The 144,179-nt window shown below is 37.8% G+C and overlaps 2 protein-coding genes and 1 pseudogene across 2 annotated transcripts; 2 read left to right on the plus strand and 1 right to left on the minus strand.

The window, feature by feature from the left end:
- Positions 1-36,034: 36,034 nt before the first annotated feature.
- Lipi (lipase I) lies at positions 36,035-71,478 on the minus strand. Its single transcript, XM_052739713.1, has 10 exons — positions 71,457-71,478; positions 61,096-61,481; positions 58,104-58,212; positions 56,347-56,448; positions 52,603-52,692; positions 51,458-51,625; positions 49,737-49,841; positions 47,976-48,087; positions 42,760-42,936; positions 36,035-36,122 (listed from the first exon to the last, which is right to left on the minus strand). The coding sequence occupies exons 1-10, from the start codon at positions 71,473-71,475 to the stop codon at positions 36,035-36,037; spliced, it is 1,356 nt and encodes a 451-aa protein (XP_052595673.1). The 5' UTR covers positions 71,476-71,478.
- Positions 71,479-79,433: 7,955 nt separating this feature from the next.
- On the plus strand, positions 79,434-88,348 carry Rbm11 (RNA binding motif protein 11). The gene is made up of 5 exons (XM_052741011.1): positions 79,434-79,631; positions 82,978-83,140; positions 84,809-84,881; positions 85,395-85,491; positions 87,087-88,348. Exons 1-5 carry the CDS (start codon positions 79,536-79,538, stop codon positions 87,363-87,365), a joined length of 708 nt encoding a protein of 235 aa, XP_052596971.1. The 5' UTR covers positions 79,434-79,535; the 3' UTR covers positions 87,366-88,348.
- Positions 88,349-98,639: 10,291 nt separating this feature from the next.
- On the plus strand, positions 98,640-107,531 carry LOC128111444 (zinc finger protein 120-like; annotated as a pseudogene).
- Positions 107,532-144,179: the final 36,648 nt, after the last annotated feature.

Consider the following 144,179-nt stretch of genomic DNA (forward strand, 5'->3'; position numbering starts at 1 on the left):
ATGTGCTTCTAAAATATTAAGTGGATGGGAAATATACTATTAGAGCTACATCATCAAAACTGTAGAAAGACTGTGTATCCCATGAGAACCCACTATCTACTTGGTGGCCACATAACCAAATTAAGCCATAATACAAATACAAAACACAAACAATAAAACACTACTAAAATTTGTACTATATCCCTTAGAAGCCCAGATATATAAATGAAGAAAAATGTTCCAATTACTCTCATTTTTCTCTGTGGAACTGTAACAGATGGATTATAAAGATGATTCTATGATAAACATCTAAATGTGGTTGCCACCTTCTGTGATTTCTTGGTTCATATTTTTATTGTTTGCTTTTTCTTTATAACAGGCAAAATTTTTTCTGAAGCAATGCAGAACTTACAGCTGCATTGAATGTTACATAGCTACATATTTTTCTTTATTGTAGGTGTCTCTTTAAAGGGGTAGAGAAAACAAATAGAGGAAAATCTAGTATTGGAAGGGGAAAGGAAAATACAGCTTAAAATAAATAAAAAGGAAAGCATTGTTTGAATAAACCTTCTTAAGAGAAAGGGGAGCTTGTGAACTAGTTAATTAGATTCTGCATTTTCTGCAGCATGCACACACACACACACACACACACACACACACACGGTGGGGGGCAGGATAGATAGATGATAGATAGATAGATAGATAGATGATAGATGAGGATGGTAGATAAATGATTGATAATTATATATAGATAGATACCATTTGCTTATATATATCATTTGCTCATATGTATGTATGTTTGTATGTATGTATGTGAGGAGTGATTTAAATTTCTGATACTAGGATTATAGGTGTGTGCCATCATGCCCGGCTTTTAGCAGACAGTTAATAATAGGATGAAGAATGAAGAGCTGAAAAGAAAATGCCTATGTTAGTCAGTCTAATAATCAGTAAAAGCAGGACAGAACCTCCATGTTGTCCATCAATAGTGAGCATCAAATTATGCACTTTGGCAATATGAAGGGACATTCATGCATATTGTGGCATGGGAGATGAAAGCATGCTTCTAGGAACAGAAAGAGACATTCATTACCCTCTTGAAATTGCATAACCATTACGCTGACAATTAAAACTCAGGAGACGAAATGTGTCTTTCTACATGGGCAATGCTGAATGTTGTCTTCTGCATCGAGATCAATATAAAACAGCATCACAAATAGAGATTGTTTCCATCGCTAAAATAATACAATGGAATGTTGAATGTATGTGATGTTGAATGCAGGCCTTTTATAGAAGTATATAATATACGTGATATTGAACATAGGCCTTTTATAGATGTATCCTGATCTTTAAGTACATTGCCATATGGTTGAAGCAAAATGTTTCTGTGTAAACTCACATAACCCTGCACAGCAAGTTGTAGAAAAAAAGTAGATCATACCTAGAAGATGAAGCTATCTTCATCTCTATAGGGCATATATATCTCAATAAATATATCAAAGTACTTGAAGTTTTTTTTTTTTTTTTTTTTTTTTTTTTTTTTTTTTTTGGTTTTTCGAGACAGGGTTTCTCTGTGTAGCTTTGCGCCTTTCCTGGAACTCACTTGGTAGTCCAGGCTGGCCTCGAACTCACAGAGATCCGCCTGGCTCTGCCTCCCAAGTGCTGGGATTAAAGGCGTGCGCCACCACCGCCCGGCAATAATTTCCCTTTTTTGTATTGTTTTTGTTGTTGTTGTTGTTTTTGTTTTTTTGTTTTTTCGAGACAGGGTTTCTCTGTGTAGCTTTGCGCCTTTCCTGGGACTCACTTGGTAGCCCAGGCTGGCCTCGAACTCACAGAGATCCGCCTGCCTCTGCCTCCCGAGTGCTGGGATTAAAGGCGTGCGCCACCACCGCCCGGCTTACTTGAAGTTTTTAATCAATACTAAAAATATCTAGTGCAGGCTATCTTCTTACTAATAACAAATTTAGAATATGTATATTTGGGGATGTCATTTTCTATAATTATGATTGACAAGATAGAGGTACTTTGTGTTCAAATTTACACACATGCATGTTATTCTAATTGTGACAATTACTTGTGTCCTATTTCATTAAAAGCTATATTTCATGAATCTGGACAGATGGTTCAGCAGTTAAGAGGCTGACATCTCTTGCAGGGGGCCTGAGTTCAGTTCCCAGTACCCATATTCGTGATTCAAAAACACGTGTAACTCCAGCTCCAGAATACTTGATGCCCTCTTTTGTTCCCCTCAGGCACCTACACACCTACATACATACATGTAGAAAAACACATATACACATAATAAAAATGAATAATAATAAAACCTTTGTTAAAAGATAGTTCAGGAATGTTTTTATTTTTAATTACAATATAATTGCATCATTTCCTACAGCTTCTCCTCTCTCCAAGCCATTGCATGTGCTATCACCACTGCCTCTGCTCACTTTCAAATTCATGACCTCCATGGCTTCTTTTCCTTATTTCTACATATATGAATGAATAAATATATAAATGCAACTGCTGAGTCCATTTAGTGTTGTCTATATGTGTATGTTTTTACCTTCCAATCTCCCACAGAACAGCTCCTGAAGTTCTGAGCACTGCATGTCTTTTCTAGCCTCAACTCCTTCCACAATCCTCCCTAAAATGCCACGCTCAGTTCTGTCACAGAAACACTCCACAACCCTATCTACTATCTACTGTTGTGATGCTATATCATAACCAAAAGCAGTTTGGGGAGGAATACGCTTATTTTAGTTCCTGCTATGAAGGGAAGTCAGCCCAAGAATCCAAGGTACAAACTAAGGTAGGAACTGCAGGAGAGGCCACAGAGGAAAGCCACTTACTGGCTTTCTTTGACTCTGTGTGTTCTTCTTATACAATCCAGAGTCACCCACAGGGAGTGGAATTTCCCCACTTCCATATCAATCATAAACCAAGAAAATGCCCCACGGGCTTGCCTACAGGCCAGTCTGATGGAATAGTTGAAGTTCCCTCTTTACAAATGTCTCTATTAGTGTCATGTTGACAAACAACAACAACAACAAACACTATGCAGAATATCCCCCCCTTCTCCACTTTATAATATTAATGTTTCCTTTATGTTGACAAAAACTGTATGTTGAAAGACTGTAAGTTGAAGTAGATGACTGTTTTTCACGTTGTAAGGGCTCACAGTTAAGAGACTCTATATTCACATTTTGAAAATTATTGAAATGACTAGACTGGGAACTTTTGAAGTAGAATTCAATGCATTTTGCATTATGAGATAGCCATGGTGACAAGCAGTCTACCTGGTAACATCATAAAACTATCCAGGTGTGTTGGTAGAAGTTTCTGTCCCACTAGCAGCTCCCAAATACCTGACACAGAAACTCAATATTAATTATAAATGCTTGACCAATAGCTCAGGCTTGTTGCTAGCTAACTCTTACATTTTAATGAACTCATATTTCCTAACTATGTTTTGCCACATGGCTCATGGTAACATGGCTTGTTACATAACTTTTTACATGCCTTGCTTCCTCAGCATCTTGCTGGTGTCTCTCCTCAGACTTTACCTTTCTTCCTCTCAGTATTCTCAGTTTGGCTCTCCTGCCTAAACTTATCCTGTTCAGCTACTGGCCAGTCAGCTTCTTTATAAAACCAATCAGAGTAATGCATATGCACAGTGTATAGAAGGATTATTCCACAGTATTTCTCCCATTTTTTCTGGTTAAAAACGAAGGTTTTTAACCTGAACATAGTAAAACTATAGCTAACAAATCAATTACTAAGTAAGAATTACAATTACAATATCCAGTCCATTTGTATTTGGCAAATTTACAGAAAATACTCTATTATCTATCTTATCTTTATGACTCTAAAGTTTTATACTTAATTTACTTTTACTAAGGAAAACTTTAACTATGACTATTTAGACTTCAAGTCCATCAAAAACCCTAGAAGTGTGAAATGTTACATAACAACAGGGACATCTGGTTACCTGGACAGTCATGCTAGGTTCTTCTGCAATGTTGGGGCATCCATCTTTGGCCTACAGGCCTAGTATATCTGATAGATGCTTCTGAGAAGCAGGGAATTTTGTCTTGGCAAAGATCGACCGTAGCTTTCTCTTGTGTCCTGCTGGTCCAGTTTGGACAGTATACTGTCAGTAATTGAGGCAAGGGCAGTTTCTTTGCCCAAATGGCTAGCTTTTATCATAAGGAAGGCAAACCACTAAGTAGCACACCTCCATGGCTTCTGCATGAGTTCCTGCCTCCAGGTTCCTTTCCTAGTTGAGTTCCTGTCCTGACTTCTTTTAATGATGAACACTGATATGGAAGTATAAACCAAATAAACCCTTTCCATCCCAAGTTACTTTGGTCATAGTGTGTCACCACAGTAATAAAAACCCCAACCAAGATACCTAACTTTGCAAAATTGTGGTTTATCATGAAGGTGGGAGAGGGTATACTTATTTCAGCATTAGACTATGAGATTTTAAGATGCTTGGAGCTTAAGAAGTACGTTAATCTGTGTACTTCAGGTTTGTAAGTTACACTGTCTATAAATATGTTAACGTTGTTGAGGAAACAAATTGATCATTCCTCTGTCATTTGTTTCTGTGATACCTGAAGGAAACTGGATGTCCTTGTGATCTGACTTACAAAGATTTTCTCTGGTGTTGATAATGAAGATTCTCACAGAGTGCTAACACAGTTCTCCAGTATTTTTCTTATTGCCATAACATACTATCTGGTATAGGCAAGTTAAGGGAGAAAGGACTTGTTCTGGCTTGCAGTTCAAGGGTACAGTTAATCATGCCCAGAAAATCATGGTACCAGCAGCTTGAAGCAGCTGGTTACATTGTAACCAGTCAAAAAGCACAAGCTATGATGCCCAAGTGCAGAGATCACTTTTATGTTTGTATTGAGTTCAGGACCCCTGCCCATGGCATGGTGTTGTCAGTAATTAAGATGGATCTTTCTACCTCAGGTAGCCATATCAAGATAATTCCTCACAGACATAGCCAAAGCTTATTTGCTTGATGACTCTAGCTAATTTGATGATCAATATCAAAATTCACATCTTATATGCATAAGCTGTCTGAAATGTTAAGACTTGAGAAATTTCATTTGTTGTGTGGAAGTTGGTTCTCTACGTCTACCAAGTGTGTCCTGTGGATCAAACTCAAAACATTAGAATTGGCAGCAAGTGCCTTTACTGACTTAGCCATCTTGCTAGACCTGTTTTTATTGATGGGAGTAAGGCAACACAGCTTTGCTGTCTGCAGACTCATAATCCTGCCTCAGACTTCCATTACGGGTTGATAGGTATCCGTTCTCATACCTTGATGAACACAGTGGCTATTTAATTCAGCATTTCTCTGACTTAAACTTAGCATATCCTTGGCAACCTCCTTTTCAGATCATGTGTTATAAACATGCATCTACTTACCCACTCAGAGTCCTTTCCCAGTGGGGTTCTCTGTGTAATGTTGGATAGACCATAGCATGTTCTAAAGATGTGTTACAAACAACATTCTTCTGGGTTCAGATTATTTGTCTGACTGTGCTATGAAATTTTTATTGGTTAATGTCATTTTATAATGATGTTTATTTGTTAAATTATAATATAATTATATCATTTCTTTCTTTCCTTTTCCTCCCTCCAAATCCTTTATATACTCCGTTGTTCTCTCTCAAATTTGTCCTCTTTTTCTTTCATTGTTTTGTGTGTGTGTGTGTGTGTGTGTGTGTGTGTGTGTGTGTGTGTGCATTCCTAGACCTATAAATACAACCTGCTTAGGCCATATAATGTTACCTATATGCATATGATGGCAGGGATGACCACTAGCTTTGGATAGCTAATTGGGAGTCTTTTCTCAGCATTACCCAGATCCACATAGATTTTTTGTTTGATGGGTTTTTTTGCCTTGTTTTGTTGTTGTTTTTATTGCTGAGTGTAAATCTAACATGGTCTTTTAATAAAAACTCAGAGCCAGATATTAGGGTAAATACTGAAAGTTCAGAGAGACAAAGGAATAAGCCACAGCCATATCTCACCTCGTGAGCTCCACAAATCCTCTGACTGAATGTCTCTGAGTCCTCTGCCAAAAGGGGTCCAGCTGAAAAGCCTTTAGTTCCTGTCTCCTCATGCCTTATATACTTTTCTCTGCCCAACCATATCACTTCCTTCTTAGTGCTGGGATTGAAGGCATCTGTGCTTCCCAAGCAAAGACATAAGATCTCAAGTGTTGGGATTAAAGGTGTGTGATTCCCAAATACTGGGATTAAAGGTGTGTACCACCACTGCCTGGCTCTGTTTCTGTCCTAGACTGAATCAATTTCATGTAGTCCAGGGTGGCTTTGAACTCACAGATATCCAGACAGATCTCTGCCTCCCAAATGCTAGGATTAAAGGTGTGTGCCACCATTACCTGGCATCTATTTTTAATCTAGTAGCTTGTTCTATTCTGTGATCTTCAGGCAAATTTTATTAGGGTACACAATATATCACCATAGTTGAGTACCCCCCACAAACCTTCCCCCTCCCATGTTAGCATGTCCTTTGGTGTCCTCATTATTCAGGTCTTGATTAGGCAGTCATGGTGATGAGACTTTGTGGCAGTAGCTGCTCTATCATTTCTAGAAAACACACTCTTGAAGCAAATTTCCTATAACCCTGGCTATTATAATTTTTCTGCCCCTTCCTATTCAATGATCTCTAAGACTTAAAAGAAGGAATTATGCTATAGGTCTATGAGGTGGAACTGTGCACCACATAATCTCTTGTTCCCTGCATTTTATCAGTTGTGGTTTTCTGCAATGGTCTTTTTTACAAAGAGAAGTTCCTTTGTTTGGGGGAGAGAAGTACAGTTATCTGTGGATGTGAAGATAAATATTTAGAATGTAGTTAGGAATTACTATTAATATAACTTTTAAAGCTCCTTTGATTACAAGATTCACAGGTTTTCGTTTTGCTAAAAATATTCATTCGTTAAGTTTAAGAGGAGTTTATTGGACATAGAGCCATAATGTTGTATCACTAACTACCCTCCGGGAGCAAAGTTATACCAGCAGTGAATATAAATCCTTGGTGAGGACTTCTCAACTATGAATTCCATATCCTATTAGACTTTAAAAATGCTATAAACTCAAGAAAATTTTATGTAGATTGCATTCCATAGAACATTTTCTAAAATTCAAATGCAATAATTATGAAAGAGTAAAAATGGAAATAAAAGAATACTATATGTGTGGAAGCCTTTAAAAGAAAAAGTTGTAATTATAACAGTATGGAACAACTAGCAAGTGTGATTCTGCCCAATAAAGTTAGAATTACCACACAGGGAATAAAAGATATTGTTAAAACACTATACCAGTAACAACAAAGCCTCCTTTCTCTTATTGATAGAATAAAATGCTTACTAAGGGAAGATGATGAGGATGTCTATAAGAACCCTCCTTCAAAATTTAAGAAAGCATATGTGATTGAAGAAGCTTAAATGTCTTTGGTGGAGAAAGTCAAAAGAAAATAAAAGATAAAACAAGATGACTATTAGATAATAATTAAATGGATATATTAATTAACATTATATTAATAATATATCAAATAATCTATTACCTCTTGAGTCAAATTCATTTAACATCAATCATGCACAATACTGATAAACTATTAATAAAACCTTAATAAATTACTTGGATAACAATTTCATGATTTAAACTTTCATACCAGTTATATTATCACACTCATTATAACAAATTTATAAGATATATGAACTTTACTGCTGTACAGAAAAAGAAACTAAGTTGTATAGATAGTTGGGAACACTATTACCAAGATAAGTATGGTTAGAGTTGATACTCCATGTTTCAGTCTTATAAATCACCATCATCAACATCATCATGATCTAGAGAAGCACTAAAATATTATTTGAAAAGAGTGTCTCTTGGGTAATGTCCTAGTTAACATTAAGTGCCAAATTAAAACAGACTATAATTACCTGAGAATGGAATCTAGATGGATTTTCCAGGTCCTATTGCCCTATAGACATGTCCGTAGGGGATTGTCTTGATTGTTAATAGATGAGCCCTGCCCATTGTAAGAATCACCATTGCCTTGGCAGGTAGACTTGAGTTATATAAGAAAGGTAACTAAGCATTGGCCTGACTTGCTAATAAGCAGCATTCTCCATGGTTCTTCCTATACTTCTTACTTTTTTGGAGGTAATGAAGTGTGGAACACCAAGCAAGCCTGCCCTAAATCCTGAGCTAACTTCTCTCAATGATGAACTATAATCTGTAAACTGAAATAAACCCTTTCATCTCCTAATTTGCTTTTTGTCAGAATATTTTATTATAGCAATGGAGATAAAAACAGAAGTCAATTGTCTGTACTTAAATCTAGCAGCTGTGTGATCTTGGGAACGTTCAATTTTGTCTATCTGTCTTAGCTTGATCAAGTTTTGCCTCTCTTGGACTAGAAAGAATTCTACTAGTTTCTACTTGTAGGAAACAAACACCTGACTCTTGCTCAAAAGTACCCATCATGTACCATTTTCTTCAACTTGACAAGTCCACGGCCAGATGGAAATCAATGTCAATATGGATAAATGCTCACAAGGCAACAGGAGGAAATATAAAACCATATAAACAGCTTCATTTTACTGGAAAGGTATTTGAAAGCTATGTTAAATTGAGAAGGGGAAAGAAGGTCTCGAAGGGCATGGTGAATCAGTGACTGGAAACTGATGAGACTTGTCTGGAATATTATCTTGGAGACTCTGAGACTTAAGAGAAGTTTTGACAGATGATTGAAGACTGTTGTGGGAGAGATTTTCTGAAGTCAGCAGAGACAAGGGAGATGAATGTGGTAAGGGGATATGGTATTAAGTAATAATGTCTTTAAGTGGTTCCATGGGGGTTATGAATGCAAGGTGTGTAAAATGTAAATCACCAAGATGACTATTGCATCATTATTGCCTGGCTGATATACACCTACATGAATTGGCCATTGAGGTCAATTTTCCCAGCCAGTGAATATCATTAAACTTCGGTCAGTGGGATCAGAAATGTCTGTCTACAGCTGAGCAGGTATCTGCTGTTCTTGGATGATGTTGCCTATCTATTTAGGAACAATTGTTCGTTTGTGTAATTTTTGCAGAAAATTACACAAACACAAAATGTTCCATCTCAATCATTTAAGTATATTATTCAATATTCATAATACTTTGCAATCTTCTCTGCCATTCATCTCCATAATTGTTTATGTCTTAAAATACTGAACCATATCCCTTAAACAATGACTTTCAGTCTCTCTCTCTTCCATACCTCCTGTCCTCATGACTAAGCATCTGAGAGAGTAGAATTATACTGTGCTACACGTAATACTGAAGATATTAAACGCTTAAGTTATCATGAGCAGAGTGAGCATGTTAGCATTAATACACATGCCTTTTTTGAATTCTCAGACCACTTTATGATGTAACTGCTTATTCCCACTTCATAGCACTCCACAGCTATTAGTGAAAAAAAAGTCTTTTTTTTTTTTTTGGAAGCGTGAGACATCTAGCCTTGTCTGTTTGCGTCTATCTTCCTAGGTCAGCAGCCACTTGCCCATTCTTCCATTTAACCACGTGTTCTCTTCATCACCTTCCCTTCCTCGTGGCAGTTTCCCATCTGCCTTGAGAGCATTGACCTTGGTTAGTGGTTCCTGCCACCCACTCTATTCCCAAATCTATACCTTGATTTCATTCAGAGCTCCTTCATACTCAAGCATGTAGAAGATCCACGTGTTGCCCAACAGCTACATTCCCCAGAGTTTCATAGCCTGTGTCAGCTCTGCTTCCCTTCTTTTTCACCTGTAAGTAAATCTCACACCACTTTCTCCTCAGTTTATCAGATTTTCATTTATTCAGACCCTTTATGGAGCTCTCTGAGTTGCGATACTACAGTATACATATGTCAGTTGGCCCAATGTCAAATTTATATACAGAAAAATAGAGAAATTTGTCCTTTCCCTTGCCAGGAACAAATTTCCAGAGTAGGAGAGATAAGAGAATACTCTGCAGTGATGTATTTAAGGAATCTGAAGGAATTTAAGAAAAGACATTTTATTTGTTTTTTTTTTTTTTTTTGGTTATTGTATTTTTTTCTTTCATTTTTCTTTATTAAGAAATTTTCTACTCACTCCATATACTATCTGCAGATCTCCCCTCCTCCCTCCTCCCCCCCAGCCCTCTTTCCCAAGCCACCCCACATCCCCACATCCCCCAAATCGAGGTCTCCCATGGGGAGACAGCAAAGCCCAGCACACTGAGCCTAGACAGATCTAAGCCCCTTCCCATTGCACCAAGTCTGTGCAAGGTGTCACACCACAGACACTGGGTTCCAGAAGCCTGCCCATGCACCAGGGACAGATCCTGATCCCCCTGCCTGGGTGCCCCCCAAACAGTTCAAGCCAAACAATGGTCTTCTATATCCAGAGGGCCTAGTCCAGTCCCATGGGGGCTCCACAGCCACCAGTCCACAGTTCATGGGCTTCCACTAGTGTGGCCGGTCATCTCTGCACATCCTCCCGTCATGATCTCGACGTCCCTCGCCTGCAGTATCTCTCCTCTCTCTCATCAGTTGGATTCCTGGAGCTCAGCCTGGTGCCTGCCCGGGATCTCTGTATCTGCCTCCATCAGTCAGTAGACAAAGGCTCTATGGTGACAGTTAGGTTATTTGCTAGGCTGGTCACTAGAATAGACCGGTCCAGGCACCCTCTGGACCATTGCCAGCAGAGCAAGGTGGGGTCAACCTTGTGGATTCCTGAGAGCCTCCCCAGCATCCTGCCTCTTCCAATTCCCATGGTGTCCTCATCTATCATGGTATCTTCCTCCCTGCCCTCCCACTGTCCCTGTTCCAGCTTGACCCTTCCATTTCCCTATGTTCTCATCCCCCACTCCTCGCCCTCTGCCAGCCCCCCACACCCAGTCCACTCATGTAGATCGCATCCACTTCTCCTTCACAGGGTCATCCATGTGTCCCTCCTAGGGTCTTTCCCTGTTAGCTAGCTTCTCTGGAGTTGTGGGTTGCAGTCTGGCCATCCCTTCCCTCACATTTAGTATCCACTTATGAGTGAGTACATACTATGTTTGTCCTTCTGAGTCTGGGTTACCTCACTCAAGATGATATGTTCTAGTTCCAACAATTTGCCTGCAAATTTCATGATATCATTGTTTTTTACTGCTGAGTAGTACTCCATTGTGTATATGTGCCATATTATCTTTATCCATTCTTCAGTTGAGGGGCATCTAGGTTGTTTCCAGGGAATTTAAGAAAAGACATTTTAAACTTCTATTTTTTAGCATGTTTGCCATACAATTTACACAGTGTCATGCCATACACAAAAACACAATTTCATGACCAGGAGTTTGAATTACTGTGAGGTTAATTGTTCATTTTTTTATAAAATTGAAAAAGCTATTTTATTTTAAATTATACTCTCTCTTTTTAAAACAAGCTGTAATTAAGAGGTTATTTTTTTGTAGGGCACACAACTAGGAAATTAATTCTAATTTCAGCATCTACCCTGTGAGTAGGCTAATTAATTGTATGTCACAGTGACATTGACAGGTGGGAGTCTTGAAAAAGGTCCCTAGAATACTGTATATGAAGAAGCACATGAATGAGGAAACTTAAAAAAAAATCATTCATCAAGATTGAGAATAACTCATCAGGATGAATTATTCTGGCCTACACACATTTTCACTTGTACAATCCATTCATTCTATTCCTTGATATTTGATATGATATGCACTTACTTTACAAATTTGCAAAAACAATGTAATATAAAACAGGCTGAAAATGAAACACGTAGACATCAATAACTATAAATATCTGTTTGGAGCTAGGTTTTGAACAATTCCACACCCTAAAAAAAAATCTTAACGTTTTTAGGACTGAACCTCAAGTATATTGTTTTACTACAAATACAAATAATTTATGCACTCTCAACTAACTTAGGTCCTTTAACATATTTTTAAATTGCTTCTTCCATTGTTATTATGTGTACACATCTATAATCTTTATTCTGTGGTATATTCAGAAAATACTGCCTAGCAAAGTCATTTTGAAGTTAGCACTGGAGAATTTTCCTACAAAAGTATTTCAGCTTAAGATCCTGGTTCTGTTTGTTATTTTCATCTTCAGTGCCCATCTCATTTCCTGACTGGGTATCATATATCATGTCCTGTAGCATTATGTATTTCTGGAAATCTTTCACTATGAAGACATTCCATGTAGAAAAATAAGTTTCTGCCAGATTCCCTTCCTTCAGATAGTTCTACCAACCCATCTACTAGGCAATACTTATAGGTTCTATTTTACTAATTTAATGTCATCTTCTTTAAAAGCTATTTTAAATCTATTCATGCTATTGAGGCCATGCCACATTTCCATTAATATTTCACACATTATAATGCATTCAATCCAGTCACACAGGACTGGTAAGACACCATGCATCCTAGAGCTATACTTTAGTTAGCAATGGACCCCCTTCCATGACAATGGGCTGTGAGATGAGAAAAGAGCTCAAATTTTTCTTTCACCTAATGACATCACAGCCATCATAATACTCTAGGAAAGTTCTTACATGACTATGGCTTTTGTGTGTAAAGAAGTGTACCAAGATGTGCAGTGTGAAATGCAGTGCACACAATTATGAATAGTGCAATTACTTGATAATAAGAATGAATGAGTATGTTTTCCTAGCTTATGTATTTAGTATAACAACCTTACTCTTTGTGCATGTGCTCATTATATATATATATATATATATATATATATATATATGTATATATATATATCATATATGTATATGTATGTGTGTGTGTGTGTGTGTGTGTGTGTGTGTGTGTGTGTGTGTGTGTTCTAAAGCTCACTGATAAACAACCTCAGGCTGTTCTCTCATGCAGTAGGAGGTGGTGTCTGTTTGTGTTGGACTACTACAGCCTTTCCAGTGGGACACAATGGAGACAGAAGGTAGAATCCCTTAGTGTTGGTTGTGACTCTGTGTGGGCCTAGACTGATGCTTGTCACAGCTTCATTTTTTAAAACATATAATAAAAAGCTAATAGAATTAGATATAAGAAAATCTTTTCTACATTCTTCAAAGCATTTGTATCTTAGGTTAAATGTTATTACAGGAGTCAAATGTAATGAGTTGGTCTATTATTATGTGCTATGGTTGGGTTCTTAGAATAAATAGTTTCACAATATACTTCACATAAAAATATGTTATTCTGCCTTTGGGGACTTGGAGAAAGAAAAAACAAGCTTTTCATAATTAAGTCACAGTAGGTACTGAGGGCATGCTGTGTTATATTTCACGTGTTTCAGCAACTGCCCACATGACATCCTAACACTCTTCTATTAACTGAACTGGAGAAAACCATTTGTAACAGTCATGAGGAAAATGATTAATTATCCATGTTAAGTGGCATGCCTGCATTTTGGTAGCTGCAATGAAGAATACTACAAGTCTGCATTGTCTTAATTATCAAAATATTAAGTTCTTACAGAAAAACAATCCAAAGCAGCTAACATTCTAAACCCAAATTAGGTTTAAACTCAATACTGATTTTTGTTGGGTTTTTATTTTCTATTTGCAGATATTATATTTTACACATTTTTTTTTGAGACAGGGTTTCTCTGTGTAGTTTTGGTGCCTGCCCTGGATCTTGTTCTGGAGACCAGGCTGGCCTTGAATTCATAGAAATCTGCCTGGCTCTGCCTCACGAGTGCTGGGATTAAAGGCGTGCACCACCACTGCCTGGCCTATTTTACACATTTTTAAACAAAGAACTCACATTATTTAAAATGTACTACAAAGATACAGCACAGTAATCTAAGATCAATATATTATTGAGGGAAAAGCATTAGTTACGAATGTAATGTGACCTAAGAACATAATGTTTATGAAGTGTATAGTCAGGGTTATAAATGTCACAGGTACATGATATTTATAAAGTCTGTTCAGGTATAGTAATGTCCCCGTTCTGTACCCTGTGTGACTTACCCAGGGAAACCTTCCATCCCACAAGGTCTGATCTTGGTGTGAACTCTGCAAACACATGCCATTTCCACTTTAAACAGATTTTTTTCTGCAGCATTTCTATGTTGGAATATGATCAGCTACTTATATGTTTACTCTCTTGTTAAATAGTTAGCTACAATTTTTAGAAGGGGTGCTTTATGGGTTTCCAATGTAGAAGAAATGAGCGATGCTAGGCTAAGGTATGTAGTACACTAGGCCATGGGAGGTTGGGGTGTATACTCCATGATGTTTGCACAATGGCAAAATAGTCCTAAAGCTCTTTCTGGGAGCGTGGCCTATTAATAAGCAAAAGAAGATTAAAATTTCTAAAAGCTGGTATTAAAAACCATATTCTTGATTCACATCCTACTTACTGTTTAAAAGACAATCTCCTCTATTCGATATAGACACCAAAACTGTTCAGAGACTACGCTAAAAATAAGGCTATCCAAAAGTCATCCAGCAGGTAAACTGAGGCTCATTGTCCTCTGGTTCAGACAGACTTAAACCAGTCACTGTTAAATGATGGAGCCATATGCTACAGTATAAGTGGGAAACTTTAATAACTTATTTGAGCAATGCAATTTCATTAGTCAGGTCATCCTTACTTGCTAGCTTCATTAGTCCTTTTTTGACATTAAAATGAAACATTTGATTGAAGCTACAAATAAACAAATTAATCTTAGTATTTACTGGAGGTACTCTGACCTCCCAAGGGATATTTGGAGATTCCATTAGCTGTGTGGTGCCACAAGATGGCTAATCATAAATGACAAAAAGAAGGTCACTATGAAGTTTAAGCCAATGGCAGCATGATTAGGGATTTCTGTTAACCCTGAAATCACAGTCAGCTCAAGAGGTGAAATAGAAAACAAAATCACTTTAGCAGTTAGTGAGAAACCAATTGGAAGATAACTTTATAAACGATTCCTCTTCTTTTGCTATTAAAAATCAATGAAATTTGCAATTAGGGAACATTATGGAAAGGTTAAAGATGAGAACACATGCAGTCTATCTACAGGACACCTAAGCCATTTAGGTTAATGAAATGCCTATGAAAGCCATATTAATTAGCAAGTTCCCAGGACTACAGCCTCTATTTTATAAATGCCATGGTATGACAGAGTATGGACTGGAAGACAAGCAAAAATGAATGCAATTCACATTTAAAAAAATGATAAAACCAGGATAGCAATCATTTCTACTATGAACTTAACTGCCTACTCAGGAAAAAAAATACATGAAAAAAAGAAATTATCAGCAAGAGTTGGTTAATCTCTCCTACTGCCAGCAGCTAAAATGGATCCACCTACAGTGCCCATGATCGCTCTTATTCTTTCAAATGCGTTGGTACACTGGATTAGCTGAGCCTGAGTTTCATGTGTATACTTGGCTAGGAGAATAATTAAGAATGCATTCCTTGATCCTAGATTTTGTAGACAGATTCAGAATTTGTAAAAGTCTCCAAATGTAAAGATATTTTTCTTAAGTCTATAAATATAGTTTTGACCATAAATTAGGATAATAGTTTATATTTATTTATTTTAAATGTAGAGGAAAACAATAATGAGCCCACAAAAAGTAAAAACGACATTTAATAGTACCTGCGAGAGTCAGAAGGCAAAAATGTCAGAGTGGCTGAGATGTGATGGAAAGTTTATTTCTTTGAAGGAAACTTCTTGCACTGGTTTCAGTTTGCCTGGGTGTTGCTTTGCACCCGTTGACACTCTATGAGAAGTCAGTGAGATGAGAAATCTTCGGAGAGGACAGAACCCCTTACAAGCTAAAAGAGCCAGAGCAGAAGGGAGACAAAACTAGAGATCTGAGGAATAGGAGGGAGTCCAACAGGAGTGTATATCGCAGGGGAATGACTCAGAGTAAAGAGCAAAGATGTGAGGTAAATTCCATCTGGGAATATGTGAAGCTTCTAAAATGTACCTCTGTAAGAGATGCTATATGTCCAAGTAAAAATCAGATTTTTTTTGCTTCTGTGAGAGTACTGCCACCATTTGAAATTGCTTTCTATTTCACATTCACTTGATAAATGTTTACACTTTTTTAAAAAAAAAAACTTAATGTTGAACTGCTTTTAATATTTAGAAAACTGTCATGGACTATGAACATACCTCACTTTAAAAATCTTACTTTAGGACAAGCAAGGTGGCTCAGTGGGTGATGGCACTTGCTGCTAAATGCAGTGACCTGAGTTCAACCCCCAAGACCCACATGGTGGAAGAGAAAAACCAACACCCACAAGTTATCCTCTGACCCCTACAATGACACACACATACTTGCATGCACACACATAAATATATGATTCAAAATACTCTTACATATGATTGTAATCAAAGCTATGGATTAATACTGAGTTTAATAATCCAAAGACTATTAGACTGTCTCCAGACTCTTCAACCTTGCAGTATGGCCTCCTTCATTCCCACTTTTCCTTGCTGGTTTAAGACATTGTCATATTTACATTTTTTTTAAAGTTTTTGAAATAAATCCCTAGGAACTCTCAGGGAGGAGTTGGAAGTGGGGAATATCCTTCTCATTCAGCATTCTGCTCAACCACTCCTCTTATTCCAAAGCTGAAGATGTATTCCTGTCAGATGAATTAGGTTAATGGCAAGCAGAGACACACCATCAGAGACCAACACAAGCCAAGGTTTTTGGGAGTGCTTTTAGTTTTGTAGCTTATATTGTATCAGCTAAAAACCCAGAGTCAGGTTTCAGCAGAAGAGGAATGTAATCTCTAAATACTAATGACAACATGTCTGCTCTAGTGTCACAAAGCAAATATCACCAGTTTCTGGAGACACAATGAGCTAAGGAGTTCTAACAGACATATTACTCTATTTGATGTGAATAAAGAATAACTTCTGTGATGTGATAAGATTTGTTAAATACAAACTATGATAAAAATAAAGATATAATTAGTCTAAGTAACACAGAAACTGTGGAAGAAATGCTATGAATGTGTGTGCTTAGTTTAACTGAAAAATAAACATGGTCAAGAGAGTCCAGGCAACTTCCAAAACAATATAGGCTATTGGTGCTGCCTTTGGTTGCCTTGCAGAATTTTAAGGTAAGTCCCTATCTTAGAAGACACTGCACGCTTCAGACATGGGACTGGGAGGATTCCATCTGGACCTGACAGCCGCCTCCTCCCTGAGAACTAGCTCTCATAGTATTGGAAGTTGCTATGCAAGTTGCCAAGGGAGAGAAGCCATTCATAATCCTAACCAGCTGTGATAGCTACAAACCACAACAATGACCAGTGCAGCAAGATATCCTCAAAGGTGCAACAATGGCCATTACATCTTAGCAGTAACAAATAGCTGCCTCGTTGGGCTTTAGACCCACTGAATCTGAGGTAATTAATTCACACCTGGCACTCTAAACATAGCCAACTACCCATGATACATGGGGCCATAAAGCCTAGAGGAGAACCCACTCCTGTCACTTTCCCAAACTAGGATAATCTTTTACTGCATTCTTAATACTTTTCTTTAAAGCCACAGATAAATGTCGTCCTCCTTCTTCATCATAGAAACTTCATTTTGCAGCAGATAGAGATTGCAGAAAGCAACATTTGATCAAAATGCAGTTGACAACTGACTGCTGGGCGCCCAGCCCCTACTGATACATATATAACATCACTTGAACACATAAGACTCAGGGAACATTGCAGACGAGGGGGCATAAGCCTGTATGAGCCAGAATACCAAGATGGCTGCCGCACAGTAGTCTCTACTATATATGACAGGGAAGCTAAACTATAAAACCTCAACAGTTGTTCCTAAACTTGACATGAATAACAACAAGAGTATTGAACATGCTAATACAGATAGGGCAAATCTTACAAAGCCCTATGCCTGTATGAGGAGCTAAGGTCAATCAATAACTGACTCCTGAGAGAGGGAAAACCACTCTTCCTCAGGGATAAGCCCCCTCATTGGCTATCCAGCACCAAGGGGTCAGCCATAAAAAAACTCATCGAGAAACTGGACTCAGCCTGTTGTATTTATATATGTACTTATGTGCATGTGTGTGTGCATGCATATGTGTGTGTGTGTGTGTGTGTGTGTGTGTGTGTATGTGTGTGTGTGTGATAACAATCAAAGAAAAAGGCCATGAACTTGAGAGTGAATGAGGGGCAGACATGGCAGCAGTAGGAGGAAAGAGAGTGAAGAGAAAAATACAGTATACAAATATAAACATTTTTAAAGAAAAGATGTATAGCTGGTAAAATTTTTTCTTGCTCTGTCAGCTGCCTCTTTACTCAATCTTGACGTTGTTTGCTTTACAGAAACTTTTGGTTTCATGAGATGCCATTTATTAACTATTCATTAGTAGTTCTTTTTGTGTTGATATTTATTTATTTTACTTTTTTGTTTTAATTGGGGTTTGCCTGTATGTATTTATGTATACCACAGGCTTGCCCGATACCCATGGGGGTCAGCATCAGATCCCCTGAGACTGGAGCCACAGATAGTTTTGAGTCACCATGTTAGTACTGGGAATTAGAGCCGAGTCTTCTGCAAGAGTAACAAGTGCTTTTTAACTTCTGAGTCAACTTCCTGGCCCCTAATTGTTATTGTTCTTAAAGCCTGTGTTATTAGGATCCTTTTCAGAAAGTCCTTTCCTGTGGCAATAAGTACAAACATATTCACTACTTTCTCCTCTATCAGATTCACAGTATCAAGTGTTATGTTAGATCCTTGACCCAATTTGGATACAATTTTGTGCAGGGTGAGAGATAAATATTGAGTTTCATTCTTCTACATTTAGCAACTTAGTTTGCCCAGCACCATGTGTTAAAGATGATATACAGAATAACCTAGAAATGATCTCTGAGAATTCCCCTGAAGGACTGTCTTGGGTTACTTTCTATTGCTGATATTGCAGTTTAGCTTAAAGCAGCTTGGGGAAGAAAGGGTTGATTTGTATTACATGTCCCAGTAATAGGCTATCAGGAGAGGAAATTAGGGCAGGGCCTCAAGGCAAGGAATTAGAGGCAGGAACTGAGGCAGAGGCCATGGAGAAATGATGCTTACTAACTTGCTCCCCATGGCTTGCTCAGTCTTCTTTCTTATATAGCCTACGAGTACCTGCCCAGGCGTGGCACTACCCACAGTGGGCTGGGCCCTCCCATATCAATCATTAATCAAGAAATTTCCCCACAACTTGCATACAGGGCTGTTTTCTCAACCAAGGTTTCCTCTTCCCAGGTGACACTAGCTTGTGTCAAGGTGCAAAATTCTAATTCAGACATTGTTTTAATTTAATTAATGTAAGAAGGCTTGCCCACTACGGGGAGCACCATTTCCTCGGTTTCTAACCTGGTTTGTATAGGAGTGTAGAAAGTGAGTTAAGCATATGCATTCATTGTTGTCCTTGTCTAACTGTGAATACAATATGCACAGCAGCTTCAAGTTCTTCCTTCCTGCCTTGACTGTCCACCACTCTGACATGTATAACTGGAACTGTGGGCTGAATAGTATAAAGCAACTGAACTATTTATTGCAACATCATTTGCCTATTTCATTATCCAATCTAGTGATTCCTAAACCACAGATTTCTTTGTAATCAAAACATACACTTGCATGTCACTCGTATGCATAGCCACACTCAAGCTTCTGATATTTTATTATAAATTCACAACATTTTGAGTCAGGGTTTTAAAGTTTAACCTTTCTTAGTATTGCATCCCATATTCAGTTTCTTCACACTTGATTTTTTCAGTGGGAAAGCCAATCTTTACTACAGACTTAGCCTATAAGTACTAGCAGAACAGCAGCAATGGCCAGCACACTACCACTTGAATAACACGTACAGCTGTTTTCCTCTCTTTAAAAAGCAAAAGGGGGGCTGGAGAGATGGCTCAGAGGATAAGAGCACCGACTGCTCTTCCAGAGGTCCTGAGTTCAATTCCCAGCAACCACATGGTGACTCACAACCATCTGTAATGAGGTCTGGTGCCCTCTTCTGGCCTGCAGTCATACATGCTGTATACATAATAAATAAATAAATCTTAAAAAAAAAAAAAAAAGCAAAAGGTGAGGTTTACTCAACCAGGTACAAAAAGAAATGCATCCCCAAACACTTTAGTTATATTATTCTACAAAATACCAACTACTTCACTACTTAAGACCAAATCCATAACTACAACACGGGGATACCTAGTCACAGAGAAATGGTTTAATTTTTAAAGCAATGAGTAATACTCAATTATAAGAAACTATGAATGTCTTTCAAAACTATTCAGTTCAGATATATTTCTTTTAGAGTCTGCTGTTTTAAAATTCTTCAGCCATAAACTGAAAATTTTGTGTAATTATTTTCAATCCTGAAATGGTAGCTAGTGATACATGCTTTACATTATTATATATAATATATATGTAACATATAATGTCTTACATATATATTATATGAACAGCAATTATTATGCTCTTAGAGCTCTAATCAATCATCTTTCTAGTTTGAATTCAGAATAGCCTACAGTGACCAGTCTTTAATTATTTCTCTTAGGACAGCTTTAAGCTATCATGCTGACATACTATCCAAGTCTACTACTAATTTATGTTTTCACCTTCTTCTTTCAGATCTTGCAGTGAAGAGGAATTTAATGGGGTTCGTCCCTAGCATAAAATCAACTTCATGAAGTCCAAAGACTACATGCCAAGGTTTATATTTTAGAATAGAAATGATCACTACCATGATTTTTATCATCGGGGCATAAAATGTGGTTTTCACTCTCAATAGTTTAATAAATTCAAATCTATCTTACATGGAAATTGGCTATCTCTGTGATACCAGTCTTGGCAGCAAAGAATATCATGGGCTAAATGTTTACTTCTTAGTCAATGGTTCTGGTGTTTCCCATCAGCAAATAAACTGATAAAGGCAAGATTTACTTTCCTCCTCTAGTTACAAGACTGAGAACTGTCATGAGGTGCCAACAGCTAGATGCCAGCTGATGTCCAATGTGCGTTTCACTGCCAACATAAGCACAGTGAGCCTTCCTGGGGAAATGGTTTATTACAGCATACACCTCAAGGCCCGTCATAAAGGGAAATTAGGGCAGGAACTGAAGCATAGGCCATGGAGGAATGAAGTTTACTGGCTGTGGTGGCCCACAGAGACTTCCTAGTGAGACCTTACTCAGGGTCAGAGAATCCGAGCTTGCTTTACCCAGCAGGGCTGCATAAGGAGATGATTTGGCCACAGGTGTGTTTACCAGGTGTTTGGAAGGGTCTACACTTGGCTGTATGGTGTACTTTGATCTTGCAAGGGGGAGGTCTTTTGCCTCTCTCCTTGGCATATTATATAAAGCCCTTTTTAGCCGGACTGTGGTAGCACTTGCCTTTAATCCCAGCACTCGGGCGGCAGAGCCAGGCAGATCTCTGAGAGTTTGAGGCCAGCCTGGTCTACAGATCAAGATCCAGGACAGGCACCAAAACTACACAGGGAAACCTTGTCTCGAAAAATCCAAAAAAAAAAAAAAAAAAAAAAGAGAAAAAGAAAACCCTTTTGAATAAAGCTCTGGGTGGCTGGGTATTGACTCAGGGCCCTCCGGAAGCTATCCTGTGTCTCTGCCTTTCTTATTGTCTCTTTCTATCTAATATTTCCTCATTCCTTTCTCCTCCACCCAAGAACCCCTCATAAGGTGGGAGAAGGTTGGAGCTGGACCCCGGCGGACTCCCATAACTGGCTTGCTCTTCAAGCTCACGTTCAACTACCTTTCTTATACCTCCCAGGACCACCTGCTCAGAGACCAAACCACCCACAGTAGACTAGTCCCTCCCACATCAATCATCAATTGAAGTACCCCCACAGCTTTTGCCCATAGGCCAAGCTGATGGTGGCATTTTCTCGCTTGAGGTGTATGATCCAAGTTTGTGTCAAGTTGAAAATACACAAATAAGTACATGTGACCAATATGTTTGCAAGCCATGTGCAATAGCCATTGAGTGGCAGAATGAAATTATCAATTCAGTTTCTTTCATCCTTTTTTCCAGCATTGATCTAGATCCTAGGAGCTAAAGACAGATTATTCAACACAGACATTTATAACAAGTGGGGTGCAACAACAAGTATTAACAGCCAAGATAGACGTACTATTATTGTCTTTGATTATTAGTTCACACAAAGTTCAATCCTGGACCCACCATCACAAGGCTTCTTCAGTTATGCCAGATCTACAATACACATCTTGATGATTGCAGTCCATAGGGTTATAATGATACCCATCTCTCAGTCTGGGACCACAAAGGCTTTACCTTTTGCTGGAATACTTACATCAGGTTGGTAATTTCTTCTTCACAAACTGTTATGAAAAATTTTTTATCATAAGATCTTGATTTTCACATGCATTCTTCAAATCACTAGCTGAAAGACACTTGCTGTTCCCCACACCCCTGCATCCCTTGGGCTCACTGAGGATAGGAATCAACCATCAGTTTTTATGCTACTTTGGTTTCTGCTCAATGGTTTGATTTCCCTCCTCTTCTACCTGAGAGAATCAAAGAAAGGGACCACTTTATTCACACAGATTTCTAAAATGTCTTAATTAGATAAAAGCTTTACAACTCTAAATCTTGGAAAAAAATCTTGGGTTTATGATTTGAAACGTAGATTAAACCAAAACAGAAGAATGCAGGTGATGCATCTCAGGCAATTAACAGTAAGTTGCTACTAAGCCACTTACCAGAACATCAACTCAGAAATATGGAAATAACTGAAAGAAGATGCTGCTAACTTACCGGAAGACTGAAGTCATTTCAAAGTTGAAGGTTGGAGAGAAATGGATCACATGACTAGAAACAAGGGGGATAGCCCCTGGATATCACCTAGACTAAATCTGTCAGAAACAACAGAGTCCCTCTTAAATGCCTTCTGCCTAGCCCTGTGTGGCAACCCATAACTCTAATTACAACAATAAAAGGCTGAGGCAAGATGGCTACTATGAACTAGACTGTGCTACAATGTGAGAGCCTCTTGGAAAACAACAAAACAAAGCACTGCTGATCTGTCTGCCTTGGGTTAAGATCAATCTGAGCAACAACAGCTGCCCAGTGAACCCAACTACCAAATTAGACAATGTAATAAATGTGTGAACCATGAGGAGGCTCTGGACCGTCCTCGAGCTCTGCCAATGATTGCTAACTTGCAACAGAAACACCTGGAGGTCCCTGGTGCTGTGAAATGCTGGGTACTAGCTGTGTAAGGGTCTGAGAATTGCAGAAGATGACCCCAGACCCAAAGAGTATGTAAAAGGAAAGAATGTGTATTCCAGCATGCAGGGGTCTACCATTTGAACAAAATGGCGACCCCAAAAGGAGCAAGCATGCCCCTTTTACTTTCATCTAGGGGAATTCTAGGAACAGTTAGGTCATCTCAAACACAATTGGTTAAGCAGGCTATAGCTACATTAGTACACTTTTAATTGACTGTGCTTATAGTTTTCCCATTTGGGGTTATACTTGGGCAAAGCAGGGTATGTTTTATGGAGATTACAGGAACTGTCCTTTTTGGTCACTGTCTTGAGATACTGTGGGGCCTTCTTCAGGACTAGTACATGCTATCTCCTTTGTTGTTCCTTTAGGAACTTGAAAGTCAGGTCCAGTTGTATAATGGAGACCGTTCAGACGTTTTAGCTGTGCAATTTCTAAGTCAGAAAGTGCCAGAATTCACATCTAGACAAGGCAAGGTTCAGACAGTTATAGTTCAAGCTGGTCCTGGACATGAGGTTGACCTCTGTCTTGCTGTCTCTGCCCTGGTAAGGACAAACATTGGTGAGGAAGCAATCAGAAACTTCTGATCTGAGAGGGCCATGCAAGTCTTAGAGATCAAGACAAGGACAAACTGCTGTTTGCTCCCTAAAAACCTGTCTCAGGAGCACTGTGTCCTGCGATACTTGAAAGGCTGAAAATGAGAACTGTAATTCGTACGTTGCCTTGCAGTTTTTGCTTGGTTAGAATCTAAGGTAGATCAGAGACACAGTCACAAGTGAGTATATTCACCTGAATGCCTTGATATGCTGGGTGTATTGAGTGTGACTTTCTGCCTGGCCATTTAAAAAACGCAACCTAAACAAAGAATTGAGAACTTCCATCCCTGGTTTAACTTATGTAGCAATCATTTTGATTAGCAGCAAGGTAAAGACACAACTTTCAGAGGGCAAAGAACTTGCTCAATGACCTTGGATTTCACATCAGTATTTAGTTTTAGGTTAACTGCCCGGAGATTGCAAACACAAAACAAACAACAGCAACAACAAAACCCTGGTCAAATCCTGTGGTTGTGAAGAAATTTCTGTTAAAAGACTGCCCTCTTGTGACAATGTGATATATTTTACTAGTAAAGAGCTGTTTGTCCCCTCTGAATCTGACTCTGAATAGCTTAACAAGTAAAACCTAAGTATAGGGTTTTTTGTTGTTGTTTTGTTTTGTTTGTTGTTATTGTTTTTAAATACCTGGTCCCTTTTTTTATGATGCCTTTTTTGATGAGTAGTTAAGATCATTTTCTGTAGCTGTTTCAGGGAACTTATTGTTTAAACCTCGTTATTTAGCTAACTTGATGTTTATATTTTGTAGAATATATAACCGACCTCCATCTTTAGAGAACTTAAGGACAGCTTCATATTGAAATGTCAGTGGCATTCCTCATAGGAGGCCATGGCTTATATTACTGTAGAAAAATGTCAGTGCAGGAAAGAGTCTTGTGTTCATCAGTCAGTTGCCCTCATCAAATGGCAGGCAGTGCACAGTCTCTAGCTTTGCAAAGTCTTTGGCCCAAGACTGAGGTCACAAATGTAAACAAAGCAAAACTGCATGGGCTATGATACAGGTATGTATCACACCTAAAAAGCATGAAAGGAAGAGTAGGACAGAGTGGGTGAAGGACACCCACACACCCACCTGGGACCAACTGATGTGGGTGGTCTGCTTGCCACCTGACGCCATGCTGTCATCTGGTCCAAGGGCCCTGTCTGTGTCTGTGGCCCTGCCACAGCTGAGGTCTGTATTAATGGCCTTAGCTCCTGTTACCACTGAAGGCCACAAGGATGTCTGGGTTCTGGGCTGCCACCTGTGGCCATGTTGGGTCTGAGGGACATGCTGCTGCCAGAGCCATGCTGAACTGAGTGGCCTGCACTGCTACCCAGGGCCATGGTGTCCTCCAGGCCTCAGTTGCTCCTAGGGCCATGTCTGGGTCCATGGCTCTACTGCAGCCAGAGTCTGTGTTGATGTCTGTTGTCTGCGTTACCACAGGGGCCCATGAAGACCATGTGTTGAACCATGTGTTGAAGTGTGAGGTTCATGCTGAGCTGACCTCACCAGCCCTGGGGTAGGAACTCTGATGACCCCAGCACTGGAGAGCTTGCCCTCACCCCAAATAGGAGAGCTTCTGGCCTCCACACTTGGGAAAGCTGGCTCCACCCCCTCACCATGGATGTGGGAAAGCCAGCTCCACTCCTCACCTGATAGAAGTGGTCCCAGTGGGCAGGACTGACCATTTCAGCTACTATCCAGGCACACATCCAGGGCTTTGAGTTAGCACTTGCCAACATCTACCCATCTATGACCTGCTGGAGCAGTGAAGGGCCTGGTCCTGTGGAACCATAGCTGCAGAATCTCTGGGCGACAGCAGGATATGGAGAGGAGTTTCAGTGAGGGTCCAGTACTGATGGTGAAGTCAGAAGCCTTGAACGTGACCAACAACACATTACAACATGAACACTTGCAAGTAAAGCTGTTTGGACAAAAGTATATACTGCATGATAACCCACAGCTCCCAGTGCCACTAAGATGAATGAAGAGGCGATGGAGAGGTGGGAAAAAGACTGAGGAGTGGTATGGGGGTTTTGTTTGTTTGTTTGTTTTATTTTGTTTGTTTGTTTTATTTGTATTCTTATTATTTCTTTTTAAGTATTCCTTTGGGGAAAGACACACAAGAGTGAAGGACTGATACAGAGGGACTGGGCCACAAGTGGGATTGGGCTGCATGATGTGGAATTCCCAAAGAATCAATACAAAATTATGTTTAAAAATTAGAGCATGAAAGAGACCCAGGGAAAGTGACGAAAAGGTAACATTGAAGCCCCTATTAAAATAGGCCAAGGAGAAAAGGACAAGGAGAGGCTGCTGACAGGTGGACAGATGGTCAAGCTCCAGAGCCCCCGTCTATTCTCAGGCTCTGCTCAAAGGAACTAAAATCTGGCACTAGATGTGTCCTTAGTGACTGAAATATCAGCCCCCAATTCCTAAGAGTGTTGGCTGCTGACTCTGGCAATGAATCTCTCACCTGAGGAATGTCCCCGCCCATAAATCAGCAGCCTATCTACAGGGACATCACATAGTCAGTATGGGAACAAAAAGACATAGTATCCTTGACTCAGTTTGAGATGCTTTTTGTGTACTCATTGAAACTCCCATGGAGAAGCTGGGTATAGGGAGTACACACCGGTGACCCTAGCCATTAACATGCTAAGGCATGGAGGGAGCTTGCAAGTTTAAATACAGCCTAGGTTAAAAAATGATACTCTATATCAAAAAATATTAAAAATAAAAATAATAAATATATAAATGCATCATGAATGGGTGAATGAGAAATCCCCATTGGGTGGGCTGAGGTCATTATGGTGATTCTTTGGCAACTTCTTGCTCTGTGCAGTCCTAAGGCCTTCACTGCTGTATAGGTTGTCAGAAGTATCTCAAGATGAATCTTTATAGCATTGTTCTGGAAAATGTGATGGTAACATGTATGTTCCTAAAATGTAATCTGAAAGTGGGCAGTAGAACATAAACAGAGGCTAACTTTTATGCTAGGACAAGAGGAAGAGGGCTTAAAATAGAAATCTAGATGATTTAAAGGGGCTTCTCTGATGAGAGATGCATTAATCTATAGGTTTAAAGATGATAACTTACCAGTACCTTGAGGGTCAGCCTCCAGCTACCCTGGGTATACAAAAAGTCCATGAGGGTGGCAAGGGCTTAGGAAAAATTCTCATCTATCTGAGGGCTAGAATTTTTCTATCTGAGGGGAAAAATAAGGAAACACACATGCTTTCTGATGGGAACTTTCTCTTCTACTTCACCTTAAAAAAATATCTTTCTCTGAAAATCTGTCTCCTCACAGTGACATCTCTTAACATACAGATACACACACACACACACATACACACACACACACACACACACTCACACATATATCTTTACATACATACATTTCAGAATCTCTTTCTGAAAATCCCTCTTTCTCTCTCCCCAGCCTACTTATTCATTCTCTTTCCTCAGCTCCCTCTGGACACACACACATACACACACACACACACACACACACACACACACACACACACACACACACACACTGCACAGCTCTTCACAGTTCTTTCCCATAGCTCTTTTCATACAGCTCCCCTACATAGCTCTACACAGGCCCCCTCACATTTCTTTACATACAGCTATAATGTATTACATTCCTTCACACACTACTGCATCATTCATTCACTCTTTACTCTCCGGTTGGTCTCTCACCTTACTCTTTCATCCTCCCTCTTTACAGCCAAACTTTGGACAACTGTATATTACATTTTCAGGGTCTGACCCATTCTCATAACACATGGTAAGTCACAGTTTTTCTCAGGCTAGGAATGTCACACAGACTGGCCAATGTGTAACGCTTGGCTAAGCACATGGCCTCAGTTGGTGAGATTTCCCAAACAGAAAGTAAACAATTGGCTGAACCTCGAGCCTGTAACATAAACTGAGGCTGGGACTACATGCAATTACTGTCAATTACTGTAGTCAACTACTGTAGAGGGGACGTGCAGAAAGAGAATTTGCTGCAGAAAGTTATGTCTACCAAAGTTGCTTCAGTTCTGACCTTGATTTAGCAAAAACACCTGAAACTTATGCTTGTGTTTTCTCTGCATGAACAATCAGTCTTTGTCACAGATTGTTGTGGCACAGGTGTGTAGGTTCATGAGGATCCATGGAAAGAAGACTCAGAGGTACCTTAAGAATGAATCTAGCCTTTCATGGCTGCAGGAGGGTCTAGCGTCTAAGGACTGAAGCACTTTCCCTTTGCCCAGGGCATTTTTATTTTTCTCAATATTTACAGTTTAGCCAGTTGGTTTCCATATACTCAGAACAACCTGAAAGGAGCTCCCCAAAATACAATGCCAAGTGCAAATTCCTTGATTTATCAGGTACTACAGTTTTCCAGGTTTCCTAAACCAAGTTTTACATAGGCCTTTGATCCTTAGGAGACTCTCAGACAAGATTCACATAGGGTGGTAAGGGAAACAAAAGGTCTCCTTAAACAACAGATGGATTGGGGCGAGGTGCTACTCTCTGGAGCCAGAACAGGAGTAGCTCAGCAGGGATGCAGCCACATAACTATTTTGAATTTGTTCTGAAATATAAAATTAGCTGCCTTTGTGACTGAAAATGCTGTTGCTTCCCTGTGTCAGTTATGAAAAAATATTCTAGTATTATTAGGATTATACAGCTTAAGCAGAAATCATCTTCTTGACCATCCACAGCAGTACATGTGCCCAAAGATGGAATATTTTCATGAATTAAGCACACAAGTAGTGGGCAAAATACCCAAAGCTGTTATTAGGGAAGAAATGAAGTGGCACAGGAGAAAATTACAAACAAAAACAACAGGTCAGTGACTCCACGGCCTTGCCAGGTGGGGCTTCTGCATCCAGTGAGTCTGGTGGGTCGACCTGTTAAATACTAGTTGTCACCTGCTGTATACTCCCATGGCCTCCTGCAATAACTAACATAGGCTAAAGCTTAATAATATGGCCATGTAACAGAATAATAGCATTTTTTTTTCTCCCTGGGCCTATGACATTGTAGTCAAGTGTTTGGAATACAGTTAATAATACCAGACAGTCATGAGTTTCATCTTGTGGAGCTGATCTTAAGTGCCAATAAAAAAAAGTGGTTGGTTATTCCTACACTATCCATACCACTATTGCACCAATGGACAAACTAAACTTGTCCTTGCTGTAGCTCACAGTGTTCCCAGCTGGACCTGATTACTGAGCACTTTTCTCCCAGGTTTGCATAAACAGAATTTTCTAATACTAAGAAAGCTAGCCTGCAGGGCGAAGTTCCAGGTCAGTGTCTGCCTGACTTCTCCATATTCTACGATTCGGTTCCTTTGGCAATAGGATCTTAACATCAAGATCTGGAATGTAACCCAGAGCAATGGCAATATTCCATAATATCTGGGGATCAATGAGAACCCACTGACCAGCAACTTTAAACCTATACCTGGGACTGAGCATTTTATTTAATAGTCTGTGGTATCTGGGAAAGGTATTGGTCCCTACAAAACCCTGCCTTAGATATGTATATGTAAGTAAGTTAGAAATTTTCTTCAGGACTAGATACCAAACAGAAGTTTCAAAGATGACCACTGATTATTCCTTCACATACTCCCTCTACTCTGCTCTTCCATTCTCAACCCCTCCTATACTATAATTTCTCTTTCTTCCTTCATGTCAACTATATTATATCACAGTTCCCTTAAAATTCACCCCTGTAGCCGCTCACTAGTTCTCTCCCTTTTGGGTGGTATTCCAGTTTAAACACACTTATACAAAGTTTCAAATATAGCATCCAAATATAGTAGGGAATATGTAGTATTTGTCATTGTCTTCTTTTTAAGGTCTGGTTACCTCTCTTAGAAAGATTATTTCATACTCCACACATTTACCTGAGAATTTCATAATTTTGTTTTTCTTTACAGCTGAATAATATTCTATTGTGAGTATGAGATTATGGGGGCCAATTTCATTCAAAATTAATGCTGTTATTCTGTTACATGGCCATATTAGTAAACTTTAGCCTATGTTAATTATTATCTTTAAAGATACAGATTATTGCATCACTCATCAGAGAAGCCCCATAAATCATCTGGATTTCTATTTTAAACCCTACCACATTTTCATTATCTATTCATCAAGTAACAGACATTCTAGTTGTTTGTATTTTCTGGCTATTCTGAGAAAAGGTGCAATCAACCGGAATGAGCATGTATTTCTATAGTAGTATATTGCAAGTATTTCTATAAGTATATAAGCAAGTATTTCTATAATAGTATATTGGGAATATGTCCAAGAGTTGTACAATTGGATCATTTGCTAGACCTATTTATAGACTTTTAAGGAACATTCACACTGATTTACATAATTGCTGTCCAGTTTGCATGCCCACTAAAAGTGGGTAAGTATTTCTCTTTCTCCACATTCATGCTGGCATTAGCTGTCTTTTTTTTTTCTTTTTTCTTTTTTGGTTGTGGCCATTCTGACTGGGGAAAGATATAATCTCAATATAGTTTGAATGTGCACTTATTTGGTGGTTAAGGATGACAACATACTGAGAATTCAACTAAGGAAGCCATCCGGCTAACAACAGACTCCAAAGCAAAATCTTGAAATAAATCTAATGAAAGAGGTGAAAGACCTGTACAATAAAAATGTCAAGAGACTGAATTTAGAAATAGAAGATACTAGTGACAGAAATATCTCCAAGGCACATATATTAGAAGGATCAATATTCTGAAAATAGCCAACTTACCTGTGGTAGCTTGAGTGTAATTGGCCCCCATAATCTCATAGGAAATGGCACTATTAGGAGGTGTGGTATTGTTGGAGGAAGTGTGTCGCTGTGGGGGCAGGCTTTGAGGTTTCCGATGCTCAGGATATCATCTAGTGTCTCAGCTGACTTCCTATTGCCTTCAAGCCAAGACATAGCCAGCACCATGTCTGCCTGTGTCTACCACACTCCCGGCCATGATAATAATGGTCTTAGAGTTGCAGTGGTCATGGTGTCTCTTCACAACAATGGAAACCCTAAGACACCACCAAAGTCAGTCTGCAGATTCAATGAAACCCCCATCAACATTCCAATGCAATTCTCCACTGAAATTTACAGTGCTGTGCAAAACAACAAAAAAGCAGCATGATATTCTCATTCAAATGGACGGTTATCAATGGGATAGAATTGAGGACCCAGACAATAGCCATGCTCCTACAGCCGCCTAATTTCTGACAGAGTCCAAAATAAAACACCAGAAAAAAAGACAGAATCTTAACCAAATGATGCTGGTTCAAGTGGATAACTACCTGTATAAGAAATAAACTATCCATATCTCTCACCCTGCCCAAAACTCACCCTGAAACTGAATTGAGGCGCTCACCACGGAATCTGATGTCCTGAACCTGTTAGAGGAGAAAGTGGGGCATACACTTGAGCTCACTGGAACAAGAAAGAGTTTCTGGATAAAATCCTGATAGCACTGTCAGTAAGAGCAGTAAATGACAAAGAGGATTGACTCATGAATTGGAAAACTTCTATACAGGAATGTACACCGTCTTTGTAATGAAGAGGGAGCCTACAGATTTGGAAAATAAGAAAAAAAAAAACTAGGCACCTGTCATATAGTTAGGTACTATGTAGAATGTACAAATAAAGAATTGTCTTTGATTATGGACATTTCTCTTTAGAGCTTAGAATATAGCCAGGCGGTGGTGGTGCACACCTTTAATCCCAGCACTCGGGAGGCAGAGCCAGGCGGATCTCTGTGAGTTCGAGGCCAGCCCGGTCTCCAAAGCGAGTTCCAGGAAAGGCGCAAAGCTACACAGAGAAACCCTGTCTCGAAAAACCAAAAAAAAAAAAAAAAAGAATATTGTGATTACCTTTTTCTATATTATGAAACAACTTTGAAACCAATCTTCTGGGGTATTCTTGACTTGTTCAATGGGAAGGGATGCTGAGGTGAAGGTAGCACCTATGCACTGTACCATCACAACCCTGATAAAGCTTCCAAATAATCTTTTTGTTTCATGCAAAAACTGAATATATGTTTAAGCCAACAAATATCAAGTGCTAGTTTTGATGAATCTTTATTCTGAGAAATAAAGTTTTAAATGAAATAACACATTTTTCTTTAAAATCTCTATGACAAAACACTTGAAACTAATGACACGTTCATTTGGTAAAGTGTAATGACTTTAGAATCTTTATTGTTTGTGGATGCTGTTTGCTTGTCAGCCAATGTTGAATTTCCCTAAAATATTGTTAAGGAAAGGCATAAAAGTGATTACTATTTTATCTGTTCAGATGTTAATAAATGTTTAATACTCATATAGTTAGAATATAGAATGTATTTCAATTAATTTTTAATTGAACTTATTAAATAATCTATTTGTCTTGGCTAAAATTTTGTAATCCTGAAGTCCTATTTTAGAAGAGTTTAAAACCTAGAGACTCTCAAATGATTGCTAAGAACCCTCTGATCTTCAAGCAGGCCTACCTGTAACATTTTGTTCCAGACAGTCTGAATAATAATGATTGCTGCCCACTCCTTCCCACTTAGAAGATAGAAACTTGAAAATGTTACTGCTTCATTTATCTACTTTGGCACAGGTTGCTGAACAATTGAAATAATCCACTTTTCCATTGAGAACCTGAAATAAAGATCTATGCATTCCCAATCACATTCTGATGATGGAAGACAAGTGTGCAGAGATTCACCAGAGCCGTGCTGTCACACAGACGTGGGACCACATTTCTGGTTAACAGTAGAGACAAAGGCATAGGGGGGCGTGTGCTTGGGACAAATAAGTTAACCAAGGGAACGGCCAAGCAAAGGCCCAAGGAGGAGGTGGGATGTGGGTGAATCTGAGCTAAATACCAATTGCTGTTGATAAGGATCAAGGAAAGAAACCTTGAAGTGTATGCAGAGCAGGGCAAATGGTCTGAGTGAATGGTGCCTTTGAATTTAATCTTCAAACATTTTCTGTAATCTTGTGTTCCATTTAAAGCACTTTTAGCCTGCATGCAAAAACAATCTTCCATGTCCCTATGAGACAAAATTATACTCTGAGCCAAGAGCCTAGCATTCCAGAAATGTAAGCCATGGTACAGAAATCCAAATTCAATTCATCAACACCATCTGTATCACCAGCTGTTCACCTTTCAGACTTTCTTTCATTTTTCAAGTACGCCATATTCACAAGACAATAAAATATTAAGGAAAATGCTCTTCATGATTAGAAGTCCTCGATCTCAAAACTATCCCCCAGTGTTCTTCACTGATGTTGCTTATGCCACCTGAGAAACAAATTGTATTTATTTGTCTTGGGGCTATTTTATGTAATGTTTAGCAATGTCTTCATCTGAAAAATCTAAAAGCATGCCCCCGAGGAACAGTATGTGTTTCTGTGAGTTTGTCAAGATGGTCACATTCAGCAAATTCTGCGTCATTTGGCTTAATATTTACCAGCCACATCACACTTTTGGGGAGCCGAGCTCCTCCTATTGGTCTGTGCTTCTGCAGAGGGTTTGACTTCTCATTCATCCATTTATTCATTCACAGATTTACATCATTCTCACTGATTACTCATTATATAACAACCAAATCACACCAAAAAGTCTTTCTCATATTGTCTATTATTCAATTCTCATGTCTTTGATTCTTAACCACATCACTGAGGATATTAAAAATTCTTGCTTTTAGGGAATTTGTAAAGGAACATGAGCTATTGCAAGTAGAGATTTTAATGCATAGATTGACCTGATAGTGCTATAATTTCATCTCAGGTGTCAGCTAGATGAAGGATTATATGTTGAAGGTATTGGGAGGTTTTAGAATCTTCAGGAAATGGGCTTACTGGAGAGAAGATAGGCCCTTGGGGGTCAGTATTGAAGAAGATATTGGAACCTCAGCCCCCTCCTTTCCTCAAGTTGTTATTGATAATTTTAATATATCAGCAAAAACTTCACAAAATCACATGAATATTATATTCAATAATGCATTCAGTTGGATATATAATTTGGCTAGAAAATTAGTCGCTGTCTGGGGAAATGGCCCAGTCAAGAAAGTGCATGCCTGTTCCTGAGTTCAGTTTCCAAAGCCTGTGTAAAAATGACAGAAATGGAGATGATGAAATGTCTCAGCAGTTAAGAGTAGTTACTAGTCTTGCAGAGGACCTGAGTTCAGGTCCCAGTACCAATGTCTGGGAAGCTCAAAACCACCCATAACTCCATTTCCTGGCAATCTGACACCCTCTTCTTGACTCTTCATACAACTATACTCATATGGACAAATCTGCACTCAAACACATGCATATACATAACTAAACGAAACAAAATAAATAATCTTTCAAACAAAATGCCAGGCATGGTTTTTCATGCTAATAATCTTAGTTCTGGGGAGGCAAAGAAAGGATTACAGGGGGTCCCTGACTAGCCGGCCTAGACTAACTCATAAGATCCAGGCCAATGAGAGTTCCTGTTTCAAAGGACATAGCCAACACTCATGAAACTGACACTTGAGTTGGTTCTCCGGCTTCTACACACACAGGTGCATTTTTGTGTGTATACTGGCATGGACACATGACTCAACATACACAGGAAAACATACACACGCACATGCACAAACACATACAAAATTTTAATTATAAAATGAATTTAATTACATCCAACTTCAGAGATGTGGTTATATTAAAACAAGACACTTTAGGTGGGCTATACTCCAGTCGGGCTGGTAAACTTACATTATACTAAGTAGACATTTTGAAACAGAAAGGGACAGTTAGTATTCCCATACATAGAAGACCCTGTGGATATATATCAAGAAGATGGTCATCTGCAAGCACGTTTAAAACAATAATACAAAAAAGAAAACAACAAACAAACAATGAAGATCATAGGTAGGGACTCTGCTTGGCATTCTGGTTCAGAAGCATGTAACAAACTATAGAGGTACAGACAGATTCACAAGTAAGAAAGCTCTGTGGCAGAGAAGTGCCTTGATTAAACAGGTAAGATGGAGAATGTCAAGGACATTTAGATTGTATTCCAAGTTATAGTGCTAATTAATCTAACTCTTCACATTGCTAACACAAGTTGATGAAAGACATTAACAAGATGATTGACAGGTATCCGGACATCTCTGATCGAATTTGAGTTATGCATTGAATCTACAGCACCTTTATACTGGAGAGTCTCTTCCTCAGTTATGTAATAAGACTAGTTTCGTGAGGTTTTATACAATTAGATGGGTTAATGTGTTCCAACAGCACAATGACCCACATAACTGTTAGCTATAAGCCTATTTATTTTTATCATCATGGGGAACAGACACTGTTCAAAGTTTTCCTGGGTAAATTTCACATACATTTCATAGAGGACTTAGAAACACAATGAATTAAATTAATCTACTCAAAGTTATATCATTAAATTAAGGATTTAGGATTTCATCTTAAGCATCATAGGTCCACTAATTATTAATTTATTGGGTACAATAGCACAACATTCTTGTTTGCAGCACATAAAAATTTGTTCATATTCACAAGGTTCACATTAATCCAACTTATTTCACTAAACAATAAATTTTCAAATTAAAAATATCATTTCTTTTTTTTACAACAATAGAGAGGAACAGTGATATTGATTTTTGCTCCACATTAAAGCACTAAACTTGGGCCGGGTGGTGGTGGCGCACGCCTTTAATCCCAGCACTCGGGAGGCAGAGGCAGACGGATCTCTGTGAGTTCGAGGCCAGCCTGGTCTCCAAAGCAAGTTCCAGGAAAGGCACAAAGCTACACAGAGAAACCCTGTCTTGAAAAACAAAAACAAAAACAAAAAAAAAAAAAAAAAAAAAAAAGCACTAAACTGGTCATTTCCCTTTAGAAAAATATGTTTTTAACATATTCATTTATTAGGAATAAACACTCAATGTTAAAATGTATATAGGAAGCAGATAAGGAGAAACAAACAGCTTTAGAATATATTCAGAATACTTTTTATTAAACGCATATTATTTTGAAGAATCCAAAATAAGAAATGATAGACACACCCGAATTACAGATTGGATAGTTCATTCTAAAACAATGGCGGTTACATTGTTGCATTTGAGAAATTACTTGGTTCACAGTTTTAAACCTGGTAAAAGAAGGCTCTCACACCATCTGTGTCTTACAGGCTTCTGGTAGAAGTTCTGTCTTGATTCTTTCTTTAAGTACAAAATTATATTTACAAAATGGTGGTCTTTGAAAGAGAAGAAAAGAGGGAAACCATTATTTGTAAAGTAGCACATTTTATTTCCTTTTCATGTAAATCTTAGAATAGTCTAAATCTGTAACTACCTAGCTTTCCAAAAGCAGGGACTTGTAACAATCCCATAGAACTGAATCCACTCGTTCTATCTGTGTACAGATGACGTAGAGAGAATGCTTATGCCATGGAAAGTGTTCTTTCCTTCCACGTCTGTCTCTGGTATGTCACAGGATATTAACATTGTATAGGCTAGATCATACTACTGAAATCAGTCCCTTCCTGAATTTAACTTTAAAGTAGCTATAATACATCTTCCATCACAACTACTACCAAGGAGAAAGAGTGAGATATAAGACATATTTTATCTAAATTCTTTTCTTCCTATTTTGCCATTTATTAAAACTGAAATAACACCATGTAACATATTATACATTTTAATAAGAACATGTATACAGTGCTTGAGAAGACTAATAGATTAAACCACTGTGGTTAGTTAAGCATCTTGTCCAGTTGTTTATTTTCCTGTTAATGTTTGGAAAAGCTTGAAAATAATTCCTTTACACGATTAAACATTGTACGTATTGCAGATGAAAAACAAATGATCCCCAAGAACCCACATACATTCAGGCCCAAGCAACTTGTTATAAATTAACAGCATGGAAGCAAGCAAGGTATTTTTCCCAGTCAGTTCTTTTACAGGCAGGCTGCATTTTGCAGTTACAAAGAAAAGATCGATCACTTTATTATTTATCTGAAAAAGTAATCTTATAAAAAAAATCTTAAGAGAATCACAAATCTCAACTTTTATATATGAAAAACAATCAGTTATCTCTACTCTAAATCCTCATGGTGCATACCCATCAGTCAAAAGGTTTTTTTATATCAGGAAGCTGAGGGCAGAAATGGGTGCAAGGAATTAATTTAGCACCTTTGATCACCAATCCATCCTAGCAAGAAAGGTATGTCAGCCAGCAATAGCCAGGCTGCCATTGGTTTTGTTCCCTGACCTCACTGAGTCCCTCATTTAACTATTAAAAGTGTGTCTTTCTAAACTTTAAATTGTTTCCCAAGATTTTCTACCTCAAAGTCATTAACAAAAACATCTTTACCTAACCTTAAGTCAGTATTCAAAGCTTTGTTTTAGCCATGACACACACTGAAACCTGTGAACACATCTCCCAACATTAAGATTAAAAGAACGTGAGCTAGCTTAATTTCTGGGGCTCAGTGGTTTTCCTTAATCATTAATCTAAATCACAGTCTGTATGGCTCCTCAAGAGAAATTCATAAGTCCTAGCTGTGTGACATTTCCTTGTTCTTATTTTCTATCCTCTGCAGCCCCTGCTTTATCGGAGTGGGGGCAATAGTATATGTTACCTTTACCTATATTAATTTTCTCACTAAACTAACCACTATCATAATTCCTTACTATATTTGTTAGAAATCCTAAATCATCAAAATTCTATTTAAACTAACATTATTATTGTATAAAATCATTATTTCAATTAAATAGTACAGCTTAAGAGGAAATCATCTTCATAATAAACCACAGGTAAAAATGCCCAATAGAACTGGATATTTCCACAAAATAATCACACTACATTAAAGGCAGTGGGGATCCCCCAACACTCATTCACACCATGAAAAAATGCCGCACCAGAAAAAAATGACAGTGGCAAGTTTGAAGTTCCACACCCATATAAAAGCCAGGTACTGTAGTACAAGTCTGTAACCCCAGTACTGGGGGTGCACTGTGAGGTGGCCCATTCCTACAAATAACTGTTAGATCTGTGTGACAGAATCCATGAGCTCTAGGTCCAATGAAAGACCTTGTCTCAAAAAAAAAAAATCAGAAGTGACTAAGGAAAACTTCTGATTTTTATCTCTAGCCTTTATAAGACACATTCACACACATGTGCACATAAACATGAACAAACACATACACCCTATTTGAAGATGTATGTACATACCCATATACTACACACACACACACACACACACACACACACACACACACACACACACACACACACGCACACACACACACACACACACACACACACACACACACACACACACACCATGTCTCTAATTATTGTTATCTCTTTCATAGATTAACTATTTAAGCAGAAATGGTACAGTTTTATGGACATTTGAAATGAAAATGTTTGCCAACAGCAGCACAAAAAGTATCATTGAAAAGTAAAAGCAGTGTACTGCGATATTCTCCCATGTAAAGTGTTAAAAAAAATCACTTAAACTAAATATTATAATATAAACTTCAAAGAAACCATCCACAAATCCACATAAAGAAGCAATGAAATTATGTAACTCCTCAATTTATCCAAAACAAAGATGATGAAATAAAATGAGCAGAGAACCAATAGGACAAATAGGAAACAAAAAGGCAATGCTTGAATTAACCTGCACTGTCATCCGGTTTATTTAGTTAAATGTGTAAATGCCTAAGTTCAAGAGCAGAGACGACCTCACCATCACCATCTGAGAAATGCAAAGTAACAAGCTATATTTGCCTGCCTATTAAAAAAACTAGAAGTGAAACACAAGAGACCAACCAAGCAGCCATAACAACAAAACCAAAACCCAACCTGGTTGTGGTGGTTTGAATGAGATGCCCCCATAGGTCTCAGGCCTTTGAATACTTAGTCACTCTTGGTGTCAGTTTGGCAAGGATTAGGAGGTGTGGCCTTGTTGGGGAAGGAGTGTTAGGTTTCTAAAGTCTCCCTCCATCCCACGTATGCGTATGCTCTGTTTCCAGCTGTGGAGAAGAATATTGCTGCTGGGCCAGGAACAGCTTACACATGGTAGCAACTTTGATTTGGTCAAGTTGGTGCTGCCTACATCGACATCACGTAAGTGGTAGCTGACATGCTGAGCTGGATATGTACAATTTCCACCCAAAAAGATTTTTAAGCTTTCATTTGGGTTTGTGTCAAGTCCAAGGGACTTGTGCGCATCCGGGATAGAAGAAGAAACCATTCAGGTGTGACACAAGGCAGAAGAAACAAGGGTGGGAAACTGTTTACAAACGAACTGCTGGGAAGGGGTCACCTGCTGCTCATGCTGAAGTGCAGTTACCTATGTTCGTCCAGAACCAGTTTTGGTCTAATCCACATAACTGGCTTTATTTGACCCTCTTAAAGGTTTAAGTTCAAGCATATTTTGTCAGCTGTTCAGTTTCAGTGGAATCTTGTACTTCTGGTTCATTATAACAATTGTTCTCTCAAATTCAAAAAAAAAAAAAAAAAGAAAGAAAGAATGTGAACACTCAGATGTCCAGTACCATGCCTGCTTACCTTCCGCTGTGCTCCCTGCCATTATGTTGATAGACTCCTCTCCCCTTGGAAGTGCAAGCCCCACTGAAATGCTTTTTTTTTTTTTCTATAAGGGGCTTTTGTCATGGTGTTTATCACAGTAATACAAAGTAACTAAGACAATGGGGAAAGTACACTTGTCCGAAGAGCAATAAATACATAATGCTGTTCAAAACCCAAAACATATAGTTACTTTGAAAAATACTTTGACTGTTTCATATAAAGTTTAAGACACATCATATGACCGAGCAACCCTACTTCTAGGTATCTGTCCAAGACAAATGACATTTTATAGTCACATAAAAGCTCGTATACAAGTCCAGGCTTGCTCACAGAAAACAAAACTGCAAACCCATGTCTTTTAAGTGGTGATTGGATAAGCATATTATGTAATACTTTTATAACAAAATAATATTCATCCCTAACTTTCATGATATGGGCAACAGCTAAGTGCAAAATTCTATGTATACAATGACCTATAATCCCATGTGTACAATATCCAGAAAAATATGAGCCAGCCACAGCAGGTGAGGTCAGAATGCAGCTGAAAAGCAAAGCATAGAATCAATAAACTTTGGTGAATTCTAAATTCTGCCTGTGGTTTTAACTACAATTCTACACTTAATAAAATCCATGCAAATACACACCAACAGAAATATTTCACATTAAATTTTTAAAGTGGCTTCAGTCACGAGTTTTCTGAAAGTCATCCAAGGTCACACCTCTCATGTGTATTTCTCTTAGTCCCTCGAGTCTAAGATTTAATTTACTTGGAGTGGCTGGGCAGAGGCTCTGGCTGGTCTCTATCAAACTACTTCTGGAGATATAATTACTCATCAAGGGTGTGCAGACTAAGGTGGATCAGAAGGCATCATATCCTTTATAATTCACATCTCCAACAGTCTGGCAGTCTGAATTCTTGCTGACTGTATATTATCTGTGTGGACATATGTGAAGAGGAACGCTACTAGATGGTTATGGCAATTATCTAGGGAATTAAACATAAAGCATACTTTCATCCAATCATCAGTTTGCATTTCTATCTCTGTCCAGAAGATGATGTTAAGAGCTTCATTAAATATCCAGAAGTAAATAATCATAAGCCATCCATAGTTTAGGTTTTGAGAAAGAAAATCCCATACCTGTGTGTTTTATGCACTGGATCATATATAAGTGGCTTTGCCCTATTTCTTAATTAATGGAATTAATTAATTAATTCTATTTATTAATTAATGGAAAATGCTCTTATTGTAAAAAATAAATACCAAACCATATATAGATGAAAACTTAAAACTTTGTCCTCCAAGATATGACATCCTGCTCCAACCACACGTTTGTAAGGAATGATGATAGTAAATGTTCTTGCTTGGATTGATTGGTTTTGATATTTGCATACATTTCAACCACAGGGACAATGAAAACTGCCTTTTATCACTATAATAGCATTTTACTGATTATTGAATGTAGGTATATTATCATACTGAAATTTGTAAGATGATTTGCATTTAAATTAGTTTCCAACACTTCTCTGTAGATGTGGAACCCATCTAAATGCATGTTTTCAGATTGGGAAACAGCTCAGTCAGTCAGTAACACAAGTATGGTGATCTTGAATTGGATCCCTAGCACTCATATAAAAAGGCTGGCACAATGTCACTCTCTCATAATTTCAACATTGGAAGGGTGGAGAGGGGCAGATCCCTGGGGGTCATTATTGTGATGCCAGTGACAGACCCTGTCTTCAACAAAATGTGAGTGGCACTTGAAGAATGATACCTAAATTTGACCTCTTGCCTCAACACACACATATGCACATGCACCATGGACTCATACATTCATACACAAGCATTCTATATCATTACACACACACACACACACACACACACACACACACACACACACACACAAAATCATATATTGCTTTTGTTTTTACTTTCTACAAATATTTGTCATCTTACTGCACTTTTATAAAAGATACTTGGGAATTCATTTTTATATGTATAAAAAGTAAATGAAAGTAGAAATAGTACAACAATCTAAAGAGATTACAATCAATCCGCAAACCACTTCTTTTATTATGTACATATGGGTGGGATACATATGAGATATGCATGTATGCACGTGAGTATGTACCTATACATAAGAAATGCATGTGTGTATGTGTGATACATTGTAGCTAGAGTTTTCCTGCCTGGCCCACGGTCAAGGCAAATCTCTCTCACCTGCCAGTCCCACAGCCGCTCAGACCCAACCAAGTAAACACAGAGACTTATATTGCTTACAAACTGTATGGCCGTACCAGGCTTCTTGCTAACTGTTCTTACAGCTTAAATTAATCCATTTCTATAAATCTATACCTTGCCACGTGGCTCGTGGCCTACCGGCATCTTCACATGCTGTTTGTCATCGTGGCGGCTGGCAGTGTCTCTGACTCAGCCTTCCACTTCCCAGCTTTATTCTCCTCCTTGTCCCGCCTATACTTCCTCCTGCCTGACTACTGGCCAATCAGTTTTTGATTTACTAACCAATCCGAGCAACACATTTGCCATACAGAACATCCCACAGCAATGCATTTACCTCTGCATGAACATGCAGAGGCTAGAACATGATGTTGGTATCTTTTCTCGTCATTTTCTACCTTATTTCCTTGTGGTATGATTCTTACTGAACCTGGAGATCCCTGTGTTTACCAGCCTGGCTGTCAGCAAACTCCATGATTCCCCCGTGTCCCTTCATCCAACACTGGAGTCACAGTTGTGGCGGGCAATGGCTGACCTTTTCAGGGGTGTTAGGAATCCCACTTGTGGTCCACCCTAACATAAAGAGCCTGCTTTCTCCCTTTCCTCTTCCACTGTGTCTCACGCTTGAGCCTCGCTGAGCTGCTGAGATGTGCAGCTTCCATGTCCTGTTCCGTGTCTCTTAAATTCTAATAAAACTGTTTTTGAGCTAAAAACAAACCAACCAACAAACAAGCAAAAAAATAAAATATTGATAAGCCTTCAAGGGATATATTGTATCAATTCCCCACCTTAACAATACCTTATGACATTATTATGTGTGTTTGTGTGGGGTTTTGTTGTTGTTGTTGTTGTTGTTGCTCAGATAATGTGATTCTAAACTATCACAAGTATCACTCAAGACAAAAAAATACATTTTATGTCCTTTTAAAAATATTTTGAGATCCTTTTATAATAAAATTAACCAACATTTACACACATAAATTCTTAACCAAAACTTAAAGAGCATGTTTAATGTTAAGACAAAATGTTTAAATCAAAATTTAGATTTCCTACCTTTCTGGGTGTGTAAGTGACTTTAACACAAGACTCTGGACTCTGTATTGGCACGTGGAACAGCAGGAATCGGGGGAATGTAAGTATGTTACATATATGCATGAAATGTTCACAATATCCCTTATGAACTGAGCAAGGATCTTGACTCCTTGAAGATTATCAAATGGTTTGCTCTTCCTAAATAGAAAAACTTGATAGTCTCAGTATATTAATAAATTAAACATATTTTTTTCTAAATCAATGTAATACTAATGAAACACAGGGGACAATTTTATAGGAAAGAGGTCAGACAAGACAGAATAAAATAACAGTGAGGATATATGCACTCCCATATCAAAATGTGGAGAGCATATTTTGTCTAAGGTCTATCCTGTATTTGACTTTGTAGAGCATTCTTCAGTCATCACAATTCCTTCAGTTGACTAGGAGTTCAAATGAAAAATGTTACTCTTCAACACATTTTATAATTTTTTTCCTTAAAGAAAATATCAATAAAATACTGAGATTTAAAATGAAAAGTAAAAGCAATATCTTATAAGCATAATTTTATGACCACTCTCAATGTATCAAGTAACAGTGCTTCAAGCATACACTTGGACCTTATTTAGCCAGCAACTTCCCTTTTAGGATATTATAAGAATGGCCATTTTAAGGTAAGAAAACTGAAGTTCATATCATACAAAGTGCTTTCTAGAATTCACATGGCTACTAGTTAGTTATGTGCTGTATAAAACCATATTTGTAAATTCTGTTCATTACTCCTTCTCACAGTTCTTCACCTCTGTGTGGCAGAAATATGAGTTCATAAAATAATTACCATCATTATAGACTTGTCCAAGTACAAGAGCTCTCTGTTGTCATCTCTCAGTAGCTAAAATTAAGGGCAAAAGCGAGTTGGACCAGAGGAACCACAAGATTTAGGTCAGAAGAAAGAAGTGAATGGGAAGGAGGAAAGGAAGGAAGGAGAAAAAAGAGAAAGAATATGGAAATCTTTATTGAAAAAAAGTGTTTTTCATCAAAATGTGAAGCAAAGGCAAGGGTTTGTCTAGAACAGAGAGCAAAACAGCAGCCCATGGGGGCCCCAATATTTCCTACCAAGCTTGACTTCTCTTTGCCCCACTACCCCTTTTATTCTCCACAGAAGTTAGGCTCACCAAAGGATGTCACTGTTCCCTTCAAAGTTCATCACTGCTCTCACCCTGGCAGGGTTACCCACCTTCCCCCCAAGAATACAAATTTATTGGGTGTATTGCTAATGTGTTTCAAAGAGCATACCCAGATTTCTCAGTGTTCCTTCAACACACACAGATAGGAATATGTCACCTGAAAATTCATGTATCCCCTAGCAGTTCCAACTGTTATTTCCTCAATACCAAGGGCTTATCCTCTCCTTCTTGTCTCTTCTCTTCTCTTCTCTTCTCTTCTCTTCTCTTCTCTTCTCTTCTCTTCTCTTCTCTTCTCTTCTCTTCTCTTCCCTTCCCTTCCCTTCCCTTCCCTTCCCTTCCCTTCCCTTCCCTTCCCTTCCCTCCCCTCCCCTCCCCTTCCCTTCCCTTCCCTTCTCTCTCTCCTCACTTTTCTCTCTCATCTCCCTTTCTCTCTCTCCCTCTCTGTCACTCTCAATATCTCTGTTCTTTCACTTTCCCCTGTGTTCAGACTGTCTCAGTGTAAACAATCATAAAAAACTGTCTGGAGGAATATTAATATCATAATTTTGGTTTTATCATTAATTTAAAGTTTATATGCTGCACTAGTCTGAAACTTTTTTTTTTTGGTTTTTCAAGACAGGGTTTCTCTGTGTAGTTTTGCACCCTTCCTGGAACTGCTTTGTAGACCAGGCTGGCCTCGAACACAAAGATCTGCCTGCCTCTGCCTCCCAAGTGCTGGGATTAAAGGCTTGCGCCACCACCGCCTGGCAAGTCTGAAACTTTTTAAAGACAGATCTAATATACATACATACATATATATTATGAACTTCTTTCTTGCCAGTGTACTCTCTCAAAACATTTATTGAATGATTAAATTGGAAACTGTCTGTAGAACCCTCTACTTCACATATAATGGTTTGGTATGGAAGGGTATTTTAAATATTTTTGAGGGTCCACAACTCAAAATTTGAAGTTATTCTGGATTGATTTACTTTTCTCAATTTAGCACTTCAGATAAATCAGGTAAACCCATCCCACACAGATTTGGAAGCCTTAGAACCTCTAGAATCTCTCTTGGTCTTTGTCTTTATTCCCCAGAATTTGCCTAGTTCCCATCATCTATCACTGAAATATAACAATAGCCATTTCTGAAGACTCCAAATTTCCTTTAATCTCACCATAATTCACCTGATGGACTGCTCTAATATGAACATCTAATACTCACATTCCTTATTTAAAAGACTACCATGAGGGTGGGTGAAATAGCTTAGTGAATGAAGGCTACCAAACCTGACAACCTGGAAACCACATGAATGAAGCAGAGAGTCAGTACCCAAGATATGTCCTCTGACCGCCACACACATGCTGTAGCATTTGCACCCTTCCTTCCACAACACACAAAAATACGCTCAATCAATATAGTAAAAGTAAACAAATAAAACCCTAAATTTATAAAACATTACATTTCAAATCATATTACACTAACTGAGTGCTCTTTAGTGACCTTGAAAAAATGACCACACCACAACAATATATATGAAAATCAGAAGCCAACACATTTCCAGTGAAGTCCCCCTTTACTAATAAAAAACGAAACGAAAGCATACAGTGCACAGATCCTGTACAAGAAGAGCAGGGGAGTAGGATGAGGGGGGAAGGGAGAGGAGGAGGAAAGGGACAAGAAGGAGGATCAGGAGGAGGAAGAAGAGTGATTATAATGTAAAGGTCAAGTTCAGCATCTATACATGCTATAGTCATAAGTGACCCTAATTTTTCTCTGTATAATATTGTGAATTGTGTATGAAAAGCAAATATTCCTGTTTCAATTTTTGAAGGTAAATGCATGGTCTTTTAAGATTCTTTGGTTCTTCTAGTGTTTGAACAAAAGTTCAAATGCCAAATAACTCTAATGGAAAAAAAAATAAACAGCCAAGCTTAGGTGGCTATATTGTAATAAGTATACATGTTCTAATAACTTTATCCCCTACATATTGAATCCATTATGAGTGAAATTCATCACTATTTCAAAGTGTTTAACTGTTTGCAAAATAAAGGAGAACAAATTTCTTTACCTACTGGAAAAAAATGAAGCAACTGCATTAGGAGATTGGTCTATATGGTATTTATGAGTTCAATCACTCTGTTTTATCTGGGCCTGGGAACGCAACTTCTCCCAGCTTGCTTATGGGATTGCATTACTTTCAAATGTGTTTATTCCTCTTCTGACTTCTGACTGCACATTAAGTGGTAATCTATCATGAAACTCACTACTGAGATTCAATTAGGTATTAGCCTCCACCAGTGTTCGGTGATTTCCTTCTGAACAATAACACTATTTCAGTTTTGAGTGCCCAGATGTCCTTTAAACATCTGAATATGTTTAGTCATAAGTAATGTGCTGGGTAAGTGAATTAATTTAAAGCTAACAGCATATTTCTTATAAGAATACTTGATAGACTATATATGTCTGTGTAATATACACAAAACCTTTTTACAATTTAAGAGATCTTTATTAATGAACTATTTACTCAATTGCATTTAGTATTATAGCGTACAATATATAAGCAATGTCTAAGCTTAGGTGAAAAGGTGTTGAAAAGTTCTCTTAATGAAATATGGACCTACACAGAAGTAAGGAATTTAGATCAAAATTCTTATATGATATGTTCTATATCTTCTTTGAGTGACTTAAAGAGGTAAAAAAGAGAAGGAAAAAATTACTTTTACACTACCATTTTCATGTTATCACTAATTTATCTGCAATAATTCTTACTAATTTAAAAAATATATTTATATAATACAACATTAAAATATTTGTGTCAATTTTTACTCGCCTGATGTTGACCCAGTATTTCATTTCTGAGAATGATCCTAGCATCCATTGTGGAAGCTCTTAGTTTTACTTCACTAGGAAGACTTTCAGTATTTTGCCAACATGAACTTTTTTCTTGTGATCTTCTTCATGAATTCTAAGATTTGAAATGTTTTTTTTCTATGTTACATACCACCTTTATTATGTGATATGTCTATGTATTGTATTTTTGTGACATTGCAGATTTTTCATAAATATTAATAGCATTGTAGCATTAAGGATGTTGCTACCATGGTTTGACAACCAAACTTGCTTCCAGTCAGGGAGGTTTTCCTCTCTCACAGTTGACAGCTGACTAAACCTGTATGTCACAATATGTCCACAGCCAAGACTCACCACACATTATATTTAGTCTATTGTCCAGTTCATTTATTATAATTACTTCAGCTGTGACAGCAGTAAATGTTGGCGATAACAACTGTGGCTTCTGCAACTCAAAAGTCACCAATAACAAGTTAGAGTTGAAGTTAATGTATGGCCTATTAATAGTTAAATAAAGTTTATTACTTATTTAATCACCAGACGTAAAAGAGTTCTAAATGATTAAACCAGCACATTGGAAACTGTAATTTCAATGAAAACATGCACCTTTATGTCATTCTTTTGCTTAAAACAATTTTTTTTATTTTAAGAATTTATCTAAGAGATAAACAGATGTTCAGCAAATTTGAGCTGAGAATGAGCTTGAAGATTAAGTAGCTGTGGAAACGTGCATATCCAATCATACACATGTAACTAGTCATTTGGAATTGAGGAAAAAGATACCTCAACCTATATTTTTGAGCTTTATGATTCAGAGTTCTATAAATGTTAAATTTGTCTCACTCTGTCTTTGACTGATGGCATCAAGTTTTTATTTACATCACTGTGAAAATCATATCCCATTAAAAACTGGAGAAAGTGAGCAAGCAAGATGGTTAGGAGGAATACTGGAATTAAGAGTCAAAAACAAGACAAAAAAATGGCTTCTCCCATTCCTCTAACATTTGTGGCCATGAACTGTAAAACGTGTCCTAGCTATTACACATTCAACATCTTCCCAAAGAATGAAACAGCAGAACAAGATATGCAAAATGCCACTAATATTTAAGCCTCTCCATTTAGAAAATTCACTCTGAATTATCTACTTAACCATTCATAGATATGCAAATAAGCAGACATTTAATTCCTGGAAAAAGTAAATGATAACTGGTACTTACACATAGAGCCTAGGGTATTCAAATCTCTGAAGGTTGTTTAATAAACTAAATGAAATTGAGCCGTCCTTTATAGTTCCATCCAAAGCAACTATACTGAGAACAAAATAATAGGCTACAAAATAAAAATACAGAATGTTAATCATTTTATATTTCAAACTTGGTTTGGTTTTGTCACATAGGCAAAAAATACATGAAAGCACACATGATATATGTAGTAGAGTCCCATATTTTATATTCAGGCAAAATTTTCAGATAGAATAATTTTATCAATGGAGAATGCATTCTGCTTCTTGTTGGGTTATTTCCAAAATATCTTTCTTAATTCTTTGAGAATTTCAAAAACTTTATTCTGACCATATTCATCCTCACACCCCAACTCCTCCCATATCCACCATATCCACCCATATTTCCCTAACACCCAACTTTGTGAGTTTTCTAATTTTTTCTCCCCATTGAGTACATTATGTTGCCCAACTGTTCTTGGGAGTGGAAGCTGTCCTGAAGTGTGGTAAACATACTAGGAGTCACATCATTGTAGAAAACTAAAACAAACAAAAAAGACCAGAGTCATGTTTTGAAGAATAACAATCTGCCATTCAATTGTCAATCTTGCGTATGATGATAATTTGGTTGAATCAATACTACGTTCTAACTTGCCTGCAAATACCAAATCAAATCAAATAATAATAATAATAACATGAAACAGCATTTTGTTTTTCAAGAACATATTTAAATATTGTAAGTTTCTTAATTACCCGATTAATATATACAGCTAAATTTGCTTACCAACTTCAATTGTCAATTTCATTGCCTACTGAGGAATGGCAATGAAGTTAAATAATTGTATATAGTGTACATTCATTGGAACTGTCATACCTCAGGTAGGATACATGCAGGGATATGCTAATCCAAAACAAAAAGGGCTCATGGTGAACTGGAGAGATTTAGTTCAATGATTAAGAGTCTGCTCTTGTAGAATACATGAATTTGAATTCCAGCGGACATGTCAGGTGATTCAACAATGCCTGCAATTCTAGCTCCAGGGGGATCAAATACCTTTGGTCTTTGTGAGCACCAGCATTTACAAGTGTGTGAGTGCACAGGGGCGTGTGCGCGCACGTACACACACACGCACACACACACACACACACACACACACACACACACACACATACACACACACACATATACACACACACTTTTTTAAACTAGCTTTAAAAATAACTGGCCAAACTTACTACTGAGTAACTCAGTAGGCCTTATTTTAGCAATAAAGAAATTAACAGCGAAAAGAAGTGGGAGAGTGACATTCAGATATATCGATAGAAAGCTGAAATTATGAAATATAAATGAATATTTGATGCAAGGAGTGGTTGGAGGAGAAAGGTTGAAGAAAGTATCTGGAGAAGAGAAGCATGAAGAGGAGGAGAAGAGCATCAAAAGCATGGAGATGTGAGTGTAGAAATCATGGCTAACCAGGGCTTGAAACTAAATGGAGCTAACCTGGGGTGATTCTAAAATTATTTGGGAATGTTGACTCCATTGTCTTTCTGTTCTTCTCCCCGCTGATTGATATTTCCAGGCTTCTTGTACTTAACTAACTGTTGTACTTAGGAGTAAGTAAATTTATTCCTCAATTTACAGGTTTAGAAACCAAGATATAATCATCTTTAAGATTAATTATAACCATGGTTTTGGTTATTCTGAAATAACATATGCATGTAAATAATGGTTCATTTATTTAAAATGTGAACAACTTACTACAGAATGAACTTTGGGAGCTAGTATCCAAAAATGCAATGGTCCTGAGAGGCCATCTTTCCATTCTTTCCTTCAAACCTTTTTTCCATAGCTGAGCTTGATTACCTAAGATTTGAGAAATAGACACCGGAATTGAATTCCATCAAGTAGCACACAGACTCTTCAAATCACTAAATATCTAAAAATCTCTAAATATCACTAAATATCAAGGTACACCATCAAACATAGATTAAAAGGCACCCTGAAAACATGTAAGGTACTTTACATTAATTTTCAAAGTAATTCTTATAGTCAAGATTCACAAAAATCACTCCACTCTCTGAAAGTCTTATTAGTGCTTGACATAATCTGTATTACTGAGATCCATTTGTATCAGTTTTTATACCATATTATAAATTCAGATGTCAATGCATAACTCTTTTTAGTAAATTCACCAGAATAAGTGAATTACACAAAATTTGAATATGCAGTTTATCTCCATGAATGAAGCCCCAAAACTTTTCTACCTATACAACATTGTATTATGCCACAATATCATAAACATATAAATAATACAAATATATATAAATCCTATGTATTGAGTATATTTTAATATAGGTGCATATAGTAACATATTAAATATATTCAAGTTCCTCTTTATTGCTACCTCAAACCTTTTTAATTTTAATATAGTAGACAGAATACTTCATTTAAATTTTTGAATTTTTAGCTCTAGCTAAATCTTATGCTCTTAAGCAATCTTATAGTTGACATGAATCATAGATGAAAAAACAATTCCACCAGAAAAGCAATCCTATCTAGAGATATAAGATAAATAAATTCCCAGATTACTTCTTGTGGACAGCAGAAATCTATGGAAAGTGGATTTGACAAATCCTGGATGGATTATGCTTTATATAGCGATGCTCCATTTACAGTCAGTACTGCTGAGTCAAGCTTAGTGTAGTGGGTTCATTTTGGTCCTCTTAATCATCTCCCATTTTTAGAGACCCTTTCACTTTGCAAATATTTTTGGAAAACCCTTCTATGGTACTAACCAGATATTGATATATTTATACCATGCTGGTACCTGGCATTTTCTTTGGAAATTACTGAACAGTGTCTGGAACTCTTTCAAGGTCGACTCCTTTTTTCTTTTTACTTGAACACATATTATTTATTCATTTATTCTTTCACATTTTAACCCTTTATATAATATATACATAATGTACTTTTATTATGCCCTCCATGTCCTCGTTGCCTCCTCCAATTAATGCCGTCTTCTTGTGGACTTTTTTTTTTTTAATTTTCCATTGGCAGACTTTTCTTTTCAAAAGCTCCCAATGTAACTGTCCTTGTTAAGTTTTTACTGATATAGAAAGCATGAATCCCATGTAATTGTTGACTTCCTGCTGAGAGCAAATGCGAAGCTAGCTATGATGTATACCTCTTCACTTGTGCCTAAGATTTCCTATTAAAAGCAAAAACAAAAAAACTTCCTCGTGCATAAAGAATGGAGAAGTTTCTGCCTCTATGTATAGGAAGAGGGGTGAGCAAATTACTTAGGAAAAAAATGGCAGGAAATATAGAATCTGAGTCTACCATTATCCCCATTGATAATTTCCCCCAAACCATAACATGTTAATAGATTAATATGAAGCACATTTTAGCCTCCAGCCTAAAATACTACCACAATGGTGTTACTCATCTTCAAAAGAAATTGTAATAACAAGTTCCCTTACCAAGTCTAGGACAGGTGTTTCCATAACGGTTCCTACAGTCCACACATAAACCATTCTCATACTCTTTGTACGACGTACAAGGAAATGAAACAAAATTGCAATTTGTTTCAAAAGCTGCAATAAACAAATGAACTGCTCTCTGATGGTCACATTTTATGTAATTAACTCCTTGAGGGTGAGAAAAACAAGCAAAACAACTGTAAAAACACAGAACCAAGTTCAAGTGAATTAGAGAAAAACTGACCATTTAAGTTATATTAAATTCTATGTTTCTCCTAAATACAAAGCATTGACCACAATACAGTTACATCTCAACCTATTAAAAAATCCCATTAAAACCTTAAATTGGGCATGACTTTTTCATGAAATTAACAAGACATTTTCATAAAGTGATAATAAGCCATAAAGTATAGCTGTTTAAATTTAACAGTCTCTGAAAACACATGGCTACAATGTTTACTATTAGATATCTTTCCCTCTAATTTTGTACCTGTAAAATCTTGATCCAAAGTTAAACATGCCTCTGGAGTCAAGCAGTGTTACCACTCATTCAGCTCACTTACCTTTCCAGTCTTTCGTGTTTTTTCCCTTTAGTTAGAACTTCTCAAGTCACACTACATTTGATCATGTGCTAACCTGCCATGGTGCTGAGTGAACCAGATTCCACACTCAGAGGCCATGCATCACTCCGTATATGAGACAACCAAGTGGTCAGAACTGACAAATTTGTGAATATGTAGTACTAGGTTGACCACGGGTGCTAAATTGTGGGCTCAAACTCAAGCTCTGGGGTACTTTAGCTATGTGTGTTTTTCTAGATGACTTAAAATTCCTCTTCATGCTTAAAATGATGACCTAAAATTGTTGCAAACACACAAAACAGGTCTCATCCATGACCAGATGTTGGATACACTAGTAACATTTGTATATTGAGTGGTATCAATTGAAATTATTTCTTGCCAATAACTCTCCTATGTCATTAGCAAAAATTATGACATCAAAATATTACCCACAGATTAAGAAAGCAAAATGGTGAATTATTTTCTCAGATCATTTTGAATCATGTATAGCTGTAATCAGAACATATTATATGAAAAAATCTATTTTCAATAAAAGAAAACAGAATGAAAATACTTTTAATTTACCTGAAAAAACTGTTGTAGGACAACCTGGCTGTTTTCTTCCTCCATTTGGGTAAAAATCTATATGTCCCAATGGCTCTAGAATGCCTAAACCTAGGGGGAAAGCACCCATAAAATTATAAGGCATAAAAAGTTGTTTGAGCAACCATATATATATAAAAATAGATCTGCTAGCATCCATTAAACTCGCTCCTTAGAAGTTTCCAATCAATGATAAATGCTAAGTTTTATCTTTGTTAGTTTCTTCTGTCTCCAGCTACTCTTCCCTCTGTCTCTCTCCTCCATCCTTCCCTCTCCCTCCTTTGTACCCTTCTCCATCTCCTCTTCTTCCCCTTCTTTTGAGATATAGGTATAAAAAGGTCCCAGACTACCCTGGAACTCACTATGTAACCTAAGCCTGGCCTCAAACACAGGACAATCTTCTTTCTTCAGCCTCTTACATTCTAAGACTACAAGTATGAACCACAATACACAGATGCAAATTTTTTAAATAGCAGTTTTCTGGCACTACATTTTGAAATTAATTCTCATGAAAGTCATGTGTTAATCATTTCACACATTTATTATCCACCTGTTTACTGTGGGCCAATCATGACACTTTGGGGGGACAAAAGGAAAATCTTTGTAGTAGAAGTGATGTGTGGTAAAGAAAACTGTAAGAGAAAGTAAAAGAACTATTTATCAGAGAGCAATAAATGCAATGGAAAGAAGAAAAAACACCCAGCAAGGGTAGACCTTGCATATTTTTTAAAAGTGGAAATTAAAAATGGAAACATATTTAATGTAGTTTGGCTAGAGAATTTCTCATCCAGCAGTTTAGAAGTTTGACAACTGAAATAAATAAGTGAAGGATGGAAAACAGAGAGTCGGTAGGATATCTGGGAGCAGATTGGGGTCCACAAAGCGAGTAGCTAAGACATAATGGGTAATGATCACCACATGAGGAAAAAATATCAGGTCATATGCAGCCTCTCGGGTCACTGTGATGCTTACTCGCACTTTGGCTGATGATGCCTTGGGCTTGTTGATGTTAGATTTACTCAGTGGCAAAACCTACAAAGCTTGCTGCCTTCAAGGGGATAATTTGAGTTAGGGGGGCATGAGGCTATATGGTTATGAATTATGGGCTTCTATAAACCTGTAGATTTCCAGGGCTCTGGAGAAGGTTCAAATTCTGAATTCATTACCAGTATTGCAGTCTATAACCCAGAAGAGCCTGAGACAGGATATAAATCTCAGAAAACTTGGGACTATACTTACATACGAAATCCTGCTGCCAGACAAGATGGAAATACTTTAGCTTTAGGGTACAAGCAATTTTATATTAGTGCATTCTTCAGACAAACATTAGTGTCTGAGTATTGATCAAGATACAGCAACTCAATTTAGGTAGAGCATACAACAGAATCCAGTAATGTGTCATGATATAGCAGAAAGCCATGAAGCTGCTGGGCATGCACGGTGTCAGAAGCAGACAGAAGGGTGTTCAATGTATAAAGATGAAGGCCAACTTAAATTATTTCACTAGAAATCTTTATACTTCAAAGAAACAAGTGTGACTTTACTGTAGCAGTGGAGAATTCCTCTTCCAGCCCCATAACCTACTCACTTGTTTGATTTAAACAAAGAATTCTAGCATTATAAATATGACCCTAGGACAGTGGTTCTCAACCTATGGGTCATGATCCTTTGGGGGTCACATATCAGATATCCTGCATATCAGATATTTGCATTACAATCATAACAGTAGTAAAATTACAGTTATGAAGTAGCAAGGAAAATAATTTTACAGTGTGTGGGGGTGGGAGGGTCCACCACAACATGAACTGTAGTGAAAGGCTCAGAGCATTAGGAAGGTTGAGAACCACTGCCCTATAAGAAAATCAGCTATTGAAGGAATTTCTGACATCTCTGTGTGCCTCAGTCAACATGAACGTTAAAAACCAAGAAGCACCTGTTTGGACAGATCTCCCACATGGCAGTGAATTCGGATAAAAACAGGAGGGCTACACAGCCATGAGGGAGAAACAACAGCTATTTATTATGAACTCACAAATGGTCCTTAAGGCAGGCATGCCACAATCACATGGTAGCAAGTCGGTTTGGAAAGGTTAGATCATTCACTCCTTTGGTTTACAGAATATATGTATAGCAGACACGGCCTCTTAAGTTTTTGAAATTAACTTCTCTTATTATTTTTAGGTTATCATACAAAGTAATGGTGTTTTATGGCTTTCATACATTTTATCTCATAATAATTGTTCTCATTTGTTTCCCTCTCAAACTGACCTCCCTGATGGTCTGCTCCTTCCCAATAGCGCTCTCTCTTCTCCTAGATAGTTAGTTAGCCTTTCTCCTTTCTTCACACATATTTATAACCATCACTATTTTACCCCTTCACCTCTGCTTTAATGTCCCTCTCTCCCCTTCTACAACCCCCTTTGTAGTTTGAGAATGTACACACACACACACACACACACACACACACACACATATATATATATATACATATATATGCATACATATACATATATATTATACATATACATATATACAAAAGCATAACTTTAAGGATTTGTTTTTATTGTTTTTAATGATTCATATGTGAGTTTGTTTGCATGGGGACAAGTGCACCCCACTGCAGGTGTCTGTAGAGGTGAGGAGTATCTGATTACCCCCTGGAGCTGGAATTATGGGGCACTTGTGAAAAACCTGATATCAGTGCTGGGAATCAAAGCCTGATTCTCTGCAAGATCAGTACATGATCTTAACCAGAGAGCCATCTCTGCAGCCCCCACATACATAATTTTAAAACTACATTGGGGGAATAAAAGAAAGAGGATATTTGTCTGTGTTTGGCTTATCTTGCTTAATATAGTGATTTCCCTTTCCACCCATTTGCCTGCAAAATGTCATGATTTCATTTTTCTTTATGGCTATATAAATTTCCATATGTGTTTATCCATTCATGGATAGACTGCTTCTATTTCCTTATTATTATAAGTAGTGCAACCATAAACATGGCTATATAACATACATGCAGAAAATATCATTGAAATGAGTTTGATGAGTTTAACCAAGAGACTCAGTGATGTGTAGAAAGAGTTTAGTCGATGTTCATATCGCCAGCTTTTAATCCAGAAAGACATCAAAGTCAGGCGCTGCCCACCCCTCCTAACTTAATAAACTCACTCATCCAATCAAAAAAAGCCTCAGGACAGTCTCAGTAATTTTTGTAATGAATTGTCCAGCATTTTCTAATCAATGGTACCAACACCCCGTTAGAGAGCATTATAAAGACAAAGTCAATAGAGAAAGTGTCCTCTCCTCATAGAAAAATAGTCCTTATCTGTGGTTTTAATGTTGTGCTAACTCCAGTTGGTATACATCACAAGAGGAAAATGAACAGTAAACTAAATAGCAGCATTGAGCATAGCAAGAAATATTATCAAGTAGGTGACTGCCAATAAAATAAAAACAATTATTTTAAAATGAAATTTCGATGTTTTACAATGACGAGATGACTCTTGAAACCTAAAAAGGAAATAATAAATAAGCACAAGGCAAACAATACCGGAAGTCAATGTAAAAACAAACAAACAACACACACACACAAAACAAAACCTCATTAAACCCTAAACATTTTATCCACAGCTCTTCCTCATCTTACAACCTCTTCCTTGGGATCAGATCTACATTCCACATTTTGCTTTCAAACACAAAACCCATTGAAACTTATTCTTTTACCATCGGAATCAGTATGGATGACATCTACAAACTTTGCGTCTGTGTAATCTAATCTGCTATCTGATGGTTTTCCAGAGAATTGTGGTCCAGCTGGGTCAAGGCCTGAAATGCAAAATAGGAACTGTCAGTCTAATTATGCTTTACTACTTCATTATATTTTACACTTGAGTATTGTCAATTATAAATATAAGTGTCTATAATTTTAGTTTAAACATGTCCAAACATATCTAAAATTATTAAACTTGACAAGTGACAATGCCCTCATTATTTAAATATTTATTGACAAAGGTGGTCCAAACATGGGAGAAATATCTCAACAGAATAGTGTTAAGATATTTTTAGCAATTTTATCGACGGAGCAGATGGAGTAAGCTATGAAACTTTGTATTTAATAGTAACTGAGATTCCCTCCTGATTGAGGAAAAGAGCTAAGGAATACCATCTGGACCTCTCTTGAATTATTCTCCTTACTGACCTCATCCTATATCTGTCTATAGGTCTAAAATACTTTTTAGATACCAATACTATTCAGGTTAATGAATGGAATGAATTTACTATTTTCTTAGCATTCACCTCTCCCAAGAGTTTCCTATACATCCTTAAGGGGAAAATGTTATAAATTCCATGAAATACAGATATTATTCTGTAGAATAAATTCTAAACTGAAGTCCTATGATCATGACTTCCTGGTAGCAAAAGGATTGGAATAAAATTCAGTCCCTTGAGGAAGAGACATCCAGTTTCCCAGACCCATGTAGCAAAAGGAAAAAAAAAACTGACTCCCACAAGTTTTCCCTTAACCCACATTATTTTATAAATTAATGTTATTTTAGCTATTGTTCATTTCACTCTTCTGTTGCCCTTATTTTATTTTAGCCTGCTTGACAGAATACCCCACCTCTCTTTTCCTCTAAATGTTTTGAATGTAAGAAATCTATATTTTCGATCTTTTAGACTTTCGTGGTTCTGTGGCGTCAGAGCAACAGGTAAGTGAACACCTGCGTCAATACGAGTGACGTCACCTCTCCTTCCTTTCTTTTATGAAATTGTATTAAGACAATGCTATCCTTTATAACTAATTGGAATTATAAACATTCTAGTGATATGGATATGGATAATTGCTTAATAAACCTGACATAGAAAAAGGATGGAAATCTGTGTGAGCAGCACGTCGTTGCTGCCTTTAACTACAGTTAAGTTCACCATGTGAATCTGAGTGAACACGAGAATGAGGATGTCTCAGACTTGAATAGCAACTACTTATTGGTCGAGTGCACCAGAGAATTAAAATTAAAATTCAACAGTGCTTGTGAGAATGAACTATGTAGTTAATATTTTTAGCTAATAAATAAATGATTTTTTTAACAGAATGGACCAAACTTTTCCATGTAATCTTTGACATTTAGATAAAGCTACCAAACTCAACACTTGCTTTTCTTGTTCATCATAATCACTAAGGAAGAATTAACAATCTAGGAAAAAGTAATATTTGAATATAGTTTGTAGCTATTCCTTCAGGTTTTAAGTAGAATAAGCTCTAGTGGGTATAATGTGCTAAAATGATAATTTTTTTTTTTCGAGACAGGGTTTCTCTGTGCAGTTTTGGTGCCTGTCCTGGTGTCTTTAGACCAGGCTGGCCTCGAACTCACAGAGATCTGTCTGGCTCTGCCTCCCGAGTGCTGGGATTAAAGGTGTGCACCACCACCACTCAGCATCTAAAATGATAATTTTACAAAAGGAAAAATGAATAGCTTTACCTGTAATTCTTCCAAGTTGACCGTGAAATAGTTTTCCTACAAAACCACTAATATGAGCCCCTAAGCTCACGCCTATGAGATGAAAATTGTCAAGAGATGCTCCATGGTTCTGTAATGGAAAATACAATGGAATAATTTTAATTTGAGTAATCACAAATCATTCCTAATATATTGACATTCTCTGAACTTCGTTATTGATTCTGACTTTGTATATTTCTGGGACATAAGGAAGGGGACCTATAACTTTGAAAAGATAAAGCTTTGCTCAGCTTGCATCACGAAATATCTGATTTTCCTCTATTCATTTCCAGTAACATCATTAAACTTCACCTGTGGATTTAAATTTTAATCATCCATTATGTAGAGTGAGATCTATAAAATAATATTTAGTTATCAAGGCATTTAACAATCAAATAGTAATAATAGGCATGAATGGCTGCTTATTTTGTTTCTGGGTACCTCAACATGTGCTTTGTAAGTTTCATATTTAATATTCTTGTTTGCCTTTTGAGTTATTCATATCCATCCTATTACTTAAAACTCTGCCTGGCACTTATTAAATATTAACTAAGTAACATTCAGTGAATATCCATTTTACTAAGGAAATAGGCTTACAAGTTAAAGTCGTGTACAAAGCTACATATATGTGTTTTAAGTCATGAAGTCTGAATGTTTGTGCTACTGAAAATTAATGTGCTAAAGCTCCTAACCTTTAATGTTATGGTCTGTGTGTAGGGAGTGGGCCATAGAGAAGGTGATGATATTACAAAGTTGGGGCCTTCAAGAATGGAGCTAATGTCCTAATAAAGGACACCTAAAGAAGCTTATTTGGTTCTTCCATAGCGCAAAAGTGCTGTAACAAGATAGCAACTATGAACCAGAACCTGATGCTTAACAGACCCAGAATCCACCAGGCCCTTGCTCTTAGGCCTCTTAGTCTGCACAACTGTGAGATATGAATGTCTTTGTGTACAGAGTAAGTTTACAGTGTTTATCATGGTGGCTCAAACTGACTAAGATACAAGCCTGGATCAGTTTGATTACAAAATATATGCTAGCCTTCTTCTGTTTTCCTTTCCGAGTATATCAATGCCTCTCAGCAGAAGCAGTAAAAGTATAAACGTCACTCTTATTTGGAAAGGCTAAGATGAAGTGTTTTGGACTTAAGGTGGGTTCCAGGAGTGCAGGTTACATAGCACAGAAAAAGAATCTAAGGTCAGTGTGTGAACATCTGTTTGCCTCAGATAGTTAGTTTTGTGAGCTCACTGAGTGTGTGGCTCTTCCAGCAGACTTCCAGGGAGCTGAAAGGAGTTAGTAATGGTCCAGACTACCCAGTGATGTCTGAAGTCTCATAAAATGATGTTGAACTTTCACCATTATTGGAGAGCCAGAGAGGGACTTTCCTAACACAAAGAAATTCTATTCTTCAAATCCCTCCAAGCAGTGTCCCCAAAGCTGAAGGAGTATTTCTCCAAACATAAAGCTATGGCTACTCTTCTCCCAGCTCCTATAAATCCTTTGCAAGCAAAATCCTACGATTTTCCTTAAATTATCTACTTAACTCATGCTTTCCACATTATGAAGTTTTTGTTTATCAGTTAGAGATGATCATAATTCAGGAAAAAGTCAATTATTCAGTTTTACACATGTTCAATTTCCTCTGTGTCAATTATTTCCTCTACTTCTCTTGGGTATAATGTTTTTAAAAACTGTCATTTCAAAAATAATAATGAAAAACCATTTTATTCACAGATAAGTAAATGTCATGTCTTGATTAAGCATATACACATTTGCAAGTGTATAATGTATATTTCTATATAAATTTACAATTCATGCAACAGACAACCGAATTTTATTACTTTGTGTGTATAAACAAGGAAACTTGGCAGAGAGGTGAAGTGATTGCTCAAAGTCACACAGATGAGAGGTGACAGACTCGAGCTTTGATCCCCTCCAGTCTGACTCCTGGTGTGTTTGTGTTAAGCATTTGTGTTCCACTTGTTCAACTTAGCACAGGTTTGGAAGCTCATTGCAACAAAAATTCAGACTTCAAAACCAAGAACACCCAAAGAAATCAAACGCAACCTTTCTTTCTCTGAAAACCTTACTGTCACCACCAGTTCCCAGGACAGATAGGAACTACCCTAAAGATTGGCATAATAAACAAGAATTATGCACCAACTAGATGACCTGAAACCAGCCTTGAATCTGATTGATGCAGCTCAAGGGCAGCAGAGCTGGAGGACACTGAGAACTACATTTAGCCTAATACAAATTAGGCTAAATTGATTGTGAATTGTTCACAAAAGCTTTACAGAAGTATACTTACTTATTAGAAATAAAACTGTTTAGCTCAACATTACCTATATTAGCACAAACCAAAATAATATGGTATCATTTTGCTTATGAACTTAGAATAGTGAAAAATTCCTTCTAGGGCATATACCAGCACTTGAAAGTGTGAGGCAGAAGTACCTTCAGTTCAAGCTTAGCCTTGGTGAGATAGCAAGAACCTGAGAAGAGAAAGAGAAAGAGGAGAGAAAAAAAGGACAGAGAAAGAGGAGAGAAATTGTTCCAATATTGATGAGTGTAGACATACAAAAGTAGGAATGGACCACTTTCCAAATGGTTTTCCTTTTATATTTACCAATTGCCATTTGACTAACAACAAGCACATCAACCTGCTCTTAGAAGAGATGACTAAAACAATGTACTGGAATTACAGTAATGTCCACTCCCCACATAAGATCACTAATGCATCCTGAATTCAGGGTTTGAAAGAGCTTTAAATTTTTAATAGTTTAAAATAAAAGGGTTTTCACATTTAAAAATCATATAAAATTATTTAGAGTCGACAAAGCAAGGCTAAAAAGATCACTATGTCTACGGCAAAGTTCCAACTGCTTATAGAAAAAAAATCTCTTAATTCCATGGTGTCACATAACAAACTGTATACTGTGTAGCATGTATACATTCAATTTTTCAGACTTACCAAAAGACTTTGAATTGACTCACTCAAATACTTAGCAACTAGTCTGGTATTTTTAACAGCTCTATTGTAAATGAATGTTGTAGCACCCTGGTTCCAGTCTACAACAATGAGATTCACATCTTCGTGTTTCAATAACACCTTGGTAAACTTATGAAGCCATGCTGGGATGGAGCCCAGGGGTCTGTATCCATGAATGATGCAGATAGTTTTCTTTGACGGGTTGAAACGGACATTAAGAGAGTTATTAGACTCAAACAGAGGTTCTGCGCAGCTTACACTGTCCCTTGAGTACAACATCAGAATTATCTTTAGTTTGGGGGAAAATAAATCTCTTAAGGAAGTCATTACATTTAATTTTGAGAATTCAAGACATGTTTTCTTATTCTCTGTAAAGAAAAAAAAAGTCAAACTGAGCATTAGGATAAGATTGCAGTTTCATTGGTATAATATTATACAACTGAGCAGGAGAATTCTATTTCATTAGCACTTTAACATGATTTACTGAGCATCTACAGGGCTAAAGCTGTACACGGGTCAAGCAAAAAGACTTCCTGAATTAGAAGCAATAAAAATAACGACAAGTATGAACAAGTATAATAGGTCAAAAATTACAAACATCCTTCTAAAATAAAATAGAATATGTCACACTGAAATTACTGCTGTTACTAATCACATGGGAAGGTCAACAGTAACAGTAGATAAATTGATTGTGAGTTTTTCAAAAAAGCTTTACAGAAGTGTACTTACTTATTAGAAATAAAACTGTTTAGCTCAACATTACCTATATTAATACAAACCAAAATCATATGATATCATTTTGCTTATAAACTTAAAATAGTGAAAAATTCCTTCTAGGGCATATACCAGCACTTGAAAGTGTGAGGCAGAAGTACCTTCAGTTCAAGCTTAGCCTTGGTGAGATAGCAAGAACCTGAGAAGAGAAAGAGAAAGAGGAGAGAAAAAGAGGACAGAGAAAGAGGAAAGAAATTGTTCCAATATTGATGAGCGTAGATACACAAAATACATATATTGAATGCTGAGAGAATGCAATGATAAAATCTATTAATCGACCCATCCTAGAACAAAGGCCAGAAAGTGAACTAACTGAAAATTTACAACAGCAGTGATCTCTGTAATGCAGTGAAATAATGGCTGATTTATATTTAGCTTTTCATAGTTTTCCAGAATTGTGAATTATTGAACAAGCATAAGCATAAAAGATTTTTTTTATGAGAGCATAGGTTTGTACTACTTCTAGAACATTAATTTGGTAATTCTGTTTAGGAAATAAATTTTTCATCACTTGTCAAATACTTTAAAATCATTAGTAAACTTGAATCTCAGTGATTCAAAATTAAAAATTGAGCACAAGAAAACAAAAGAAAAGAACTAACAAAATTATTTTAATATTGCACATAATATACAATGCTTATGGTAATTATAATTTTGAAAGTACAGATGCATTCATGCCACAGTAATTTAGAGGAAAGAAGCCAATTAAGAAGCTATAATATTTGCACAATATTCCCAGATTAACAATGGATATGCAGTTAGAAGAACTTTGATCCTGTATATGTAGCAAGTACCAGAGCAAAAAGAAGAAGTAAGGAGGAGCGTATAGACCCATGGTGGCTATAAACTTGCTATGCTGAACAAACTGTATGAGTCATGCACATCCACCTCATTTATCACCAAGTTTGGACAAGTGTGAAATATAATCAAATAATCCAAACAGCTGCTTGGTTACAAGCCATGATAGACTTTGCCTTTAATGGGAAGATCCCTCTGATGTAAATAAGGAGGAAAGACCTACATCTAAATAGATATCAGAAAAATGAATTATCAATCACCAGGTGTAGCATCAATTACTAATTTTTTTTACAACAGTCTTATTCAGAATATAAGAAAACAATGTCATTTCAAAAGCAAGAGAAAGAAGTTATTGAGACAAATTTTAGAAGTTATAAAAAAAACAGGATCAGGTAAAGAACAGGACAATTAAAACTACAGTTAAAGGAAAACACAACTGCATAATAAATATTCAAATCACAAAATCATATAAAATAGGGAAATCTCCCTCTGCAGAAACACATGAAGGGAGGAGGTGTTAAAATTACGACAAGAATGAAGACAAAGGATGGAGAAAACTTGGGCAAATTAACACATGTCACGGTTCCTTGTGGAGAGTCCTTTGGTGGAGGAAGAGCAGAGGGTTGCTTCATTAACCGAGGACAGAGCTGTACGGCCTGGTTTGCAAGCTCAGCAAACTTACCAACATTTAGAGAAAATTCACTCAATCAGACTCACCAAGATTTTTATAAGCTCTCTTGCTTTTCGATGGTAAATTTAAATACCCTAAAAATATTAAGACAGAAAATTCAGGTTACGAACAGAGTATAATAACTTCTGCTTTTCCTTTTGAAGCAATTAATCAGACAGACAAAAGTGTACAAAGTGAGACTTTAAATGGAAATGCTTGGGGACTAACAACCTTATGCCTTTCCTGAAAGATACTACTCACACATGATTATGTTACATTTATTGATAGTGTGTGTATGTGTGTGTGTGTGTGTGTGTGTGTGTGTGTGTGTGTGTGTGTGTGTGGTGCATGCACATCAATGTATGGTCTTCTCAGTGCATGCATGAGAAGACCACAGCAAGGCAGCAGGTGTCTTCCTTTATCACTCTCAACTTGACTGCCTTGCGACAGGACAGCTCACTAACCCAAAAGCTAGTCATTTAACTTTTAACTAAATTGACAGCCAAGGGAACTCTAAATGTCCACTTGTCTCTGTTACTTAATGTTAGTGTTATAGACACAGGTATGCCGACTTTTTCATGGGTACCGGGGATTCTAACTCAGGTCCTCATGCTTTCAAAGTAAGGGTCATTACCCACTGAACTATCTCCCCAGGCCTGATGTTGTCCTTCTTAAGTAAAAATGTTAGGTTCAATAGAAATTCATTTAAAATACTGAAAGTGATTGTCAAAAACAGATATTGATTTAACTTTGAATGTTGTAAAGCAGAATTTCATAGAAAGTTAACAGCATAAGTCATCCTTGTCCTATGACACATCCAACTTTTACTAATAAGAATGTAGGTGAGAGGGAATATAGAAAATTAGACAAGTCTTCAATTCAAGATATCACAAGATTTCTGTTTTTAACTCCAAAAATAGAAATACCTTAAAATCACTGAGAGGGAGAAAGCAGATAGAGAGACAGACAGACAGACAGACAGAGACAGAGAGAGTGAGAGAAAGAATTTCAGAAGGGAGAGGGAGTTAGCATATAAGGCCCAGTAATGCTGCTCTCAAAATCCCAATGCCAGATACGGCATAGTTCCTTGTTAGTTATTGGCCAAGAGGCCCCAGGGGAGCTCAGTACCCCAGGCTTTTGCCTCTCCTCTTGGTTGTCCACCAGATCTAGTTGATAAGATCCTATTGTTAAAGACATCACAGGCAGTGACTGGAAGATGCAGAGAGGTTCAGCTAGTTCTATGGAAACTTTCTCCCTGCTGGCTCAATTTCATAGAGACAGGTGGTGCTAACCAGCTGCTTCAGAAGACAAGCCATCAACATGGTTTACCCCACTGTGAACCCTCTGAACAACAATACCAATCCACCCGAAAAAACACACTTGGTAGAAGAGTGGCAGGTCTATTGGGGGTGGGGTGGGTAAATGACTGCTCTCTCTGAATGGACTTGAGGCCCATTGTGAAAGAAGAAATTCATGTCTGTAATGTACACCCAGCCAAAAATCCACAGACAAGGAGACCTAGATGAGATAGATGTTACTACTGTTGTTTGGCAAAATTGACAAGCTGCATTATAAACATCGACATTTATACCTATAAGCTAATGCTACTCCCAACCTCAATCAAAAGTACTGCTCATAGTACTTAGAATAAGGGATGGTTGAGTGCTCGGGACTAAATAGGACATTTATATCATCTCCTGATTATTCAGGAAACATTAAGGAAAAGTGGATGGGAAGAAATAAGACCAGGAGACAGGGAGAAGAACTGTGAAATACTGTCTTCTTGGCATGCCATGTCCAACGTAATCATGCTGTCACCACAGATGATTCAGTCTGCCATGAGCCTGTAGTAGACTGAGCCCATCAACAGTCATGTGTGGGTTAGAGGATCCTACCCCTCCCTACTGAATGATGCCTGGATAGAGGCAGACATTTTCTTTGCTTCTATTCCCATCGATGGACTCATCAGGCTTTGTTGGATAGTTACAAACATATGCTTGAAGAAAAAGAGACAAATAAATTGTACTTTATCTAATGAATTGGGATTGTTTCCTAACTTGCATTAACATGAATATTAATATACAGCAATACGTGCACATGAAAAGCATGTATTTAAGAACTATGTATAAATGTGAGAGCATGTGTGGACTACGCATATAAAGAGAAGACAAAATAACATTCTCTTTCAACTTGGCAAAAGAATTGAAGACACTTCACATATAATGGCAAAGTATCCCAAGAAACAATACATCATTAGCCATCCAAAATATGTAAATTAATACAAAAACAATATGCTACTGTGCACACACCAAAATGCTAAATGCTAAAGACTCACAAAGGGGGAATATTATTGAGGATGTGAAGCTTATGAAACATTTTTACACTATGGAAGAAAATGAAAAAAAATGATACAGCAATTCATAAAACAGGTTGATAAATTCTTATAATGAAAATGTGCACCTTATTGGACCATAATAGTTAATATCTAGATGTTAACCATTGACAGCTGAAAATGTATCCTCATAAAAGCATGTACAAGCTCATAATAGCATGCTTTCCATAAAGGCCTACTTTTGAAAGAACTCATATGCCAATAAAGAAACACATGAAGAGTTGAGTTGTTGTAGTCTGTGTAATTTATTACACCCCAAGCAATAAATAAGAGTAAAGTACTACTACATAGACAAGCTTGATCAGTATATATATATATATGTATGTATATATATATATGTATGTATATATATATATATATTGTCAAGAAGATATAAAGGGCTAGAAAAATGAAAATAATCATTTACATAAAATTCTAGAAGAAGGATGTCTAATTCAGAGTATCAGGAAGGAGATCTGTGTCAAGTGGAATCAGAAGCAGGAAGGAAGTGAATTGCAAAGGGCATAGGACATTTGGGGTATAGGAAATATTTTACATGACAATTGATATGATTTTTATGTATCTTATAAAATATGGTACATGTATTTTTCAAAACATGTCAATACGTTCAGTTAAATCTGTACGTTTTGCTGCATTTAAGTTACACTTTCATAAAAAATATTTTTAAAGAATATAGAATAGTAATGGTCCAACAATTTTCCAAGGATGCAAAAAATTAAAGCTTTTATTTATTTGTTTGTTTGTTTAATTTTTATTTGTTTTTAGGCAGAATCTCAGTTATTTCACTAGGATGGTCTTGAACTCCTATTCTCTAGGGTCCCCCAGCCTCAACCTTATAAATTCTGGAATTACAGGTATATACCTCTATGTTAGCTTCAAGTCATCTTACAATTCGAAAATAGCCCTAATATCAAACATAAACACATATGCACACACATAAACTACATACTCAGCCAACAATGTAAATTCAAAATTGTTGAATAATCACCTCACAAAAATGTATACCGTAAAACAAGACCAAAAGAACAGAATTTTAACTATTATTGCTTCACATATGAAAGTAGAAGTATGGCTTATTAAATTAAAATAATAAAATCCTAGTAGTGATTATCCTATTAAAATATTAAGAAAATATAAAAATATCTGCTGACACAGTGTGAATTGTTTTTAACAATCATAAGAGTATTAATCATTTGTTTTGTGTGTGACATTTACTTCTAACATAAATATGAGAATAGAAACTGAAAGAGTAAGTACATTTAGAATAATTGATATAGGAGATAAATGGTTTGTATTAAATAAGTAATAGCAATTCTGAACTGCAATTTTTTTAAATAATGGAAATTTCAATTAATATTTCCATAATTACTTTTATATTTTCCAATTCTTCTTTATTTTATTTTGGAAGTTTTTTCCTACCCTAACTGATTTTTGTTTTAGTTGGTTTGGGAATTTGAGGGGGGCAGGAGGTGTTTGTTGCTTTGGGGTTTTTTGTTCATTTTGACTAGCTAACGAGGAAGGTTCTTTAAATCTATTCTAGGACCATCTCAATATTCAGTTGGCCTAGGCCTAGCTCTCGTGGCAGATACTTTTAGGAGTGAGGGACACACTAAGCATCCAATGTTTAAAGTATGCAGATTCAGTGGCATTTGATACAAAACTTTTCAATAACGGGGCAGCATAAATTATTTTCAGCTAGTTTCAAAGCGGTGCTGGTGACTGTAGTTCACTAGTTTTTTAAAAAAAATACAAGAAAGCAGAACAGAAGAAGGAGGATACAGAGGAAGAATTAGAGGAGGAGACCACAGGAAAGAAAATAATAAAAGACTGGAATAAAGATAAGGGATACATATTCACATAAAATAAATACTGAAGGGCAAAGGTATTTTACATAACAGCAGAGAAGATTTGATTAAACATGGAGATATATCATGGTCCAAATGTATTCAGGATTAATTCTACTAAAACTCCTTACATGTACAGTACAATTCTAAGTTATGAACTTAGCCATAAGAAGGATGGGGAAATTTAGGCAAAAGACAAATGAATGCCAGACTACAGATAATGAAGTCTGATTACAATGATTTTTTGTGTTACCCATTACAAAGTCAAACCCATGAAACAGAACATCTAAGATAAATCAAAAGAAGTATGTAATATAATGTTTGAATACATCTATCATGTATAAAGATCAATCAGGAGGATTCATATATACAACCTCTCTTTACCACTTATTTGTGGTGATAACAATGAAGATCCTCTTCTTATATGGTACTGCACAGTACATCTTTTTAGGTAATGCCCGCCTAATATTTAACAGATAAGACAGTTCATTCTTCGTATCTAACTGTACTGTTGCATCTGTTGGAATTACCCCCCCCCCCCCCCCCCCCCCGCCCTTGTCTGTTATCCTTCAATGCTCCATGGAACCGTCAGTCCATTTTCATCCTCTTTGAGACAAATTTTTCTCATTTATTTTACTTAACTGAATGGTGTTCTCGCCACTCAATGGAAGGAGGAGACAGAAGTGCTCTCTCTCAAGCCAGGCGATGGTGGCGCACTCCTTTAATCCCAGCACTCGGGAAGCAGAGCCAAGTGGATATCTGTGAGTTCAAGGCCAGCCTGGTCTACAGAGTGGGTTCCAGGAAAGGCTCCAAAGCTACACAGAAAAACCCTGTCTCAAAAAACCAAAAAGGTGGGGGGGGGGGGGTTGCTCTCTCATCTACTATTACAATCTTTGGCTTCAAATTCAATCTCACTTGACAACAGCTGAGAAAGGATTATCTGCCTCATGACTTTCAGGGTTGTATAAGCTAAGAATGCAGGAAGCCCAAAACTGTGTAGCAGAAAACCGCTGCACATATGTACGTGCAGATACATACATCTGTATTGTATATATGAAAACAAATTCATAGTGGTTAAATAATTGTACAATTTCACAATGTTTGGTTGGCAGTTAGTTATACATTGCGGTAATACTACAACTGAATGCAGAGTTTATACTGCTTCCAGGGTGGCTGCTGCATTGAACTGTTCTCTACATGGACAGAGAGATGTTCATCATATTATAAATGGAAACACTTTCTAAAATTATATTTTAGACATTTCTACTCATCTTGAAGTGTAGCACCAAATGTTTCCCTGGATCACTATTAATATTCAGCTATCTCCTGGAAACATCGTGGCCTCTGGGTTTTTGCCATAATATTCCTATTAAAATTTATGCAGTGCTTCTTGGGAGTGCAATAATGAGATGGGTGCTTTATTCAAATGAAGAATTGCAGTCCTCAGTGAGTGAGCTAGTAGATATAAAGGAGGGATATAAAAGTAGAGACGATGTGGTGGAAATTATTTAAATATAGTACTTATGCATGCAATACTAAAAAATTTAAATTAAAAAAATAATTTACATTTTAACCAAATTCTTATTTAAACTATACAGCATAGGGCAAGGTCTCTAATTTTAGAGAAAAAAAAAGACTCCAAATCTATATGTCTCAATTTTCTCAGCTATGACATGGAAAAGAAGAAATGAATTAACCTGTCTTCAATATGTCTCCCACAGGACTAAAACACAGGAATTCACAAACTATGTCATGAAAGTCAAATTTGGTTAGTAATCTAAGAATAATATCATATTTTAAAATTATTTATTTATTTATATTTTATGTTTATCTGGTGTTTTGCCTGTATATATGTTTGTGTGACGATGTCAGATCCCCTGGAACAGGAGTCACAACTTGTAAGCTGCCATGTGGATGCTGGGAATTGAACCCAGGTCCTCTGGGACAGCAGCCTGAGCTTTTAACCACTGAGCTGTCTCTCTAGCCTCAACTTTCTTAATTTTATATGAATGTAAAAGATAAAATAGTAATTTTGTGATATTTAAAAATTATAACTAATTCAATAAATTGAATAAAGCTTTGTGAACAGACCCACACTGCTCTGTTTTCATTGAGCCTAAAGTTTCATTCAAAGTCAGATAGCAGAGCTGAAAAGACACATCATTGACTCTATGATCCATGAAACTTCAACTATTTACTATCTAGCCCCTAACAGAAATATTTTCCTATCTTAAATACAGAAACAATATTTTCCTATCCTTATAACAGAAACAACCCAAAACTGCAAATTTAGCCATTAACAACTACAATAAAAATACAAGTGCATATAATTTGAATACACATGTAGATAAATTCCTTTATATGATCTGTTTAGCTATCTTTCTACCTGTCTTGTAGTCTATAAATACTTTTTAAATGTTTTACTCATTTTAATTTCCTGGAATATTTTTCCTTTTGTAGAGAGCAGACCTTATCAATGATGTTCAGTGTTGACACGAGAGACCAACTATAGAAAGGCAAACTGTGTATAAGCAGAATGGAAGATAATTAAAAGGAATAGGCTACTGAAAATCCAGCAAAATCTCCTAATTGATTGGAGATTGTTTTTAAAAGAAAGAAACTTAAGTCTACATATGCTAACTAAAGATCTTTTAAATTATAAAAATCTTTAATTTTTTATTTCCTGTTTGTTGTTAATATCTAAAAGTTTTGATATTCTATTTTAGTAATCATCACAAATGAGCCAAACTTTTGACAGAAACAAAAAAATATTTAACAATTATAACTATTTTCCCTGTTGAAAACTTAGGAAACTGGCTAATTCTAGTCAAAACAATAATCTCTGAACATCTGTGCCAAAGCATGCTAACTATGATATCAAAATTACTATGAACTATGATATTAGAGTATAACTAAGTCTGGTGGCATAGAGTTCAAATTTCTCTAGCTTTCAAGTCAAGATGCTGATACCATGAATCACAAACTTAAAATGTCTTTTTAAAAGAATATCCCAGTGAGTAAAATTTACAATATAAACTATGCACTATTGCCTAGATTCTCAAATGCTTCCAAAAACTGTGATTAGTTCAAATACTCAACTGAAAATAAAAGCAAAATATTAATTTCTACTTGGTGTATTATGGTTTTTAGAGTGTGCATAGTCATGAATTTATAAAAGATATTTAAGACATAAAGAAAATAATCTTTCACAAAATTCCACCAAAGGGCTATTATTCATCTCGACTTACGAATTTGCTACTGTTTTCATTTACAGAAGGTAGAATGGATTGTTCAACCATAACCAACAACTCATTCTCTTCCAGGCTAGAACAAGACATTCATCCATAAAGCAGAAAGTCACATTACTAACATTAGTAAGCTTTATTACCATTATCAACAGTTCTCACTTACAACCATTGGGCCATTTGGAACTTTCATTATGTGAAACAAGAAAAAGAAAAGTCCTTCTGTATTGATAATTTTCCTTTGCAACTGGTGAATTACCTATTCAATAATTTTTTTCAAACGTGAAAGCAAGATTTATAGTAAGTCATAATTTTCAGACCTTGAACTAATTCCTTACTGCTTAATTACTTCTTATCTTGAATGTTTCTACTTATTCCCTGTTTGAATATTTGTTCTCTAGCTTCTAATCTTCAGACAAATGAATACAACATAGAGCTCCAGTTTAGCAAACACATGCACATCTATATAAGTACACACACATAACCCTCTTAAAAGCAATCTGGTTTGGTATAAATACCATAATCAGCAAATTTTTCACACTACAATGGCATAACAGAATACACGTCATATTAACTATTTTACAGGCATTTTAATGATAAGTGATTAACAAACATCTTACCAAAACTTATCCAGCACATCAAACACAGGAAAATGTATATTCTCATTTGGAATCAGAAACTGTAAGAGAAACACTGGGATTCACCAAAAAGAAATTCTGTAATTCATTAAGGTTCTTGGTGGATAGGACGGTCTCTGTCGGGTGAGGTTTCCTGTAAAAATGGCTTTTGCTCCTCCTCCATCCACAAAAGGTGAGGGAGTGGGGCTGTCTCCTACTGGCTTGTGTTAGGAGATCATGTTTAAGCTGGAGACTCTGTTATAACTCACAAATGTTCAGCTACACAAATAGTATTTAAGGGAGTGGGAAACCTAATTGTAGATGTCTTTACTCCTTAACCTCAGGATTTCAGAAGTGGCATGGGAGGATATGTTTATGGAAAGCATACTTAAAATGTATGTTACTAGAATACCAGAAATAGAAAGTCAGGGAAAGTTTTGTTTTATCATCATTTTGATTACAAACTAAATTCTTCACAGAGGTACAAATCAATAACAAAATCCACACCCATGAAGCTGTCCAGCTTTTCATGTGTATGTCATTATGCATCTAAAAGATAGTGGCTATTTTAAATGTTAGATTCTAGCTTGTCTCTTGGAGCTAAAATTTGAAAAGGAAAAATACTTTTGTTTTTAATATGACAAACATTTAAAAATTATTACTGGTTTTCTCTTCACATGCTTGTTTTAGTTTTCCTCTTATTTTCTTTCCCAGAAAGAATGTTGAGAAAGCAGTAGCTGTTCTACATACACAGATCACAACTTCAGAACAAAATTCCTTTTAGAAAACACATGCCTTGGGAAAGCTTCAATGATACAGTGAAAATGGACTGTTTGATTTACATCGATTAACAGACACTAATCTGAAGTCTGGAGATACGCTTTAGAAATCCCCAAACATGGGATACTTATTTTGAAATTGGGGCACGTGACTGCTGATAACCCCTCATTAATTTGAAGTGTTTGACCTTTAGGAGTTTTATTGAGACTGTTTTTAGGAATGAATTCACTGTATTTTGTTTTGTGGCAATAAAAGAATGTTGACACCCCCACCACACTCAGCTGTTAATAGCTGTACATCGCAAAAAGAAAAAAACAGAAAAGTGAATAGCCATGTTATTTGGGAAGGGAGGAACACAGTGTATGCAGTACATGGAAAACATGGTTTTAAAAAGATTATACTTAATAGACTAGAAGAAAACTCTTTCCTAAAGACACAATTTATCTTTTCTTGAGACTCCTTTTTCTCTGTGTAGTGTTGGCTGTCCTGGAACTAGCTCTACAGACCAGGCTGACATCTAACTCATAGAGTTCTACCTACCTCTGCCTTGAGAGTGCTGGGATTAAAGGTGTGTACCACCACAGCCTGAATTTACATTTTTGTTTCTGTTCTTGTAAAGTGAAACTATCTTATGATAATATTTTCATTGCTATCATTCTGACCCCATCATATGAGTTTTAGGTTTCAGATAGTACAGTATTTAGCAGAGTTTCAAAATATGAAATGTCATCCCTTCATTATCATATAATTTTCTTGCTTTCAACATGAGAACATTGGGTTATTAATGCCTAGTAAAACATCAGCAGATGATAATATAATATGAAATATGCCAGTAGGTTTTAGTAATATCTGTGTATTTATTTTATTCCTACTCAGACATACTATATGAGAGGAGGAACCTTAGAGATACATGTACAAAATAAGCAACGTCACAGAGAAGGTCGTGTTGATGGTATTTTACAAACATGTACGATTAATGGATCTCTGTGCAACAGGCATGCTTCTAAGCACTTGAACAGTAGTTATAATGGCTAAGTAATATGTATTGAGTAGATCGCTTTTCAGAATGTACTTTGGGAGAAAATTTTATTTAATTTATATAAATTCTGTTTAAAATATTTAGCAAAGGCTGGGAGGTAGTTCTGTTAGTAGAGTATGGACCTAGAGCATGTGCCAGACTCTAGGTTGGATCCCTAATACCACATAAATGCGTATGACTGCGGTCCACTGTAAACCTTGCAATTAGGAGGAGGAGATAGGTACAAAAGAAGTTTAAGATCAGCCATGGCTACATTTCAAGTTTGAGGCCAGACAGTGACAAGAACTGCTAAAAACATAAAAAGAATTTAAAAAAAAAAGTTAGCATCTGACTCAGCAATTAAACATCCAAAAGACATCGCTACAGAACTGTAAGTTCTTTCCATGCCATAATAAAATCACACATGCACAAAATTATGAGAACAAAGTGTTCATCTCAGCACCATTACAGTAGCCCCCAAGTGGAAACTGTAAATGTCTAACAAGAAAGAATTTCTCTAATTATGTGTACTGTGAAGATTAAATAGTGTATACATATTATAATTCATGGTTGTAGAAAACTTCCAAGTTTTTCCATTCATTAATTCATTTATCTGTACAATCATTTACACAACTTTTACTAAGTGCTGTCTGATATCCATAGACTTAGTTGTTGAAGATGCACTGTGAAGATGCTTCTTTTTTCAAGAGGTACCTTTTCAACAGGTATTCATTATATAGTCACAGGTGTGTCAGGATCTGATTAAGGTGTGGGGATATTGTGTCCCCCCAATATATGTGTGTCCTAATAAACTTATCTGGGGTCAGAGAACAGAAAAGCCACTAGATAGACATAGAGGCCAGGAAATGGTGGCACACACTCCTTTAATCCTAGCCTTCTGGAGGCAGAGATCCATCTGGATCTCTGTGAGTTCAAAGCCACACTGGAAACAACCAGGCATGGTGACACATGCCTTTAATTCCAGCACTTGAGATCTCAGGTCTTGCTTGGGAAAGACACATGCCTTTAATCCCAGGTTATGGCAAGAGGCAGAAAGGTATATTAAGGCCTGGGGACCAGGAACTAGAAGTTTTTCTTAGCTTTTAGCAGAAGTTCAGCAGAGATCCATTTGGATGAGGATTCAGACACTTCTGGTTTGAGGAAACAAGATCAGCTGGGAAGTTGGTGAGGTGGCTTGTTCTGTCTCTCTGATCTTTCAGTGTTCACCCCAATGCCTGGCTCCGGGTTTGTTTTTATTAATAAGACCTTTTAAGATTCAGGTTACACTAAGGTGCTTATGTTTAATCACACAATAGTAGTTCACAATAAGGAGGGTTTGAAAGTATAACAAGAGATCTATGCTACTACACATGTGGGGCAGTCAGCTATTCTGAATTTCACAGTAGAGACAATCCCAGCAGAACACACTTCCTGGGCTGAGGTGCTGAAGGGAAATTAGACCTTTGTGTATCTATCATCTATCAATATATCTATCATCTATCTACCTACCTACCTATCTAACTAGCTGTTTGTTTGTCTAAATCTGTATATGTATATACACACAAATTCATATATATTCATATTTATACTTTGATATGTTTATGTAAGTAGAAGTATAAAACATTCTGGTAAAGACTGTAATTCTTTAAAGAGTATTTCATGTGCTCTCATTAAAACTTCATATGTTACTAATGGGGCTAATAAACACTGCGATCAAACTCCATTTGACATTTCCTAGAGTCGTTCACTCAACATGAGTGAGAAAATACAATGTACTGACATGAAAAAAATTACCTGTTGAGATCTAAGCCTGAGTAAATATATAAGTGCATGAGCTTAATCTCAGAATGGTGAATAAGAACTCTAAAACTATAAAGACTAAAAATGTATATAGAGCCAGAAAAGAATAGGGCCCATTAAGACACTAGGAACATTCACATATGTATACAAAGAATAGCACATATTTCATATGATATAATATCATCACTAGTTATTTGGAAACACAAAGTTTTATAATGTTCACAGTTATATGTAAACACTGAATATGCATAAATGTTAAGGAGAAAAGATCTTGGTTTGGATTAGATTTATTAAGTAAATACATATAAATATGTAAGAGATCTACACAGACTGGAAAGTTTCAAGTGCTGATTCATTTGACTTACTTCTCTTACCCTCTTGCTGTACTGTATTTATTTTGAGAATAAAGGAAAGAAAGAAAGAAAGAAAGAAAGAAAGAAGGAAGGAAGGAAGGAAGGAAGGAAGGAAGGAAGGAAGGAAGGAAGAAAAAGAAAGACAATATTTATAGACTTGAGAAGTAACACCCAAGGGAACTACTAAAGCTACTGGAACCTGCATTATCTAGATAAAGCCTGTCTCTCCAACTATCCAGATTTCTATAGTGACCTTTGTTCTGGGGACTAAAAACAGTTCCTGACACCTAAGAAGCAATTCAAAAACTAAATGCTGGATGAAATAATTCATTTGATCCAATCCATTCCTTAGAAACAATCTGAATTCCAAAGTCGTTATTTGCCCAACTCACACAACTAAATATGTCAGAGTTAGAGAAGAAATGAAGTTTTCCTAAAATGTATCTTTTTATTAAAATACTTTTATGCAATATAGTTTGATGATGTTTTCTCTTCCTCCAACTCCTCCCAGATCTTCTCCAGCTCCCTACCCACCCAACTTCATTCTCTCTCTCTCTCTCTCTCTCTCTCTCTCTCTCTCTCTCTTTCTCTGTCTCCATATGTGTGTGTGTGTGTTTGTGTGTGTATGTGTGTATGTATGCATACACGTATATCAACAAAAACTAAAAAATAAATTAAAAAAACAAGTATGACAAAAATGCCAAAGCAAAATAAAAAGCCCACAAAAAGGGAGTTTGTTTTGTGTTGGACAATTACCCTTGGGCATGGGGCCTGCCCTGGATTGGGGCTGATACACCAGTGACAACTACATTGGAGAAAACTGAATTTCCCTTTGCTAGCATGCTGTGGGATGGTCTGTATGTCAAATGTGTTGCTGATTGGTCATTGAATAAATCACTGATTGGTCAGTGGCCAGGCAGGAAGTATAGGCGGGACAAGGAGGAGAATTGAGAGAACAGGAAGCTGGGTGAGAGAGACACTGCCAGCCGCCATCAGGACAAGGAAGATGTAAAGAACCGGTAAGCCACAAGCCACGTAGCAAGGTATAGATTAATAGAAATGGATTAATTTAAGCTGTAAGAACAGTTAGCAAGAAGCCTGCCACGGCCATACAGTTTGTAAGCAATGTAAGTCTCTGTGTTTACTTGGTCGGGTCTGAATGGCTATGGGACTGGCGGGTGTCAGAAACTTGTCCTGACTGTGGGCCAGGCAGGAAAACATTAGCAACACTAGCAGGTATTAATCACAAATTGCTTCCTGGTTAGGTGGAGGGCCATGTCAACTTCCCCCTGTCAGTGCTGGGATCCCATCTAGCTCAGACCTGTGCAGGTCCTTTGCATGCTGCTACAGTCTCTGTGATTTTCCTGTTTGTCACTCCTGTGGTATGCAGATGCTGCTGTTGGCTTGGAGCCATCCGCCATCTTTGGCTCTTACAAGTCTTTCTCCCTCATCGATCTCTGAGCCTCAACCGGGAGGGGCTTTTGAAGACATCCACTTTAGGACTGACTGCTGTCAAGTCACTTACCTCTCTGCACATGGTCCAGTTGTGGGTCGCTGTGTTAATTCCCATCTACTGGAAGAAAAAGTTTCTCTGGTGAAGACTGAGTGAGGCGCTGATCTATGAGTAGTAACAGTATGTCATTCAGAGTCAGAGAGTTGTGAAATAAAAGTAGGTCTATAAGCTATCCAATCGGGTTCTTGGCCACTTTAGTCATGTCAGGAAGGAGTCCCGTCTCATTGGGTGGACCTTAAATCCAATCAAAAAGTGGTTGGTGATCCCATGACATTTGTGCCACTCTTTTTTCTTTGTTTTGTTTTGGGTTTTTTGTTTTGTTTTGTTTTGTTTTGTTGGTTTTTTGAGACAGGGTTTCTCTGTGTAGCTTTACACATTTCCTGGATCTCGCTCTATAGGCCAGGCTGGTCTCGAACTCACAGAGATCCGCCTGCCTCTGCCTCCCGAGTGCTGGGATTAAAGGCGTGCGCCGCCGCCGCCGCCGCCGCCGCCGCCGCCGCCGCCACCACCACCACCACCCGGCTTGTGCCACTCTTGTACCAGTATATCTCGTGGGCAGTTCACTGTTATAGGTCCCAGGGTTTATAGTTGGGTAATATTGATGATTACCTTTTTCCTTACTCTATAGAGTAAGTTCCAGCACCACGAATGCTATTCGGGAAGGGTGAAGCTTCCAGCGGGGGAACCAGCTCAACTTCTGTGTGTTTGATGAGGTCAATGTTGTCCTCAGCAATAGGATCTAACCATCAAGCTGTGAAGAACAACCGATAGCCTTGGCAAACGCTATTTGGGATGACAGGTAGAGATAGATCCCTGTGGCCAATGACTCAACAAGCTGTAACCCATCCCTGGACCTGGGAGTTTTACTTGGTGGCAGAAGTTGTCCAGTTGGAGTATTATCTCTCCTATTAGTTGGTGACTCTATATAAATTTCTTTCATATATGTATGTATAAATTTTGTAAGGTTCTACAGTAGTAGGTTCCCATAGGTTTTTCAAATGCTTTCAGCATCCCCATACTTCCTCTTCACTCTGCTCTTTCCCCTTCCCCGTTTAGCACTCCTATTCTGGTTTCTCCTTTATCTCTCCTGTTAACACCATATTCTATTTTTCTTTCCTTGGAATATTCTCTCTTCCTTCTGGTTCCATACTAAGTATATGTCTCTATGATTATTCAGATTATAGCATACATATTGATAGCTTGAAAACTAACATCCACACATGAGAGAAAACACACAATAGGAAACGTTTGTTTTCGTGTGTCTCTGTGTGTGTGTGTCTCCTTGGTTTTTTGTGTGTGTGTATGTGTGTGTGTGTGTGTGTGTGTGTGTGTGTGTGTGTGTGTGTGTCTGTGTTACCTCACTCAGGGTGATTGCTTCTAGTTCCATCTCTTTAGCTGGACACTTCCTAATTTCACATCTAGCAGCAGAATAATATTCCATTTTATAAATGTGCCACATTTTTATTATCTATTCATCAGTTGATGGACACCTAGACTGTTTCTAATTTCTATCCATTATGAATAGAGCAACAATGTACATGGATGATGTCGTAGTAGAATGTAGGGTACTTTGGGTATATTCCTAGGAGTATAGCTGGATCTTGAGGCAGATCTTCCTAAGAAACTGCCACACTGATTTCCATAGTGGCTGAGACAGTTTGGACTCCCACAAGTAATGGGTAAGTGTTCCCCTTTACCCACATCTTTGCCAGCATGTTCTGTCATTTGTCTGATTGATCTTGGCCCTTCTGTCTGTGTTAAGATGAAATCTCAAAGTAGTTTTAATTTGCATGTCCCTCATGGCTAAGGATGTTGAACATTTCTGTAAGAGCTTCTCAACTATTTCCTTTTCTTTAGAAAAGAATTTTCTGATCAATCAACCAAGCAGAAGCAGGTCTCATAAATTCCCATCTCTCTACCAACTAAAGACCAAGTCGTGATCTGATTACTGAATGATCTTTCCCGGACGATTTTAGGGTCCTCGGTAGTCATTTTCCAATGATTCACGGTGTTTTCCTGAGTACAGTGACCTTTCAGAGCCCACATAATATTTTCAAAGACCTGTCTTGGGATCACTTAAAGGATAAATAAATACTAAGTTTAACTCTCTCTGCTATCAATATCTATGCAAGTAGTTTTCTTTAGATTGTACTTTAACAATAACAAATTTACCGTGTTAGTGATCTTCCCATTTACTCTTTAGAGACAAATTAACTTTTCACATTACTCTAAGCATACCTATAGTGACGTTAGTCCATCTTAAATCACCTTTCTAGTCATGTTATTGCAAACATGTTCTTGAAAGAACCTAAAATTAATCTTTAATCTCGTTCAGGAAGAGACCAGGGGCACTGTGTGCCAAGTATGCAGGTGAAGCCCTCAGGCCAGTCGCGGGGTCTCCAGCCGGATGGGGGCGGGGCTGGCGGGGTGGTGGGCGGTTCCCGCGGGGGGGGGGCGTGTGGGCGTGGCCGCCCCGCCCCCTCCCGGCGCGCGTCCGGCTCCGGCGGCTCCGCTGCCCTCTCGGGGCCGCGCAGGAAAGCGGAGCGAGGGGGCGGGGCCTCGGCCTGGCTTCCATCCCTCCCCTCCCTCCCCTCTCCCTGGCTGCGGGGACCGCAGGGATGTTCCCGGCTCAGGAGGAGGCTGACAGGACCGTGTTTGTGGGCAATTTAGAGGCCCGAGTACGGGAAGAGATTCTTTACGAGCTGTTCCTTCAGGTACCGTCCGCGGGGAAGGCCGGGCGGCGGCTGTGGAGCCCCGGGACCCCGCCCCACCGGAGCCCGGGTCTCCCTTCCTTCGCTTGGGCAGCACACACAAAGTGCTCGTTCCGGGGATGAGTGGCTTCTCTGTCCCGCCTCCTCTGCAGCCCCCGGGTGGGCAACGACCTCCCAGCCCTGCCCTCCAGCCTGCCAGCCCCCCTGGTGAGGGCTCCCCGAGCCTCTGCGGGCCCTGGATGTGCTGCGGGCACACAATACAACCCCGTCACTGTCCTCATGGGATAGTAAGCACCCTTATGTCCAACCTGGAAAAAAAAAAAAAAATGATACCCGTCCCTGGCCATTACCCTTTCTCCCAAGCCTTTTGATGGGGAGAGCTGTTTATTCTAGAATCATACAAGTGATTACTGAAATGCTAGGCAATCAATTCTCGGTGACTAACTGCTGGGTTCCCTGGTCATGCTCCTTAGGGAGCTTTATGAGAGGGGCGTCTTCAGCCCCTCATCTAGTTGGTTAATGACTCAGAATAATAGAGCAAACTCAAGTGCCCACAGGAGGCTTTAACGGGGGAAATCCGAACTGTTTCCCATGATTTATGTCAATCTGCAAAACAGACAGGTAAATAGTATGCAAAAGCTGTTGACAGTAAGAGCGCTGAGGTCGTGTGGCTGGGTGGGGGTGGGGGATTCAGTCAATATTTGAGTCTCCGTATGTGGTGCCCTATAATGTCAAATGGGAGTAATAGGGTCTGAAATGTAATATAATTGCCAGAAACTAACTTAGCTCAATAAAACAGCTACAGCCAGTGCTGTTGACTGCTACTAATAGGACTATCGTTATTGGTAATAATACTAATAATAAATATTATTATTAATAGAATAATAAAAAGAAATCAAGAGTGACTTGAATTTTCAAAATAAGGGAAAATTCTCAGGGACACAATAACAGAGATGCATTTGGAGAATGAAGTTTGGATACTAGCCATGGAAGGATTTTTTGTTGTTGTTGTTTTAAATAATATTTAAAGTACTTACTTTGTCTCTAAACTCTAGTAAAGCATGCCTTTGCTACCCATGGAGAGTTCCCCTTTTAAACATTAACATTTTTATTATTTAAAATTATATATTTAAGACTTTTATCTTTATCCATTGCCATTTAAAAGTTTTCCCTCTAAAAACATCGTTATTTTAAGACCCAATAGGGTTTGAAAATCACTGTTGGGAAAAGGAGTAAGTTTAGCTCTCCAGAAAGCTTTCCTCTTGAGCCTCCAAGGGAGACGGTGAGGAGTGATGGTTTGTGGGATTGCAAATCCTCTGACACCTGAGCTATCTAGTCAGGAAGAGCTAGGTCCGCAGCAGTTGTGTGCATAGGAAAGGCAATATATAGGAGTTCCTTACTTCTTTTATGACTTCCTTTTCCCCCTTGATTAAAATTTAGATCCTGTTTAATGGGTCGAGCAGTAAACCTATGTTTTCACTTTGCCCATGGAGAGTCTGCTAATGTAAAGGATCATTTGAAAGATGTAAGATTAGAAACAGGAGCAAGGAGCAAAACCCCATTTCAGCTGCCCTGAAAATGTCTCCTTCTGACTGTAAAAGAATGTCATGTAATTATTGGTTTCAGAAAAGCCAGTTGAATTTTACCTTTAAAAATATTATATAGGAACTGGGAGTGTGGGTCAGTGATTAGCATTTGCCTGGCATTCACATGCTTCTAGGCTCAGCTGCCAGCACTCAGGAAATAAGGAGTTTGGGCTTAGGTTTATAAGTAAATCTTGTCTTTGTATGCTACTGCATACTGTAATGTTAGTAGAGGAAAATAAAAACTAGAACACAGAATAATTCCTTTATTACTATATGAATTTTTTATAATCTATTTCAAATTTCTCAATATCCTTTTTTAAATTCAAATACATTTTTGTCCTTTTTACCAGGAAATATTAGGGATTTAGAGTAGGAGAAAGACAATGATTGCAGTTTCAAATGTATTGAGTATGAAGTTCCATGACACAGCATCTCAGGAAGCTGTCTTCATAGAGAGGCAGCCATGGGGAAATCGTTCCCTAACTTCCTCCTGTTCAGAGAAAGGGAGCATGAGCTAATCCCTGGGCAAAGCATTCAGAGAAGAAAGACTGAAATCGAAGGTACAGCACTGTTTTAAGCATGGCATTACCTTCTTATGGATAAAAGGCAACTATGTGTATATTTATCCAACTCTGCAGAGAAAAATAATTATTAAAGTATGCAGCTCTAAGTCCGTTCCGGCCTTGTGAACATATCCTCCAATGATGGAGGTAATTAATTGATGTATTTTTTCCCCTGAGGTGTGATTAACACTGTTCACTAATATTTAGCTTTGTTTCCTTGCTTTGTATTATGCACTACAGTTTTTGTAGCTGCAAATTCTGAAACTTAAAATTTGTGGTATTTTATGTTGTTTTAAGAATTCACCACGGAATAATATTTCTAGTTGCTACTTTTTAAATTGTTCTCTCTTATGAATAGCTTACCTATTCTACCAGTTCTTAAACATAATCAGATAGATTTCCTATGAGCATATTTATGAAGCAGTGTTACTGAATCAAAATGCATAATAGATTTAGTTTCTCCTAGAAACACTGTAGTATATGCAGGTATGTGTACATATGAGCGCACACGTGTGTGTGTGTGTGTGTGTGTGTGTGTGTGTGTGTGTGTGTGTGTGTATACAAGCATTCATGTCTGTGAATAAGGAGGTCAGAGAACACTTAAGTTGGTCCTTGAGTTTCCCCTTTGTTTGAGTCATGTTTTCTGTGTATACCCCAGGCTGGCTTATCCTCTAGCTTCTGAATTTGCATTCTGCTGACTCAAACTCAAGTCCTCACACTAAAGTGGCAGCACTTTTCCCCACTGAGCCAACACCCTAGACCTTTTGCAGTTCCTAAGCAGGAAAAATGAGTCCATCTTGTCATGTCGCCGTACTTTTTGACAGCAACCAATTCAACCAACATGATTTTTCTCATTACAATTTACTTTTCAGTTAAATACGGCTAATATGTGCAAAGAGGTAGTTCTATCTTAATCTGAGATTCAAATATTCTCTAAGTTGATTTGTAAAGCCGAAAATAAAGATAGTCTTTCTTTCTTTGTAATATTTGAACTATACATTGTAAATTCCTTTTCCATAAATGTTTTGATGAGCTAGAAAGTTTGCATAAGTAAGTAGCTGTGCTGTTTATTGGGAAGATGCATTATATGTGGAGCTATTTATGACTGTTCTTTGTAGTCAAACTTGAATTTATTTAATTTATCTTAATGTAAAAACAAAATCTTTGGATTTATGAGAAAATAATTTTAGTTTCTTACAGGCCGGGCCACTAACTAAAGTGACTCTTTGCAAAGATAGAGATGGAAAGCCAAAGTCCTTTGGTTTTGTCTGCTTCAAGCATCCTGAATCTGTGTCTTATGCCATAGCTTTGCTGAATGGGATTCGTTTGTATGGAAGACCAATTAATGTGCAGTATCGATTTGGTAAGTTCTGTCCCTGATCAGTCTTCAACGTGTGCTTTATTACTGCTGTGCTCTAGGGCTTAAGCGTTTTGTTTACTATATAATCTAGGGTAGTGGGTCTCAACCTTCCAAATGCTGCGACCCTTGAATACATCTCCTCATGTTGTGGTGACCCCCCCAAGCATAAAATTATTTCATTACTACTTCATAACTGTAGTTTTGCTACTGTTATGAATTGTAATGTAAATATCTGATATGCAGGATATCTTATATGTGACCTCCCAAGGGGGTCTTGACCCACAGGTTGAGAACCCCTGGTGTAGGACAATAAAAAATATCTCTATCATCACTACTAATTTTTTGCAGTATCTGGTAAGTTCTGTCACCCATCAGTCTTCAAAATGTGCTTTCTTGTTGGTTCTATTCTCAAGGACTTAATCATTTTGTTTTCTGTATAATATAGGACAATAAAAAGTGTCTCGTCATCACTGTTGTTTTTTCTTTTGGAGGTGGGTACATATCTAATGTTTAATGTGTAATTAATTACACATTACCAAATTACCAAACCAACCTTTTCTCTTCTGTATCAAAACTTTTAAAATTCTATTTCAGAACCAAGCAAGAAGTACCTATAAAGGTTGCTAGCAACTTGAAAATCTACATGAATTAAAAACTAATAACTAAATTTTATAATGAGACTGTTTTACCTTTTTGACACTGCTCAAGTACCTGTTATCTTGAAGAAAGTCCTTCCCAGTTAGTCTTTCTTGGGAAACCATTCTATGAACATTTCTAGCGCCTGAATTTAAAACTTAAAAGACATCTGCTATACACATCATGAACTAGTCATCTATGAATAAGAAGTACAGAGAATGTTTGCAGCCTGAGAAAGGACTGATGGAGGGTATCTATGTAACTCTGGGGCCTACCCAGGATGGTGCTGGCTTATTGATGTATTATTATTATTATTATTATTATTATTATTATTATTATTATTGATCTACTAAAGTCAGCAGTAACAAAAACCATGTCTTCTTGCAAAAGGAAAATTGTCTCTGCCTTTCTCTTTGCCCCCCGCCCCCCGCCACCTCTCTACCAATTGGTAGAATAATCTTGGGTGTGTTATGTTCTGATGCATTTTGTGCAAAGTTGAGTTGGCTTTTGTCCATGCTTAGGGAACTCATGTTTTGTACTCTGGAAGCAAGTGTCAGTGATAGTGTGCCACTTTTAATTTATAGTAATGTGCAATAAAACAACATTATATATCTCACATAGTCCCATGCCTGTGTAATAATCTTCATATCTGTCCATGGCTTTTGGACACAGTTCAATTTTTACCCAGTCATTTATAATCCTGTAGAAAATCTGTAAATGTGAATCTAGATATAAGTTTTATGTGCATATGTCTTAACTAGGACAGAATTTTGAATGCTAAAAAGGTAGGGTTTTATATTTGGTTTTGTTTGGTTTTTATATAACAGGGTCTCAGTATATACATCTCAAGCTAACCTGAAACTCTGGATCCTCCTGCCTCAGTCTCTCAAATGCTGAGCCATCATTCAGAACTACCAGATTTGAGGTTTTGGATGACTTTTTGACCTAATGCTAGAATGTTCAAACTCCAAATAATTGTGTCATGAAATAATATTTCTTCTCTATTTTATTTTCTTTAATTCTGTCTCGTTAAAGGTAGTTCTCGCTCTTCTGAACCAGCTAGCCAAAGTTTTGAGAGCTGCGTTAAGATACACTCACACAGCTTCAGGTAATCAAATGCATGTTTTTTAATAAATATGGGCTTTATTCTCTTAATTTGTCAGACATCAAGTATATTAAAACAGCAGTCTAGGCACATAACATTTTAGTTAAATTGTAAAGATAGAAAAACTAAAGTGATAGAAATTCCACATTGCTTTTCTAGCTATAGAAAACTGATCTTTTTTTAGTGAGTGCAAGGCATTTGCTTTGTTATGTTCATATCTGAGTGTTTCCTTTTATCAAATGTAACATAACCTAAGGTGTTCCTTATAGAAAGCCAAATGTGATTCTAAATATTGTAGATTCAATACTTTATAACTAAGTAATTAATGTAATACCATGTCATTACATCATCAGTGAAATAATACATTATTTGTGTATGTTCCAAGCATTTATTCTTAAAGGCTACCAGAGAACTCTTCTCTTCTATTTACATAAGGCAGTCAATTTTTTTTTTCATGAGAAAATGACCTTTGTACCTTGGAAATTTAAGATGCCCTTGTTTCTCTTCTTTCCAAAGGAATGATGAAATGCTGGGCAGATCCTCGTTCCCCATGCACTTTTTCCCAATTGCGAATGCTGCTTTACCTCAAGAGTATTTTTTCTTTCAGAAGACGGTACGTGTGAAATGCGTTTGTTTCAGTGTACAATTTACAAACCCCATCCTTAATATTTTGTGTTGAAATCTGGACCTGGCACCAGTGCGGACTGTGGCCCAGCGCATGCTCAGACATGGTCATGAGAAATCCTGTGCGGAAGACCTCAGTGCTCAGCTGTAACAGGCAGTTGATAGCAATGACAGCAGTAACCAAGTAACCCTTGAATCCCACATCCCCAGAGAGTGACCATTGCCAAAGATGTTCTTAGGAAAGGAGATTTTCTCCCAGTGTGTAATATCCAATGTGTGACCATCAATCACATTTAAGTATTTTTGTCTAAAAAGCCGCTTGAAAGTTCTCAGTTACTAAAAGGAACTGCGGTTTAAAGGTCTCCATAGTTTGGCTGTAGCCTAGAAATCTTAATCGTGGTTTTTGATTTTAGAATATTTTCCTCACAACTCTTTGTTTTATAAGTGAAATAATGTAAGTTCCGGGATATTACTCAGCAAACCATAGGTTTACTAGTGACAGGTATGAGACTAACTTTTGTTGTTTTGTTTCTGTTTGTTTTTATTCAGAAGCTGTTATGAATACCTAACATATATATATAAGCTTTAGGTTTTTTTTTTTAACATCCATTTTCAATTCATAAGCAGTCAGGGAATTTCCTGGAAAATGATGCTTTCACTTCTGGAGAAAACTTTCCTAAATGATGGCTAGATACATATCAGCAAGGAAGTCTCACCTGACTCTACAGTCTCCCAGGATCTTTTATCTTTTGGTCCAGCTGAGCTTGCGTGGGAAGATTGTCTCACGGTAATCCTATCCTCTGGTTAAAATAGTCAGAAATTTCAGCTAATTTGTTAAAACACAAGGAGCATTTCTTGACCTAAAAAAGTGACAATTATGTCTCTTTACAACGTGGGAACTCTCAGCTTCACTTGTGCCTACACCACTTTTAATTTTTATTAAAATTTAAAATCAGTATGTGTACCACATATTGGGAAGTTTCTATGTATATTTTAAGAAAATGGAACATGGTAGTTATAAATATTTCTGTTAGAAATTTTATGTAAGTCTACATCAAATCAAATAACTTCAATGGTGGTTTAGCTTCCAAGTAGGATAAACTGTGAACATTTGAGAAGGCTCCCCCCTGAAAATAAAAGCAAACTATCTCCCTAGGGATGTACCTCGGTGGTAGAGTGCCTGTGTAGCACAATATTCCAGCTCTGAAAAAAAAAAATCTCCTTAACTGGTAAAGGTGTTAAATGACAATAGCCTGAATATGTAGCCTGAATATGTATTGGGATAAATAAATATACTGTTTTATCTATTTATTTTTCCTTTTATATTATATTTACAGACTACCTATGTATTTTTGCATACTATTTCTTCTGGATACTGCTAATCAATGTGGCAGTCAACTATGTGGAACCTTTAGTCTTTCCGCTTCCTGTTACCCAGATGAAGCAATACCCACAACCCCTGTACAATACAGCCACTGTACCCAGGTCCAGCTCGGCCCACGACTGCTGTCTGCAAGGGCCTGGGAGTTGTTACCTTTCTCTCCACATTTTGAGTGTGTGTTCATGCCTGTCTTCTCTTCACAGCACTGGCACACCCACAGTCCAATGTTGCAGCCTCCTTTCTACGACATGACAGCATCCCTTCCCAACAGTGCCTCTGGATCGCGCTCCTTAAACCTCGAGGCTGGACCCAGCTCCTACGAGTGGACTCACCAGCAACCAAGTGACCCTGACCTTTATCAGAGGAACAAGCGAAAGAGGGAAAGGCAGGCCAGTGACACCGACAGTAGCTCAGAAGACAAGAGAGGGAATGAAGGGAGCCAGAAACACCAGAAATGCAAAAGGAAGAAGAAATACCAGTGAAATTTATCTGCACTGTGCTCAACTCTCTCTCTAAAAAAAAAAAATCTGTTGTACCAAATGACCCATTTCTTGGCCATCTTGTCTTTTTTTAAACACATATGAAAATATGACTCTGTGATTTGCTGTTCAGTTTTTGCCCTGAATGATAAAAAGTCTTTAAACAATAATATAATGTACTACTTTTGTATTTGCAAGGTTATTTTTGGCCCATTGTCAAGAAGAATATACTTTACATCATCTTATTTTTAGAGCTGAGGATGAAATTTGACCGAGTTCTAAAGCCACTCTCTGAACCCTTGAGGGTTAACCACGATGCTCTCCCTAGAGTCTCCCTAAGGTTTCCAACCACAAGTGGGCTGGCCTCAGATGTAGATCGCTGGGAGAGCTAATGGGAATACTTAAAAACAACATGGTCTAAGGGATACGTAGTGAGGAGGCTGCAGTTCCCTTTGTAACTGACACTTTGTTTTTATGCCTAAATGTGATTTCTCTAAGCATCCCTAGCAGGGTTGATTTCACATGACCCTGACTGTAATACCAAAGGAAAGACAACTGTGGTATGCTTAAAGGGAAGGCCACATGATAGTCCCTCTTTTCATGATTGTATTTGACCTAATTCTTTACATTTCATTTATGGTTTGTAGTGAGAAAAAAAAAAATCAGTCAATGATGTCAGTATCCACTGTCCACTTCTGCCAGCAAGGGTGGAAATACACAGGAAATGTGTGAATTGCCATGATGAGCATGTGTATAGAATGATGTATCATCATCTATTTAGTGCCTACTTCCAGGTCTATATTTTTAATTCACTTATTTTAGGAGATAAATGGACTACATGTAAAATGAATGGTGGATGTCAATTTTATTCAGCATTAATCAAAATTATGAGAATCATGTATTTATTAAAGCTAATTGAAAGAATTGGGCAAACTCACTTGGATTTATCTACTCAGTTCAATAAGAAGAACCACACATGGATGTTACTTTTGCATGTTGTTTACTTTTTCATAAGTATTATTTATTTAAAAGAATAAAAACATGTTTCACCAGACAAATAACTGAATTTTCACTCTTGGTGTACAAGACAGTGGCAGTTATAACAAATACAAGCCTATTTCCATCTGATCAATATGAAAACCTAAATTCAGCTGCATGGAACTTTAAGTGGTTTTTACATTCTTCAATATTTAAATGTGAAAGCATTATTTGTCTTTTAAACCCATATTTTGGCAATTTGGAATCATGGCCAAGGTAAAATTTATTCTTTCATAAATAGATAGTAACATATTTAAACTCATTGTCTTCAATTTTCCTCTACATGTGTAATTTACTGTGGACATAAATTAGGCCAATGTGATTGGCACAGTAGCAGAGCTATGTATAAGAATGCTTCTTAGCAACTAAGATTAGCATGTGTAAGAAAGTCAGGTTGAAGCAGTACATGATCTAACAAGTTCCAACTGGGAAATGTTCTTTAACTCTTCCATCAGAGACAGAAAATTAACTCAGCATCAATTCTCAGCTAGTCAGCCATTCAGCTAAACAATGCTAGCAAAGTCACTTTCACTGTGGTGTCTTTCTTTGTTAAAGATTATAAAACATGTCTTTAAGTGCCAATATTTAGTACAACTCCAAAATTTTAAGTTGTCGATTTTCCAAATGCTATGTATTTAGATGAAGAACTGTTAGTAGAATTTGTTTCACAGGGATTCCTTTCCCAATTTTTGTCCTCCAATCTCATAATCTACTTCAAATACAAGAACAAATTTATAACCTAAAAATGAAACTAGACACTTTATACATTCTCAATTCAATAATTTAATTAATTTTTAATATACCAAGCAGTAGCATAGCGGAGAAAAGTGTCACTAGAAATTAATGGCAAACACACACTAAATCTGCAGAAGAAATACATCGTACTATGGGTTAGCTGTGTAGGCAAAAGACACCTACAAAATTCCACTGTTAAATGCACTTATAAGCAATAATTTTGAAACATTACAAAATGCTGTTTCAGTTGATTTTTGTTATTGTGTATGGCTTAAAAATACTGAAAATTGCTACACATTGTTCCATACTGGTCAGGTTAAAAATATTAATATGCAAATACATCCTCAGCTGCTTAATGCATGGTTAAAGATTTCTCTCTTGACAATATTTCCGATATTGTACCTAGATTTTCCTTCTTATCTGGTACACATACTCACTAGGTTGTCTCATTAGGAATACAAACTTTATACTTTCCTTTCTAGTCTAAATTCTCCCCAGATATTTCTTCCTGCTCAGTTTTGGCTAGTGTTCTCATACTGATCAGTTTTTCAAAATTTTCCACAATGGTCTTGCTTCGGTGCCTGACTTCAGTCCCTGGTCATGCTCCCATTACACTGAAGTATTTCTGATGCCAAACACACGTCCAAATGAAAATTAGACTCTTATATTTTCATGTGAACACACTGAAAATATAGTAGAGGTGACACAATTCTCTCGGTTTCATGTCTACTTAAATATGGAAAGTTGAAGCAAACTCCTCATGGTGGACTGTGAGGTTCGGTGAGCTGTGGTTTAAATATCTGCTACTCTGGTGGTTTGGTTGTGTGCTTCCCATTCCTGCCGGTCTCCAGGAGGAAAAAAGCCAGAGGGCTGCTGTGCAGCCAAGTCCCAAGGTAAAGAGCTGGCAGAATGCCACTCTCAGTTGATTGCAGCTGCCTAGGGCTTTCCATTGTCCACAGTCGACCTCTGCTTCTACACATGTGAGCAAAGCATCAGTTATTGCTTATTTAAAAAGACAATTGATAATCTGGGCTTTATTTTGGTGAAAATGATTCCTCAAAATCAAACTACTTCAGAAATTATATTTTACTATAGATAGCTCAAAGCACATCTATTTAAGTGATTTTCTTTGTTTTTGACATTTTCACACATACACAATTAAATGTTATCATGTCTCCTTCCTCCAATTCCCCCACCCTTACTTAGGAAGCTTAATAAAATACTATTTGAACAATATTGTTGGGTCTCATCCACTTACTTATTAGGGTTATAATGTTTGGGATTTTACTTCTGTATAAAAAGAAACAACAGTTACCACAGCAATATACAATAGGGTGGCAGTGTTTTAACTGTATTCTAATCTTGGCTTGCAGTCAGAAGAATTACATTGTTTATTGTACTGTTTGCCACACAGAACCCTGGGAAAGATTATAGAAAGTTCTCACCTCCATTTTGTTTAATGTGTATTTGTATTTGCACTTGGATATGCATATGTGTGACGTGTGTGTATGTGTGTGTGATGGTGCATGTGCATGCATATCAAGGCCCTGGATCAACATCATATATTTCCTCAGTTGCTTTACAAATTACTGAAACACAGGGTATCTCATTGATCTTGGAGCTATTTGGCAAGATTAGCTTGCCAGGAAACCTCCAAGATCCCCCAACTTTGCCTCACAGGACTAGGATTCTGAAGACTTGCCGCCATTCCCAGCTTTGTACATGGGTGCTATTGATCACAACTCAGGACCACATGTTCACACAGAAGACATTTTGTGAACTGACGTGTCTCTCCAGCTCCTCACTACTTTTCCCTGTGACCTTGTTCAAGATTCCCTGTTTTCTGCTAACAATTGTCATCATTAAGAGACTCAGTCATCAATGAATAAATGTCCTCCCAATACTAAATTGATACCAAAGCTACATCACTGAAAATGTATGACCCTCACCCCATTCAAGAAACTATGGTATTCAGAAAAGGATGGAAAGCTGGAGATGGGATGCTGGGGTGTGGGGATTCAGGATAGTTACAGCATGGCAGAGGTAAACAGAACAAAACAATAGGAATCCACGGGAGGCTCTAGTCCTCAAAAAAATGAATCCTGAGAGGAGGAGAGGAAATTGTCAAACTCCTCACAAATAATGAGGTATTCTGAATGTTCACCAGCTTCTCTATAACATCTGAACTGTTCCCATGCTGCCGGCTCTGTCCACCCAACCATGGGGAGGTGACTCCAAGTTTCATGTCTATGCAAGTCTCTATCAACCTATCCCCTAAGTATACTTTCTTTCTGCTGTCACTCATCCCATTCTCTGTGGTTTATTTTGTTTTTCTATTATTTACACTTACTAAATCAGTTTTTTTTTTTTGCTGCTGTTGTTGCTTTTTTTGTAGTTTTGATTTTACAGAAACTCACAGCTAAGATTCTACCTTGAATCTTAGAAGACTGTGTTTTAAACTTCTGAGCAGCATTGGGCTGTTGAGAATATGGGCACTCTTAAGTTGGGCTAAATATATTTTTCGTTATGAAATGACAATCAGCCTATGGTGGTAGGGATGAAATATTATAGTTTGGATGTAACATGTCCCCAACTGAATTATTGGATTGAACACTTCGTCTCTAACTGTGGAACTGTTTGGGGATTTTGTAGAACCTTCGGACATGGAGTCACAGAGCATGACAAACACTGGTTAGTCACAGGAATAACTCTTTGAAGAATACAGCGGAGACCTATTTATTGCTCAGCTTCCCTGATCCCCAATTCACCAAAATGTCTACAAATCCTGCCACAATCTTCCAAATCACAAAATTACCTGCTGCAGCCAGAATGAATTCCCCACAACAATATGCTTTAAGCCTCTAAACTGAGCCAAAATAAGTCCCTCCCCACCTGAAGTCATTTCTCTCAGGTACTCTGACACAGCAATTATGCCCAAAGAGAGTAAAAAGGTGAAGTAAGACAGCTGTTATACAAGAAGCATGACTTTCTGAAGATGACCCATGTACCTATTGGTGGGAAGGACGTAGCCGAAATGAACAGTTCCCTACACACAGGCTTTTCCTAGCCTTAAAGATCAAAACCTAAGCTTGGTATCCTATAGGGAAATGACCTCCTCAAGTCTACCCTTAAGAAAAGAAGAAATTCATGACCAGACACTTAACTTTTCAGTCAGCATCTTCTTGGGCAATTACATATGAACTCCCATGTACAGTGTGTCAACAGGCATCTCTGAAGGGTAGAAGGGTATTCTCTCATTCAAAGTTCTCCAATGGAATCTATCCTTTAGGCCATCTACAGTATGATAAGGCATTCATTCATCCTGGGTCCTGTTCTGCAACAGGTAGATGGTGATTCTGGAAGGACTCATCTTACACAGGGAAATGGAATGGGTTCCTATGAAAGCTATCTTTTGGACATGACATAGTCATTTCACTAATGCTTATAGAAACTGATATTATCTGCACAAGATAAGCACAATATGGGCCTGTCATCATTTCATAACAGATGAAGGAAAGGATGATGATGCCACACACCTTCCTGAGTAACTACTGGCAAGTAATGGTTGCTGGGAAAGAAAGTATCATTTTGTTCCATGTCAATGACTAATTTGCTTATAATCTAGTAAGTCACCCCCTAGCAAAAATCATGCAAAGAACCCCAGTTAAACACACACACACACACACACACATACACACGCATGCACGCACACACGTGCACACACACACACATACACACACACACACACACTATGAAAATAGGAGCATAGTTAAGAACATTTGCTGTTCTTGCATAGGACCAGGGTCATTTCCTTATACTAACATGGTGATTCACAACCATTTATAACTCCAGTTCCAGTGGACCTGACACCATCTTCAGGCCTCCATGGGCACCTGCACACATGTGGTGCATATAAATTTACACACACACACACACACACACACACACACACACACATACACACAAACACACACACAAATAAAAATAAAGCTTTTAAAAAGCAACAGTAAAAACACTGTTAGTTTTTTGAAAAAGTTCACTGAGTTTATCACCACTGTTTTTCAGAAAAGTACACTATGGTTCCCTGACGAATTTGTTCATATGTGACCCAATTACTTCCTGAGAACAATGGATCAAAGCAATTGTCTCAGCTCTCTTTTGATGTGGTAAGAGAGGGGGAAGAAGCTTGTGTCTGGCTGGCTATTCTGGGGGCGGAAGCTGGAGGTGGTATGGGGCCAACAGAAGCGTAGACCTGAGATGATTTTTCATGAAAGTAATGACCTATAAATGCTTCCCCTGTGTGTTTATGTACCCGCAAGCTGACCTTTGCAGATAATATTTTTAGGAATCTTTCACTTAGAACAAGTCGTGCCCACTGGCATTTATACTTGTTGCAGATGTACTTTTCCTCCCTTATTGGCCTCTGTCTGCCTGTCTCTGACCTGGAGACTGCAATTTGTGTCCATTGCCATTTCAATCGGTATTGGTGGTTGGTTGCCTTGTGAGACATTCTCAGTAAGCCTTTTTATTATTAATGGAAATAACTTTTTCCAGCTTTTCTTCCGGTGTTTTGTTTCATCTTCACAATAAATATGCAAAATACTTAGAATTAATGTTATCATGAGATATAAGCTAAAGAATCTGCCCTGTGTTATTCTCTAGGTTGTTGGTTAAAATAACCCATCTACCACACAGTAAACTCTTGTTTGTGCTTTTGGTGCTTTTTATTCTCATGCACCGAACATCTGGCTTTATAATAATACTACATTATTTTAATTACTCGTCATAATTTAATGGACAATTTCATAAAATTGCATCTTTACAACTTCATAAAACAAGCCAATCACAATTTACTAAGATTGAAATGTGTGTTTATGCTTACTCTATTGTATTGGTGTGAAGGATTTAAACTCAGTAGCCACTTATCACAGTCTTTAAAAATGCCTTCAAAAGTAATTACTTTGAAGTGTCCATTTTACTCTTAATTTGTTTTCCAAGTTTTAAAACATGAGCCAACAAATCTTCAGAACTATTAGAAGACTAGCTAACTTCCTTTAAAGCTTCTCTCTTGTAACAACATTATTTAAACTTCTGCTAGTAAGGTTAGTTTTAAATACATGTTAAAGATTAAAAGGATAAAACAGAATCAATATTCATGAAAATTCATCAGCATGTATTATTATAGGACAATGAACAAGCAAAGTTGCTCTTTATTTTTTTTTCTTTGCATACTAGTTTTCTTTATTCCTTTGAATAAATTCCATGGGCAGCATTGAAGTAGGTCTTAAGGACCAGAATCTATCATTGCAAACTGGTTTCCTTCTCCTTTCCAGTTCTCAAGACAGAGTCAGGACCGACCTTACACACTGCTCCTCTGTTCTTTCATCTGTGTCTACATAGACTGTTGTAAATGCCCACTGCTGGACACTTAGATATGCTCACCGCCCACCATTTTCCAATGGATGAGACTTCAGCATAGAGGCAAAGATGCTTTCTATGTATCTGAACCCCAGTGTCCATGAAAATTGAATGTTCTCTGTTGTGCTATGTGTTGGATCACCCACTCTGGAGTTGGGACTTGGATGTTCCACCTTACATGTGATGCTTGGATCCCACCTCATCCTTTTCTTTTCCTTTTAATTTTCACTGTTCTCATTTCAATAGTATTGGCACATCATAGTCAAAAATGACCTAAACGCCTCACAGTTCTGGAGAGGTGCATCACCATTCAGTCACGGTATAACTGTGGCATTCAGAAACCAGGAAATGTCTACACTGGTCCATACATGCACCAAAATAATTCTCATTAAAATAGGTATATGATATAATGGCTATAATAATTGGCTTTGTTTAGTCATTTCTTAATATATGCATATATTAAAATATGTAAGAAATCATAAAAACAAAAGTTTTGAAAGAAAATGAAAAGACTGAGGTATTTCAGAGATTTTCAAACTAAGTCACCTCTAAGAGACTGTAACTATGGATATTTTACAGTATGTTCGTTTATTCAAGATGGAACTACATTCCATTGAAAGCACTATTTTCTAATCCTAGGTTACCATAAACTATATGAGAAAGGATATCTTGAAAGCTGGAAGCACCTGCATTGGGCTTTGACATTCTGAGTAGGGAATCAGATGTGTGTGCAGTTCATCCACATTTCTCTCTGATATGTTGAGCCACATTTTTGGCTTGGTGCAGCAGCCAAGCCAATAGTTCTTCCCCAGCCCTTAGATCTACTTGTTTAGATTGTTTAAGGTCAACTGGATAACTAAGGCCTATTTCTTGTCATTCATGATTATTCTTCTTCTCTAGTCATATGCTCTTAGACATAACTAAAGAAACTTAGAGGCAGAACTCAGAAAATGCTATCACATTTATTTTACCTTCAATTACTTAAGTCAAGATTGGTGGGGGAGAATAGGACAGAAGCAAAGAAGATTTTCCATTTCTAGTCAAATTTTAGGAATTTATGGGAAATGTAAAGGATCTAGGGGTACACTGGAATTGAACAAATCATTCTATTAGCTATTATAAGTAAAATATTATTATAGAAATAAATTATCATCAATAAATATGAAATAAGACATACCAAAATAAACTCAGCTCATACATCACAAATATTTGGCAGCTAAAAATCTCCTTGTTGAGACCTTAAAGAATGTAATATATTTCCTGGGGCTTTAGAAAACTGGATAGTCTCCTATTCCTTCTCCCTCTCTGTTGTTGATCCAGCTGGGATCTCCCGCTCCCCCAAGCTCTCTTTCCCTTGACTCTCGCCCTTCATTACCCCCACTCATGTCCAGGCTGTTCATGTAGATCTCTTCCATTTCTTCATCATTGGGCGATTCCCGTGTCTTTCTTTGGGTCCTGTTTTCCAGGTGTCGGGTGGAGCTCTGGGAGTCCAGTTAGTGAGAAAGAGGAGGGTTTAGTGAGAAAGAGGAGGGTTTAGTGAGAAAGAGGAGGGTTTATATGAGCAAAAATTGTTGAGACCAAGGTTGGATAAAGCACAGGGACAAATAGCCAAATGAATGGAAACACATGAACTATAAACCAATGGCTGAGGGGTCCCCACTGGATCAGGCCCTCTGAATGGGTGAGACAGTTGATTGGCTTGATCTTTTTGGGAGGCATCCAGGCAGTGGGACCGGGTCCTGTGCTCATTGCATGAGTTGGCTGTTTGAAATCTGGGGCCTATGCAGGGTCACTTGGCTCGGCCTGGGAGGAGGGGACTGGACCTGCCTGGACTGAGTCTACCAGGTTGATCTCAGTCCGTGGGGGAGGCTTTGTCCTGGAGGAGGTGGGAATAGGGGGTCGGCTGGGGGGAAGGTGAGGGGGGCGGGTGGGGGGGAGAACAAGGGAATCCGTGGCTGATATGTAGAACTGAACTATATTGCAAAATTAAAAAAAAAATAAATAAATAATAAAAAAAGAAAACTGGATGGATGTTGCCTTACATGAATTACTACATAGGTCCAAATAACTAAGGGACTTTCATAGTAAAATGTGTACATGTCTTATGCTGATCATAAGATTTAAATGGTACAATATAGAAAGAAATCTGTGGTCCAGTTCTTCATCTAACGCCTAATATGGATGGGAAAATAGGATATGAAGGATACCTGGTGATGCACTTTTCCATTCCGTGTGGCCAAGGATGAGCATAGAAAAAACAATAGCATATCAATCAGTGACAAGAATAAGAGAAATATTTTACTTAACAGGACTGTGCCCAATCTGAGACTTCAGAATTACTAGTGACTAGTTACCGTTGTGTTTCGATTCCCTTAACTTTTGAACTGGAGTTTCTGTTGCTGCTCTTAGCCCTGTCCCACTACTGTATGATGGTAGACAAATAGCTCACAGCTGCTCAGACATAGAGGCCCCATGGTGAAGAAACCCAAAGGCCTCATCTATGCCTGGACCTGATTTAGATTATGAACCCCTGCACCTTATCCTGAACGTGCTGATGTTGTGGAAGGTAGTAACTGTAGGGCTGTAAAGAAGGCTGTAGCTCTTTGGCATGCCTCTCTTGAAGTTTAGAGTATAATTCTTATCTCTGTCTACCTTCTCTGCTATTACAAAATATGTGAAGCTGGGTGAATTGAAAAGTTTTTCCATTGACTCACAGTTATAGAGGTTTAAGAGCACAGTTTCAGCTATGCGATCCACTCAGGTGCTCTGGTGGGGGCCTTGTGACAGACAGCATCACAATCGCAGGACAATTTGAGATCTTAGTAGATGATATGGGTAGAAGGGATTCAGAGGAATTCTATTGTCTATTCTAAAGGCCATTATCTGAAAAACTGATCTTCCAGTCACAGAATGGTTGGACCACTCCTGAAAGAGACTTGATCTATTCATAAGAAATACAGCCCCATGAACTACCTCTAGGCTCCACTTCTTCAAAGACTCTACCACCTGGGTACCCAGCCTTCTATTTGTGAACCTTCAGGGAACAAATCACATACAAAATGCAACATGCCTCCTTCCTGTGAACTTTCTTCAGCTCTTTCACTGCTTTGACAAATAGAATATGCCCTTCTCTGGTCCCATGCTTTAAAGACTAGTATTTGTGTTTTATGTATTTGGAATCTTGAGTCTGTATTTGATTTCCAGTTACCTTCTTGTTGATTGTACTTTAATGAAGACTCTGGAGCCACGTGAAAATGAACCCCAAACTTCCAAAAGTCCCTTCCAAAACAAGGCATGTGAATAAATCTATTTGAGACTTCATTAATCTGTCCTCCAGAAGGTCAGTACATGACCTCAATCAATACTACAGAGAGCAGAATCATGAGATTTAAGGAAATGTTTCTTTCTGGCCACAGAGTTTTGACATATTTGACTCCTCTAAAAGTAGAAAGTGAAGTCACATTTTAATGGACCACAACCTAGATTCTAGAAGTTGATCTGGGGGGAATGGCATTCTGATTGTTTTATTGTGGAAAAACAGAAGCGCTTTTCTTTCTTCCTTCAAGAAGAAAGTTATTGGCTTCCACACAGAGATCTTCTGGTGATCAGATAAATTTTGCCAGCACTACCCTTCCTGGCTAATGAGCCTTTGGAACTTTGGAGTGAAACCACCAGAAATTCTGTGGCTCTCAGACAATTGCTATACCCTCCTCCCAGGTTTTATGCCATAAGAGTTGCTGTGTCTTGGCTCCATCAGGACTTTTTTTGTCCACCTGCCCCTCTCTTCAGAAATCATGTAGCAATGAGAGATAGGAGGGCATTCATTTCAACTTCTTTTGTATTTCTTCCAAGTCCAACTTTTGGAATTTTCATGCAATTAGATTGTGTGTGTGTGTGTGTGTGTGTGTGTGTGTGTGTGTGTGTGTGTGTGCCCTGCCTCACATTTACAAAGTGAATGAACAACAAAGCTAATCCTTAGAGTTAATCTATTAAAAAAAAACTTGGCTATTGGTTTTGTGTGTTGTGCTGTGAGTGCTGCTTCAGGGGAGCTGAACAGAGATCATGGCTGAGCTGGGAAACCATGGCATGAATGCAGTGACCTATGATGATGTGCATGTTGGCTTCACTTGGGAAGAGTGGTCTTTGCTGGATCCTTCCCAGAAGAATCTCTACAAAGATGTAATGCTGGAGACCTACAGGAACCTCACTATTATAGGATACAGTTGGGAATATCATGATATTGAAGAACATTGTGAAAGTCCTAGAAGATATGAAAGGCATGAAAGAAGCCACACTCTAGAGCAACCTTCTGTATATATTCAATGTGGTAAAGACTTTGCATACAATCGTCAACTTCAGAGGCATAAAAGATCACATACTGGAGAGAAACCCTATGAATGCAATCAGTATGGTAAAGCCTATGCTCATCACAGTAATCTTCAAATTCAAAAGAGAACACATATTGGAGAGAAATCCTATGAATGTAATCAATGTGGCAAAGCCTTTGCTTATCACAATCATCTTCAAGTACATAAAAGAACACATACTGGAGAAAAACCCTATGAATGTGATCAATGTGTTAAATCCTTTGTACATGATGGTGATCTTGAAATGCATAAAAGAACACATACTGGAGAGAAACCTTATGAATATAATCAGTGTGATAAAGCTTTTGCACAACACAGTCATCTTCAAAGCCATGAAAGAGCACATACTGGAGAGAAATCCTATGAATGTAATGAGTGTGGTAAAACCTTTGTTTATCACAATGCTCTTCAGTTACATAAAAGAATGTATACTGCAGAGAAACCCTATGAATGTAATCAGTGTGGTAAAGCATTTCCTTATCTCAGTAGTCTTCAAGTACATAAAAGAATACATGCTGGAGAGAAACCCTATGAATGTAATCAATGTGGTAAAGCCTTTGCATAGTAAACTAATCTTCAAAGGCATAAAAGAACACATACTGGAGAAAAACCCTATGAATGTAATCAATGTGGGAAAACCTATCATTGTAATCAATGTGGTAAAGCCTATGCTCATCACAATAATCTTCTAGTACATAAAAGAACACATACTGGAGAGAAACCCTACGAATGTAATCAATGTGGTAAAGCCTTTGCTGATCACAGTAATCTTAAAGTACATAAAAGAACACATACTGGAGAGAAACCCTATGAATGTAATCAATGTGGTAAAGCCTTTGTATTTCACAGTGATCTTCAAAGGCATAAAAGAACACATACTGGAGAAAAACACTATGAATGTAATGAATGTGGTAAAGTTTTTCCTTATCTCAGTACTCTTCAAGTACATAAAAGAATACATACTGGAGAGAAAACCTATCATTGTAATCAATGTGGTAAAGCCTTTGCTCATCATAGTAATCTTCTAGTACATAATAGAACACATACCACAGAGAAACTCTATGAATGTAATCAATATGGTAAAGCCTTTACTGACCACAGTAATCTTAAAGTACATAAAAGAACACATACTGGAGAGAAACCCTATGAATGTAATCAATGTGATAAAGCCTTTGTATGTCACAATGATCTTCAGAGGCATGAAAGAAGACATACTGGAGAGAAACCCTATGAATGTTATCAGTGTGGTAAAGCCTTTGCACAACCCAGTCATCTTCAAAGGCATGAAAGAACACATAGTGGAGAAAAATCCTACAAATGTAATCAATGCGGTAAAGCCTTTCCTTATCCCAGTAGTCTTCAAGTACATAAAAGAATACATACTGGAGAGAAAACCTATCATTGTAATCAATGTGGTAAAGCCTTTGCTCATCACAGTAATCTTCTAGTACATAAAAAAAACACATACTGGAGAGAAACCCTACGAATGTAATCAATGTGGTAAAGCCTTTGCTGATCACAATAATCTTAAAGTACATAAAAGAACACATACTGAAGAGAAACGCTATGAATGTAATTAATGTGGTAAAGCCTTTGCATGTCACAATGATCTTCAGAGGCATGAAAGAAGACATAATGGAGAGAAACCCTATGAATGTAATGAATGTGGTAAAGCCTTTGTATATCACAATGATCTTCAGAGGCATGAAAGAAGACATATTGGAGAGAAACCCTATGGATGTAATCAATGTGGTAAAGGCTGTGCTCGTCACAATGTTTTTCAATTGCATAAAAAAACACATAGTGGCAAGAAAACCTATGAATGTAATAGATGTGGTAAAGTCTTTGCATGTCGTAGTCATCTTCAAAGGCATAAAAGAACACATCCTTGAGAGAAACCCTATGACTATCAGTGTGTCACAGGAATCGTCATGTGCATAAAAGAATGCATACTAGAGAGAGACCCTATGAATGTAATCAGTGTGGTAAAGCCTTTGCCTGTCAAAGTAATCTTCATGTGCATAAGACAATGCATACTGGAAAGAAACACTATCAGTGTAATCAATGTTATCAAACCTTTGCTCATCACAGTCATCTTCAAATACATAAAAGAATACATACTGGAGAGAAACCCTATGAATATAATCTGTGGTAAAGCTTGTGTACAACACAGTCATCTTCAAATGCATGAAAGAGTGCATACTGGAGAGAAACCCTATGAATGTAATCAATATGGTAAAGCCTTCTTCGCATGTCACAAAAGTCTTCAAATGCATAAAAGAAAACATGCTGGAGAAAAACTCTATGAATGTAAACAATGTGGTAAAGCCTTTGCACAACAGAGTATACTCTTCAAGTACATAAAAGAACACATACTAGAAAGAAATCCTATGAATGTAATCAATGTGGTAAAGTCCTGTCACAACACAGAGTAACCTTATAACTGTAAAATTTCTAGTGTGTAATTGGTCTTTTAAAGCCTTTGAATATAACAGTAGACTTTGAGAACCTGGAAGTCGTATACCAAAAAGAATCCGAATATATATGAATTGGTATGATCTTTAGGCAACATAAGGTTTGAGGTTGGATGTGTCTTTTTCTGTGCTTCTGATCTTTCAGTGTTAACCCCATACCTGGCTCTGGGTTTATTCTTATTAATAAGACCTTTAGAAATTTGTCTACATCTGGTGCCCTGCTTATAGGGTATGAATTCATGTAAAAGCAACTTGCCTGTGACCTTGCAGGCCCCAGCTCAGGCCTGAGTTGCATTTGGCTGGTTGTGGTGGTGCATGTTGGTAGAATTTACTGAATGAAGTGGAAGCAGGAAGATCCCAAGTTTGAGGCCAGCCTAGGAGACTTGCTGAGGAGAAGCTGCTGCTGGGCCAGGTTACAATCAATACTGGCAGGACCATGAAGGTTGTGGCTGCTGCTCCAAGTTGCCAGGTGTTTCTCATCATGTTGGTGGTGATGGTGACACTGCTACTGGAGACAAAGTGTTTACTGCTGCTTGTTCAGAGACAATTGCCAGGACCATTGTGTTATAAGAAAGCATTGGCAAAGTCATTTGGGAGAAATTTGATGAGGCTAGTCATGGGGAGAAATTGCTGTGAAGATATTGTCTTCTATGGAAGAAAATTCATTGTTCCAAGAGACAGACATTTATCAGACTGTGATTGCTCTAAATCACAGAGGATGCCAAAAAATTTTTTGCAGGGAACCATGACCACGCCTAACAGCAACTTTAAAATCTGCAAAAGGAAGACAGAATCCCACAATGGTGATTCTACATGGATTATGATGAAGCTATTAAGCTGATTAACACCATTGAAAGATCTGTTTTGGATTATACACTGCTCAGGACAATTTGAGATGGCTAGCTGAGATGATCCAGGTTCACAAACTACTGGAACAAGTACTTGAGATAAGCCCTGCACTTTCCCTTTATGCAGAGACTGGGCAAAAGGTACAGGACTTGAAAATTAAACGCAAAATTTTCTTTTCAGGAATCCATAAAGATATCTTCATCCCTAGACAGCAGGAACTAATTTTCAGAACAGAACTCCCACATACCCAAGAGGTGGGGTGGGTAGTTTTTTGGTAATTTAAAGAGTTATAGATATTGTCATTGTTTACAATGGTTGGTTACAAGTTACTAATCTGTTAATGATAAAATAAATTAAACATAGGAGATTAGGTAAAGGGTTCTTGTTTTTTAAAAAGGAAAAGAAAAAAGAGGATATAGAAAAGGGTAGATTGTTGATCTGCTCTGAAAAAAAGGAAGATATATAAATGATTAAGATAAAATGCAGATTTTTGAATCTAATCAGAAAAGAAAAAAGAGAATATGGATATGATAAGATAAATGGGTAGGTTGTTGAGTGTATTTTTAAAAAGGAATTTCATGTTTTGAATAGGATAAGTAATGAAATTTTTTGTCCAAATTTATCAATTGTTAATGGAGTGGACCTCATTAATGTATATAATGGAGTTTTTTGTTTGAATTTGTCAAATTTTAATAGACTAGAGATTATGAATGTAATTCTTGACTGTGCATATTGTATATCCTTATTATACTTGTTATATAGTTTGTCATATTAGTTATAACTTTTTTATATTAGACAATAAAGGGGGGATGTGGTGATATTTTATCTGTGTACATTAATAAAATTTATGTGGGGTCAGAGAACAGAACAGCCACTACATTAGACATAGAGGCCAGACATTAGTGGCATACAACTTTATTCCCAGCACTTGGTAATTTACCTTCAGTGTTTTCAGGCTTACTCCTTTGTACACTGAGAAATGTAATGGAATGCTAGAGGATATGGACAGTGGAACAATAGAGAGAAGGTGAGTAACACATATGCAGTGTTGGGAGAACCATTGTATACACTGAGTGGAGACATTCCTGTGTGGCCACTTTTGGGTTACTTTGAGTTTGTATTGCTTTTTATCAACATTATGGCTAATGTAACTCTTATAAAAGAAAACATTTCATTGAGGATGGTTTACAGTTTTAGAGGGTTTAGTACATTTTCATTATGGCAGGAAGCATGGTAGCATGTAGGCAGACATGGTGCTGGAGAAAGAGCTGAGAGTTCTACATTCAGATCAGTAGGCAGTAGGTAGGAAATATGACACTCTTCCTCCAATAAGACCATATGTACTCCAACAGGGCCACACCTCCTAATATTGCCACTCCATGTGGGACAACATGGGCCATTTTATCAAATGACTTCAGTATTCAACTCCTTTAAGTATCTCTTCAACCATGTTCAGTAAGTAAGCTCAATGAACTCATAGGTTTCCCAAGGTGATGTTGGTAAAATTGCATTTGCATTGTCATTGGGACTTATGAGTATGGGATAAACATTGTCTTGTCCCCCTCTACCAAGGAGAAAATTCTTATAGTACACCATAAATATATTTGTTACTGTTCCTATGTCTCATGGAATTAGAAAAAGGAACTGGTACATTAAAAAAAATATTAGAAAAATGTAAACATGGAAATGACTTGAGATATATGAAGATGAAGGATGGATTCAAAATAAAAAGGTGGTGGCGCACGCCTTTAATCCCAGCACTCGGGAGGCAGAGGCAGGAGGATCTCTGTGAGTTCGAGGCCAGCCTGGGCTACAGCGCAAGATCCAGGAAAGGCGCAAAGCTACACAGAGAAACCCTGTCTCGAAAAACCAAAAAAAAAAAAAAAAAAAATAAAAATAAAAAAAATAAAAAGGACTGCAAAGGTTTTAAGTTGCTTGAGGTACATAAAGGTTGAGATTTGGAAGTCATATATTAAAGTTGGCAAAGTCAGATATCAACTATTTCAGAGACTCGCTAAAATGTTCGTCAAATAAAAGGTTATTGAGTTGTGTTTGGCTATTGAAATAGTATACAGTAGTTAAAAGTAACAAACTGATGTAAACCTGATCTTCTGGGTGTTTAATAATCATTCTTGGAGGCTATTCTAATGTGGTCAGAGGGACTAATAGGGAAATATGTCTCCCCTTTCCATACAAGGTTAATGAGGTGCCCAGGAACAAAGGCCATTGATCACATGTATTATTCTTAGAGGCCATGGAGCCACTACTCAATAAATGAGAAGGGCATCGTGCTGACTTTTGGGTGATACAGCTATGAGAGGTTGTGAAAGCTTATCGTGGGCTCATCACTCTGGAGACTAAGTACAGATGTCAAAATTTAATATCTAATAGATGGGTGCTAAAAAAAAAACTTACTTCTCATTTCATTTCAAACATGAAACATTCCATTTTTCACAGACTATATATGCAAATTGATAAAGTCACATTTAAAATCTAGTCTAAAAAGTTAGAGGGGATAATGTATGTCAAAGCTACTCTGAAGACTTGCTTGCTCTGCTTTTGAGGCTTGAAAGTTCCTTGCAGAGATGACCATCTGCGTCTTCTTCCTTCCTATCAATACTCTAGTGATCACAAGCCTAGACTATTTTAACCCTCATCCGGTCTTCTCAGGTCACATAAGATACGGAAAGGCTTCCATGCCTCAAGAGATCATGAAATATGATCCATTTCTTCACATTTCATTAAAGGAATCAAGATTCTCATTTTCTTCCTAAACTCAACCATTTTTTCCTAGAAGTTGTCACGCACTGCAGCCTGGCTTTCTCAAGCCCTTGAACTCTGAAGATCTAGATGGTATTAGATTCATCAGTACTTCCTAAGATTATTAAAGAAGAATATAGCTTGCCCCTGGCACCCATAACTATTCTGTGGTCAAAGCAGAGTTCTTGATCCCATAGTAGACCAGATTATGTGGGGCTTTTACTCAAAAGGACACCTATATAAATAAAAACAAGATGTTCCTTAGTCTGACCTCATATATTTTTCAATCACAGTAAAGGAGAGGTCTGTATATCTTTGTATCAATGAGATAACTACCAACCTCTCTTCTCAAGTTCCCCTCCTCATACTAAAACTTCATCCTCACTGTTTCTCTCAAAGCTATTGAAATTAGTCCTATTACGGCATTTCAGTTACTACCAGAGCACGTGAAGTCATCCCTCATCTCACAGACTCCAGGAAGCATGTAAGCATTCCTCTTTAGGACCATACTTCACCCTTGCATAATTTTTGAACTTCCTTGATTTGTTTTTGGGGATCACAGTTACTTGTAATCCCTTGTATCCTTTGATAGTTTCCTCCCTCATCTCTCTAACTGAAACCAGACTCTCTCCAGAGGACTATGGCTGTTCTGCAGCCCTCTTAGGTGGTGTCTGTTGTGTCTTTCATCTTCTTTGTGCCCCTTGAACAGAAGGAGGGTAGTTGCCTCTTTGTTCAATATCAATTCTTCTAGAACCTTCTTATTCTTTCTGTCATTATAGTATGTCACATGTAATGCCTTCTGTCTGCAACATTTACTGTGTTCTGTCATGTTTTAAACTTTGATAAAATGAAGAATGAAACATGTAGTTCATAATGTTACTTTATAATTTTATTGTTAAGAATTTAAGAAGTTCCTACATTTACAGATAACATTGTGTTAGAAACTTTGTACAAATTGCTGCAAGTTTGGATCATATAATAATGTGCTTTTCAAAGAATGGATGGATTCAGAAAGATGAGCTCCTTTAGCATACTGAGAAAATTATTTTAAAGTTGTTAACTTTCTAAAAGAAGTTCTGATGAGACCTGGGGAATTAAAAAAAAGTTATTTAGTATTACTATAATTTTAAGATATAAAACCAACATTTAGGAGTCAGTTACATAACTCAAATCTTGTTATGTATAATACATACTGAATCACATTTACCACTGAGTCATTTGGGCAACGTTGGTGAATATGTGAAGAGGAATTTTCTGAATCCAGCATAAATATTCTTTTATTCTCTCAGACAATTTAATTACTCTGCTTTGATATTTTTAGGGTTGTTCTTTTGATCATTCTAGTTTTCTTTTTAATCTGAACATAAATTGCAGAATATACTCATTGCAGAATACTGAAGTTGTGAATGTCTTCTCATCAATTTTACCTGAAATATGCTTTAGCCCTCCTTCTATTTGGCTTCATTTCTAACTCTATGGAATTCATAATGTCATCCTTGCACCTGTCCATCTGCCTTTTATTACATATTGGGTTGATCCTAACCTTGGACTTCCTGCTGTCTTCTGCATATAAAAATAACTTGTGTCCTGAAGACAATAACGAATGTGCTCTTTCTTACATTCCTTAACTAATTTCTAGAATCTTTTCTTCTCCGAAATGTCACAGTGATTTCTGCTCCTTTAGGAAACATTGTAACAATATCTCTCAGAGAACTCAACTAAATCTCTGTATCAACCAAATTTCATGCGTGAAGAGTTGTGGTAATATTGTGTTTCCCAAAATATTGTGCACCCTAATAAACTTATCTGGGGTCAGAGAACAGAACAGCCACTAAATATAGAGGCCAGAAAATGGTGGTACACATGCCTTCAATCCTATCACTTGGGAGACAGAGATCCATCTGGATCTCTGCGAGTATAAAGCCACACTGGAAACAGCCAGGCATGGTGACACACGCCTTTAATCCCAGGAAGTGAGCCTTTAATCCCAGGAAATGATAGCAGAAAGCAGAAAGGTATATAAGGTGTGAGGACCAGGAACTAGAGCTGGTTAAGCTTTTAGGCTTTTGAGCAGCACAGTTCAGCTGAGAGGCATCCAGTCTGAGGAAACAGGATCAGCTGAAAAATTGGCGAGGTGAGGTAGTTGTGGCTTGTTCTGCTTCTCTGTTCTTTCAGCATTCACCCCAATGCCCAGCTCCAGGTTTGTTTTTATTAATAAGACCTCCTAACAATCCATGCTGCAAAGAGTGGGATGTAAATATGTACACTGAGTGCTGACCTGTCTTTTCTTGAATCGAAACGTCATGTCAAGAACTCTTGTTGCGTTCACATGCTCCTTCATTATCTAGAAACTCGCCACTCTTTGGGTCCTGTAGACTTAAGATACAGCCTTTCTAATTGACCTGGGCTTTTAACATTCAAAGCAGATAATGAAGATGGCTCTGGAGAACCCCCAAGGCTCCACCATGATTAGAGTTGCCCTGATCCCTGATGCTCGCACTCACTTGGGTTTTGTTCGGAAACAGTAAGCTGCCACCACTGTTTTCTTGACAGCAGCCATTGGTTATTATCCCACTTCTACGATGAGAATTTTAATGTTAGACTCTCTCATCATGCAAAGACCCATGTATTAAAGACTTGGTCCCTGATATGGAGTACTGAGAAGTAGTGTAAACGTTGAGAGATATGCTTAGTGAGGAATTGTCTTCCAGTTGCTGACAGCTAACCATTCAAACCTTTACTCAGGAAAATTCCTTGAGATCCTGATATCTCATCATAGGCCTAAAAACATGTAGCGAAACTTGTGAAACTGTGAACCAAAATGAGGATCTTCTCTGTGTAAATCGACAATGCCAGGCAAATATTACAATTATGAAAAGTAGCATAATACATGAGTGGTCTCTAATTCAATGTAGAGAGAGTTGAGTATAAAATGCAAATGTTTGCATGACAAACTTGTATATGGGAAGTACAGGAATGGGTATCAGTCTTTCCCTTCGATAAAAATTTTAGCATTCAGAAGTAGCAAAGGCCTGAGTGATGGTAGCTCATGTCTTTACTCAGCAGAGCTTCTCCTTTTTTTTCCCCCTCATTCTGGCAATCTCTAGATCATTTTTTCCCATATTCCGTCAACCATCAACTGTCTTAGGAGCCGAGTAAAGTAAATTGCTTATTTTGTTAAAATATGGGAAATCATTAAACATAATTCATTCATGATGTATAAAATGGAAATCAAAATAATGTGGCAGGAGAAAATACCATATAAAAGATTGACTTTGAATTCAAATCCCTCCAATAAATTCCTACCTACCTCTGAAATTTCCTGCCATTTTTGCCCATCTTTCCTAGGAAAAATATCCACTTAAATACATGTTAGGGATTATTGAGTGAAACAGAAGGAGTAAGCATCTCCTAAGACTCACCTGTAGCAATGATTTCCCCTCATGGCAGCCCACTCACTGCAAGAAAATGTATGTGCCCTGTCACTGAAGATTCTGAGGGAGATCTGGAACCTCTGAATTAGTAGATTAGATATTGATTTTACCACTCCTCTTAAAATTGTGTTTACTAATCTGAATACTTCAGTCATGTTGAGAAAATAAGCAGTTTGATTTCAAGATCATAGGCATTTGGTCGACCTATTTTCACTCTGAATTTGTGTAGAAATCGCCATGTATTAGCTGTTCTAAATATTCTACATAAAGATACTCTAACATTATTTTTTCAAAAGTATATGAAATCTTTATCAAATCTCTGTTAAATAAAGATAAATAAAAGTTCACAGACCAATGAAATTTATACTATTTTGTATTCAAAGTGGGGAACAATGATGTACTTTAATAATAAAGCAATTAAAATTATCCTGTACACCTTGTAAATGCTTAGTGAGTATGACTTCCCCTCTGGGCCACAAAAGAATTTGCAAATGCAACATTTATTTTGAGTACTGTTTGCAATCATAAAAGGATGCATAGAAATAGACCAACAGTCTCTCAGTATAAACACTTAAAAGGGAAGATCTGTTTCTGAAGGGTGAGGAAACATACACCAGCACAGTTAATAACATCAGATGTTAATACATGGATGCACTGTAGCTGGGCTCAATTTTCAATAACTCTCTGCCTTTGTTTATTCACTGAACCAGATAATGAATCAAATTCTCCAATTCAGGTTACCAGAACAAGGATGAATTGATGTTTTTCACACTGTAGAAAATTTAATTAGAAAGGAAATGTACCTCATTCCCTATAATTATTCATCCATTATCTAACTACTATATTAAGTTGGAGATGGATAAATTGCTCCAATGTGATTGAAAACTCACCTTAGCAAATCCCAGACAAACATCTTTATACCCTAGAGCACATGATGGAAAAGGAGCATGATCACACCATCCAAACATCCAACAGACCACTCTACTTCACCTTCAGTTTTTTCTCTACAAGGACAAGGTTAATGTTTTGACTGTTCAGCCTATTTTGCTACCATGACTACCATAAAATGTCTTGAATGTCTTAGTCTAAATAGTAGGAAAGTGGGAAAAATAAAGAGAGAGGAAGGAACAGAAGAAAAGAGGGAAGGAAGGAAGGGAGGGAGGGAGGGAAAGAAGGTGGGAGGGAGAGAGGGAGGGAGGGAGGGAGGGAGGGAGGAGGGAGGAGGGAGGAGGGAGTTAACTAAAAGCTAACAGCTGAAGTTTTACTAGGTAAAGCTGTGCAGGAAAATTCCTAAAGGGCCACTAGATGGCAGTGGTTAGCAGAAACGCCAGGAAAATTAAAGACTACAGAACTTCATAGAAATGAATAGGACACTGTGGAAGAGAACAAAGAAAAGCCGAAGAATAGAAAGAAGAGCAAGACAGAAAAGACACTGACCAGCTTGGCTGTATTTAACCTCAGTCATCTGTCCGAGTAATGTTGAAGTCAGCTAAGAAACAAAAGCACTGCTGTGAGTGATGTGAGTGTGTGTGTGTGTGTGTGTGTGTGTGTGTGTGTGTGTGTGTGTGAGAGAGAGAGAGAGAGAAGAAAGCTTTGGTTTCAATGGTTGTACAAGCAGCTTTGTGATAATGCTGATGTATTTTAATACTAATTTAATGGAAGGAAATTTTAAAAATAAAGATGACCATGGAAGCAACTGTGTTAACTTCCTGAGGAGGCACTGAAATAGTCATAGTACACAGACTTAGGATTCTGGGCCACAGAATCTTATATCTTAAGTGGTAGAAAAAGTTTGGCTGTCACAGAAGAGTAGACTAATCACATGCCCATGCTCACATGTGTGTGTGTGTGTGCGCACACACACACACACACACACACACACACACACACACACACACACACGCTTCAGTTATCAAGAGACAACTTAAAATGGGGCTTTGAAGGGATTATAAGTTCACAACAACAAATAAAACAGGTCAACAGGCACCTGTTTCAATACTAGCTTAAACCCCAAGTATGGTAAATAGATGACTGTTCATTTAAGGAAAGTAAGGCTATACTTTTCTCATAGAAAGTTGAACAACAATAATTCTATCATCACTTAGCAATTAACATCTTTGAAATTTAAAAATCTGCTAAAATATGAGTAAACCAAACAGAATTCAAGAACACAGGAAAGCATAGATGCAAACACATACTGACCATGCTGTTCCTCCAAGTGGGGTCAGCAGGAATGTTCAGAGATTGCTGACAGCAGAATCAGTGACAGGGACAGTTGCCAATGGGACCTGGGGGACCTCTGACAGCACTACGCGGGCTAAGTGGTGTTCACTGCTCTATTTTTAATGGACATGTCATATATTGTGTTCTCTATGAAGGACCAACTGGGACAGGGGTATGGCATTAACTAGAAAGTGTCCTTAGGGTCAATAGTCATGAAAATGTGGCATCTGCAGCAATAGTGATGCTATGGCTGGGGGTAGGGGGGTTGAATCTGGTGGAGGCTGCTGCTTATTATAATCATTTCTCCTGGGTTGGATTGAAATTGCCTAATCTCTACACTTTAATTTGCTTTACCAATTACTTAATGTAGGCCACCATCCCAAAAGCCTCTGGCATCTTCTCTGAAGGGGAAGTTGTTGTTGGAGGCTTTTGCTAATTTTAGGGGGTCCACCACCCAGCTCTCAAATAAATCACATTCGGAGGCTTATTCTTAATTGTGATTGCCCAGCCTTAGCTTGGCTTAGTTTCTAGCCAGCTTTTCTTAACTTAGAATCATCCTGACTACCTTTGGCCTCTGAGCTATTCCCATTATCTAACTGCTGTATATCTTACTCTTACTCCATTGCTTACTGTATAGCTGAGTGGCTGGCCCCTGGAGTCCTCTTCCTTCTCTGGCTCCTAGCTCTTCAATCTCCTCCCAGATTTCTCTTCTATATATTCTCTCTGCCTGCCAGCCCTGCCTATCCTTTCTCCTGCCTTGCTATTGACCAGTTCTTTATTAGACCATCAGGTGTTTTACACAGGCACAGTAACACAGCTTCATGGATTAAAACAAATATAAACAACGTAACAAATATAAGCAATATAAACAAAAGTAATACACCTTAAAATATTCTACTACAGGAAGTGATCCTGGGAGGGTCTGAGGTGGCTCCCTGTCACCAGCCACTCCACCAAGTGGGGTGATGAGTTTTCCTTCAAAAGTCTGGATGGTGCAGCTTCATAATGTTCCTCAAAAAGTCTGGATAGTTCAGCTTCATGTCTAACACCAAGTGGACTGATTACTCTTATCATAGATTCTCTCTCTTCAACTCTAAGAGGGAACTTCTCAGTCACTGTCACCTGCAGTGTGAAGAAATCATCAATAATTCCTATGTGAAGTTTTGAAAAGAACTTACTAATGGATTTCTGGGTCCTGTATCCTTCTAGGGCATGTCTATGTTCCTGTTTCTCTGTTGAGTTTTTTTCAGAGGACTTCCTTGTGGCACACACCCTCACATAAAACATCCTCCTACTTGGTTCTTGGAAGGAGATAGGTCATCTAACCTATTTTCTCCCTTTATGTTATATCTAAGTAAGTCTTGTAATGCTCAAACACTATGTATCTTCAGTTTTTGATACTTCTAATTTGTCTTCAGTTTTTTTTCTTCTTGATAAATCTGTTTATCCAAACCATAATTAATCCATCAAGGTATCCTGCAATTTTCTGCAGTCCCAATTACATGAACTCTTTCCATACTAGCTTAAACCCCAAGCATGGTAAATAGATAACTGTTGATTTAAGAAAAGTAAGGATATACTTTTTTCATAGAAAATTGAGCAATAATTCTATCATCACTTAACAATCCATGCTCTTTAATTTTCTTGGACATTAAGTCTTTGTATATTTTTAAGATACAAATAGGCCAATTCTGAGCTTTCAGTAACATCATTATGGATTTCCTTTCTATTATTACACAGGTGTAAAGATTCTTTATCTCAGGATCATCAACACTTCGAGTCAGAAAACTGTAGGACTGTCCTATGCATTCTAGGACCAGTGCCCCAGTCTCTCCCATTACATGCTAGCAGCAGGAGCTCCTGCCTTATTCTCATGGTGAACAAAAAGATGTGTTTAGATACTGCCAAGTGTCCCCTTGGGAAGAGTCAAAATCATCTCTGACTGCAACACTACAAAGTACAATACAACCTTAGTCATCACTTTTCATTTTTATACTTAGTACTACAAGTCTCCTTATGCTAGTCCTCTTCATCGATTTTGTTCTGAGGCTCATCCTTTTAGCCTAATGAATTTTTTAATCTCAGTCGTTACTCATAATGTAATTGGAACCTATATGTAACATAATATTTTAGAAGTAAGGTATGTTATTTCTTATTTTCTTATTAGAAACTTATAGTAACAATAAGGGAAAAAAGAAAATGAAAGCTTCAAATGCTGTAATGAAATACATTACTTCTTGTTATTACTTTAAAGGCATATGGAGATGGGTGTAATGGATCATGGTTATAATGCTAGAACTCATGAAGCTGAGGTAGGAGGATTGCCATGAATTTGAGGCCAGCCTGTACTACATATTAAATTCCTGAGAAGCCCAGGTTTTAAAGCAATATCTTAAACAGAAAAGTTTTCAGGAAGGCACCTGGGAGAACATGAGTGGAAATGCTATCTGTTCTTCTTGCCAATTTAAATACCCAAAACCCTTTTTGGAGCAGATCCAAGATATTTGGCTGGTCATAAGAATGCCACTGTTGCCAGGCAGCAGTGGTGCATGCCTTTAATCCCAGCACTCAGGAGGCAGAGGCAGGTGGATCTCTGTGAGTTTGAGGCCAGCCTGGTCTTCAGAGTGAGATCCAGGACAGGCACCAAAACTACAGAGAAACCCTGTCTTGAAAAAAAAATGCTACTGTTTGTGGCAATTTCTGAGTAGTGTAGGAACACCTCTGATGAGGACCTCTTGCATAGGGAATGAGATAATAAATAGCTTCCAAATGACATGGAAAACTTCCTTCAAATCTCCCAAAGTCCAGAAATCACTTTCTTATTTTAAGCTCACTCCCTGCTTATTCTATTCTATTTATTCTTTCAGTATGTTGCCCCTGATATAACTTTCTAAGTTCAAGTACAAATGAGGAGATAAGAGGTGGCTAATGTGTGGTTATACAAGCATTGGCCGTGTCAACAATAATAAATATGCCCTGCAAAGAACAAAAAGATCTAATTTTGTATACCCAAGTTAAAATAGACTTGCATGTGTTGTTCAGGATGAAAGTAAAGGTGTATAATAACTTTAGATTTCCATGGAGTAAATTTATACATTTTTATTTTTAAGGCAAATTCTAAGATGATAGAAACAATTTATAGCCTCCAAACAAAGTAAAGGGGTCTGAAGAGTTAGATACCAAAAGATTTTAAGTCAATCTAAAAAAGGAAAGGAAGAGGAAAGAAAATCACACAGAACACAAGATACTTAAAAGCATAAAATAAGATCTATCCACAGCCAAGTACATCAATAGTAACATGAAATATATACATTCCAGACTGTTTGAAGGTTTGGTGCATATTTTTAAAGTTCCTTTTATATAGGATAGTTAAAACATATCAACTAAAAAATTAATGGAGAGAGGCCGGCCCCCAGCTCCCATCTTGCTCCGGACGTCCCTTTTGGAACAATCGTGAGTACCCTTCCTTGCCCCAGACCCCATCCCTGGGCACCAGCCACTCCAGGGAAGACCTGCCCAACTCGGCCCCAGGTTCTGGCCACCGGACAGGTTCCCTGCTAGCCCCACCGGGAAGGATCCCCTTCTCCAAGAACCCTGGCAGACCCTGCAGTCTCCACGCCCTGCCCCCACGCCCATCCGCCTGAACCCCAAGCCTCTTCCTGAGACTTAGAGGCTGGCCCCCAGCTCCCATCTTGCTCCGGACGTCCCTTTTGGAACAGTCGTGAGTACCCTTCCTTGCCCCAGACCCCATCCCTGGGCACCAGCCACTCCAGGGAAGACCTGCCCAACTCGGCCCCAGGTTCTGGCCACCGGGCAGGTTCCCTGCTAGCCCCACCGGGAAGGATCCCCTTCTCCAAGACCCCTGGCAGACCCTGCAGTCTCCACGCCCTGCCCCCACACCCATCCGCCTGAGCCCCAAGCCTCTTCCTGAGACTTAGAGGCCGGCCCCCAGCTCCCATCTTGCTCCGGACGTCCCTTTTGGAACAATCGTGAGTACCCTTCCTTGCCCCAGACCCCATCCCTGGGCACCAGCCACTCCAGGGAAGACCTGCCCAACTCGGCCCCAGGTTCTGGCCACCGGGCAGGTTCCCTGCTAGCCCCACCGGGAAGGATCCCCTTCTCCAAGACCCCTGGCAGACCCTGCAGTCTCCACGCCCTGCCACCACGCCCATCCGCCTGAGCCCCAAGCCTCTTCCTGAGACTTAGAGGCCGGCCCCCAGCTCCCATCTTGCTCCAGACTTCCCTTTTGAAACACTGACTTCCCTTTTGGAACACTGGTCTGTCTGAACCAAGTGTGCGGATAAGGCCAAGAACGAACCACAAGGAGATGGGCAGACGTCAAGGCAGAAACATATACAACAAAATGAATAGCAATACAGCATCACCAGGCCCTAGCCCTCCTCCAACACCTAGACCTGAACATCAGAAATTGGAAGAAGCAGAAGAAAACAGCCTTATGAATGACATCATGAAGAAGCTAGAGGCTTGCGTAGAGGAAAAGACAAAAAAATGTGAAGAACGCTGTAAACAACTAGAGGAAAGGGCAAACAAATTAGAAGAAATCAATAAAGTCCTGGAAGAAAACAATAAAATACTGAGAGAAAATCAAGAAAAATCAATGAAACAAATGAAGGAAACAGTCCAAGACCTGAAGAGGGAAATAGAAAAAATGAAGAAGACACAAACAGAGGGAATGCTGGAAATAGAAAATCTGAGAAAACGATTGGGAACTTCAGATGCAAGTATAATCAACAGAATGCAAGAGATGGAAGAGAGGATCTCTAGCGTTGAAGATACAGTAGAAGAAATACATTCATCAGTCAAAGAAAACACTAAAACCAACAAAGTCATGAACCAAAATGTCCAAGAAATTTGGGACACCATGAAAAGACCAAACCTAAGAATAATAGGGGTCGAAGAAGGAGAAGAATACCAACTCAAGGGCACAGAAAATATATTCAACAAGATCATAGAAGAAAACTTTCCCAACTTAAAGAAGGAAATGCCTATGAAGATACAAGAAGCTTATAGAACACCAAACAGACTAGACCCCCAAAAAAAGTCCCCTCGCCACATAATAGTTAAACAACTAAACGTACAGAATAAAGAAAGAATATTAAGAGCAGCAAAGGAAAAAGGCCAAGTGACATATAAAGGCAAACCCATCAGAATAACACCCGATTTCTCAATGGAGACTTTGAAAGCCAGAAGAACCTGGACAGATGTAATGCAGACACTAAGAGACCATGGATGTCAACCTAGACTAATATACCCAGCAAAACTTTCAATCACCATAGATGGAGTAAACAAGACATTCCATGACAAAGCCAGATTTAAACAATACTTATCCACAAACCCAGCCCTACAGAAAGCACTAGAAGGAAAATTCCAACCTAAGGAAGTCAGATACACCCTCGAAAACACAGGCAACAGATAAAGCCACAGCAGTAAACCCCAACGTATAGAAGTACCCACACATCACCACCAAAAAATAACAGGAATGAACAATCACTGGTCATTAATTTCCCTCAATATCAATGGACTTAATTCACCTATAAAAAGACATAGGCTTACAGAATGGATACGAAAGCAGGACCCATCTTTCTGCTGCATACAAGAAACACATCTCAAATTCGAAGATAGACACTACCTAAAAATAAAAGGCTGGGAAAAGACTTTCCAATCAAACGGTCTTAAGAAACAAGCGGGTGTAGCCATCCTGATATCCAGCAAAATAGACTTCAAACTAAAATCAATCAAAAAAGATCAAGAAGGGCATTACATACTCATCACAGGAAAGATCCACCAAGATGAAGTCTCAATTCTGAATATTTATGCCCCAAACACAAGGGCACCCACATATGTAAAAGAAACATTACTAAAGCTTAAATCACATATAAAACCCCACACGTTAATAGTGGGAGACCTCAACACCCCACTTTCACCACTGGACAGATCTCCCAAATTGAAACTTAACAGAGAAATAAAGGACTTAACTGATGTCATGACTCAAATGGACTTAATCGATATCTACAGAACATTCCATCCTAACAAAAAAGAATATACCTTCTTCTCAGCACCCCATGGAACCTTCTCTAAAATTGACCACATACTTGGCCACAAAACAAATCTAAACAGATACAAAACAATTGGAATAACCTCCTGTGTTCTATCAGACCACCATGGTCTAAAGTTGGATTTCAACAACAACAAAAACTACAGAAAACCTGCAATCTCATGGAAACTGAATAATACCCTACTGAATCACCAATGGGTTAAGGAAGAAATAAAGAAAGAAATTAAAGACTTCCTAGAGATCAATGAAAATGAAGACACCACATATCCAAATTTATGGGACACTATGAAAGCAGTACTAAGAGGGAAATTCATAGCACTAAATGCCCACATAAATAAGTTGGAGAAATCTCACACTAGAGACTTAACAGCATACCTGAAAGCTCTAGAACAAGAAGAAGCACAGTCTCCCAGGAAAAATAGACGCCAGGAAATTATCAAAGTGAGAGCTGAAATCAATAAAATAGAAACAAAGAGAACAATACAAAAAATTAATGAAACAAAGAGTTGGTTCTTTGAGAAAATCAACAAGATAGACAAGCCCTTATCCAAACTAACCAAAAGACAGAGAGAGAGCATCCAAATCAACAAAATCAGAAATGAAAAGGGGGACATAACAACAGACATTGAGGAAATCCAGAGAATCATCAGGTCATACTTCAAAAACCTCTATTCGACAAAACTGGAAAACCTAAAAGAAATGGATAACTTTCTGGATAGGTACCACATACCTAAGTTAAATCAAGACCAGATAAACTATTTAAATAGTCCAATAACCCCTAACGAAATAGAAACAGTCATTAAAAGTCTCCCAACCAAAAAAAGCCCAGGACCAGATGGTTTCAGCGCAGAATTCTACCAGATCTTCAAAGAAGAGTTAATACCAATACTCTCTAAATTGTTCCACACAATAGAAACAGAAGGAACATTACCAAACTCCTTCTACGAGGCTACAATTACCCTAATTCCTAAACCAAACAAGGATACAACAAAGAAAGAGAACTACAGACCGATCTCCCTCATGAACATTGATGCAAAAATACTCAATAAAATACTGGCAAACAGACTCCAAGAACACATCAAAGCAATTATCCACCATGATCAAGTAGGATTCATTCCAGGGATGCAAGGGTGGTTCAACATACGAAAGTCCGTCAATGTAATACACCATATAAACAAACTCAAAGAAAAAAACCATATGATCATCTCACTGGATGCAGAAAAGGCATTTGACAAAATCCAACACCCCTTCATGATAAAGGTATTGGAGCGATCAGGAATACAGGGAACATACCTAAACATAATAAAGGCAATTTACAGCAAGCCAACAGCCAACATCAAATTAAATGGAGAGAAACTCAAAGCAATTCCACTAAAATCAGGAACGAGGCAAGGCTGTCCACTCTCCCCATACTTATTCAATATAGTACTTGAAGTTCTAGCCAGAGCAATAAGACAACATAAGGAGATTAAGGGGATACAAATTGGAAAGGAAGAAGTCAAGCTTTCCCTATTTGCAGATGACATGATAGTATACTTGAGCGACCCCAAAGATTCCACCAAGGAACTGATACAGCTTATAAACACCTTCAGCAACATAGCAGGATACAAGATCAACTCAAAAAAATCAGTAGCCCTCCTATATACAATGGACAAAGAAGCGGAGAAGGAAATCAGAGATACATCACCCTTTACTATAGCCACAAACGACATAAAATACCTTGGGGTAACACTAACCAAGCAAGTGAAGGACCTATATGACAAGAACTTTAAGTCCCTGAAAAAAGAAATTGAAGAAGATGTCAGAAAATGGAAAGATCTCCCATGCTCATGGATAGGCAGGACTAACATAGTAAAAATGGCAATCTTACCAAAAGCAATCTACAGATTCAATGCAATCCCCATCAAAATACCAACACAATTCTTCACAGACCTGGAAAAAATAATACTCAACTTCATATGGAAAAACAAAAAACCCAGGATAGCCAAAGGAATCCTGTACAATAACACAACTTCTGGAGGCATCACGATCCCTGACTTCAAGCTCTACTATAGAGCTACAGTAATAAAAACAGCTTGGTACTGGCATAAAAACCGACATGTGGACCAATGGAATCGAATTGAAGACCCTGACATTAATCCGCACACCTATGAACATATAATTTTTGACAAAGAAGCCAAAAGCGCACAATGGAAAAAAGAAAGCATCTTCAACAAATGGTGCTGGCAAAACTGGATATCAACATGTAGAAGGCTGCAAATAGATCCATATCTATCACCGTGCACAAAACTTAAGTCCAAGTGGATCAAGGACCTCAACATAAATCCAGCTACTCTGAACCTGCTAGAAGAGAAAGTAGGAAGTAGTCTTGAACGCATTGGCATAGGAGACTACTTCCTAAATAGAACACCAGTAGCACAGACTCTGAGACAAACAATCAATCAATGGGACCTCTTGAAACTGAGAAGCTTTTGTAGAGCAAAGGATACGGTCAACAAGGCAAAGCGACAGCCTACAGAATGGGAAAAGATCTTCACCAACCCCACATCTGACAGAGGACTGATATCCAGAATATATAGGGAACTCAAGAAATTAGACATCAAAATGCCCAACAGTCCAATTAAGAAATGGGCTATAGAACTAAACAGAGAATTCTCAACAGAGGAAACTCAAATGGCCGAAAGACATTTAAGGAACTGCTCAACATCCCTAATCATCAGGGAAATGCAAATCAAAACAACTCTGAGATACCACCTTACGCCTGTCAGAATGGCTAAGATCAAAAACACTGAAGACACCTTATGCTGGAGAGGATGTGGAGCTAGGGGAACTCTCCTCCACTGCTGGTGGGAATGCAAGCTTGTACAACCACTTTGGAAATCAATATGGCGCTTTCTTAGAAAATTGGGAATCAATCTCCCCCAAGATCCAGCTATACCACTCTTGGGCATATACCCAAGAAATGCTCAACCACACCATAAGAGCACTTGTTCAGTTATGTTCATATCAGCATTGTTTGTAATAGCCAGAACATGGAAACAACCCAGATGCCCTTCAACTGAAGAATGGATAAACAAAATGTGGTACATATACACAATGGAATACTACTCAGCAGAGAAAAACAATGGCATCATGAGGTTTGCAGACAAATGGATGGATCTAGAAAAAATCATCCTGAGTGAGGTAACCCAGACTCAGAAAGACAAACATGGTATGTACTCACTCATAGCAGGATACTAGACATGAAACAAGGATGACTTGTCTGCTACTCACATCACCAGGGAGGCTACCTGGAAAACAGGACCCCAAGAAAGACACAGGGATCACCCAATGACAGAGAAATGGAATGAGATCTACATGAACAGCCTGGACATGAGTGGGGGTAATGAAAGGCGAGGGTTGAGGGAAAGAGAGCTTGGGGGAGCGGGAGATCCCAGCTGGATCAACAACAGAGAGGGAGAACAAGGAATAGGAGACCATGGTAAATAAAGACCACATGAGAATAGGAAGAAGCAAAGTGCTAGAGAGGCCCACAGAAATCCACAAAGATACCCACACAACAGACTGCTGGCAGAGGTCGAGAGACAGCCTGAACTGACCTACTCTGGTGATGGGATGGCCAAACACCCTAATTGTTGTGCTAGAAACCCCATCCAACTACTGAGGGATCTGGATGCAGAGATCCATGACTAGGCCCCGGGTGGATCTCTGGGAGTCCAATTAGCGAGAATGAGGAGGGTTTATATGAGCGAGAGTTGTTGAGACCAAGGTTGGATAAAGCACAGGGACAAATGGCCAAATGAATGGAAACACATGAACTATGAACCAATGGCTGAGGGGTCCCCACTGGATCAGGCCCTCTGAATGGATGAGACAGTTGATTGGCTTGATCTGTTTGGGAGGCACCCAGGCAGTGGGACCAGATCTTGTGCTCATTGCATGAGTTGGCTGTTTGAAACCTGGGGCCTATGCAGGATTGTTTGGCTCGGCCTGGGAGGAGGGGACTAGACCTACCTGGACTGAGTCTACCAGGTTGACCTCAGTCTGTGGGGAAGGCTTTGCCCTGGAGGAGATGGGAATGGGGGGGGGGTGTTGAGGGGAAGGTGAGGGGGACGGGAGGGGGGAGAACAAGGGAATCCGTGGCTGATATGTAGAACTGAATTGTATTGCAAAATAAATTAATAAAAAAAAAAAAAAAGAAATGAAAGTTAGTAGTTAGACATTACAATAGAAGTTGTAGTCATATTAGATATGTTTTAAAAATTGAGCAGATATATTTTAGACAGGTCATCTTCAAACCCTTCAGAGATCTACAGAATATGGCATTTAAAATGTTTTAATAACTTAGAAAATTTTTCTTTTTTGTTATGATTATGAGACATGTCGGCTCCTGGCAGTACCAATCTACTTCAGAGAAAATATGGGCATTGAAGAAACTGCATATGGAGTTAACTTTCATTGTGGCAAAAGTTAGCCACTGGACAACAAAGTATCCTTGAATCAACTGCTGACAAAATGGACAGACAGGACATGAAACAAAGGACTACTGATTCTTGCCAAAACGAGTGTGGTTATGGCTTTATCAAAAGGCATCTTCTGAGGCCAGGACAATATGGCACCATCCCTGAAGTGGCCTTCGCAATTTGGAAAAGGTACAGTGCCCTTTTCTTCGAAGGCAGCTGAATAGGCAGTGGGCCGATGGCTTCTGATGTGCAATGGAACAGCAGCTGAAACAGTTATTCTTGAAGAGTAACTAAGCTCACGCCTCGCAATAGTAAACTGGCATTTGACAGAGGGATGTGGAGAAGAACGGGATGTTAAGATGAAGCCATATATACACAGCCAAGAATGGACAGCTGAATTAAAAAATCAACAACAATTTCCAGAATTTAAAATCCTGAATCATGACATGACACTAGTGGAATTCAGGTGTTTCTGGTACATGGACTGCTCTCACCCAATGTGAGGTTGAACTGTCGACCTTGTGTACATCCTACTTCACAAATGAGTCTGTCAGATATGCTAAGCCTATAGGCTGAAGATGATGCCCCAACACTGTGGAGAAACCTCAGGTGACTGTCCAGGCAGCTGGCTGTTTCTGTCAACTCACAAATTTTTTGGAAGTTGCTTGCATGCACTTTCTGTTTTTATTTTTGTTAGCTAATATTATTTCCTTCTTGGGTCTCTGAGGGAGTTGAAGATTAGTTAGTTATAGTTGAAGGTTAGTTAGTTATAGTTGAAGATTAATTAGGATAGAAAGTGAATTAGATACATTTTGGACTTAACAAAATAGGATAGATAATGAAATTATTTTCTCTGAATTTGTCAAATACAAATGGACTAGACATTGTTTAGACATTTATTACTTGTATATATTGTATATAGTCATTGTACTTTTGTATATAGTTTTTCTTTTGTTAGTTATAACCTTTTTCTTTTTTTTCCTTTTTATTAAAATAGAAAAGGGGAAAAAAAAAAAAAAAAAAAAAAAAAAAAGAAACAACACAAATGGGGGGGGGCGTTGGGGGGAAGGTGAGGGGGACGGGAGGGGGGAGAACAAGGGAATCCGTGACCAATATGTAGAACTGAATTGTATTGCAAAATAAATTAAAATAAATTAAAAAAAAAAAAAAAAAAAAAAAAAAAAAAAAAATTAATGGAATACTGAAACAAGCAGAAAAGGAAAATTAATATTCTGGAACTGTAAACCAAACACACACGCACACACACACACACACAACTTAACTTTCTTAAAATCAAGGAATAAGTACTTTAATGCAAACACTCTCTCATGTGAAAGAGAACTTCAAAATAACAAAAGACTCAGTCCAGTAGTTTAAGAAAACTGCTATTGAAGATACAAAGAGAAACAGGCAAATTCACAATTATACTCCAACATTTTATATCTCTTTCCACTTCATAGAAAGAACAAAGAGTTAAACAATAAAATTTTTTTTGAACTGAACTATATAAATACCCACTTCCTACTATTTATATGTATTTACATGCATTCACGTACCACCATGCACATAAAAAAGGACACAATACTTACAGAATTCATCTGTAATATGTTGTAAAGCTTGTCACTAAAATTATAAACAAATGTAATATATTCATATATATGTATTCATATATATATATTATATATATATGCATAACACAAAACTCAGGCAGCTTCACACCAATTGTTTTTGATAGTTCTTTGCTATAATGACAGTCATACACTTTCCTTTATAATCTCCATGGCTGTTTTTGCATTGCAAAGGAAGAGTTCAAAGATTTTGTAAGAAACCTCATAGAACAACCATAGGATTTCATGATCTTGGGTTCTAAAGGAGCACCATGTTCACTGGGAATGCAATAACGTAGTTCCATTAAAAACAGAACCCTAAACCCACTGGCCTCTTGGAGCTTGCCAGTGAGTTAACAGGTAAAGAAGAATGTGAATGTTCTGGCTGGACAGCTAATTACACATAGAGGAAAAGGATAACAACCATGCAAGAGACTTACCTTCTAAGATGGGGTCTGGATGCAGAAAGCAGTCGAGAGACTCTCTAATATCCTAGGCTAGTGAGATAGCTGTTATTTAATGTTTCCAGTAGATGGAGCCAAGGTAATGTAAGTCCTTGACAGAGACTCTACCAGGCTGCAGCAATAGGAAAGTCTGTTCCTATGACCTGCCACTCTTGGCCTTAGAAGGGTATGTCTGTATTTCCTATTACCAGTGCTGTGTGAGCAAACCCCACCTATGTACCGAGTCTATAAATAATTACTGGTTCTATTTCTGTTGTTGCAAGACTCAAGTTCTAATTATTATAGGTTTTATAGACCTTTAACTGATTTGGGTTATAAATAAATGTTGTGAACATAATTTCATAATAATATGTAACCATGTGTCATACTTTAAAATCAAGTCACATTTGAAAAGTGTGCTCTGTTTTAAGCTTTGCTAAGCACACTCTTTAGCCCTAGAATTAGCCTTTAATCCGGAACAAGAGCACTTGCTTGATCTACTGGGAATTTTCCCTCATGACATGCATGTCTCTGGTGCTGTGAAGAGTCTCAGTTAAAAGATACAAAGCTTTAGATAATTAAAAATACTTGCTAAACAAAATTAATGAGAGGTTCATTTAAAAGCATTAAACTGCTTACAGCACAATAGTTGAGATTGTAGATGCTATATACAAAAGCCCTGGTGCAAACACTTGATCCATGTGCTCAGCAACAATGTTTTCAGGCTTTCCTCAGTGTGAATATAGAAACCAAAGGACAACTTTGGAGAGTAGGCTCTCGCTTTCCATTTCATTTGGTATCAGGCTCTTATTTACCTAGTGCTTTCTGCAAACTCCAGGCCATCTGGCCCTTAAACTTCCTGCTGATTCTCCTGTCTGTGCCTCCCATCTCGCCGGAGGAGTGCTGGAGTTAGATATTGACACTGTATCGGCTATCCACAGGGGATCCAAGAACTGGATTCACATAGTCAGGCTTGCATTGGCGCTTGCTTTCACCTGCTGAGCCTTTGCCCTGCCTTCAACACGTGTTCTTCTATGAAGACTACTACACCTGTGCTACACTGAGGTCACCTGAAAAAAAAAAAGCCTTTGCAATTTGACTTTAGTTACATTGGAAAAGTCACAGTTCCTCTAAAATCAACAATGACACGCAGCATAATCTCACGTTGTAAGCTTATCCTCCTACTCAACAAAGTAATTAAAAAATTGGTAAAAATAAATATGCAAGAAATAATACTATAAAACAAGGATACAAAATATGTGAAAATTATAGATTTCCAAAGAATAAAGTATATTTCAATAAGATAATTATTAAAGTATTAAAAGTATTATTATAGTGGCCTAACATATATCAATGAAAAGGTATGAAATTCAAATACATATAATTAATAATAACTTGGAATATAAAGAAGTACAAATCACTAAATATTGGTGAGAGGGATAATAATTATCTGTTAAAAGAACAATTTGGGAAAGAATAGATGTACATATCTCAATATAATAAAAACTGAATTTCAGATAGATTAAAGAATGATATGAAAATCATTCTGAAAAGTTTGATAGTATCATTGGCATGGTGTGACTGGTTATGGGTACAGTGGCCTACATCTTGGCTTGTAGACAACAGGATGTTGTCTGAAACACTGGGCAATATATTGAGTATATATCAGACCTCAAAGCCAGCTTCCACAGTGACACATTTCCTCCAACAAGGCCACATCTCCCATTAGTGCCACTTCCTTAGGGAGCCATTTTCTTTCAAATCACCAGAGCCATCTACTGCTGGACATGGGACCTACCCAGTATTTCTGGCTAATATACCTAGTGAGACTCCATTGGAGAGAACTGGGTTTCCTTTTGCAAGTGAATGTCATTTGGGGATGGGCTGGGAGATGATGTCCACTTCTGTTTCTCAGTACTGAAACCCCATCAGGCTCAATCCTCTGCAGGCCCTGCGTATCTGCTACAATCTCCATGAGTTCATATTACCATCCTGCTGTGTCTGTTTTCCTTGTGTCACTCATTTCTTCTGGCTCTTACAGTCTTAGAGCCTCCTTGACCACATAGTTCTTTGAGCCCTGAGGGGAGGATTTGATGAAGGTATCCCATTTAGGACTGAATATTCAAAAATCTGTCACTCTCTATACATTGTCTGCTGTGTAATAACGCTTTTGTACACTGGTTTAATAAAATGCTGATTGCTCAGTAGCCAGACAGGAAGTATAGGCAGGATAAGCAGACAAGGAGAATTCTGGGAAGAGGAAGACTGAGTCAGGAGATGCCAGCCCACCGTCCAAGGACCAGCATGTAATGGCACACAGGTAAAGCCATGGAACATATGGCAACATATAGATTAACAGAAATGGGCTGAGTTTAAGTGTAAGAACTAGTCAGTGGTAGGCCTGAGCTAATGGCCAAGTAGTTTTAAATACTATAAGCCTGTGTGTGTTTACTTGGGTCTGAGCAGCTGTGGACCAGACAGGACACAAGGCAACATTCAGCTACAATTGTCTATCTGGGGGGTTCTGTGTTAGTGAAGTTCTTAGCCACCAAAGCATGGCTTCCATCTTGTGGAGAGGGCCTTAAATCTAATTAGAGAGTGGTTGGTTACTTCCACAACTTTTGCACCACTGTTGCACCAACATATCTTGCAGGCAGGTTATCATTCTAGATTGAAGGTTTTTTCCTGGGTTGGTATTTAGCTTTCTCCACTGGTAGCAGGAAAAGTACCTTCCAGTACCATGAAAACTAGTCAGTAAGGGGTGAAGGCTCTAATTAGACACTAGTTTGACTTCTCTGTTTTCAGTGAAATATATAAATATTATCTTCAGGAACAAGGCCTTACCATCAGTTTGTGGAAAGCAAGCAGTAGCCTTGGCAATAGCCAGGAGTCTGGGAGTTTCTAAGGAGTCCCATTGGCCAATGACTCATCTAGATGTAAGTCATTCCTGGCTCTGGATATTTCACTTGGTGTTAATAGATGTCTAGTTGGGGGCATATCCCCCACCCCCTGTTATTTTGTGACTCTATTTATAGTTCTTTCCTATATACATATATTGTAAGAAGCTTCTACTGTAGGTTTACATATGACTCCTGAGGTGGCCTTCAGTGTTAGTTGTTTCTCCGCATATTCCCTCCTTTACCCTTCCATGCCCCTCCCTGTTTAATGTTCCCACCCCAGTCTCCTCCTTGTCTCTCTATTGCTACATATTCTATTTCCCATTGTTTGGGAGATAATTCTATTCCCCCTAGTCCCTTACTCTATACTAAATCTCTGTAGTTATATGGATTGCAACATACCCATTGAAGCCTTAAAGCTCACATCTGATTATCAGAGAAAACATGCAATATTTGTTTTTCTCACTCTGGCATTAGAACTTCACTCTCTCTATGATTACCCTTCCTGGTCCTGTTAGCCATCACACCATCACAATTATCCAGCCAGTAAGGAGAATAACAAAATTAGGTGAAATAAATACTCAGTAAATAAATAAATACATCCTGGGGACAATAAAGCTTGCACGCTTTTGGATAATTTTGCTAAAGATAGTCTGAATTACTGTTTAAACTGCCTGAACTGGTAACATTTGGTGATGTATTTCAAAGTAATAAAAGAAAACGAATAATATTTTCTTCACATACATTCTCAAATTAAAAATATTAGAAATAATAAAATGTAGAAGAATCAGATTTATACCTCTAAACGAAACCATATTAACAAAATACAGTATTAGATAGTTATTTTAAAATGACAATTGTGTAGATACATATCAAAAGCAAGTCACATGAAATTTTTAAAAGCACAAAATATACTCTTGGAAAATCATAATGAAATTTAAAAACAGAGCTCATAGAAAGAACTAGATAATTGGAAACCACAGGATCCCCACCATAGATACAGCTAGGGATGAAATTTGGATTATTTTTTCTTTTCTTTAAAAAATAAATTTTAAGTGTTCAATTAATAAAACTAGGGCCTAAGACAGTCATGTGATTTTCATAATCTATTCATGTTAATAATTATTTCACATTTAAAATTATAACTATTTGATTACTTAAATTCAAAGTAATATGACCTTCAATTTATCATTTCAAAAAAAAAGAATTTCAAGGAATTAAATAATGTTTTCAAAATTTTCTTCCTTTTGTCCAAGCTTATAAAGAAATTTTTCTTTTATAATTCTTAAATTAACTTCTAATTAATAATCATTATAAGAAGAAACAAGTCTATATTTTAATAGGACTTTATTTCAATTAAAGTTAAATAGTCTTATTGATAGTCTTTGAAGAATCTGAAGACTTCTCTGATTCCATTCATTTCATTAATGAATCATTTTGCAAACCAAATTAACAAACTCTTTCCTCTATTGTTCATTCTTTCCTCACAAATTCATCTTGGTTAATGCTAACGGAAAGATACTGACTAAATTCTTATATCGTAACCACCATCACTTCTTTAATATATAAATATTGATGGCAATTTAGAGTGAGAATATTGGCCAAGGAACTACTAGGGCTCACATGTACCTGATGGTCATTTCAGATTCAGCTCCAATCATGGCTGGCTGTGGTTTATTCATCAAAATAAACTTCCCAGTGAACTACCATCAGCTAATCTGGAAGGTGGTGCCTATCTTGATAGTTTATTTTCTAATACTGTGTCATACTTTACAGTATTCTTACTTTACCTTACTTTCTAATTTCCTGAATGTGCTTTTCCTTCTTGGCCACTAGTGTATAAGGACAGGAATGAATTGCTACATTTCTGGTATCCAGAAGAAGACCAGACATTCAGGTGCCAAATATCAGTTGTTAAATGCATTAGAGAACTTATCCTGAAAAACTGCAGTATAAACGTGAATAAATTCTTTGCAAAATATTTGGAAATTTATTTTTTTGCTATTTTGAGTCACAACAAAAACAATCTCAAACCATGTTGCCCTTTGTTTATGATTTGCAAATGTATAATCATCTGAGATGACGAATTGGCACCATGAAGAAACAAACACAAATAATCCTCAGTTAAGGAAACTGGATGTGCTCATTTGCCTTTCCTTTAAAATTGGAAATAGCAAGGAAGTGTTTCTTGACTGAGTCCCCTCCTCTGTGGCCAGGCAGGTTGGGAAAACCCTTGAGAACCCTTGGTCTTTTCTGTTCTTTTGCTTGAAATTTTCTCTTGGCCAACATTTCACTTTTGTGAGACTGCCAAAAGTTGTGTGAGTTTCTGGCTTCTGCACACATCTACTAACACTCTAACTTCATTTCGCTATAAGCTCCCATAGTAGAAAGAATGGAAGGAGGCATAAGGCCTGACAAGAGTCCCCATATAGCCTGATCCTGATGCCTGGTCTGCACAAGGAGAAGCTTATGCATACTGAGGAAAAATAAACAAGTGAGTTCTCATTTTAAAGACATTTGATTTTTTCTATGGAAAACAGCAACTGACCTTTGCTCAGTGGGAAAGTTCTAAAGATATTCAACCAGGCTTCCTACTGAGAAAAATGTGATAATAATGTTCAACAGAAAACAAAGCTGTCCAATCCAATTGCAGACCTGTATTAAGATTTCTCACAAGACCTACTTTTTGCTCATCACAGAAAGCCAAGTTCACTTTTTTCTCTTTTGAGGGCCTGCCACACTGCTCCCAAATAAATGCATGGAGTCTTATTATTACTTATAAATGCCCAGTCTTAGTTTGGCTTGTTCCTGTGAGGCAGGAACCCTGAAGGACCATCCCACTTTGTTTTGGAAAAGTTTAGCAGTCACTTTCCTGTGTGTCTAGTTTATACAATATACTGTCAAGTAGTCCAGCTAAGAGCAGCTTCTTGCCCAAATGGCTAGCTTTGCCACATTGAAAACAAACTCCATAAGGAGTTTATTCGATGCTCCATGATCTCTAAAGTAAATTGGTGCTGCCAGGAACAGATGTGTCTCATTGTCATGAAAAGCCTTACATTAACAAAACATTTCAAATGCCACATTCTGTAGGTCTTTGATGTGTTTGAAAACCATTTGTCTATCTAAAATATACCCTTTTAGCCTTGAAAACATATTTAATGTGATTACAAGTTCGATTATTATAGATTAACTACTAACCTCATTTCCCAATTACACATTCCATTTTTAAATGAACAGCATAAGCACAATACCTCAAACAAGAGTAGAAATATATTTATATACAGTGTAACAAAATTAAATTTAAATTGGTATCAATATACCAAAATTCATGCCAATGCAAAATATGTGAGAGCAATAGTTGTCTTTTTATCCTATATTCCTACATTCTCTTAAATTATAACAAACATCCATAACCCACTAAATAACCAAATACCACCCACACCCACCAACTCTTGGGAACATAGGCATCATTTTCACCATACTGCTTCCTGTTGTCTGTGGATGAACTATCTTTAGGGTCCCAGAGAGAAAATTTCAGATAATGGCCAAGTCCTGGGAATACCAGCTATAATCTTTTTGATATTTATCACTTGTCAAGATTCAGTAGTTCTCTCTTGATCAAACCTGCTCCACATTATTCCTGAGGGAATCCACAACCTATTATCTCCTGTGGGAACAAAACTCAAAAGCATTTTTGATTTCCATTTGACAAATATATTTTTTGACTTCTTTTTAAAGTTAAGGCATTCCTAAAGTGTCTAGATTGGTTCAATTTAGCACTCCAGTTCAAAATCCCATGTTTTTTTTTTTTTAGCAGCTATTGTTTACTTAGCAGCATTCAAAAAATTCAAAATCAACACAATAACAAACAAGATCCAGACTCCCTGTTCATTTCCTATCTTGTGTGGTTTTTTCTTTTATATTATTTTTACTCTTTCTTTGAAGACTTTATTGTTTTTTAAACTATTTATTTTTTTCCACGACTATACCATTTTTCTTTCTTCCTTAAGCCTACATAAATTGTAAAACACACCGGAACCTGTTTAGAAGATTTTTTTTCCATCTGGACCTTCTTCACTGAGTATATCTATCCTTTTTTGACCATTTGAGCAAACTTTACACTGCTAAGCTACATCCTCCATTGCTCTCTTGACTGGTTCCACCTGCTCTTGGATCATGAAAGGCAAGCCTGGTGGGATGTAGGAGGTGAATGACAGAAAACTACATCCAACCTTCCTAGAGCTCTAGAATGCTGAATCTTGCACTGTGGCACGGGTTTTTTACTTCGATTTTGTTCCTACTTAACTTACTGTCTGTTCACCCGCAGGCAGAAACTCTTAAAGGAGCCATATCCTCTTTTTTTTCCCCCAGCTTTCTCAGGCCCTACATAGAACTTCAAGAGCCTCACACTGGTAAACCAAAATGTTGTTGGTTATTTCTTTTTTGAATGGGCCCCCAAAGAGCTTGAAAGAGCAAAACCAAACAACAACAGCTTTTAACAGGGCATTCTGTTGGCAGAGAAAGCAGAATATCACTTGTCTGTCATGCCAACAGTAACCTTGAAATTGCAGTCTGGTGACTCCTTATTAAAATATTCCCTAGATGATTTATCTTTCTTGAGATGTTAAAACTTTGATTCCCTGGCCACAACTTTCCAAGATTTCTTTTTTCCTTCATTCAAAGCAACTTCCCTCAGTTACATGCCTGTCAGTACTTTCGACTCTTGTATCTGGTTTTCATTTCAGAATCTCAAAACTGAGGAAACCCAATCTTTCCTGCTGCTATTCTGTGCCCCTGTTTATAAAATAGGCCAGGGAAGAAATGTGATTTTCATCATCTAATTTTGTACATTTGATGCCACATGAGGTAGAAATGGGAATAAGGGAAGTGGGACTAAGAATCTAGGAGTTAAGCAATTTTCCTGGAGTCATGCAAATAGGGACTCCCACCTTAGTCAGCTTCTGGTCTCACACTCACAAATCATGTCTTCATTTAGTCCCACTTCAAGAAACATCAGCAAAAGGTTGGGCATGAGGCTACCCCCAAAGTGATTGAGAAGTTATAGGTTTATCTTTAACCATATCAGTCTAATAATGGAGTATTCATACTTAACAAATTTCTTCATCATTTTCAACTTACAAAGATAATACACATATTTGCTATACAAATTTTGAAAAGACACATAAATGTAAAGAAAATAAAAATCACCTATAATTTCAATATCCAATGTGCAACTATCTCAAAAACTGCCTTAAATGTTAAATAATTTAACAATTTAAAAAATAACAATTATTATATTTGCATAATTGATATGCTGTTTTGAAAGCTATAAAAATATCCTGTGTACAAAGACCTTAAGAATCCCAGTCTAATAAAAAAGGATACAGTAATACAGCATGATAATGCTCACAGTATTGACCTTGAAATTAGGGTAGATAGTGATCACAAGTCAACTAGGCACACAATAATCACAATAATAATCTATACAGTATTTTCCTTTATATAGTAGTTAGCATATGCCATTGCTGTTTTAAGTACTTTGCTTAGTACATAATTAGGTCATACAGGTTTAGCTCAGGCTGGCTTTGATCTTGCTAGTCATAATACTTCAACCTCTCAAGTGCTGGAGTTACTAATGTAAGCCACAACACTCACCTGTCTAAATTGTATCCCTTTCAAACAAACCTATGAGGAAGTGACTATTAATTCTATTGTGGTATATGAGAATTTAAGCTGAAATGTTAAATGCTGATGAAGAATAGAGTCGTCATTTAAACCCACATCCCCATCTCCATGTGTATATGCTTAAGTACTCTGCCTTAGGCATCCTTGAAGGAAAGTATTTTCATGGGGGAAAGTCCCACATAATACTCTGGAAAAAAGGATGAACATTTCACAGTCTCACATGCGTAAGTGACTTACAAAAAGAGTTGAAATAAAAACATGGGAGAAGGACAGTTTGCATGGTAGAGTTAAGGAGAAAAAGTATGATTCCATTAAACGTACAATTTATTACCAAACAAAAGAATTCTCCCTGGCTAGGTCTTCATTGCTTAAAGAAGAGGAATAACAAACAAACAAAAAAAATCTCAGAAGGAACACATTAGCTACACGAGGTACATTAATCACATACCGATTGATAAACTACTGCTGCTAGTTGGGTTGCACCAGACCAATGTGAAAAGTAGCACCTAACTTGGGTAAAAGATTTTAAAAGTGCACTATATATGAGATGTTCTAAGGGAGAGATTGGCATGACTCACAAAGCAGAGATCTTTGATTGTTCATGAGGTTCCCAGGCTCTGGAAATCAGTTCCAGTGTTAGCAGGCCAGGTTTCAGGGACAAACCATGTCACAGTCTTCAGAGAAATGACTGACAGCGCAGCCTTGCCACAGCATTCTGGGAAAGACAGCTGTGGGAACATACAGCCTGCCATGGCCCATGCTCTGACTGACTATTAAACTGTTGAGTTTGAAGTAGAGTAGTTAGGGCCAGTCACTCACACAGGGACACCTGCTATAGTGTGATGCCAAGTCCCTAGAGGAGAAGTGTAGCTAGAGATTTCCTGCCTGGCCCACAGTCAGGACAAATCTCTCTCACCTGCCAGTCCCACAGCCATCAGACCCAACCAAGTAAACACAGAGACTTATATTGGTTACAAACTGTATGGCCGTGGCAGGCTTCTTGCTAACTGTTCTTACAGCCTAAATTAATCCATTTCCATTCATCTATACCTTGCCACATGGCTCATGGCTTACCGGCATCTTCACATGCGGCTCGTCATCATGGCGGCTGGCAGTGTCTCTCTGACTCAGCCTTCCACTTCCCAGCTTTATTCTTCTCCTTGTCCCGCCTACACTTCCTGCCTAGCCAATGGCCAATCAGTGTTTTATTTATTGACTAATCAGCAACACATTTGCCATGCAGAACATCCCACAGCAGAGAAGAATATACTCCCAAGGTCTTGCATAGCAGTACATATACACTATGTGTAGAAAACAGACTACAAAAGCATTTGGAATCTTTTAAAAGCTACGGACAGGCCAGACTAAAGCATCCTTTGTATATAATTCGGAAACATAAAATAGTACCAGAATTCTTTCAATGATGAACCAACCAGTCTCTTAACAAAGTAAGTTAAATTAGAAATGATCCATATGGTGTTAAAATGAATTAGAAAACAAGTAAATGGGGGCATGGAAATAGGACAAAATGAAATTGTAAAGCCTCCTCCCCCCTCACTGATAATAGGGTGTCGTAAACTCAACAGTACACACAAATTTTTATGTCAAGGTCAACAAGGAGCAAAAACAACATCTGTGCAATATCCTGCCTTCGACTACAACAAAGCCCACAATCACCTTAATGACAGGAAAGCACTTCCTTTCCAGGAAACCAGTCTCATTTCTAACCAGCCTCGGAGATTCTGATCCTGTCCCATGAGCCTCTTTTCAGGAGGGCAGACCGAGCTCACTGCAGTACTCGGACAGTATCTCAGAATTTCTAGAAGAGCGATGAGTCTTGCCAAGTTGAATAATCAAATAATGTTACCTAAAATCTGCCCACCATTTCCTAAGTCCATATGGCCTTCTACCCCACTGTGCCATGATTTTCTGTGTGCTTGACAAGGGACAAGTGTGTTTCACAATCCAAGTGGAGTAAGAACCTGCTGAGTCAGAACACTGACTTTAAGGTAAGATTTTGCTTATGTCAGGTCTTTTTAAATTTTGTATTTCCAATTCCCTCCACAACCTGAATATTTCACCCAGTTTTCTTTCAAGCAATGTTAAAAACTAAGTTTTATTGCCTTACAAAATTTCATACTTCTGCTCTCCTCTCATCATTCACCCCTACAACAGAGACATTTGGACACTTCAATGTGTGTTGTATTACATTTTTCTGGGACTCCTAGAGATTTGTCTCTCAACGCTTGTGGCTAGGGCCTCCATCATTCAAAGCCCCCAAACACTCATCAGTTTTTCTGACTTGTGCTTAATTAACCTCAGGATTCCTACCTGCATGGGGTCATGTCAGCAGAAATACAGGACTGAACAAAACTCTCTGCTTCCAGTCCCAGAGTCAACCTTTCCCAAGGGGATTGCTTCCCAGCGGAGGAAGACAGATGTTGTGTTAAGAGACCTGACTATCTTTAGTCTTTCTCCTCTTCCTGGATTTCTTCTCTGTGGCACATGTCAGAAAGTTCTTCCTCCCATGTAATATCACTGAAAAAGGCCCAGCAACCACTCCAAGCTCATGTCTTTCTCATGTAGAATTCAGGCCGTGGCCAGTTTGAAAGTGTAGCGAGAGATTCCTAAGTCAGGTGCTCATGTTGGTATGTGGGGGTTCTGAAACTCTTGGGAGAAGTAGGACTAAGATCCTCTGATGTGAGCTGCTTCCTGCATTCATTGAGGACTAACTTAATCAACAATGCCATCTTTACAAAGGATCAGACAAGCCAGGTCTAAGGCAGGACTTGTACTGTGTATCTGTTTCCTCTGAATTGTCGCATTGCCTCCTGGAGTAGAGAGAGAAGCTCAAGCATCTTCCGATGGCTGGAGAGCTGCAAAATTTACAGGTCCTTCCTCAACATCCCATAAGCAGCAACAGTTGCTGGAGACAGGAGACTTCCAGACCAGACAAGTTGCCCACAAGTGGTGCCAGGGCTGCCAGAGATGTAAAGTAAACTAGTTCACCAATCCAGACTAGGGTGGAGTCACTTGAATCAGTTGTTCATGACTTAACATGAGGTGAATGGACATTTCACTTGTTCATGTATCTCCAGCCATAAAAACGATTCGCAAATTTTTCCATTGGTGATCCCGTTTTACTAGAAAACTTTTACATGATCCCAGGCATAAAAGAATACAGATGTACAAAGCAAACATTTACTGATAATGAATCATAAATAAATATATTACATATATATAAAATTTTACTATTTATTAGAGAGGGAAATGTTTCATAATAGTGAGATAATATGCTTACTTATTTTGCACATAGAACTAAATCCAGACAACATTGTATATGGAAGGATTGTAGAGCATCGTGAACATTTTTCAGAGTTAATATTTTGACTTTAAAATCATCAGTACTGAGAATGTCACTTCACTTAAACATGTGCAAAATGGCAGAAGTATGTTGGGGGCCAACTCAGAAAATGTTAGAAATTCTATCTTAATCCTAGTCAGATTCAATGACTTTTTAATGGAACTTAGGTCCACAACTCAAATCACAGTTTATAAAGCTAAATATTCCAACACAATCCAGTCCAATGATATCTAAGTTGATACTTATGCCCTAATGAATAATAACAGGAAAATATTAAAAGTCTGTTTTATATTATTAAAGCATTATGTTTCTATACTAACAGAAAACCTAGGGTATGGAGGAAAATAGCATACATATCAAAGTATTAAATCTGATACAAAGTATTTTAGGCTGATGCCGCTTAGCTTCCTGGCATGTATAATGTAGAGTACACATGTTGTATGTTCAGAAACAAGGTTGTGGTGAAGGTATGCTGCACAATACTGGTGGTGAGTGCTTCCAGGAGCAACTGCAATTCATTATGTGTTTGATTTTGGCCACTGAATTTATTAATTACCTTTCTGTTACTATGATAAAAAGTGACTTATGAAAGAAAAGATTAAAGTTGGCTTACAATTTCAGAGAATTAAAATACGTAACGGCAGGGGCATCATGGCAGCAGGCATTTGGAGCAGGAAGTAAACTTTTACATCTCAAAGTCCACTTTTAGTGATATACTTCAAGTCGGACCTCCCTATGACTTCTCTAAACAGCGTCACCAGCCGTGAAACAAATGTACAACTGCCTGAGTGAATACAGGAACATTTGTGATTTAAACCACCACATTTCATACTCAGAAAATTTTTACTGTTAGCACATTTTCACGACTCCACTATTCTGGTCATGGTTTCCATATATTCATTGGTAAATCATCGAAGTTGGAGCAAATTCTACAACCAAATTGTGATACATCTATAAATATTTTTTACCACAGCATTTCTGTGTCAGGAAAAAGGACTGGAATTCTAATATGCACTGGAATCCCCTCTCTGCAGAGTCAGTGTCCACACTCAAGGACATCTATCACAACAAATCCTGGATCCTTTGTTGCTGTCTCCTCTCTCTTCACCATTCAGGGATCTATGATCTGCTTCACAGGTGAGCAGGACTGACTGACAGAGTGTGACTTGCACATAGGAAAGGCATTCTTCAGAGAGCACCTGGAACCTCAGAATCCAGACTGCTACAGTTCTACAACAGATCTCTGCAAAATGCCCTGTGAGCAGGGTTGAGGCATTCCCACCCCTCCTACAAGAAGTCCACAGCCACAGCACTGAATGTCAACAAACCCTGGAAGGTTCCAGGGCTGCCAGGCTGTGGTTCCGGACAACACTGCCCTGCTGATTGATGATTTTCCCAGGCCACACTGCATTCAGCGACTGTGGCTTAGGGGAGTTTTCAGGTCGCAGAATACTTTGTCAGATCTTCCTCACCCAGTTCAGGATCATGCAGCTCCCTGAGTTCAACAGGGAATAGTGGAATTTCCTGGTCCTTCCAGCAGACTGATAATGCCATGGCCACATGGCAACATATAGATGAATAGAAATAGGTTAATTTAAGATGAAAGAGCTAGCTAGGAAGAAGCCTGAGCCATAGGCTATACAGTTTGTAACTAACATAAGCCTCTGAGTGATTATTTTATAAGCAGCTACAAGAGCTTGAATGGGAGAGATTCGTCCAGATCACAGGACTAAGTGGGACAGAGAAATTTCCACCAACAAATTCTTTCACAACTGGGGACAAATAACAGAGTGTTTAATAATGTTGTTAGGACACTGAGGTCTAAGGACTACTGACACTTAATTGTGCTTTGCTCTAAGCCACATTGACCCTCTCTTTCATTTCCACAATAGGTGTCATATGCCATGACAGTAGTCAGAGAAATGACATTTGAATGTTGTGTTAGCCCTTTACCTAATGACAATTTTGTTCCACTTATCACTACATAAGATTTGCACATTGAAATAGCCCTTTAGACAAGTTGCTCTGTAGTACTCACAAAGAAGAAAGAGAGAAAAGGAAAAAGAAAGAGACAGCAGAGAGAGGGAGGGCAGGGAAGGGGCAGTAGAAGATAGAAGTTGGGGAGGAAAAAGGAAAGCCGGATTCAGAGGATTTTGATCTGATCCTCTGTTCTAATCTAACGTTGTTAGTAATTAAGTGTCAAATTAATAAAACAGCAACTATGACTAAGTGTAAGATGGAACTATAAATGTTTGAAAATGATGATAAAACCTGTAGTTGGTTGTTTTTGCTCTATTGGGGGTGCCTGCCAACCAGCTCCAAAATAAACCACACATGGAGGCTTATTCTTAATTATAAATGCCTGGCTTTAGCTTGGCTTATTTCTAGTCAGCTTTTCTTAAATTTAAATTATTCCGGGCCGGGCAGTGGTGGCGCACGCCTTTAATCCCAGCACTCGGGAGGCAGAGCCAGGCGGATCTCTGTGAGTTCAAGGCCAGCCTGGACTACCAACTGAGTTCCAGGAAAAGGCGCAAAGCTACACAGAGAAACCCTGTCTCGAAAAACCAAAAAAAAAAAAAAATTATTCCATCTACCTTTGCCACTGGGATTTTATCTTTCTCTATTTCTGTATACCTTTGTTTACTTCTTACTTCTGTGGCTTGCTGTGTAGCTGGGTGGCTGAGTGGGTGGCCTCTAAAGTCCTCCTCTCCTTTTTTCTTGTTCCTTCTCCTTCTCCTCCCAGATTTCTCCTTCTATCTATCCCCCCCGCCATGCCTATCAGCCTCACCTATGTCTCTCTCCTGCCTCACTATTGGCTGTTCATCTCTTTATTAGACCATCAGGTATTTTAGACAGGCAAAGTATCACAGCTTCACAGAGTTAAACAAACGCAATATAAACAAAAGTAACACACCTTAAAATAATATTCTACAACAAAATCCTATGTAAAATATATTTACCCTTTATGAATTGAAAATAAATTTTTTCATATGATATATTCTGATCATGGTTTCTTCTCTGCCATCTCCTCTCAGATACTGCCCAACTCCCCACCTATCCAAGTCCAAGCCTACCTTTTTTCTATTTTTAGAAAACAAGGAATATATATATATATATATATATATATATATATATATATATATATATATAGAGAGAGAGAGAGAGAGAGAAGAAACAAGTTCAAGAAACATACAAAAAGAGAGACTCATACACAGACATACACACAAACACAAACACCAAATTGGAAACCATAATATACAAGCAAAAGATGAGGAAAACCAAAAGTCCCAAACAAATTAATGGGACAAAGAAGCTACAAAAATATCACTGAGTCATTTTGTGTTGGCCATCTACTACTGGGCATAGGGCCTGCTCTTAAGGGTGGTTAATATACCCAGTGAGACTCCCCTGGAGAAAACAAATTTTTCCTTTGCTAGTGGATGACATTTGGAAATGGCTTCTTGATCAGGGATGGAAGTTTGTTTAAAATACCCACTTAAAAGCCTATGCAGTGGTAGAGTTTATAATAATATGCCTTTAGACTGTATAACAGAAGTGACAGAAATGGTCAGTTACACCAGTTTAATGCCATCAGTGAAACAGCAAATATAACATACTACCAAATTAGTAAATTATAACAATGTGATGTGAGAAATTATTAAGTCAAGCAATTGCTTCATCCCAAATTTTAGGCACCTCTTTCTGCAGGATTCAAACAGTTATTTCTTCACTGTTACTGAATGTTGGTAGCATTCATAGATCAGGATGGGATTCAAGAAATTCAATGTAGTAATTATCTTATCCATTTGTCATTTTTATAATGCTAAATTAAGAAAAATGTTCACAGTTTCCAAGTATATTGAAAACCTTGTATGGTTTTATTTCAAGGTTGACACTGCATTTAAGATATAATAGATCTCAGGTTAAAAAATATATCCTTCCTAAAAAAGATTTAAAAATATCAGTTGATGGTTCTGGCAGGGATGGGGAAGGACTCAGTTTTCTTTAAGAGGCTGGCCATTCAGAGTTTGACCATGATCCAGTGGGTAAATGGGCAACCCAAAATGGACTTTTTTTTTTTTTTTCCTCTTCTTCTTCTGGGAAGAGGTCACAAGGGTGTGGGATGTGGATCTGGGAGGAGCGGGAAATGAGTGTGATGGGGTGCATTGAGTGAAATTCCCAAATAATCAAAAATATATATAAGGTTGGAAATAAACCTATATCTAACCTGTTCCCTAAGAACAGATCTTTATGACCGAGTTTCTAGGGCTGCATACTGATCATCCACAGAACGATCACAAACATTTCTTGTGGGTAGATAGTAACACTCACCGATATTTTATTTCTTTTATCCAAATCACCATCTTGGTAGTGATACAAACTTTGAAATATAAAGATAAATTCAATATAGTTTATCTCCTCCAGAGATACTGAAAACAAGAGAGACACAGGAATTATAAGTTAGTGTGAGAAAGCTGGGCTACATTCAGTGACTACAGAGCTGACATCCCCAGTCCCCTTGGGAAGGCTGTTTAGTTTCTTCAGTGAGACAGAACCACTGCCTGAGTTCTGAAGGCAGAAGAAAGGAGCACCAAAGAAGATCAGTAAGTTTTGAATAGGATTGAAGCTTGAGGTGGGAGGGATGGGGTGAAGAGTATAGGCAGAGGAAAGAACTCTCCACAGAGGGAGACAGGATGAAACAGGTCCAGAGTGGGGACTGGAGGAGAAAGAGAAGACAGAATGAACTAACTAAAGAAGATCTAAACTTTAATACTTCTGAGGTAGAAAACATTGAGAAAGGTTCTTAAAGTCTGTGCCTTAGTTGCCACACCTGTAAAATGGGGATCATTTAGTGTTTCCCTCAAAAAGTATGTTAAAGTTAGTGAGGTGGTGTATAAGTACAGAGTCTGGGATGTAGAAAGTGATTAAAAATGTAAACCTTTGGATTTGTAGATAGATTCCCTTTCCTCTGAACCTACACGTCTATTTTGTCATGACTTTCTACATTCTTCCCAGGAACCTAACTGATACTGCTAGAGAAAGTTAGGGGCCATCAAATATTAAATAGAAATCACACAGAGGAGAAATGAAGCTCATTTACTAACACGGACAAATGGGACATTAGGTAGGAATCTCAATATTTAAATGGAAGGAGGAAGAGTGTTCTGCAAAGGAAACTAAATGGAGTTGTGCAGAAAACTAGAGAATGCACAGGAAGAAGTGACTGACACATTGATGTCTACAGAAAGAGAACTCGTTAAAAGGATGTAAAGACTAGGGGTGTATCTCACTGATAATGCACATGCTTTGCACAGAGCTGGGTTCAGTCCCCAACTCCAACAGAAAGAGGAGGGGAGGAGAGAGAAAGAGAGGGGGCACTAAGCATTTAAAGGGGTACCTTAAAATAAGGATGTATATTCAATATTATTTTTTATTTTTAAAAGTTTAAGTAGAAAAATATATACTTAGGAACAAATTCTCGCATAGATGAAGCTGAATTTGATAATTCCAAGTAATATAAGAAAATTGTAAAACTCTTTATTAATTTGTAATATTAAAATACACACTAGACAAAGAAGAATGTTATTTTTCTGTGTAAGAGAGAGGGGAGAAGGAGAGAAAGAGGGAGTGTGTGAGTGAGGGAGCGAGGGGGTCTTCACTGAGTTGTGTGCACATGTCTGTGGGTGTCAGAAGTCAGTACTTCGGTGTCTTCCTCTGTTGTTCTCCACCTTTTTTATTTAGTTTTTTTTTTTTTGCTTTTACATCCCAACCAAAGTTTCCCATCCCTCCTCTCCTCCCAGGCCCTCCTCCCATCTCCCCGATACCCACCATCTACTCCTCCTCTTTCTTCTCAGACAATGGCAGGCCTCCTATGGATGTCAGCCAACCATGGTATATCAGATTACAGTAAGACTAGGCACCTCCTCTTCTATTAAGGCTGGACTTAGCCACCCAGTAGGAGGAATGGGTTCCAAAAGCAGACAACAAAGAGACAGCCCTTGATTCCACTGTTAGGAGCCCCACAAGAAGACCAAGCTACACAAGGATAACATCTCTGCAGAGGGCCTAGGTCAGTCCCATGCAGGCTCCCTGGGTGGCAATTCAGTCTCTGTAAGCCTATTTCATCTGTGAATTGAAAGACTCCTCTCTACTCTGGATCTGAAAACCACTCAGTGTCATTTTAAACTTATACCTATCATAGTACTTTAATAATATTACTAAAATTAATTAAAGATTTTAGGCTTTAATTATAAAGGTGGAAAATTATAGGTGTACATACTGAATTTAGGAAGTATCATTTTGTGACTTCCAAAGTAAAAAGGCAAACTTAGATTAAAAAGAAAAATAAGGTACAAAAAAGTTTATACTTAAAAAACATAACTTTTGGTCTTGAAATCTTTATATCAATCAAACCAACCAATAAACTATAATCACTGACTAGGATGTTCATTTTCTTCTTAAATTTAATGTTTCTGAACTAAATATGATGTATTTTCATAACAGGTTGCTCTTTGGAACTGTCACTGGCGTGAATCCAGTTTGGTTTCTTAGCTGGCTAACGGAGCACATGCTGCTAAAAAAATTACTGTTGTTTAAGAGAATCTTCTTTTGAAAATAATGGTGAATTTTATTTCTGGTCCTGTTTATGTAGTTACAGAGAAATGTCATTAATTCTTTTCTTTTTTTCTTTTAGGGATTATAATTTGATTATAATATTTCTTCCTTCACGTTTCTTCCTCCAAATTATCCCATATTCTCATACACCATTTCCGACTCTCCTTCAAATTCATGTCCTCTTTTTTAAAGCTAGTTTTTTAACAATTCTTTTCTGGACCAAATTTAACTATTAATCATTATGTGGTCATTTCAAGTAAAATATGCTCAGATGATACACTAGTTACAAAAAAAAAATTATATACTCACATCATAATTCCTGAGGCAATAGGTGTCTAGATCATTCTGATGACCCAATAATTAACAAGATTTTATTATAAAATAATATCTATCATTAATGCATAATGGCCATGGCCCTGGAATAATTTATATATGTGGAAAGGTCTAGTAATATTCTTTATGGACCACAGCTCGGTCATTATTTTAACCAGAGATACACTACCAAATATGTTCTATTTTCCTTACACATCATTAAGTGCATCCATTAACTGTCCCATATTATATTTTTGAACAAATTAACTTCATTGCTTTCCACACAAAACAACCTCTCCTTTAAGAAATGTTTGAAAAACAATTAATATTAATACAGTAGATAAGGCTACTGCATGTATATGCCTTTCAAGTATTCAAATACTATTCATCTGCAAAAGATACATTTTTGCCTCATCTTCCTAGTGAAAAGCTGATTTTTAGTAAGAAGCACTCTCCAAATAAAATGATAAAGTTAAAAATGGAACCAAGGTAGTATATTGCAAGGGATTGTGTAACTTTTGTTATTGTTGGTTTCTTCAGTATGTATTCATATAATTTTCCACCTTTATAATTAAAGCCTAAAACCTTTAATTAATTTTAGTGATATTATTTAAGCACTATCATAGCTATACGTTTAAAATGACACTGAGTGGTTTTCAGATCCAGAGTAGAGAGGAGTCTTTCAATACATTATGAAATGTTCCTGAAGCTTCTGGTGCTTGGTGTTTTGGTGAGCATGGATGCTGTTTTGCCTGCTTTAGATAGTTGCTAAGATCAGGTTCATGGAAATGGGTGTCCTTTGGAAAAAAAAATCTTATTTTTAAAAATTCTAAATGTGTATGGATCCTATTATTTAAAAAAAAAAGCCAACAAAGAGATGGGACCTGGTACAGGTGAAGGTTTACTTACTGAGAATATTAACCACAAATCCTGGTTCCTTTGTCCAGAGACCTCAGCCCTTAATGTAAAGGAACATTAATTCTTTCTTCTCTTTCCTGTGGGAGCCCACTAGGTTTCCTCATGGCTGTACCCAGCAGGACTGCATAAGAGGTTGATTGGACCACGGGCCTGGGTACCAGGTGACTGTAACTAGCAAGGGGGAGGTCTTTTGCTCCACCCCTTGGCATTGTTAAAACAGAACTTTGGAATAAAGTTCTGGGCCTGTTTGGATAAGGATCTAGGCCCACTCGAGTCTATCCTGTGTTTTCTCTCCCCCTCTATTTCTAACTAAGTCTCTTATCCCTCATCCCTCAAGAGTTCCTAGGGTAAATAAGTGGGGGGGCTGGTCCTCTACACTTTCCACAAACTCTTTCGGGAAGAAGGAGGCCTATATGATGAGAAAACTTCAGCATGCCACAGACAGCATAATTTGAAGAGGTGGGACATAAATGAGGAGCCCAAAGTCCAGGTAATAAACTGTGAGAAGCACATCTTCAGCCTAAGTGCCAGCTCAAGACGTTGCATTATTTGGAAAGCCAGCGTGAAAGCCAGGGGTCACTTATCCCTGAACCAAAACCGCTGAGTTTAGCATAGTTCAAACTTGAAATGCTGAGACAGTAAATGTTATTAAAAATGGTTTTGTGAAAAAAATCAATGCACTCTTATTTGGAAAATGAATATTTATTTTCTGGAATGGAGTAGAAGGATTTAATATGACATGAAAAGAGTCCATTGCTTAATATACTTATAAGAGTGAACTGTGGGAGATTGCCCAGCATACTGGAGCCAACAGAAACATGATTACTGAAAGTCCTTTCTTATTACATTTAAACTTTTTGTTAAATATGAATTGTGATATGGTATGGCAAAAGAGAAGTAAAAATGAATCCAGAGGACACTCTGGTAACCACATGGTTTATACCCATCCCAGGGACAATCAGTTCTGTAACAATAACAATGAAATAGCTGGACTAGGCCCTTTGCATAAGCCAGACAGTTGTGTAGCTTGATCTGCTTAATGGGCCCCCTGGCAGTAGGATCAGGATCCATCCCTGGTGCATGAGCTGGGTTTGTGGAGCCCACTACCTATGGTGGGACACCTTGCACAGCCTTGAGGC

The sequence above is a fragment of the Peromyscus californicus genome, unplaced genomic scaffold (genome assembly GCF_007827085.1).
Source record: "Peromyscus californicus insignis strain IS unplaced genomic scaffold, ASM782708v3 Scaffold_16__1_contigs__length_79575227, whole genome shotgun sequence".
NCBI lineage: Eukaryota > Metazoa > Chordata > Mammalia > Rodentia > Cricetidae > Peromyscus > Peromyscus californicus.

Coding starts and splice junctions, on each gene's coding strand:
- Lipi (XM_052739713.1), bottom strand. Junction 58,213..61,095: donor AGTCAATTCAAAGTCTTTTG/GTAAGTCTGAAA, acceptor TTTCCATTACAG/AACCATGGAGCATCTCTTGA. Junction 48,088..49,736: donor CTCCCAAAGTTCATTCTGTA/GTAAGTTGTTCA, acceptor TTTATTTTGTAG/CCTATTATTTTGTTCTCAGT.
- Rbm11 (XM_052741011.1), top strand. CDS start 79,536: ATGTTCCCGGCTCAGGAGGAGGCTGACAGGACCGTGTTTGTGGGCAAT. Junction 79,632..82,977: donor TTTACGAGCTGTTCCTTCAG/GTACCGTCCGCG, acceptor AGTTTCTTACAG/GCCGGGCCACTAACTAAAGT. Junction 84,882..85,394: donor ATACACTCACACAGCTTCAG/GTAATCAAATGC, acceptor TTCTTTCCAAAG/GAATGATGAAATGCTGGGCA.